The 144,179-nt window shown below is 45.0% G+C and overlaps 5 protein-coding genes across 6 annotated transcripts; 4 read left to right on the top strand and 1 right to left on the bottom strand.

Moving 5' to 3' along the window:
* The first annotated feature begins 47,781 nt into the window (after nucleotides 1-47,781).
* LOC109739518 (large ribosomal subunit protein uL3) lies at nucleotides 47,782-54,735 on the top strand. Of its 2 annotated transcripts, XM_020298605.4 has the most exons (12): nucleotides 47,782-48,037; nucleotides 48,578-48,691; nucleotides 48,917-49,030; nucleotides 49,150-49,307; nucleotides 49,573-49,663; nucleotides 49,820-49,885; nucleotides 50,024-50,119; nucleotides 52,320-52,419; nucleotides 53,062-53,172; nucleotides 53,361-53,665; nucleotides 53,758-54,167; nucleotides 54,256-54,735. In XM_020298605.4, the coding sequence occupies exons 1-12, from the start codon at nucleotides 47,984-47,986 to the stop codon at nucleotides 54,512-54,514; spliced, it is 1,878 nt and encodes a 625-aa protein (XP_020154194.2). In that variant the 5' UTR covers nucleotides 47,782-47,983; the 3' UTR covers nucleotides 54,515-54,735. The 2 variants fall into 2 exon arrangements, with proteins under 2 accessions (XP_020154194.2, XP_020154157.1); XM_020298568.4 differs by lacking the exons at nucleotides 47,782-48,037; nucleotides 48,578-48,691; nucleotides 48,917-49,030; ... (2 more) ...; nucleotides 49,820-49,885; nucleotides 50,024-50,119 and adding an exon at nucleotides 52,014-52,141.
* Nucleotides 54,736-56,920: 2,185 nt separating this feature from the next.
* On the top strand, nucleotides 56,921-62,829 carry LOC109739496 (uncharacterized). The gene is made up of 11 exons (XM_020298587.4): nucleotides 56,921-57,118; nucleotides 57,717-57,841; nucleotides 59,003-59,083; nucleotides 59,175-59,263; nucleotides 59,340-59,414; nucleotides 59,535-59,593; nucleotides 59,680-59,748; nucleotides 61,784-62,035; nucleotides 62,124-62,204; nucleotides 62,288-62,362; nucleotides 62,444-62,829. The coding sequence occupies exons 2-11, from the start codon at nucleotides 57,719-57,721 to the stop codon at nucleotides 62,512-62,514; spliced, it is 975 nt and encodes a 324-aa protein (XP_020154176.1). The 5' UTR covers nucleotides 56,921-57,118; nucleotides 57,717-57,718; the 3' UTR covers nucleotides 62,515-62,829.
* Nucleotides 62,830-63,299: 470 nt separating this feature from the next.
* On the top strand, nucleotides 63,300-65,577 carry LOC109739487 (leucine-rich repeat receptor protein kinase MSL1). Its single transcript, XM_020298575.4, has 2 exons — nucleotides 63,300-64,184; nucleotides 65,001-65,577. Exons 1-2 carry the CDS (start codon nucleotides 63,394-63,396, stop codon nucleotides 65,335-65,337), a joined length of 1,128 nt encoding a protein of 375 aa, XP_020154164.1. The 5' UTR covers nucleotides 63,300-63,393; the 3' UTR covers nucleotides 65,338-65,577.
* A 7,344-nt stretch (nucleotides 65,578-72,921) lies between these two features.
* On the top strand, nucleotides 72,922-80,350 carry LOC109739527 (sec1 family domain-containing protein MIP3). Its single transcript, XM_020298613.4, has 7 exons — nucleotides 72,922-73,290; nucleotides 73,643-73,786; nucleotides 75,385-75,537; nucleotides 77,267-77,767; nucleotides 77,869-79,389; nucleotides 79,465-79,533; nucleotides 79,940-80,350. The coding sequence occupies exons 1-7, from the start codon at nucleotides 73,243-73,245 to the stop codon at nucleotides 80,066-80,068; spliced, it is 2,565 nt and encodes an 854-aa protein (XP_020154202.1). The 5' UTR covers nucleotides 72,922-73,242; the 3' UTR covers nucleotides 80,069-80,350.
* A 2,315-nt stretch (nucleotides 80,351-82,665) lies between these two features.
* On the bottom strand, nucleotides 82,666-84,643 carry LOC109739536 (putative auxin transporter-like protein 4). The gene is made up of 2 exons (XM_020298621.3): nucleotides 83,744-84,643; nucleotides 82,666-83,651 (listed from the first exon to the last, which is right to left on the bottom strand). The coding sequence occupies exons 1-2, from the start codon at nucleotides 84,532-84,534 to the stop codon at nucleotides 82,991-82,993; spliced, it is 1,452 nt and encodes a 483-aa protein (XP_020154210.1). The 5' UTR covers nucleotides 84,535-84,643; the 3' UTR covers nucleotides 82,666-82,990.
* Nucleotides 84,644-144,179: the final 59,536 nt, after the last annotated feature.

The following is a 144,179-nucleotide window of genomic DNA, read 5'->3' as shown; positions in this document are numbered from 1 at the left end:
GCCGCCTCGTTCTTCCTGCGATCAATGTGCTCCACTTGGTAGCCCTGAAAGTGCCCAGCAATGGCATCAACCTCGCGGCGATAAGCCGCCATGAGAGGATCCTTAGAATCCCACTTGCCTGATACTTGTTGAGCCACCAAGTCTGAGTCACCAAAGCACCTTAATCGGCTCAAGCTCATCTCCTTAGCCATCCGAAGATCGTGGAGCAGGGCCTCGTACTCAGCCGCGTTGTTAGTGCAAGGAAACATCAACTGTAGCACATAATGGAACTTGTCACCTTTAGGGGACGCCAATACAACGCCAGCCCCCGAGCCCTCCAACTGCCTGGACCCATCGAAATGAATAGTCCAATACGTGTTATCCGGCTTTTGCTCGGGCACTTGTGACTCTGTCCAATCGTTGATGAAATCCACCAAGGCCTGAGACTTAACAGCAGTGCGTGGCACATATTTGAGACCATGAGGTCCAAGTTCTATAGCCCACTTAGCAATTCTCCCTATGGCCTCTCTGTTTTGAATGATATCACCAAGGGGGGCAGAACTGACCACAGTGATGGGATGACCCTGAAAATAATGCTTAAGTTTCCGGCTTGCCATGAACACACCATATACCAGCTTCTGCCAATGCGGGTACCGCTGCTTGGACTCAATGAGCACTTCGCTGACATAATAAACCGGCCGCTGAACCGGGTGCTCCTTACCCCCCCCCTCCTTGCGCTCCACCACGATAGCCACACTGACGGCTCGTGCGTTTGCCGCCACATACAATAATAAGGGTTCCTTATCAACCGGAGCAGCAAGGACTGGAGGCTCTGCCAGCTGCTTCTTCAAATCCTCAAAGGCGGTATTAGTTGCATCATTCCAGACAAAATTATCAGTTTTCTTCATCAACTGATATAAGGGCATGGCCTTCTCACCCAAACGGCTTATAAACCGGCTTAAAGCAGCGATGCGACCCGCCAGACGCTGAACGTCATTTATACACGCCGGCTTAGCCAGAGAGGTGATAGCCTTGATCTTCTCCGGGTTAGCCTCAATGCCTCTGTCAGAAACCAAAAAGCCCAAGAGTTTGCCTGCGGGAACACCAAAGACACACTTGGCCGGGTTAAGCATCATCTCATAGACCCGGAGATTATCAAAGGTCTCCTTTAAATCATCTATCAGGGTTTCCTCTTTTATGGACTTAACCACAATGTCGTCCACGTAAGCGTGAACATTGCGCCCAATCTGCTTATGAAGACAGTTTTGTACACAATGCTGGTAAGTCGCCTGTGCACACTTGAGCCCAAAGGGCATAGACACATAGCAGAAGGCTCCAAAGGGAGTGATGAACGCCGTCTTCTCCTGGTCCTTAACTGCCATCTTAATCTGATGATAACCAGAATAAGCATCCAAGAAACTTAAGCGTGCACAACCTGCCGTAGCATCAATGATTTGATCAATACGGGGGAGGGCAAAAGGATCAGCCGGACACGCCTTGTTCAAGTCCGTGTAGTCCACACACATCCGCCAGGTGCCATTCTTCTTGAGTACGAGCACCGGGTTAGCTAACCACTCTGGGTGAAAGACTTCAACGATAAACCCGGCCGCCAAGAGCCGGGCCACTTCTTCCCCAATGGCTTTCCGCCTCTCTTCATTAAACCACCGAAGGAACTGTCTGACCGGCTTAAATTTCGGATCAACATTGAGAGTATGCTCAGCGAGTTCTCTAGGTACACCTGGCATGTCAGAAGGTTTCCATGCGAAGATGTCCCTATTCTCACGGATGAACTCGATGAGCGCGCTTTCCTATTTTGGATCCAGATTGGCACTGATGCTAAACTGCTGAGATGAATCTCCTGGAACAAAATCAACAAGCTTAGTTTCATCAGCCGATTTAAATTTCATCGCCGGCTCAGTCTCCGTAGTCGGCTTTTTCAGAGAGGTCATATCTGTTGGGTCAACATTGTCTTTGTAAAACTTCAACTCCTCTGTAGCACAAACAGACTCTGCATAAGCCGCATCGCCTTCCTCACACTCCAGAGCCACTTTCCGGCTACCGTGAACCGTAATAGTCCCATTGTGACCCGGCATCTTGAGCTGTAAGTACACATAACACGGTCGTGCCATGAACTTGGCGTAAGCCGGCCGCCCAAATATAGCATGATATGGACTTCTTATCTTGACCACCTCAAAGGTTAACTTCTCCACCCTGTAGTTGTTCTCATCACCAAAAGCCACTTCCAATTCGATCTTGCCAACTGGATAAGCCGACTTACCAGGTACCACACCATGGAAGATAGTGTTTGACTGGCTGAGGTTCTTATCAACCAACCCCATACGGCGAAAAGTCTCATAATAGAGGATGTTGATGCTGCTGCCTCCATCCATGAGCACCTTTGTGAACTTGTATCCTCCCACTTGAGGAGCCACTACTAAGGCCAAGTGGCCCGGGTTATCCACCCGGGGAGGGTGATCCTCCCTGCTCCATACTATAGGCTGTTCAGACCACCGCAAGTAGCGTGGGACCGCCGGCTCAACGGCATTCACAGCCCTCTTGTGAAGCTTCTGATCTCGCTTGCACAGACTAGTGGTAAACACATGATACTGTCCACCACTAAGCTGCTTTGGATTGGTCTGATAACCCCCTGCTGCTGTTGATGACTCTGGCCAGACTGTTGATTAAAGCCCCCTTGACCGTTCTGAGTACCGGAATTTGAGCCGCCGCCCGGGCCATGAAAACCGCCAGCGCCTGAGCCGCCGCCCGGGCCATTGTAATTTTTAAAGGCCTTCATGATTGCGCAATCCTTCCACAGATGAGTCGCTGGCTTCTCTCTAGAGCCATGCCTTGGACAAGGTTCATTCAACAGCTGCTCCAGCGTCGGACCTGACCCGCCGCCTCGGGGAGGGGGCCTCCCCTTGCGTCGCTGGTTATTACCTTGGGAGTTGGCGTTGGCTACAAACTCTAGGCTGCCATCGGCCTTGCGCTTGCCTCCTCCTTGGTTCCCCGGGTTAAACTGAGGACCCTTGCCATTGCCGTTCTTCTTTCCCTTCCCTGTCCTTTCATCATCTGAAGGGGGATCCTTGGTACCATCAGAATCGGCGTACTTAACAAGAGCTGCCATTAGTGTACCCATATCACTGCAGTCGCGCTTAAGCCGCCCGAGTTTCATCTTCAGGGGCACAAAACGACAGTTCTGCTCCAGCATTAAGACTGCAGAACCGGCATCCATCTTATCTGATGAATGTATGATCTCCTTAACCCGGCGAACCCAATGTGTCGTGGACTCACCCTCCTGCTGCTTACAGTTAGTCAAATCCACAATTGACATAGACTGCCTACAGGTATCTTTGAAGTTTTGGATGAACCGGGCTTTCAGCTCAACCCAAGACCCAATGGAATTCGGTGGTAGCCCTTTCAACCAAGTGCGGGCAGTTCCATCTAACATCATGGTGAAATACTTGGCCATGGCCGCCTCACTGACCTCCAGCAGCTCCATAGCCATCTCATAACTCTCGATCCAGGTTGCGGGTTGTAAGTCAGCTGTGTAATTAGGCACCTTTCTAGGGCCTTTGAAGTCCTTGGGTAGACGTTCATTACGGATAGCTGGCACTAAACAAGGGACGCCCCCGGTCCTGGTAGGGATACCCACGTCGACGGAGGTCGTCGGATAAGCCGGGGGGGTCTGATAAGCCGTCAATTGAGGGACTTGCTCTGCCTCTTGCCGTGCTTTGTTCTGGTTTGCCACGTGAAAGGCTCCGTTATAAGCCGGGCCGTGGCCAGGGGGCGGGTCGTGGCGTCGGACGTTACTTGAGCCGGTCGCTGAGACCATGTGCCTGCTGTAACTCGGGCTCTGACCCGGACGAGGGGTCGAGTGGATCCTATCCCGGCTGTAGGAGTACGCCTCCTGCTGCGCCAGCGCCGTCTGAAGGAGTTCCCTGACCCGGCGGGTTTCAATAGCCGTCGGAGAGTCGCCGTCAACTGGGAGAGCCGCCAGCCGTGCTGCCGCAGCGACCATGTTCTCCAGCGGGTTATTATAATGACCCGGGGGTATTGGCACATACTGAAGCGGGGCAGGAGGCACCTGGGGAGGTCCCATCACCTATGGCTGAATAGGGGTTCCGGACCCGGGCACTATGACCCCTGGCGGGTTACTAGACCCTGCACCTAGCGTGTTGAAGAGGTTGCGTGGATCGTAAACCGGTGGGAGTCGAGATTGGGCCTTTTGATGCCTCCTTCTCAGGACCTCATTGGCCGCGTTCTGATCCATTGTGAGTTGGAAAGACTGCGCCTGGATCAGCTGAGTTCGGGCATCGAGAGCCGCCCTCTCCGCAGCCAGCCTGATCCCTTCCGCTGCAAGATCCTCCTTAGCTTTCATTAGATCCAATTTTAACTGCGCCACCTCCGCATCATGCTGAGCTTGATCCGCCGGGTCAACTGTGGCAGTTAACAGGGCCGTCATCTTGTCCGTGAGATCCATTAGCACCTGAGCCGGAGAAGGCACCGGGTTTCCTACTCCAGTAGCGGGGTTCTGAACAGGCTGCGCACCAGCCATAAAAACTCCAACCTGACTTGGCGGCTCAAAAAGGTCCGGAATACTGTCACCATCGGAACAACCCATGAGCCTGCCATCTTGAAGTTGGTACAACGAGTTTGACTCATCGGTGGCCGACTCGCCGTCAGAGCCGGCGGCCGTCTCATCACCAGATCTAGATCGATCGGAGAGTCCTCCATGGATACACCCCACAAAAGCATGCCTTAAGGCAGGCCAGGCTCGGGCGGGTCGCGCAAGCTGAGCCGTCTCGATGAGATCAGCGCAGAGACCCGGCTCAGGGCCCGGCTCACCAATCTTGCCAATGAAGACGTGAATTCCGCCGAAGGGGACCCGGTACCCGTACTCAATTGAGCCGGCGTCGGGGCCCCAGTTTGCATCGTCGATGTAGAGCTTGCCACGACGACTCCTGGTCATCCGGCCCACAGCGTATCCCTTGAGCCCTTCGAAGCTGCCCTTCAAGAACTCAAATCCACCGTGCGCTGGCCCCACGGTGGGCGCCAACTGTCGTGGAATTCTCACGGCAGATGTCCTCGAGCTAGGACTTAGTCGTGGAGCCATCGCAACTAGGAAGCTTGAAGGGGTTAATGCGGGACAAGGAACACGAGGGTTTATACTGGTTCGGCCCCTTACGGTGAAGGTAAAAGCCTACGTCCAGTTTGAGGTGGTATTAATTAGGGTTACGATCACTAGGGAGCTAAACTGCTATGCCCGGCTCTCGATGAGATTGTCCCCCCTAAACCGCTGCCGGGTCGTCCTTTATATAGGGAGGTTGACGCCTAGCAGCCCTTAGAGTCCCGGCCGGCTCATAAGAGTGTCCGGCTCGGACTCTCAATCATACTTGCCTTACACTACAAGTTCTACCATAATAATGATTGTAACTACGGGCCTTAAGCCATATCCGGGTCTCAGCCCATCTCTGGCCCATCGTCTTCAAATTTGGCTCCGGGCTTCTGGCAATGACCACGCGAGTAACCCGGCCCCTCCTGGCGGGTGACTCTAAGGTCTATATCCTCAACAACCGGCGACCTCCTCCAGCCTCCACGGGCTACCGTCGACCTCCTCCAGCCTCCACGGGCTCCTGTTCATCCAGCCTCCACCGTGCGCTACTCCACCGGCTACTGTTCAACCACCCCTCCACGGGCACCCCTCCACCGTCTACTGTTCATCCAGCCCTCCACACCACGGGGTCCTGTTCAACCACCCCTCCACGGGCACCCCTCCACCGTCTACTGTTCATCCAGCCCTCCACACCATGGGGTCCTGTTCATCCAGAGGCAATGCCACTGCTCACTGTTCATCCAACCCCCCCCCCCCCCCCGCAACGCTCACTGTTCATCCAATCGATCGGCTTCAGTTAGCAGCAGTAGCGAAGGAATCGCTCGATCGGGTTCAGTTAACAGCCATCAATCGATCGCTCGGGTTCAGTAACGCGTAGCCTGCAGTGCAATCGCTCGGGTTCAATTAGAGCCCAACGCCTCGCTCGGGTTCAGTTAGAGCCAACGCCTCGCACACACGCGCGTACGTGTACGAGAGAAACACGCATTGCTCGGCCCCCGACCTCCCACCATAACTGGGAACTCCCCGAAATTTTCCTCCCCCTCGCTTCTACCACGGTTTTTTCCGTCATGGACGGCCCAAAGAATGTCATGCAGCTGCGTCTCCGGCGCGCCCAGGACGAAAAGCCCATTTTCTGTCATGATTTTTTCTCATAGAAGTAGGAGCCCACCACATCTATGATGATACCGGGTTTTGTCACAATTATCGTCATAGAAGTGTCATATGTATGACAGAAAAAAATTTCGTTCGGCCCAAAATGTCACGGATGTGTCTTTTTTTGTAGTGCAAAAAAATATCATCTTTGTCAAACATAGCATCCCCAAGCTTGTGGATTTGCATATCATTAGCATCATGGATATTCAAGGAATTCATACTAACAACATTGCAATCATGCTCATCATTCAAATATTTAGTGCCAAACATTTTAATGCATTCTTCTTCTAACACTTGAGCACATTTTTCCTTTCCATCATTTTCACGAAAGATATTAAAAAGATGAAGCATATGAGGCACCCTCAATTCCATTTTTTTTTGTAGTTTTCTTTTATAAACTAAACTAGTGATAAAACAAGAAACTAAAAGATTCGATTGCAAGATCTAAAGATATACCTTCAAGCACTCACCTCCCCGGCAACGGTGCCAGAAAAGAGCTTGATGTCTACTACACAACCTTCTTCTTGTAGACATTGTTGGGCCTCCAAGTGCAGAGGTTTGTAGGACAGTAGCAAATTTCCCTCAAGTGGATGACCTAAGGTTTATCAATCCATGGGAGGCGTAGGATGAATATGGTCTCTCTCAAACAACCCTACAACCAAATAACAAAGAGTCTCTTGTCTCCCCAACACACCCAATACAATGGTAAATTGTATAGGTGCACTAGTTCGGCGTAGAGATGGTGATACAAGTGCAATATGGATGGTAGATATAGGTTTTTGTAATCTGAAAATATAAAAACAGCAAGGTAGCAAGTGGTAAGAGTGAGCGTAAACGGTATTGCAATGCTAGGAAACAAGGCCTAGGGTTCATACTTTCACTAGTGCAAGTTCTCTCAACAATGATAACATAATTAGATCATATAAAAATCCCTCAACATGCAACAAAGAGTCACTCCAAAGTCACTAATAGCGGAGAACAAATGAATAGATTATTGTAGGATACGAAACCACCTCAAAGTTATTCTTTCCGATCAATGCATTGGGCTATTCCTACAAGTGTCACAAACAGCCCTAGAGTTCGTAGTAAAATAACACCTTAAGACACAAATCAACCAAAACCCTAATGTCACCTAGATACTCCAATGTCACCTCAAGTATCCGTGGGTTTGATTATACGACATGCATCACACAATCTCAGATTCATCTATTCAAACCAACACAAAGAACTTCAAAGAGTGCCCCAAAGTTTCTACCGGAGAGTCAAGACCAAAATGTCTGCCAACCCCTATGCATAAGTTCACAAGGTCACATAACTCGCAAGTTGATCACCAAAACATACATCAAGTGGATCACGTGAATATCCCATTGTCACCACAGATAAGCACATGCAAGACATACATCTCCTTAAAGACTCAATCCGATAAGATAACTTCAAAGGGAAAACTCAGTCCATTACAAGAGATAGAGGGGGGACATCATAAGATCCAACTATAATAGCAAAGCTCGTGGTACATCAAGATCGTGCCATATCAAGAACACGAGAGAGAGAGCGAGAGAGAGATCAAACACATAACTACTGGTACATACCCTCAGCCCCGAGGGTGAACTACTCCCTCCTCGTCATGGAGAGCGCCGGGATGATGAAGATGGCCACCGGTGATGGATCCCCCCTCCGGCAGGGTGCCGGAACAGGGTCCCGATTGGTTTTTGGTGGCTATAGAGGCTTGCGGTCAGAACTCCCGGTCTAGGTTTCTTTTCGGGGGTTTCTGTATTTATAGGAATATTTGGCATCGGTCTCACGTCAGGGGGGTCTCCGAGTCATCCACGAGGTAGGGGGGCGCGCCCTCCACCCTCGTGGATGGCTCGGGACTCTTCTGGCCCAACTCTTTTACTCCGGGGGCTTCTTTTTGGTCCATGAAAAATCATCAAAAATTGGCACATCAATTGGACACCGTTTGGTATTCCTTTTCTGTAAAACTCAAAAACAAGGAAAAAGCAGAAACTGGCACTGGGCTCTAGGTTAATAGGTTAGTCCCAAAAATCATATAAAATAGCATATAAATGAATATAAAAACATCCTAGATGGATAATATAATAGCAAGGAACAATCAAAAATTATAGATACGTTGGAGACGTATCAGGCTCGTGAAGTTTAACCCGAGTATTCTGCGTGTGCAAAACTGGCTTACACTCGTTGTATGTGAACGTAGAGCTTATCACACTCGATCATCACGTGGTGTCTCGGCACGACGAACTGTCGCAACAGTACATACTCAGGAAGAACACTTGTACCTTGAAATTTAATGAGAGATCATCTTATAATGCTACCGCCGTACTAAGCAAAATAAAATGCATAAAAAGATAAACATCACATGCAATCAAATAACTGATATGATATGGCCATCATCATCTTGTGCCTTTGATCTCCATCTCCAAAGCATCGTCATGATCACCATCGTCACTAGCTTGCCACCTTGATCTCCATCGAAGCATCGTTGTCGTCTCGCCAACTATTGCTTCTACGACTATCGCTACCGCTTAGTGATAAAGTAAAGCAATTACATGGCGATTGCATTTCAAACAATAAAGCGACAACCACATGGCTCCTGCCAGTTGCCGATAACTGTTACAAAACACGATCATCTCATACAACAAATTATATATCATCACATCTTGACCATATCACATCACAGCAAGCCCTGCAAAAACAAGTTAGACATCCTCTACTTTATTGTTGCAAGTTTACGTGGCTGCTACGGTGTGGCACCCCGACTCAGAGCAACCGGTTTGCCATGTATTGCCAGCCCAGAGACCATGTCTTCTGGCAACACACAACATCTTGGTAATGAAAACAACCGCTTTATTGATGCTAGTGGAACAAGGTTCATATTACAACGAGTTGCGAGGCCAAGCGGCACACACGGTGCAACTGAACAATATGTACATTATTTAGTGAACATAAAGGGGGGCCTCGCTCATGACAACTACGCGGCAGCGGAACGTCGTCGAAGCGGAACTCCATAGCACAGGGACACCAATGTGGACACGATCTAGACTCGGACAGCACTCCTTTCCAACGAGACTTTCCTGAAAGCTGGCATGACACGCCAGGTCAGTACATTGAATGTACTTGCAAGCTCACAACAAACATAAACATAATGACAAGCAATATCATGATAATTAACCAATTGAATCACTAATGCCAAGTCATATCAGGAATGCAGTGATCATGATCTCGTGATATAAGTCCCTTGGACTTGCTTACCAAACGGTGATCGCTCCTGGATCACAAACAGACCAACCATCTCGGTCTTTGATCGGGTTACCTCGTATCCAAACGGTGATCTTTCTGAGATCACAAACTGACCAACAACTTGGTCTCCATCATCAAGATGGTTTCTCAACCATCATCTCCTCAACAGTGCAAGGTTCATATCTTAGTGTGCAAAATTAATTAAGCGTTGACCCATGGTGTGACCTACTTTCGAGCGTGTCCGTAACCGTGGACTCGGCTATCGATAGATTGAATATACTCTGCAGAGGTAGCGCAATGTACCCACACAACGGAACCCATGGCCTCGCACTCCCATTCGGGTGGACCAACGGCATTCCGACGAAACCCCTCCATTGCCATGACACTCTCCCGGCCACTCCGACTTACTCCCCACTTGGCTAGTCCTGGGTGGCCCCGTGTCTACCAAAGACACCAACGGCCACCGTCGTGGCAAAACATAAACGGTCCCAAACGGGGACAAGGTACCATAACAACAACGGGCACACAAGGTTATGTCTGCTTACCGGGCCAGGGTAACGCACGCCCATAACCTTCCCTCGTTGCAGGCACCGACCAGAGGCATGACAACGGACCAAATAAAGGCCTTCCCATAAAGGCAAATGTGGTCGCACTGGGACAAACTCGATTCAGTGGCACCATGACCCGATCAATGATATGTTCAAGTTGAGTTTTTAACAGGTTCAACTTAGAGTGAAAATAACCGGTGTCATGATATGCCATGAAAATGCAACACTAACATATGCATCATATATCAACGGAAATAACTGGGTCAACTATATCAAACACTAAGCATATATATCAATAACTCATAACACCTCTCTGGTTATGATTAATCATCAAATTTAAACAGAATATTTACTTAGCATATTTCATTTTTTCTCATTCAAGAAAAACAACTCAAAATAATTCTTTTTCCATAACCATATTACTTCTTCATAAACAAATATTACTTCTAATGAATTAGCCAAACTTAGTTAGCTTCAAACTTCTGTAAACTAAGCATAACAACTCAAACAAGCATCCAACAGAATATAAATATTTATTTTAGTGATTTAAATGCATGGATTAAACCATTTGTTCGAGTTGCAAAATCACAAATATTGTAATGGCACCATGAAGATGTTGATGTGGCTTGCCTTAGTGCAGATGAGGTTCACACTCCTCCTGGTGATTCTCAAGACAAGCTTCACTTTCTGAACACAATTATAAACACAAAAAAGAAAAGATCAAGAAATATTCTGAAATTCACTAGAAAATCTAGACAGCAGAGAAGAATCTCATTTTTGGTGAGCGGCTAGATCTTTTCATAAAGAACACAATGCAAAAAGAATCAATTCATTTGGACTTGTGGTTAAAAAGTTGTGGTTGTTTGAAGCTCTCTGGAATATTTTGAATTTGATTTAAATAAAACAGAACTGGGGGTGACGTCGAAGGCGTAAACCCCGCAGGGCGCCACCACTCGTACCGCTTCGGGCGCGGCCAGAGTGGCTGACTAGCAGGCCCCCTAGCCAGGTGAGAGGGAGGGGAAGGGGGAAACAGAGTGCGGCGGGGCTCCTCCGGAGCACACGCCGGCGAGGAGGGCATCTTGGCCCGAGCTAGAGGGATGGATCGAAAGAGAAGACAAAGGCGCACCTGCCCGTACCCGTAGATTAGCTATGGGTGGTCGGACGGCATCGGAAACAACCTCTCCAGCGGCGACAGAGAGCGGGGGTCACCGGAGTTGGAGATGACGGCGACCAGAGGCGGCACCAGTGGCTCCAATCGGGCAGGACGGCACCACCGAAGCACGACGGAGGACCTGGAAGGGTGGTCCAAGCCTGGGAGGGGCTGGAGCTGCGGAGATGACCCGAGGGGATCGCCGGCGAGCTCGAGCTCGGGGATGGCGGCCCGCGGCCTGCCCGGCCGGGCTACGGCTTCCTACTGGCTTGTGGAGTGTGTGTGAGGAGTGGATGATGCTCGAGAAGGCTGGGGAGGGTTGTATTTATAGCCGAGCAAGGTGAGGGGTTCGGGCTCCGCCGGAGGACACCTGGACACGGCACCCGGCGACGAACGGCGTTAGTGAGCGAGGGAGAAGGAGACGCAGCTCACGCGGGCACTGTGGGCGAGCGGAGACGAGCACATGAGCGAGGGGGTGGCGACAAACACAGTGCGCAGCGCACTGTTGGGTTGGTCGGACCGCGCCCGTGCTCACTGTGGCGAGCTCCGGTGTCGGCGAGTGCCAGGAGGGAGTTAAGGGGGTCGGGACGATGATCGTGGCGAAGATTGGCAGGGCGCGGCAGGCGGGGAAGCGAGCACGCGCTCAACAGCGGCTCGGGCGTGTCGCAGAGCGCGTTGGCCGTATGCTAGCACGCCTAGACGAACGCGGTCACCGCGTGAACTATGACATCAGGCCGCGCTAAGCTTAAACTTCATGTCTGGCGTGTACTCCTTGGTGGTTTGAGTGGTTACAACACTTTGAGTTGAGCTCAAGCGCAGTAAGCTAGAGTTTCACTTCCTGGTAAGTTTCTGGACAGTAACTTTGAGAGCTTACTGAGGTCAAAATACTAAGAATTGGGAGCTGGGCTTTGGAGGTTAGCAATCATCTAGGAGGGTAGTTATGCACAAGAAAATTCAGCAGCATTTGAGCAAGTAAAATGGTAGTTGCTGTAGAAACCACCATTTCTGTCCAGAACAGAAAATATTTTCTGTAGCAAAAATATTCCAAAAAGTGATGCAATATTTTTGCTCAGGAAGGTGCCCTAGGGTTCAAATAATATTTGGGAATTTTCCCAGATTTTTGTGGGAAAGAAAAATTGGGGTTGCTTTGGAACACAATGGGCTAGTTAGGGTTTTGGGAGGGAAAATGAATATTTTTCATTTAAGAAAAATATTCATAATATTATTTTGAGGTGGATCAGAGAAGAAATGATGGCTAGAGAGAGAAATGAGTCACTTGGGTGAAAGTCAAGGTGGTACCCAAGTGCTTAAGTCCATCTGAAGTGATTCAAAATTCCAAATTCAAATCCAAATCCAAACCAAATTAAAATCAGACAAGGAAGAGAGGGCAAAAATCAGGCTGTCACAAACCTCCCCCACTTAGGATGAATCTCGTCCTCAAGATTCGGTTGCTCGGGAAAACCACTCTGGACAATGTGTCGTTAGAAATTCTTCTCGTTCCCAAGTTGATTCTGCCTCGGTGTGATGCTCCCACTGAATTTTGTAAAACTTCCTTGCCTTACTACGAGTGACCCTTTCCATCTGATCCAAAATTCTGAACGGTTTCTCTTCATATGTTAAATCCTTAGCCAACTCTATTTCTGCCATAACAGTCTTTTTCTCAGGCGGCGATATGCATCGCCTCAACTATGAAACATGCAACACATTGTGCACTTCTGACGGTTCTAGGGGCAGTTCCAACTGATACGCAACAGTACCCACTCTGGACATGACTGGGAATGGACCAATAAACCTGGGTGCCAATTTTCCACGAGTCTGGAATCTCTTGACTCCTTTCATAGGAGTGACTCAGAGGTATACATGTTCTCTGGGTTCAAAACTGATTTGTCGGTGCTTCGCATCATAATAACTCTTCTGTCGAGATTTAGCCAATTGCAATCTGTCTCGGATTTCCTTGACTTGCTTCTCAGCTTCCATCATGAGATCCGTTCCGAAAATACGACTATCTCCAGTTTGAGACCAATTCAAAGGAGTGCGGCACTTATGGCCATACAGAGCCTCATGAGGTGACATCTTTAGACTGGTCTGGAAGCTGTTGTTGTATGAGAACTCGGCATACAATAGACAGTGTTCCCATTTAGGTCCTTGGGCCAAGGCACAGGCTCGAAGCATATCTTCGAGTATTTGGTTTACTCGCTCAGTCTGTCCATCAGTCTGAGGATGATAAGCGATACTATATTTTAGCGATGTCCCCAAGGCTTGGTGGAGACGTGACCAAAAAGCGGAGGTAAAAAGTGACCCCCGGTCGGAAGTGATTGTTCGAGGTACTCCATGCAGACTGACTATTCTGAACACATACAGTTGTGCGATTTGATTGGCTTGGTATGTGGTTTTGATGGGGATAAAGTGAGCTACCTTGGTTAAGGTGTCCACTATGACCCAGACTGCGTCATTACCTCGCTGAGTCTTTGGTAGCCCTGTGACAAAATCCATGCAGACATCATCCCATTTCCATTGTGAAACAGGCAACGGTTGGAGGAGTCCGGCTGGTTTCTGGTGTTCTGCCTTCACCTTGTTGCATATGTCGCAACATGCCACAAAATAGGCAATGTCTTTCTTCATCCCCTCCCACCAGAATATTTGTCGAAGATCTTCGTACATTTTAGTACCTCCAGGGTGAATAGAATACGAAGATTCGTGTGCTTCTGATAGTATTTTCTTCCTTAAATCCTCTTGACTGGGTACACAAATCCTTCCACGGAATCGTAGTGTACCTTGTTGATCCTTAGAAAAATCTAAAGTCTGTCCTCAAATCCTTCCATGGAATCCTTGCATTTTGCCCAAGCATAGCTTGCACACTCCTTAATATTTAAATCAGATCATTATTCCTCCTTTCCTCAAACATACGCATAATTTGCTCTGTGGAGGGCGGATTTGGCGATAGAGGCGGTGGTGGAACGTACGGCTCGGGGGAGTGTCCTGCCTGTCGTGCTGAACGACGAACAGGAACATCCTCACAAGCGTCACTACTGCTGCCTCCCCGCGTCATCCTATTGTTGGTTTTTCCCAAGACAACGCAACCGAGATGAGCAACATCCAAAATAAAGTGGAGAAAAGCCAGCGACAAAACCCGAGAGAAAACGAAATAACGAAGGGAACACGTCGAATAAAAACAGAGTTCCAACATAATTATACATAGACTCATACATGAAAGATAAACGACATGCTAAGTTCAACTACTCTCATACATGAAATGGAACATCATGACTCGTACGACTACATCCGTACATCATCCTGACAACTGCGGATACTCGAACGCTCTACTGCTCTGCTGGTGCTGCGGGGTCCTCTCCTGAAGCGGACTCGGATCCCGAACTGATGACGTTAACCGAAACCTCTGGGTTAAAGGTAACACAACAACGCTGCCTCGAGGACTCTCCCTCCGGGGCAGGTGCAGGGTGAGGCTGAAGCATCGGGGCTACTGGAGTAGTGAGAAGTGAAACCCACTCAGCAGGAGCACCGAGAGGATTCAGGGTCGAGGTGCCCGAGCTACTCGGAGGAGTAACCGGTGAAATGTGTGAACTAGAACTGGATGGAATGTAAGGAGTAAATCCCGTAGACGATGGAGTAGTGAAAGATCTAGTAGCGGCTAAAGCAGTACGAGCACGAGTCAGCTCTCGAGCCAGCTCGTGAATCATAAGGTAGCTAGCAGTGATATAACGAGAAAGGTGGCTAGCAACACTATCAGACTCCGAATCAATGATAGGAAAACGGACACGAACATTGTCGTGCAGGGAGGGATAGTAGTGGAAACCTGGGTGGTTCTGCATCCGGACCTCGTTATAACGAAGCTCGACAAGGACCTCGAATGCAGCAAACTGGACAACCTGAGAAGCGGTAGAAGCGAAACCGCTCCGAGAGGTACAAGTGTAAGTGCTGGAAGCTGAACTGGTGCGCAGAGTAACCACTGCGTGATACTCATACACTGAGTCTGCTAGACGCTCACGGTACACACGATAGACTGGATCGTTACCGAGAGGGTACATCCGACGCCACATGTTACGGAGGAGATGCGGCGACGTGTACGGCATCAGCTGCAACTGGCACGGATACGGCACCGGAGCCATCTACACTCACAACCATTAGTAGGTTAGAATAAAAATAAAACAAGTGCATGCAATGCAACAACCAGCTACAAACGGTACCGGCACTCAACTTATATTCTTAACTAACATCCAGTTAACATGTCGTTAGTCTAGCGTGGCCTACAGTCAGCGCGGCTCTGATACCAAGCGTTGTGGCACCCCGGCTTAGAGCAACCGGTTTACCATGTATTGCCAGCCCAGAGACCATGTCTTCTAGCAACACACAACATCTTGGTACATAAAACAACCGCTGTATTGATGCTAGCGGAACAAGGTCCATATTACAATGAGTTGCGAGGCCAAGCGGCACACACGGTGCAGCTGAACAATATGTACATTATTTAGTGAACATAAAGGGGGCCTCGCTCATGAAAACTACGCGGCAGCGGAACGACATCGAAGCGGAACTCCATAGCACAGGGACACCGATGTGGACACGATCTAGACTCGGACAACACTCCTTTCCAACGAGACTTTCCTGAAAGCTGGCATGACACGCCAGGTCAGTACATTGAATGTACTTGCAAGCTCACAACAAACATAAACATAATGACAAGCAATATCATGATAATTAACCAATTGAATCACTAATGCCAAGTCATATCAGGAATGCAGTGATCATGATCTCGTGATATAAGTCCCTCGGACTTTCTTACCAAACGGTGATCGCTCCTGGATCACAAATAGACCAACCATCTCGGTCTTTGATTGGGTTACCTCGTAACCAAACGGTGATCTTTCTGAGATCACAAACTGACCAACAACTTGGTCTTCATCATCAAGATGGTTTCTCAACCATCATCTCCTCAACAGTGCAAGGTTCATATCTTAGTGCGCAAAATTAATTAAGCATTGACCCATGGTGTGACCTACTTTCGAGCGTGTCTGTAACCGTAGACTCGGCTATCGATAGATTGAATACACTCTGCAGAGGTAGCGCACTGTACCCACACAACGGAACCCATGGCCTCGCACTCCCATTCGGGTGGACCAACGGCATTCCGACGAAACCCCTCCATTGCCATGACACTCTCCCGGCCACTCCGACTTACTCCCCACTGGGCTAGTCCTGGGTGGCCCCGTGTCTACCAAATACACCAATGGCCACCGTCGTGGCAAAACATAAACGGTCCCAAATGGGGACAAGGTACCATAACAACCACGGGCACACAAGGTTATGTCTGCTTACCGGGCCAGGGTAACGCACTCCCATAACCTTCCCTCGTTGGAGGCACCGACCAGAGGCATGACAACGCACCGAATAAAGGCCTTCCCATAAAGGCAAATGTGGTTGCACTGGAAAAAACTCGATTAAGTGGCACCATGACCCGATCAACGATATGTTCAAGTTGAGTTTTTAACAGGTTCAACTTAGAGTGAAAATAACCGGTGTCATGATATGCCATGAAAATGCAACACTAACATATGCATCATATATCAACGGAAATAACTGGGTCAACTATATCAAACACTAAGCATATATATCAATAAATCATAACATCTCTCTGGTTATGATTAATCATCAAATTTAAACAGAATATTTACTTAGCATATTTCATTTTTTTCTCATTCAAGAAAAACAACTCAAAATAATTCTTTTTCCATTACCATATTACTTCTTCATAAACAAATATTACTTCTAATGAATTAGCCAAACTTAGTTAGCTTCAAACTTCTGTAAACTAAGCATAACAACTCAAACAAGCATCCAACAGAATATAAATATTTATTTTAGTAATTTAAATGCATGGATTAAACCATTTGTTCTAGTTGCAAAATCACAAATATTGTAATGGCACCATGAAAATGTTGTTGTGGCTTGCCTTAGTGCAGATGAGGTTCACACTCCTCCTGGTGATCCTCAAGACAAGCTTCACTTTCTGAAAACAATTACAAACACAAAAAGAAAACATCAAGAAATATTCTGAAATTCACCAGAAAATCTAGACACCAGAGAAAAATCTCATTTTTGGTGAGGTGCTAGATCTTTTCATAAAGAACACAATGCAAAAAGAATCAATTCATTTGGACTTGTGGTTAAAAAGTTGTCATTGTTTGAAGCTCTCTGGAATATTTTGAATTTGATTTAAATAAAACAGAACTGGGGGGTTGACGTCGAAGGCGTAAACCCCGCGGGGCGCCACCACTCGTACCGCTTCGGGCGCGGCCAGAGTGGGTGACTAGTGGGCCCCCCTAGCCAGGTGAGAGGGAGGGGTGTTGGAAATATGCCCTAGAGGCAATAATAAAATGGTTATTATTATATTTCCTTGTTCATGATAATTGTCTATTGTTCATGCTATAATTGTGTTATCCGGAAATCGTAATACATGTGTGAATGCATAGACCACAACGTGTCCCTAGTAAGCCTCTAGTTGACTAGCTCGTTGATCAACAGATAGTCATGGTTTCCTGACTATGGACATTGGATGTCATTGATAACGGGATCACATCATTAGGAGAATGATGTGATGGACAAGACCCAATCCTAAGCATAGCACAAAGATCGTGTAGTTCGTTTGCTAGAGCTTTTCCAATGTCAAGTATCATTTCCTTAGACCATGAGATCGTGTAACTCCCGGATGCCGTAGGAGTGCTTTGGGTGTACCAAACGTCACAACGTAACTGGGTGACTATAAAGGTGCACTACAGGTATCTCTGAAAGTGTCTGTTGGGTTGACACGGATCGAGACTGGGATTTGTCACTCCGTATGACGGAGAGGTATCTCTGGGCCCACTCGGTAATGCATCATCATAATGAGCTCAATGTGACTAAGGAGTTAGCCACGGGATTATGCATTATGGTACGAGTAAAGAGACTTGCCGGTAACGAGATTGAACAAGGTATTGGGATACCGACGATCGAATCTCGGGCAAGTAACATACCGTTCGACAACGGGAATTGTATACGGGATTGATTGAATCCTCGACATCATGGTTCATCCGATGAGATCATCGTGGAACATGTGGGAGCCAACATGGGTATCCAGATCCCACTGTTGGTTATTGACCGGAGAGTCGTCTCAGTCATGTCTGCATGTCTCCCGAACCCGTAGGGTCTACACACTTAAGGTTCGGTGACGCTAGGGTTGTAGAGATATTAGTATGCGGAAACCCGAAAGTTGTTCGGAGTCCCAGATGAGATCCCGGACGTCACGAGGAGTTCCGGAATGGTCCGGAGGTGAAGAATTATATATAGGAAGTCCAGTTTCGGCCACCGGGAAAGTTTCGGGGGTTATCGGTATTGTACCGGGACCACCGGAAGGGTCCCGGGGTCCACCGGGTGGGGCCACCTATCCTGGAGGGCCCCATGGGCTGAAGTGGGAGGAGAACCAGCCCCTGGTGGGCTGGTGCACCCCCCATGGGCCTCCCCTGCGCCTAGGGTTGGAAACCCTGGGGGTGGGGGCGCCCCACTTGGCTTGGGGGGCAAGCCACCCCCTTGGCCGCCGCCCCCCCCCCTCAGATGGGATCTCCAGGGGGCCGGCGCCCCCCCAGGACCCCTATATATAGTGGGGGGAGGGAGGGCAGCAGTACCCTAGCCCCTGGCGCCTCCCTCTCCCTCCCGTGACACCTCTCCCTCCCGCTTGCGCTTAGCGAAGCCCTGCCGGGATCCCCGCTACTTCCACCACCACGCCGTCGTGCTGCTGGATCTCCATCAACCTCTCCTTCCCCCTTGCTAGATCAAGAAGGAGGAGACGTCGCTACTCCGTACGTGTGTTGAACGCAGAGGTGCCGTCCGTTCGGCGCTCGGTCATCGGTGATTTGGATCACGACGAGTACGACTCCTTCAACCCTGTTCACTTGAACGCTTCCGCTCGCGATCTACAAGGGTATGTAGATGCACTCCTTCCTTCTCCTTGCTAGTAAACTCCATAGATGGATCTTGGTGATGCGTAGAAATTTTTTGATTTCTGCTACGATCCCCAACAGTGGCATCATGAGCCAGGCCTATGCGTAGTTACTATGCATGAGTAGAACACAAAGCAGTTGTGGGCGTAGATGTTGTCAATTTTTCTTGCCACTACTAGTCTTATCTTGTTTCGGCGGCATCGTGGGATGAAGCGGCCCGGACCGACCTTACACGTACGCTTACGTGAGACAGGTTCCACCGACTGACATGCACTAGTTGCATAAGGTGGCTAGCGGGTGTCTGTCTCTCCCACTTTAGTCGGAACAGATTCGATGAAAAGGGTCCTTATGAAGGGTAAATAGAAATTGGCATATCATGTTGTGGTTTTACGTAGGTAAGAAACGTTCTTGCTAGAAACCTATAGAAGCCACGTAAAAACATGCAACAACAATTAGAGGACGTCTAACTTGTTTTTGCAGCATGTGCCTTGTGATGTGATATGGCCAAAAGGATGTGATGAATGAGATATATGTGATGTATGAGATTGATCATGTTCTTGTAATAGGAATCACGACTTGCATGTCGATGAGTATGACAACCGGCAGGAGCCATAGGAGTTGTCTTTATTTTTTGTATGACATGCGTGTCATTGAATAACGCCATGTAAATTACTTTACTTTATTGCTAAACACGTTAGCCATAGAAGTAGAAGTAATCGTTGGCGAGACAACTTCATGAAGACACGATGATGGAGATCATGGTGTCATGTCGGTGACGAAGATGATCATGGCGCCCCGAAGATGGAGATCAAAGGAGCAAAATGATATTGGCCATATCATGTCACTATTTGATTGCATGTGATGTTTATCATGTTTTACATCTTATTTGCTTAGAACGACGGTAGTAAGTAAGATGATCCCTTATAATAATTTCAAGAAAGTGTTCCCCCTAACTGTGCACCGTTGCGAAGGTTCGTTGTTTCGAAGCACCACGTGATGATCGGGTGTGATAGATTCTAACGTTCGCATACAACGGGTGTTGACGAGCCTAGCATGTACAGACATGGCCTCGGAACACACGCAATACACTTAGGTTGACTTGACGAGCCTAGCATGTACAGACATGGCCTCGGAGCACGGAAGACCGAAAGGTCGAGCATGAGTCGTATAGAAGATACGATCAACATGAAGATGTTCACCGATGTTGACTAGTCCGTCTCACGTGATGATCGGACACGGCCTAGTTAACTCGGATCATGTTTCACTTAGATGACTAGAGGGATGTCTATCTGAGTGGGAGTTCATTGAATAATTTGATTAGATGAACTTAATTATCATGAACTTAGTCTAAAATCTTTACAATATGTCTTGTAGATCAAATGGCCCATGTTGTCCTCAACTTCAATGCGTTCCTAGAGAAAACCAAGCTGAAAGATGATGGCAGCAACTATACGGACTGGGTCCGGAACCTGAGGATCATCCTCATAGCTGCCAAGAAAGATTATGTCCTAGAAGCACCGCTAGGTGATGCACCCATCCCAGAGAACCAAGACGTTATGAACGCTTGGCAATCACGTGTTGATGATTACTCCCTCGTTCAGTGCGGCATGCTTTACAGCTTAGAACCGGGGCTCCAAAAGCGTTTTGAGCAACACGGAGTATATGAGATGTTCGAAGAGCTGAAAATGGTTTTCCAAGCTCATGCCCGGGTCGAGAGATATGAAGTCTCCGACAAATTCTTTAGTTGTAAGATGGAGGAAAACAGTTCTGTCAGTGAGCACATACTCAAAATGTCTGGGTTGCACAACCGCTTGACTCAGCTGGGAGTTAATCTCCCAGATGACGCGGTCATTGACAGAATCCTTCAGTCGCTTCCACCGAGCTACAAGAGCTTTGTGATGAACTTCAATATGCAGGGGATGGAAAAGACCATTCCTGAGGTATATTCAATGCTGAAATCAGCGGAGGTGAAGATCAGAAAGGAACATCAAGTGTTGATGGTGAATAAAACCACTAAGTTCAAGAAAGGCAAGGGTAAGAAGAACTTCAAGAAAGACGGCAAGGGAGTTGCCGCGCCCGGTAAGCCAGTTGCCGGGAAGAAGCCAAGGAATGGACCCAAGCCTGAGACTGAATGCTTTTATTGCAAGGGAAGTGGTCACTGGAAGCGGAACTGCCCCAAATACTTAGCGGACAAGAAGGCCGGCAACACCAAAGGTATATGTGATATACATGTAATTGATGTGTACCTTACCAGTACTCGTAGTAGCTCCTGGGTATTTGATACCGGTGCGGTTGCTCATATTTGTAACTCAAAACAGGAGCTGCGGAATAAACGGAGACTGGCGAAGGACGAGGTGATGATGCGCGTCGGGAATGGTTCCAAGGTCGATGTGATCGCCGTCGGCACGCTACCTCTGCATTTACCTACGGGATTAGTTTTAAACCTCAATAATTGTTATTTAGTGCCAGCTTTGAGCATGAACATTGTATCTGGATCTCGTTTAATGCGAGATGGCTACTCATTTAAATCCAAGAATAATGGTTGTTCTATTTATATGAGAGATATGTTTTATGGTCATGCCCCGCTGGTCAATGGTTTATTCTTAATGAATCTCGAACGTGATGTTACACATATTCATAGTGTGAATACCAAAAGATGTAAAGTTGATAACGATAGTCCCACATACTTGTGGCACTGCCGCCTTGGTCACATTGGTGTCAAGCGCATGAAGAAGCTCCATGCAGATGGACTTTTGGAGTCTCTTGATTACGAATCATTTGACACGTGCGAACCATGCCTCATGGGTAAGATGACCAAGACTCCGTTCTCCGGAACAATGGAGCGAGCAACCAACTTATTGGAAATCATACATACCGATGTGTGCGGTCCAATGAGTGTTGAGGCTCGCGGTGGCTATCGTTATGTTCTCACTCTCACTGATGACTTGAGTAGATATGGGTATGTCTACCTAATGAAACACAAGTCTGAGACCTTTGAAAAGTTCAAGGAATTTCAGAGTGAGGTTGAGAATCAACGTGACAGAAAAATAAAGTTCTTACGATCAGATCGTGGAGGGGAATATTTGAGTCACGAATTTGGCACACACTTAAGGAAATGTGGAATAGTTTCACTACTCACGCCGCCTGGAACACCTCAGCGAAATGGTGTGTCCGAACGTCATAATCGCACTCTATTGGATATGGTGCGATCTATGATGTCTCTTACCGATCTACCGCTCTCATTTTGGGGCTATGCTTTAGAGACCGCCGCATTCACTTTAAATAGGGCTCCGTCGAAATCCGTTGAGACGACACCGTATGAATTATGGTTTGGGAAGAAACCTAAGCTGTCGTTTCTAAAAGTTTGGGGATGCGATGCTTATGTCAAGAAACTTCAACCTGAAAAGCTCGAACCCAAGTCGGAGAAATGCGTCTTCATAGGATACCCTAAGGAAACCATTGGGTATACCTTCTACCTCAGATCCGAAGGCAAGATCTTTGTTGCCAAGAACGGGTCCTTTCTGGAAAAAGAGTTTCTCTGGAAGGAAGTAAGTGGGAGGAAAGTGGAACTTGATGAGGTGATAGTCACCCCTTCCAAACCGGAAAGTAGCGCGGCGCAGGAAGATGTTCCTGTGGTGCCTACACCGACTGGGGAGGAAGTTAATGATGATGATCATGAAGCTTCGGATCAAGTTACTGCTGAACTTCGTAGGTCCACAAGGACACGTTCCGCACCAGAGTGGTACGGCAACCCTGTCCTGGAAATCATGTTGTTAGACAACGGTGAACCTTTGAACTATGAAGAAGCAATGGCGGGCCCAGATTCCGACAAATGGCTAGAAGCCATGAAATCCGAGATAGGATCCATGTATGAAAACGAAGTATGGACTTTGACTGACTTGCCCGATGATCGGCGAGCCATAGAAAATAAATGGATCTTTAAGAAGAAGACAGACGCGGATGGTAATGTAACCATCTATAAGGCTCGATTGTTGCTAAGGGTTATCGACAAGTTCAAGGGGTTGACTACGATGAGACTTTCTCACCCGTAGCGAAGCTGAAGTCCGTCCGAATCATGTTAGCAATTGCCGCATTCTATGATTATGAGATATGGCAAATGGACGTCAAAACGGCATTCCTTAACGGCTTTCTTAAGGAAGAATTGTATATGATGCAGCCGGAAGGTTTTGTCGATCCTAAGAATGCTAACAAAGTATGCAAGCTCCAGTGCTCAATCTATGGGCTGGTGCAAGCATCTCGGAGTTGGAACATTCGCTTTGATGAGATGATCAAAGCGTTTGGGTTTACACAGACTTATGGAGAAGCCTGTGTTTACAAGAAAGTGAGTGGGAGCTCTGTAGCATTTCTCATATTATATGTGGATGACATACTATTGATGGGAAATGATATAGAATTCTTGGAAAGTATAAAGGCCTACTTGAATAAGTGTTTTTCAATGAAGGACCTTGGAGAAGCTGCTTATATATTAGGCATCAAGATCTATAGAGATAGATCAAGACGCCTCATTGGTCTTTCACAGAGTACGTACCTTGACAAGATATTGAAGAAGTTCAATATGGATCAGTCCAAGAAGGGGTTCTTGCCTGTATTGCAAGGTGTGCAATTGAGCACGGCTCAATGCCCGACCACGGCAGAAGATAGAGAAAAGATGAGTGTCATCCCCTATGCCTCGGCCATAGGGTCTATTATGTATGCCATGCTGTGTACCAGACCTGATGTAAACCTTGCCGTAAGTTTGGTAGGAAGGTACCAAAGTAATCCCGGCATGGCACACTGGACAGCGGTCAAGAATATCCTGAAGTAGCTGAAAAGGACTAAGGATATGTTTCTCGTATATGGAGGTGACGAAGAGCTCGTCGTAAAGGGTTACGTCGACGCTAGCTTCGACACAGATCTGGATGACTCTAAGTCACAAACCGAATACGTGTATATTTTGAATGGAGGGGCAGTAAGCTGGTGCAGTTGCAAGCAAAGCGTCGTGGCGGGATCTACATGTGAAGCGGAGTACATGGCGGCCTCAGAGGCAGCACGGGAAGCAGTTTGGATAAAGGAGTTCATTACCGACCTAGGGGTGATTCCCAATGCGTCGGGCCCAATGACTCTCTTCTGTGACAACACTGGAGCTATTGCCCTTGCCAAGGAGCCCAGGTTTCACAGGAAGACCAGACATATCAAGCGTCGCTTCAACTCCTTTCGTGAAAGTGTTCAAAATGGAGACATAGATATTTGTAAAGTACATACGGACTTGAATGTAGAAGATCCGTTGACTAAACCTCTCCCTAGAGCAAAACATGATCAACACCAGAACTATATGGGTGTTCGATTCATCACAATGTAACTAGATTATTGACTCTAGTGCAAGTGGGAGACTGTTGGAAATATGCCCTAGAGGCAATAATAAAATGGTTATTATTATATTTCCTTGTTCATGATAATTGTCTATTGTTCATGCTATAATTGTGTTATCTGGAAATCGTAATACATGTGTGAATGCATAGACCACAACGTGTCCCTAGTAAGCCTCTAGTTGACTAGCTCGTTGATCAACAGATAGTCATGGTTTCCTGACTATGGACATTGGATGTCATTGATAACGGGATCACATCATTAGGAGAATGATGTGATGGACAAGACCCAATCCTAAGCATAGCACAAAGATCGTGTAGTTCGTTTGCTAGAGCTTTTCCAATGTCAGGTATCATTTCCTTAGACCATGAGATCGTGTAACTCCCGGATGCCGTAGGAGTGCTTTGGGTGTACCAAACGTCACAACGTAACTGGGTGACTATAAAGGTGCACTACAGGTATCTCTGAAAGTGTCTGTTGGGTTGACACGGATCGAGACTGGGATTTGTCACTCCGTATGATGGAGAGGTATCTCTGGGCCCACTCGGTAATGCATCATCATAATGAGCTCAATGTGACTAAGGAGTTAGCCACGGGATCATGCATTACGGTACGAGTAAAGAGACTTGCCGGTAACGAGATTGAACAAGGTATTGGGATACCGACGATCGAATCTCGGGCAAGTAACATACCGTTTGACAAAGGGAATTGTATACGGGATTGATTGAATCCTCGACATCGTGGTTCATCCGATGAGATCATCGTGGAACATGTGGGAGCCAACATGGGTATCCAGATCCCGTTGTTGGTTATTGACCGGAGAGTCGTCTCGGTCATGTCTGCATGTCTCCCGAACCCGTAGGGTCTACACACTTAAGGTTCGGTGACGCTAGGGTTGTAGAGATATTAGTATGCGGAAACCTGAAAGTTGTTAGGAGTCCCGGATGAGATCCCGGACGTCACGAGGAGTTCCGGAATGGTCCGGAGGTGAAGAATTATATATAGGAAGTCCAGTTTCGGCCACCGGGAAAGTTTCGGGGGTTATCGATATTGTACCGGGACCACCGGAAGGGTCCCGGGGGTCCACCGGGTGGGGCCACCTATCCCGAAGGGCCCCATGGGCTGAAGTGGGAGGGGAACCAGCCCCTGGTGGGCTGGTGCGCCCCCCATGGGCCTCCCTTGCGCCTAGGGTTGGAAACCCTGGGGGTGGGGGGCGCCCCACTTGGCTTGGGGGGCAAGCCACCCCCTTGGCCGCCCCCCCCCCTCAGATGGGATCTCCAGGGGGCCGGCACCCCCTCAGGACCCCTATATATAGTGGGGGGAGGGAGGGCAGCAGTACCCTAGCCCCTGGCACCTCCCTCTCCCTCCCGTTACACCTCTCCCTCCCGCTTGCGCTTGGCGAAGCCCTGCCGGGATCCCCGCTACTTCCACCACCACACCGTCGTGCTGCTGGATCTCCATCAACCTCTCCTTCCCCCTTGCTGGATCAAGAAGGAGGAGACGTCGCTGCTCCATACGTGTGTTGAACGCGGAGGTGACGTCCGTTTGGCGCTCGGTCATCGGTGATTTGGATCACGACGAGTACGACTCCTTCAACCCCGTTCACTTGAACGCTTCCGCTCGCGATCTACAAGGGTATGTAGATGCACTCCTTCCTTCTCGTTGCTAGTAAACTCCATAGATGGATCTTGGTGATGCGTAGAAATTTTTTGATTTCTGCTACGATCCCCAACAAGGGGAAGGGGGAAACAGAGTGCGGCGGGGCTCCGCCGGAGCACACGCCAGCGAGGAGGGCATCTTGGCCCGAGCTAGAGGGATGGATAGAAAGAGAAGACGAAGGCGCACCTGCCCGTACCCATAGATTAGCTAGGGGTGGTCGGACAGCGTCGGAAACAACCTCTCCAGCGGCGACAGAGAGCGGGGGTCACCGGAGTTGGAGATGACGGCGACCAGAGGCGGCACCAGTGGCTCCAATCGGGCAGGACGGCACCACCGAAGCACGGCGGAGGCCCTGGAAGGGTGGCCCGAGCCTGGGAGGGGATGGAGCTGCGGAGACGACCAGAGGGGATCGCTGGCGAGCTCAAGCTCGGGGACGGCGGCCCGCGGCCTGCCCGGCCGGGCTACGGCTTCCTACTGGCTTGTGGAGTGTGTGAGAGGAGTGGATGATGCTCGAGAAGGCTGGGGAGGGCTGTATTTATAGCCGAGCGAGGTGAGGGGTTCGGGCTCCGCCGGAGGACACCTGGACACGGCGCCCGGCGACGAACAGCGTCAGTGAGCGAGGGAGAAGGCGACGTAGCTCACGCGGGCACTGTGGGCGAGCGGAGACGAGCACAGGAGCGAGGGGGTGGCGACAAACACAGTGCGCAACGCACTGTTGGGTTGGCCGGACCGCGCCTGTGCTCGCTGCGGCGAGCTCTGGCGTCGGCGAGCGCCAGGAGGGAGTTAAGGGGGTCGGGACGATGATCGTGGCGATGATTGGCAAGGCGCGGCAGGCGGGGAAGCGAGCACACGCTCAACAGCGGCTTGGGCGCGTCGCAGAGCGCGTTGGCCGTATGCCAGCACGCCTGGACGAACGCGGTCACCACGTGAACTATGACATCAGGCCGCGCTAAGCTTAAACTTCATGTCTGGCGTGTAGTCCTTGGTGATTTGAGTGGTTACAACACTTTGAGTTGAGCTCAAACACAGTAAGCTGGAGTTTCACTTCCTGGTAAGTTTCTGGACAGTAACTTTGAGAGCTTACTGAGGTCAAAATACTAAGAGTTGGGAGCTGGGATTTGGAGGTTAGCAATCATCTAGGACGGTAGTGATGCATAAGAAAATTCAGCAGCATTTGGGCAAGTAAAATGGTAGTTGCTGTAGAAACCACCATTTCTGTCCAGAACAGAAAATATTTTCTGTAGCAAAAATATTCCAAAAAGTGATGCAATATCTTTGCTCAGGAAGGTGCCCTAGGGTTCAAAGAATATTTGGGAATTTTCCTAGATTTTTGTGGGCAAGAGAAATTGGGGTTGCTTTGGAACACAATGGGCTAGTTAGGGTTTTGGGAGGGAAAATGAATATTTTTCATTTAAGAAAAATATTCATAATATTATTTCGAGGTGGACCAGAGAAGAAATGATGGCTAGAGAGAGAAATGAGTCACTTGGGTGAAAGTCAAGGTGGTACCCAAGTGCTTAAGTCCATCTGAAGTGATTCAAAATTCCAAATTCAAATCCAAACCAAATGAAAATCAGACAAGGAAGAGAGGGCAAAAACCAGGCTGTCACATACGGGCTTCTAGCAAGAACTGTTCTTACCTACGCATCAAAACCACAACGATTTTTCATCAAGTGTGTTGTTTTAACCTTCAACAAGGACCGGGCATAGTCACACTCGATTCAACTAAAGTTGGAGAAACAGACACCCACTAGCCACCCGTGTGCGAACCATGGTGGTAGAACTAGTCTCATGAATGCGGTCATGTAATGCCGGTCTGGGCCGCTTCATCCAACAATACCGCCGAATCAAAGTATGACATGCTGGTAAGCAGTATGACTATTATCGCCCACAACTCTTTGTGTTCTACTCGTGCATATAACATCTATGCACAGACCTGGCTCGGATGCCACTGTTGGGGAACGTAGTATTTCAGAAATTTTGCCTATGATCACTGATGTCTACTACCCAATCTTCTCCTTGTAGACGTTGTTGGGCCTCCAAGTTCAGAGGTTTGTACGATAGTAGCAAATTTCCCTCAAGTGGGTGACCTAAGGTTTATCAATCCGTGGGAGGCGTAGGATGAAGATGGTCTCTCTCAAACAACCCTGCAACCAAATAGCAAAGAGTCTCTTATGTCCCCAACACACCCAATACAACGGTAAATTGTATAGGTGCACTAGTTCGGCGAAGAGATGGTGATACAAGTGCAATATGGATGGTAGATATAGGTTTTTGTAATCTGAAAATATAAAAACAGCAAGGTAACTAATGATAAAAGTGAGCGCAAACGGTATTGCAATGCTAGGAAACAAGGCCTAGGGTTCATACTTTCACTAGTGCAAGTTCTCTCAACAATAATAACATAATTGGATCATATAACTATCCCTCAACATGCAACAAAGAGTCACTCCAAAGTCACCAATAGCGGAGAACAAACGAAGAGATTATGGTAGGGTACGAAACCACCTCAAAGTTATTCTTTCCAATCAACCCGTTGGGCTATTCCTATAAGTGTCACAAACAGCCCTAGAGTTTGTACTAGAATAACACCTTAAGACACACATCAACCAAAACCTTAATGTCACCTAGATACTCCAATGTCACCTCAAGTATCCGTGGGTATGATTATACGATATGCATCACACAATCTCAGATTCATCTATTCAACCAACACATAGAACCTCAAAGAGTGCCCCAAAGTTTCTACCGGAGAATCAAGACGAAAACGTGTGCCAACCCCTATGCGTAGGTTCATGGGCGAAACCCGCAAGTTGATCACCAAAACATACATCAAGTGAATCACGTGATATCCCATTGTCACCATAGATACGCACGGCAAGACATACATCAAGTGTTCTCAAATCATTAAAGACTCAATCCGATAAGATTACTTCAAAGGGAACACTCAATCAATTACAAGAGAGTAGAGGGGGAGAAGCAACATAAGATCCAACTATAATAGCAAAGCTCGCGATACATCAAGATCGTGTCAAATCAAGAACACGAGAGAGGGAGAGAGAGAGAGAGAGAGATCAAACACATAGCTACCGGTACATACCCTCAGCCCCGAGGGTGAACTACTCCCTCCTCGTCATGGAGATCGTCGGGATGATGAAGATGGCCACCGGTGAGGGTTCCCCCCTCCGGCAGGGTGCCGGAACAGGGTCCCAATTGGTTTTTGGTGGCTACAGAGGCTTGCGGCGGCGGAACTCCCGATCTATTCTGTTTCCCGAAGGTTTTAGGGTATATGGTATATATAGGTGAAAGAAGTACGTCAGGGGAGCCACGAGGGGCCCACGAGGGTGGAGGGCGCGCCCAGGGGGGTGGGCGCGCCCCCTGCCTCGTGCCTTCCTCGTTGCTTTCTTGACGTGGACTCCAAGTCTCCCGGGTTGCTTTCTTTCCGAAAATAACTTCTCCAGAAGGTTTCATTCCGTTTCGACTCCGTTTGATATTCCTTTTCTTCGAAACACTGAAACAAGGAAAAAAACAGGAACTGGCACTGGGCTCTGGGTCAATAGGTTAGTCCCAAAAATAATATAAAAGTGCATAGTAAAGCCCATAAAACATCCAAGATGGATAATATAATAGCATGAATAGTTCATAAATTATAGATACGTTGGAGATGTATTAGCATCCCCAAGCTTAATTCCTGCTCGTCCTCGAGTAGGTAAATGATAAAAAGAAATAATTTATGAAGTGTGAATACCAGCAGGTGCATAAGTTTGATCAATGATAATTTCAATCACCTTTTCTAGCATCATTATATGTCATAACAGTAGCTCAACTCATAGAACTTTGCATGATCAAGTAACAAACTATTCACATGTTAAAGTATAGATCATAAACTTTCTTGAAAACTAACAAACTATGTTCTCAGTCATCAAACAATTGCAATTCATATTATTTTCAGGAAGAGTCTATGTCAGAGCTTTGATTCAGCAAACTTCACATACTCAACTATCATTTAGTCTTCCATAATTGCTACCACTCAAAGCATATCTTTAGAACAAATAGTATTCATCGAACACAGAGAAAGATAGGGGCTTAATGTTTCGTCTCCCAACCTTTTACCTCAAGGGCAATGTCAACAATAATAATTCATGATCAAATATATTTGAATGGCCATATATGCTTAGATCTTTCCATCACATGATGCTTGCCAACTAAAGAGTAGGTTGGAATGAGAAGGAATACTACTGACTCTTGCATAAAAGTAAAAGATAGGCCCTTCGCAGAGGGAAGCAGGGATTTGCAGAGGTGCCAGAGCTCGAAGCAAAAACAGAGATGAAAATAATTTTGAGAGGTATGCTTTCATTGTCAACATAACGACCAAGAGTTCCCAATATCTTCCATACTACATACATTATAGGCGGTTCCCAAACAGAAAGGTAAAGATTTTTACTCCCCCTCCACCAACAATCATCAATCCATGGCTTGCCCGAAACAACGGGTGCCTCCAACTAACATCAAACCTAGGGGAGTTTTGTTTGCAATTATTTTTGATTTGATTTTGATCTTTTGATCATGGGACTGGGCATCCCAGTTACCGGGCATTTTCTCGTGAATGATGAGCGGAGTCCACTCATCGTGAGAATAACCCACCTAGCATGGAAGATACTGCTAACCCGTAGTCGCTACATGAGCGATTCGGGCATACAAAACAGATTATTATTTGAAGGTTTAGAGTTTGGCACATGCAAATTTACTTGGAACGGCAGGTAAATACCGCATATAGGTAGATATGGTGGACACTCATGGAAGAAACTTGGTTCAAGGAATTTGGATGCACAAGCAGTATTCCCGCTTAGTACAGATATTTTGGCTAGCAAAGGATTCTAAATAGCAAGCACCACATGTTAGAGGATCCATAACAATATAACTTCTATACAAATATACCCAAGCATAACTCATTATGTTGTCTTCCTTGTCCAACTTCAACTAATTTGCTCAGGTTTAAAAATAATTAATGGGGCTCACAATCATAGAAGATGTCCAAGATAGTATATTTATATGTGAAATCTCTCTTCCTTCAATATTCTTTCATGAATTGTTCAAGTGACCAATACAATGTTTGCTAACCTTCAATAAATTTACCACCTCTACTTCTTATATGTGAAGGCATTACTCCCCATGGGAAAGGCATATGAAACATATATAATTTCAGATTTATGACATTCAAATCATTCAACCATTTACTCATATGATATAAGTGAAGCACATGAGTAAATGACAAAGTACTCCAAAAAGATATAAGTGAAGCACACGAGTAAATGACAAACTACTCCAAAAAGATATAAGTGAAGATCAATGAGTAGTCGGATAATTATGCAACTATGTGAAGACTCTCTCTCATTTAAGAATTTCAGATCTTGGTATTTTATTCATACAGCAAGCAAAACAAAACAAAATAAAATGACGCTCCAAGCAAAACACATAGCATGTGATGAATAAAAATATAGCTCCAAGTAAAGTTACCGATGAACGAAGACGAAAGAGGGGATGCCATACAGGGCATCCCCAAGCTTAGGCTCTTGGTTGTCCTTGAATATTACCTTGGGGTGCCTTGGGCATCCCCAATCTTAGGCTCTTGCCACTCCTTATTCCATAGTCCATCGAATCTTCACCCAAAACTTGAAAACTTCACAACACAAAACTCAACAGAAAACTCGTAAGCTCCGTTAGCGAAAGAAAACAAAACACCACTTCAAGGTACTGTAATGAACTCATTATTTATTTATATTGGTGTTAAACCTACTGTATTCCAACTTCTCTATGGTTTATAAACTATTTTACTAGCCATAGATTCATCAAAATAAGCAAACAACACACGAAAAACAGAATCTGTCAAAAACAGAACAGTCTGTAGTAATCTGTAACTAACGCAAACTTCTGGAACTCAAAAAATTCTGAAATAAATTTCTGGACGTGAGGAATTCGTCTAGTGATCAGGTGCAAAAAGAATCAACTAAATATCACTCTCCAGTAAAAGGTTGTAACTAATCTCGTGAGCGCTAAAGTTTCTGTTTTTTACAGCAAGATCATATAAACTTCACCCAAGTCTTCCCAAAGGTTCTACTTGGCACAAACACTAATTAAAACATAAAACCTCATCTAAACAGAAGCTAGATGGATTATTTATTACTAAACAGAACCAAAAATCAAGAAACAAAAATAAAATTGGGTTGCCTCCCAACAAGCGCTATCGTTTAACGCCCCTAGCTAGGCATGACGATTTCAACGATGCTCACATAAAAGATAAGAATTGAAACATAAAGAGAGCATCATGAAGAATATGACTAGCACATTTAAGTCTAACCCACTTCCTATGCATAGGGATTTTGTGAGCAAACAATTTATGGGAACAATAATCAACTAGCATAGGAAGGCAAAACAAGCAAATCTTCAAGATTTTCAACACATAGAGAGGAAACTTGATATTATTGCAATATGTAGAAGCATATGATCCTATCTCATAATAATTTTCAGTAGCATCATGAATGAATTCAACAATTAACCAGCACCTAAAGCATTCTTTTCATGATCTACTTGCATAGAATTTTTATTAGTCTCTACATAAGCAAATTTCCTCTCATGAATAATAGTGGGAGCAAACTCAACAAAATAACTATCATGTGATTGAAAATTAAGATCAAGATGACAAGTTTCATGGTTATTATTATTATTTATAGCATACGTGTCATCACAATAATCATCATAGATAGGAGGCATAATTTCATCATAATAAATTTGCTCATCAAAACTTGGGGGACTAAAAATATCATCTTCATCAAACATAGCTTCCCCAAGCTTGTGGCTTTGCATATCATTAGCATCGTGGATATTCAAGGAATTCATACTAACAACATTGCAATCATCCTCATCATAAAAAGATCTAGTACCAAACATTTTAATGCATTCTTCTTCTAGCAATTGAGCACAATTTTCCTTTCCATCATTCTCACAAAAGACATTAAAAATATGAAGCATATGAGGTACCCTTAATTCCATTTTTTTGTAGTTTTCTTTTATAAAATAAACTAGTGCTAAAACAAGAAACAAAAAGATTCGATTGCAAGATCTAAAGATATACCTTCAAGCACTCACCTCCCCGGCAACGGCGCCAGAAAAGAGCTTGATGTCTACTACGCAACCTTCTCCTTGTAGACGTTGTTAGGCCTCCAAGTGCAGAGGTTTGTAGGACAGTAGCAAATTTCCCTCAAGTGGGTGACCTAAGGTTTATCAATCCGTGGGAGGCGTAGGATGAAGATGGTCTCTCTCAAACAACCCTGCAACCAAATAGCAAAGAGTCTCTTGTGTCCCCAACACACCCAATACAACGGTAAATTGTATAGGTGCACTAGTTCGGCGAAGAGATGGTGATACAAGTGCAATATGGATGGTAGATATAGGTTTTTGTAATCTGAAAATATAAAAACAGCAAGGTAACTAATGATAAAAGTGAGCGCAAACGGTATTGCAATGCTAGGAAACAAGGCCTAGGGTTCATACTTTCACTAGTGCAAGTTCTCTCAACAATAATAACATAATTGGATCATATAACTATCCCTCAACATGCAACAAAGAGTCACTCCAAAGTCACCAATAGCGGAGAACAAACGAAGAGATTATGGTAGGGTACGAAACCACCTCAAAGTTATTCTTTCCAATCAATCCGTTGGGCTATTCCTATAAGTGTCACAAACAGCCCTAGAGTTTGTACTAGAATAACACCTTAAGACACACATCAACCAAAACCCTAATGTCACCTAGATACTCCAATGTCACCTCAAGTATCCGTGGGTATGATTATACGATATGCATCACACAATCTCAGATTCATCTATTCAACCAACACATAGAACCTCAAAGAGTGCCCCAAAGTTTCTACCGGAGAATCAAGACGAAAACGTGTGCCAACCCCTATGCATAGGTTCATGGGCGGAACCCGCAAGTTGATCACCAAAACATACATCAAGTGAATCACGTGATATCCCATTGTCACCATAGATACGCACGGCAAGACATACATCAAGTATTCTCAAATCATTAAAGACTCAATCCGATAAGATTACTTCAAAGGGAACACTCAATCAATTACAAGAGAGTAGAGGGGGAGAAGCAACAGAAGATCCAACTATAATAGCAAAGCTCGCGATACATCAAGATCGTGTCGAATCAAGAACACGAGAGAGAGAGAGAGATCAAACACATAGCTACTGGTACATACCCTCAGCCCCGAGGGTGAACTACTCCCTCCTCGTCATGAAGATCGTCGGGATGATGAAGATGGCCACCGGTGAGGGTTCCCCCCTCCGACAGGGTGCCGGAACAGGGTCCCGATTGGTTTTTGGTGGCTACAGAGGCTTGCGGCGGCGGAACTCCCGATCTATTCTGTTTCCCGAAGGTTTTAGGGTATATTGGTATATATAGGTGAAAGAAGTACGTCAGGGGAGCCACGAGGGTGGAGGGCGTGCCCAGGGGGTGGGCGCGCCCCCTGCCTCGTGCCTTCCTCGTTGCTTTCTTGACGTGGACTCCAAGTCTCCCGGGTTGCTTTCTTTCCGAAAATAACTTCTCCAGAAGGTTTCATTCCGTTTCGACTCCGTTTGATATTCCTTTTCTTCGAAACACTGAAACAAGGGAAAAAACAGGAACTGGCACTGGGCTCTGGGTCAATAGGTTAGTCCCAAAAATAATATAAAAGTGCATGACCTAAGGTTTATCAATCCGTGAGAGTTGTAGGACAGTAGCAATTTTCCCTCAAGTGGATGACCTGAGGTTTATCAATCCGTGAGAGTTGAAGGATGAAGATGGTCTCTCTCAAACAACCCTGCAACCAAATACAAGAATCTCTTGTGTCCCCAACACACCCAATACAATGGCAAATTGTATACGTGCACTAGTTCGGCGAAGAGATGGTGATAAAGGTGTAATATGGATGGTAGAAATATATTTTTATAATCTGAATAAATAAAAATAGCAAGTTAGCAATTAGTAAACGGGCACAAAAATGGTGTTGCAATGCTTGAAAACAAGGCCTAGGGTCCGTACTTTCGCTAGTGCAATCTCTCAACAGTGCTAACATAGTTGGATCATATGATTATCCCTCAAAGTACAGCACAGAATCACTCCCGAGTTCCTATTAGCGGAGAACAAAAGGTAGGAATTGTTTGTAGGGTGCGAAGCCACCTCAAAGTTATTCTTTTTGATCCATCTATTCAAGAGTTCGTACTAAAATAACACAAAGCTATTGTCTCCGTTCGATCTATCCTAGAGTTCATACTAGAATAACACCAAAGCATATTCACATTCATAATACTCAATCCACACAAGGAACTACAAAGAGACCCCAAAGTTTCTACCGGAGAAAAACGTGCATCAACCCCTATGCATAGGTTACCCCAATATCACCGCGGGAATCCGCGAGTTGAATGCCATAACATATAGCAAGTGAATCAATAAGATACCCCAATTGTCACCTCAAGTATTCATACTGCAAGACATATATCATGTGTTCTCATCTCTGAATATTCAATCCGACATGATAAAACTTCAAAGGGTAAAGATTCAATTCATCACAGCGAGAGTATAGAGGGGAGAAACATCATATGATCCGACTATATTAACAAAGCCCATGATATAGATCACGAGAGAGAGAGAGAGATAAAACACATAGCTACTGGTACAAACCCTCGGCCCCGAGGGTGGACTACTCCCTCCTCATCGTGGTGGCCGCCGGGATGATGAAGATGGCCACCGGAGATGATTCCCCCCCCCCTTCGGCAGGGTGCCGGAACGGGTCTAGATTGGTTTTCGGTGGATACAGAGCCTTGCGGCGGCGGAACTTCTGATCTAGGTTAACCCCGATGGGTTTCGGAATATTTGGGAATTTATAGTGCAAATAAGGGGTGCGGGAGGCCACCGGGGTGGGCACGACCCACCTGGGCGCGCCAGGGGGGCCGGGCGCGCCCTGGTGGGTTGTGCCCCCCTCGAGGCACCCCCCAGGTGCTTCTTTGGCCCATCGGGAGTCTTCTGGCCCATAAAAAATCTCTGTGGAGTTTCGCGGTGTTTGGACTCCGTTTGATATTGATTTCCTGCGATGTAAAAAACAAGCAAAAAACAGCAACTAGCACTGGGCACTGGGTCAATAAGTTAGTCCCAAAAAATGATATAAAGTTGCTATAAAATCATTGTAAAACATCCAAGAATGATAATAAAACATCATGAATACTTCATAAATTATAGATACGTTGGAGACGTATCAGCATCCCCAAGCTTAATTCCTACTCGTCCTCGAGTAGATAAATGATAAAAGAAATAATTTATGAAGTGTGAATGCTAGCAAAGTGCAAAAGTTTGATCAATGATAATTTCAATCACTTTTCCTAGCATCATAACAGCAATTCTTTCTTATGAAACTTCTCATGTTATAGTGGCAACCAATTCACATGTTAAGGTTCAAATAATGAATTCTCTTGAAACCCAGCAACCTATGTTCTTAGTCACCAAGCAATTGCAATTCAACTTATTCAACAGAGTTTAAGTAAGAGCTCCACATACTCAACCATCATATAGTCTTCTATGATTGTTAACACTCACCGCATACACATGAGCAAAACATTTCAACCGGACACATAGAAAGATAGGGGCTTATTGTTTTGCCTCCCAACGTATTCACCTCAAGGGTGATGTCAACAATAATAACTCATGCTACCCATATTCAACTGGACATATGTGCCTAGATCTTTCCTCACCACATGATGCTTGCCAAAGGATAAAAATAAAAAAAGGAATAGAGAGAATAACTTTGACTCTTTGCATAAAAATAAATACTGAAAAGTAAAAGATAGGCCCTTCGCAGAGGGAAGTAGGGATTTGTAGAGGTGCCAGAGCTCAAAGCGAAAAACTTAGAGATAAAAACATTTTGGGAGGTGTATCCATCCCACCAACGAAAACGACTTAGAGTTCCCAACACTTTCCATGCTAGATATATCATAGGCGGTTCCCAAACATAAAATAAAGTTTATTCCTTTTTCCACCATACTTTCACTTTCCATGGCTAACCGTATCCACGGGTGCCCTCCATACCAACACTTTCCAAGGAATTTATTATTTGATAACATAAAGTAAATTCATTTTTGCATTTCGGGACTGGGCATCCCTAATACCTTTGTCTTACTCTCGTGCAATGACAAGTGAATAAACACTCATCGTGAGAATAACACATCTAGCATGGAAAATATTGGCCACCCCTCACCGCCTCGCGAGCAGTACGAGCACACAAAAGAGAAATTTATTTTGAATATTAGAGATGGCACATACAAATTTGCTTAGAACGGCAAAAGAATACCGCATGTAGGTAGGTATGGTGGACTCATGAAAATAAGATTTGGGTTTAAGGGTTTTTGGAAGCACAAGTAGTATCTCTACTTTGTGCGGAATTTTTGGCTAGCAAAGATGGGGGCAAGCACCACATGTTGAAGGATCTATGACAATATGACTTCTATGTGAATATGAACAAACATAAATCATTACGTTGTCTTCCTTGTCCAACGTCAACAATTTTGGCATATAATATTTTGATGGGGGCTCACAATCACAAAAGATTTCCATGATGGTGTATTTATATGTGAAAGTTCTCTTCCTTCTACTAATTATTCGTGAATTGCTTGTATGACCAAAATTGTGATTGTCAAGCCTCAAAAGATTTCACTTTCTAAACCCAATGTGAGGCTACCACTAGGCATGATATGATTTCAACTTTATGATATTCAATTTATATAACAATTTACTCATAGGATATAAGTGAAGCACAAGAGTAAATGACAAGCTACTCCAAAAAGATATAAGTGAAGATCAAGCGAGTAGCTAAGTAAATAGGTGGCTATATGAAGACTCTCTTTTATTTAAAAACTTTCAGAACTAAGTACTTTATTGAAACAGCAAGCAAGATGAAAATAAATTGACATTTCAAGGATAGCACACATCATGTGAAGAAGCAAAAAACTTAGGCTCAACCGAGACTAACCGATAATTGTTGATGAAGAAAGGTGGGATGCCTACCGGGGCATCCCCAAGCTTAGATGCTTGAGACTTCATGAAGTATTATATTGGGGTGCCTTGGGCACCCCCAAGCTTGAGCTTTTGTGTCTCCTTAATTCTTCTCATATCACGGTTATCCTAAATCTTAAAAGCTTCATCCACACAAAACTCAACAAGAACTCGTGAGATAAGTTAGTATAAACCAATGCAAAAACCTTATCATTCTCTACTGTAGAAAATCACTAAAATTATTATTCAACATTGCATACTAAATTCCTCTGCATATTTAATACTCCTACCCTCAAATAGAATCATTAAACAAGCAAACATATGCAAACAATGCAAACATAACAGCAATCTGCCAAAACAGTACAGTCTGTAAAGAATGCAAGATTCATCATACTTCCCTAACTCCAAAAATTATGAAAATGTACCAAACTGTAGAGAATTTATCAGAGCTTCATATGCCAAAAGTTTCAACATTTTATAACATTTTGACTTTCCTCAGGAATTTTTGCAACATCGAAAAACTTTCTGTTTTCAAACAGCAACATGTATACTTGCAAGATAAGCATGGCAAAGGCTATCAATGCCACTTTTATTGAAAACAAAGATGCAAAACATTATTCTAAATAAAAGCAAGCAAATCCTAACAAATAAATTGATGCTCCAAGCAAAACACATATCATGTGACGAATGAAAACATAGCTCCAAGTGATGTTACCGATAATGTTGAGGACGAAAGAGGGGATGCCTTCCGGGGCATCCCCAAGCTTAGTTGCTTGGATATTCCTTGGATATTAACTTGGGGTTCCTTGGGCATACCCAAGCTTAGGGTCTTGTCACTCCTTATTCTCCTCATATCGATATCTCACCCAAAACTTGAAAACTTCAATCACACAAAACTTAACAAAACTTCGTGAGATAGGTTAGTATGATAAAGAGAAAACCATTTCAATTTGGTACTGTCAAAGACAAGATTCATAATTGTTTCCACACAATGCCTACTGTAGCATATCATTTCCACAATTTATATTGAGCAATATAAGCCATAGAAACTAGAAAACAAGCAAACTATGCATTGAAAACAGAATCTGTCAAAAACAGAACAGTCTGTAATGATCTGGATAACTACCATACTTATGCTACTCCAAAAATTATGAAACAAATTGGACCACGTGAGAAATTTGTATATTAAACTTCTGAAAAAATAATCAACTCAATAGCACTCTTCTGTTAAAAATGGGACTCATTTTTGCGAGCGCAAAAGTTTCTGTTTTTCAGCAGGGGCAAATCAACTATCACCCAACATGATCCCAAAGGCTTTACTTGGCACTTTATTGAAACAAAAGCAACAAAACATGATCATGGAATTGGCGATGGAGAAGGGTTGGTGATGACGAAGAACGAAGATCCCCCTCTCCAGAGCCCCAAACAGACTCCAGATCTGGCCTCCCGATGAAGAACAGGAGGTGACGGCGGCTCCGTCTCGTGGATCGCGATAATTCTTTTTCCCCATTTTTTTGGAAAAATAGGATTTTATAGCGTCGGAATCAGGGTCTGCGGGGCCACTAGGTGGGGACAACCCACCTGGGCGCGCCAGGAGAGGGGGCGCGCCCTGGTGGGTTGTGCCCACCTAGGGGGCCCTCTCCGGTAGGTCTTGGCTCCAGAAATTCTTATATATTATATAAAAATTCCTCGCAAAGTTTCGTTCCATTCCGAGAACTTTTATTTCTGCACAAAAACAACACCATGGTAGTTCTGCTGAAAGCAGCGTCAGTCCGGGGTTAGTTTCATTCAAATCATGCAATTTAGAGTCCAAAACAAGAGGAAAAGCGTTAGGAAAAGTAGATACGTTGGAATGAGATCAAAGGAATTTTGAATGCCTCTCCAACAGGTTTGACAATACCTCTCCAACAGGTTTGACACCTCCCTTGCCCCATCACAACTAGCTTTGAAGAACAACAGACTATCATAAGGTTGATAGATGGTGCCCCCGGCGCCACTTGTATCCCACGAGTATGCGATGACTGGTCTAAATTTTTTTAGGAGGCATGAAAGGCCCTCCGCTGCCAACAAAAAACAAGTAAGGGGAAATCGGATCTCCCTGTCGAAGCCCTCTGCTCGGCTTGAACTCCTCAAGTTTCTTCCCATTAAAAAGAACTGAAAAAGAAACTGATGTAACAAGATTCATAACATTCTACACCCACCTTTCACTACAGGAATCAGCTACTTTTCCGTCTGCCACGGCAGACGGCAAAGGCAAGGATGGCGGGCGGCAAAAGGCTCCGGCAAAGTAGGCTACGGTAAAGAGCTTCTTTGCCGTCTGCTTTTTGAAGCGGACGGCAAAGGGGCCTTTGCCATCAGCGGCGGGTGGCAAAGAAAGCCGACGGCAATAAATTTGTTGTTAGTCTGTTAGGTGGCTAACGGCAGTCTTTGCCGTCCGTGGCTGACGGCAAAGAGCCTCAAGCCTTTGCCGTCTGCCACTGTAGGCAAACTGACCAAATGGGTCAGCTGTCAGGAAGCACAGGTGGTTGCCACGTGGCTTCTTTGCCGTCCGCCGCGGACGGCAAAGAGCCCGTTGCCGTCGGTGGCAGACGGCAAAGAGCCTGCATTGCCTCTTTTTTCTGTTTTTTCTTATACCCAACCATTTTCACAGCAAATAGATGATACATATATATTTTTCACATGGCAAGTTCACAGCAAACATATGAGATAGCCAGCACATATAATTTCATCATACATGCATAGTTCCATCAACCATACATAGCAAGTTCCACATACATGCATCCAACCATACATATTACAATAGTGTCATCCTACCATACATGCATGGTTCATCGATACAAAAGAAACAAAGTTCATCCAAACAAGCACTCCATCTATGCTAGCTTCCGTGAAGCGAATGAATTCTGCAAAATGGGAAATAAGAAAGTTAGAAGAAGAAGATTAGAAGAAGAAGAAGAAGAAGAAGAAAATGAAGAAGAAGAAGAATATATGACATTTATGAGCTAATTTAGGTGAAATTGATCGTTTGTGAGCTAACTTAGGTGAAATGGATCGTTTATGAGCTAACCTAGGTGAAATGGATCGCTTATGAGCTAACTTAGGTAAAATGCATCATTTTAGAGCTAACCTAGGTAAGATGGATCATTTATGAGCTAAGTAAGGTAAAATGGGTCATTTTAGAGCTAACTTGGGTAAAATGGATCATTTATGAGCTAAGTAAGGTAAAATGGGTCATTTTAGAGCTAACTTGGGTAAAATGGATCGTTTATGAGCTAACTAAGGTAAAATGGATCATTTTAGAACTAACTTAGGTAAAATGGATCGTTTATGAGCTAACTAAGCTAATTATGCCATTTTTGACATAAGTAAGCTAAGTATATGTCATTATTGAGCAAACCTAGTTAACTAAGCATATTAGAGCTAACTTTGGTCATTTTGGAGGAAACAGAGCTAAATATAGATCGTTTTAGAGCTAACTTAGGTAAAATGGATGGTTTTGGAGGTCAGTAAGCTTATTAAGTCATTTTGGAGGAAATAAAGCTAAGTCTAGGTCATTGTGGTAAGCATTTTGGAGGAAATAAGGCTAAGTCTAGGTCTTTATGCATTTGTTAAGCAAAACACTAGAGAAACTTACCATGATCATGGAGGTGTAGGAGCGGGCAGGCTCGTGCCGGTAGCTGGAGAAGGATCGTGCGATGCTTGTCTGGAGTTACGCTGCACCAAAGATCATTTCCAATGTCTCGTTAGCATGATAACACTCAAATGTTAAGACTAGCAAGTAATGTCCATTCATATTAAACTCACCGTGGTCCCAGGAGCAATCACTGGCATCGGCGGAGTGGTCTGACCGGTCTTCTCGCACACAGACTGCATATTTGGTTTTGACGACTCAGTCATACTAGTTAGTAATGAGACAAACACTACATGAATGTTTTGGCTAATCTGCAGAAGAAACTTACCACAAGGAGCTCGTACATGGCCCTTGCCTGCATGTCATTCCGTGCCCTCTCCTCCTCCAACATCGTTGTCGTCCTCTCCTCCAACTCCCGCTGCCTCTCCGCCGCCTCCGCCAAAAGTTTCTCCGTTCTATCTCTCTCACTCTGTATAGCAGCCTGCAACACCACTCCTCGTTACCATTTGTAATCATTGATGGAAGCACAGACAATGTAATGGAGAAAGATAACTGAGTATGTATAACTAACCTTGATGGCGAGTTGGATTGGCCGTTCACGAGGCCTTATCTCAGGAGCGGAGCTCGACTGGCGCGCCCTGATCTCCGGGAGAGTGCTAGGACAACGGATAAGTCCATCTCCAATGGCTATGGAGCCATGGGACCTCCCGCCACCAGATATCATCACCAGCTCTGGATCAATGGGACCCTGGCTCGGGTTAAAGTCCTCCCCTTTCCTCGCCTTCCCCTCATCTCTATATTTCACGAGCTTGTCATGGGAGGAGATGTTGGTGAAGTTGTTTGCATCATCGAGGTCAGACGGAGAGAATGCCTTGACTTTCTTGAAAGAGGCAGTGTGGGCCATGGCATACAGGTCGTACACCTCTAGCACCTTATCCGCCTTATTGTAGCGTGCCTGAAAGAGAGAAACAAAGTAAATTAGTAATTAAAGGGCTCAAGCTAGCATGATGAATGAATTGCATGAATCATGAAGCAAACCACATACCCAGTTCCACCCGAACTGATATAAGTTGGAGTTGCCTTGATGGTGTGGCACACCTTCCATTTGGGCACGTTTGTCCTTGGCCGCGTTGTGTACGGCTAGCCATTCTTTTGAGCACCACTCATTGACCAACACCTCCCACCAATCCATCCGATCCGCACACCATCTCGGAGGCGCCTAAGTTAGCAAATAGAAACTTGAGCGCTACGGCTATGAATTACTAAATGAAGGAAGTAAGTACAAGGCCTTAAGAATTACCTTCATGTGCTACTCCTTACTCAGGAACTTATCGTGGCACGCCGGCTTGGGCTTCTTGATACCACGCAAGGCGTAGTAGTCTCGAACAGCCTGCACCCGAGCCTCGTGCCGTAAGTTCTGTAGTAGGCGCTTGCAGACGTTCTCGATAACATTTGCCGCCTCCTCCTCGTATCCCTCCTCACACCTGTAGAATGCCTGCAATCAAATGAGACAATATTGATTAGTACAATTAATAACTAGCTAGTTGAAGATTTTTAAATGTGTAAAGGAGAAATTACCCAGAACTTTCTGATCACCACATCTGCCCTCGTGTCGCACAAGACACCGTCGATAATCTCACCCGGCGGGTCCGGGGCAGCCAAGTAGTGCTCCCAGCTCAATCCAAGCTCTGGAAGCCGACCCTCACCAGGCAACGTGACAAACCCCGGGAAGTTTTGCCGGCAAAGCACTCCAAGGACGGAGTTGGGCCGGCGGACACTATGATGGTGGTCCCAACCCCTACAGCATGACAAGGCCAACGCATTAGATATTTGAAGAAACGTGAATGCAGAAGGTACAAAAGGATTAAATGCACTTACCTCTCCCCATCAGGGAATCAACCACCTCTGCTCGCGGGTCACCGGCACGGACGGGAGCCGTGTACAACCACGCTGGTAGACGATGCCCCCTCCTCCTCAATATCAGTCGGCTCCCCGCCATCATCAGCATGGCCACTCGGCCCCTCGGGCTCATCCGGCCAGGTACCCCATCCAGACGTGTGCTCCTCCGGGGTCTCGTGGGCCGAAGGCGCGTCGACCCAAGGCTCGTGGGCCGAAGGCTCATGGACCGGAGTCCGTGTAGCCTCCTCCTCAGACGAGTCCACCCTAGCAGTCATGTGCTCGGGTGAAACAGCTGGGGGCGGCGGCGAGGAAGGCGCCCTAGCAGTCACCCTACCTCCTCCCCCGCGACCACGTGCTCCAACTCCTCTCTTCTTCCCTCCCTTACCTCGTCCCCTGCTGGGCACCGCTGTCGACGACGAAGGGCCCGGCGGTGTCGCCATACTGTCCAGCAACGCTCGGCGGTGAGGTGCGTGTGGAATGGAAGACCTCCCACCACGCGCCGACGAAGAAGGGGCCTCGGAGCGCTCCCGACCAGCGCCCACCATCTTTCAACACCTGCCATGACAAAGAGTAAACGAAATTAGTACAACATAAAAAAATACCGACATGAATAATAATATGTATATCACTTATGTATCATCATCAAGTACAACATAAAAAAATTGAATACCGCGGCGGCCATCCCCGCCCCGCGGCGGCCCGGTGGAGGGGGAGGCCGCGGCGGGACGGGGCGGGGATGGCCACGCAGGGGAGGGGAGGGGGCGGCTGACCGGCGTGGAAGGGGCGCCGCAGGGGAGGGGTGCGGGGAGACGGGGCGAGGGGGCGGCGGCGGGCGGTGGGGCGACGGGGCAAGGGGGGCGGCAGGTGGTCGGGGCGACGGGGCGAGAGGCGGTGGGTGGGCGGGTGGTGGCGGCGGGTGGTGGGGGTGGCGGTGGGTGGCTGGTGGTGCGGCGGCGGGTGGCGGTCCAAAGAGCACCTTCTACATATTCTTCTTTTCTTCTTTTCTTCTTTTCTTCTTCTTCTTCTCCTCCCCTCCTCTTCTTCTCCTACACTTTATTCTTCTTCTTCTCCCCTCCTCTTCTTCTCCTACACTTTCTTCTTCTTCTTCTTCTTCTTCTTCTCCCCTCCTCTTCTTCTTCTTCTTCTTATTCCCCTTCTACATATTCTTCTTTTCTTCTTCTTCTTTTTTCATCTTTTTTCTACTTCTTTTAATTATATGACTAATGATCTAAAACCCATGCACTAAATCTAACACTAACACATATATATCTAGCACTAAACCTAACACTAACAATTAAACAGCAAAAAAAAGAAAAGAAAAATAACTCACCGGACCGCGATGGCGGGTGGCGGGGGCGGCGGCGACGCCGGGGTGGTGGGGCGCCGGGGCGGCGGGGTGGTGAGGCGACGGCACAGGGTGGGGGCAACGGCGGGTGGTGGGGGGTGGCGGATGGTGGGGGGTGGCGGCGAGTGGCGGGGGCGGCTGGTGGGTGGCGGGGGCGGCGGCAGGTGGTGGGGGCGGCTGGTGGGGGTGGCGGCGGGTGGCGGGGGCGGCGGCACGGGGTGGGGCGGCGGCGGCGGGTGGCGGGGGCGGCGGCAGGGGGTGGGGGCGGCGGCGGGTGGCGGGGGCGGCGGCACGGGGTGGGGGCGACGGCGGGCGGCGGGGCGGCGGCGTGGTGGCTCGGGGAGGAGAGAGGAGAGAAACAGAGAGATGGATCCAGGGCGGGTGGGTCTCGCCGTTAGGTAGGTTAGTTCTTTGCCGTCCGCCAAACCTTTGCCGTCAGCTTTTTTTCCTCTTTGTCGTCCGCTAGCTGACGGCAAACAGGGGGGCGTTAAGTTTTTTTTAATCAGCTCGTTAGTGGGGACCACCACCCTCTTTGCCGTCCGCTAGCTGACGGCAAAGAGTAGGCAGATGGCAAAGACCGTTCTTTGCCATCTGCCTACTCTTTGCCGTCCGTTTTCTGCAAGCGGACGGCAAAGACCTTCTTTGCCGTCAGCTAGCGGGCGACAAAGCCTTGGCAGACGGCAAATTAGCTAATTCCAGTAGTGTTTGAGAAAAACCTAACTTGGTCATAATTGCTCTCAGATAATCCCATTCGACCCTATTGTACTCCTTCATCATGTCTAGTTTCAGGGCACACTGACGGTGCTCAGCAGCTCTTTTCCTCTTCATAAAGTGCAAACATTCATAAGCAACTATGATGTTATCCGTGACCAGTCTCCCTGGTACGAAAGTTGATTGCTCCGTGGAAATGATCTCTGGTAGTACCATCTTTAGTCGATTGGCCACCACCTTTGAAGCTATCTTGTATAGTAGTACATTACATAGACTAATAGGACGGAATTGCGAAAATAATGTTGGGTCTTTTACCTAAGGGCTCAACACCAAATACGTTTGGTTTATACCTTCAGCGCTTTCCTGCCCCTCAATGATTTTGAGGACCACTGTTGTCACCTCGGCCCCACACACACCCCAATGTTTCTGGAAGAAGTGGGCGGGAAACCCGTTCGGCCCCGGCGCCTTTGTCGGTAACATTTGGTATAGAGCAGTTTTCACTTCAGCCTCCATATACTGTAAGTCAAGAGGGCTCTCATGTCATCTGTAATCTTTCAAGGGACTGTGTCCAGTACATGTTGCATGTTGTTGCAACCTTGTGAAGTGTAAAGCGTCTTATAGAACTCCGTCGTCATCTCCTCCAGTTCCCTTGTATCATCTGTCATTTGTCCATCCGGCCTAGCCAAAGCCTTAATCCGGTTCTTTCTACGCCTCATAGAAGCTCGCATATGGAAATAATGAGTGTTTTTATCTCCATGTGTGTTAACCAGTCTACCCTCGATCTCTGCCTCTGTCGTATTTCTTCCCTTTGGTAAAGTTCCACCAGTCGGTCAGTGATCTTAATTTCCAGCCGGCTGGGGCCCAAACGACCCTGAATGTTTATAAGGGCTTCAAGCTGGCGCTTCAGTTGTTCAATTTCTCCCTTGGCGCTTCCAAAAGTGTTTCTGTCCCAGTGTAATAAATTTTCTCATAGCAATTTTAACTTGCCATGTGATTCATGAACTGAAGCCACTGGCGGGCCTCCTCCCCACTCTGTTTGCACAAACGACTCCAGATTGGAGTGCCTTTCCCACATTAATTCATATATGAAATCCTCTTCGGTTTGCTTGAGACATCCTCTTCTGCAAATTTTAATAATATCGGTCCATGATCAGAACAAACGAATGTAAGGTTCTCTACTTCGGTTGCTGGGAAGATTGCATTCCACGCCGCATCAGCGACCGCCCGGTCTACCCGGACTCTTGTGTACGAGCCCCCTGCAACCCTCTTTTCAACAGTCCACATTCTCCCCTTGAAGCCTAGATCAACTAGGCCGCAGGTATCCAACGCATCTCTGAAACCCTGCATCTGTATATTAGCTCGCTTTGACTCCATCATGCCCTGACTATAATAGAACCTCATTAAAGTCGCCCAGAACTACCCAAGGTAGGCTAGTGACTCCCACGATGGAACAAAGGGTGTCCCATGTCTTATAACGATCAGCAACTTGTGCCTCGCCGTATATGCATGTCAGTCTCCACGGTGAGGGGCCAAGTTCATGAATTGTGCAGTCTATATTATACCTAGAACAACCCACAATCTCCAACTTTATTTCATCATTCCAAAATATTACAAGACCTCCACTCCTACCAGTACTTCCTACTGCAAAAACTTTATTATAACCGAAAGACTGAGCCAACAATTCGGCACGTGCTCTAGGTAATTGTGTTTCAACAAGACATAACACGGCCGGGGTAAATTTGGTGGTGAACTCACGCACCTCTCGAACTGTCGTGGGATTACCCAAACCGTGACAGTTCCAATAAAAGAATAGATGGTTATAAACGTCAAAACCGGTTTAGGTAACCCATACATACTTAGAGGCCCAGCCTGTGAAGCCTGTAAGCTCACTCGGCCCATTAATGTGGGCCACCAACTTATTGGTCCAGAAATAATTTTGTTTGCCCCGGTCGTCTTCTCCCTCGGCGGTGCCACCAAACCGGGCGAGCGAGCGAGCGGAGGAGGAGGTGTTCAGATCAGCTCATCGCTCCCTCCCTTCCTTCCCCGGATCCAGCTGCTCCCGATCGAGATCTGCCCCGGAGGGCGATGAGAGCATGACCCCCGCGCAGGACCCCTTCTACATCGTCAAGGACGAGATCCAGGATTCCGTGAGTGACCTCCCTCCCCACTTCCCCGCTCCTGCACCCGCCCGATTTCATATTTAATTTGTTTCTAGTTTCTACATTTCGCTATTCACGAATCTGGGATGTTATGCTCTAGCCATGATCCGCGATTCTTCTGGCTCCTACGAGGTCCGGTAATGTGGGTTACCTGTATTGGGGCTTTGTGGGTTCGGATCCCGGGTGCATGCGTTTACAGCTTTGGATCCATTGCAGGACTTGGTGAATATTGACGGTGTAAATCTGAGATGGAGACCAAACATTTTGGGTGTGTGCTACCTGCTGCTTAGTTTACGTGCATCTTGTGCATGTTTGGTGTCCTGCAGAGAAGCTTGTCTATGATGCCTGATTGCTGCATATATGCATACATCCAGAGTTTTCTGTCCATTGGGTTTTGAATTTTTTGTTGACAATAATGTATTCCTTTCCCTTCCTGTAAAATTATTCTCAAGAATTCCTAGAACCAGTCTCTTTATTTTCTTCCATGATGTCTATAACAACTTGTTTCATTGCCCCATTGTTGTACAGATTGACAAAGTACAAGATACTTTTAATCAATGGAAGCAAGCACCTGAAAATACAGGAGAGTATGTGCATCTTACCAGAGAACTGCTAACCACCTGTGAGAGCGTCCAATGGCAGGTACACTAGTTTACAACCATATCTATAGCAATATTCTAATCCTTTGTCCGGGATGCACCGAATCCATCTTAGGAATATTCTTATTGTATTTGTCATATTTTGGGCAATGATATCGTATTGATAAGGTTAAGAGTTGGTCGTTGTACAAATCATGTGCTCATCCTTTTGTCGTATTTACCGTGTTCCATTTCTGAGCTGTTTTCTGCCTTTAATGTTGCAATTAAGGTGGATGAGTTAGAGAAGGCAATTTCTGTTGCTGAGAGAGATCCAGCTTACTATGGACTTAACGAGGTTGAAATTGGGAAACGGAGGAACTGGACTAGCACCGCCCGCAACCAGGTATGTTATTACAGAATATTTGCCAATGTTGCTGCTAACATGAATGATTAAGCTACAACCCGAAGTTCAGTAGCAAATTGAATATGATATAGTATGTAACGAACTTGAAAATGTTCTAGGTAGTATCCATACGGAGGAATGTTGAAGCTGGAAAGCACAAGACTGCCTTTGGACGTTCAGTCAATCCTTCTGAACTAGGCAGATCCAAGCAGCACATTGCTCAGGATAACGATGACTTCATTGCTTCAGAATCTGATCAACAGATGCTCCTGATGAAGTAACTTCTATACAAACTTAGCTTGTCTCGTAAGATCTATGTTTGCCCATATATCTATTGAGAACGAAGAAATTAAGACTTAAAGATAAGAACCTAAGACTTAGAAAATGAATTGAACTTCTTCCTCACGGAATCATGATGTTGTAAGTAGAAGCTCTGCATTTTACGTAATGCTACCTTCCAGAGGACAATTCTAGTTTTTTTTTCGTACTTGTATGAGCTGCTCTTAAACTACCATTAATAAATGGTTGTACTTCTGCAATAGGCGTCAGGATGATGAGTTGGATGCGCTCAGTGCTAGTGTCCAGCGAATTGGAGGTGTAGGTCTCACAATACACGAAGAGCTTGTTGGACAGGTACTCGCTAACATTAAGAATATGGGATGATTTAGATTTCCTTTGTTGGCTGCTTTCTTTTCCTATATACATGAAGAGCTTGGTTAACTATATTGTGCCATAAGACGTCATGTCTTTCTCACATCGGTACTTATCTCCTTTTTTTACATTCATCAGGAAAAACTTCTAGGTGAACTAAGCCTCGACATGGAAACTACCTCCAACCGGCTCGATTTTGTGCAGGTATGCCTTATATCTTTTACTATAGCCCAGGACACGTTGTTTGGAGTTCCTTGCATGTTTTTGCAACATATTACTGCAGCGAGCACAAATAATATATATTCCAATGGACTGAACTTCTCCCCCGTTTTTGATTTGCAGAAAAGAGTGGCTATGGTTCTGAAAAAGGCCAGCTTGAAAGGGCAGATCATGATGATAGCTTTCTTGGTGGTTCTTTTCATCATCCTTTTCGTTTTGGTATTCTTGACTTGAGAGATGGAGTTTAAGTTGCATGAGTATTTGCCATCAGGTGTAGAGATTATAGCACATAAGTATAATTGATTCATGTAATTGTGTCTGGCCGTTATAGTTTTGTTCTTCGGGGATCTGCCTTTGCCAAGTAATATCAAAGTCATTTTTCGTGTAATATGGTGAACTTCAGTTGCATCTATACCAATGTGTGTTGTTCCCCACTATATTCAATATAGGAACTCACTGAAACAGAACATAGAGATAAAGGAATGGAACTACCGCACATCCGACACTTAATGTATGATCCTGATACGATTGACAATCTGATGGATGTGCTGCACAATCTGACGGATGTGCTGCACTTTATGCTATGCATGGATGGCTGGACATATAGTGTCATACGAAAATCGCACACATACAAAGGCTTTTTCGTGTTGGGTTTGTGCTAATCTTTCCCACATCTGTTGATTCCTTCTCCTTCCTCTTCCTTCCCTTGCAGTGTCACCGTATTTGGCATATCTTCTCTCGTGAACCTCATAACCCCCTCATCCATCGTTATTGATTGTGCCATCGTCACCTTTGTCCTCGTCGACTTCGCCTCCTTATATTCACCTCTCCTTTATCCTCCTTCGCACCTTCTCCTTCCCTGGTTGACCTACTTCCGTCCCATCCGCTACCCGTAGCAATTTGATGATGGCTAGTGTTGTAGGGTGCGTGTTCTAATGCTCTCGAACATGATTTTTTGAAGAGAAAAATATAGTTACAATGAATGCCCATAGGAGACACACAGTTTGAGAGTGGCTGTGGAGCCGTACTCAAGAATGAAAGCTTTCATTTGAGAATAGAATACACTGCTTTTTCATCTTGTGGTAGTACTGCATGTAACTTACAGACGTGAAGTTCTCGACATAAAGAAAGGGGAGATGATTTTGGAAGCTATTACCCTATTAGTGCTTTAAAACAGCAAAATATTGAAAGGTGCAGTGCAGATGTTCGGTGACTAAAGCAGCCAAATGTGATGCTTAACCATAACACGGGATTCTACGTTGCACTTTACATTTTAAAGATCGATCTGATGGAAGAGACTAGGCAGCACATTATACGTCAACAGTTCCCCTCACGTGTGGCTCCCTCAGGCCTTAACGGGGACCGAAAGTGGGCTGCAATTTAATTGCACCAGCCGGGTCTTGAACTCAAGACCTCTTAGCTCCGATACCATGTAGAAGTGCATACTCTAACCATGCAACCAAAAGACCGATCTGATGGAAGAGACTAGGCAGCACATTATACGTCAACAGACACGGTAACCAACTCGCGACCATCCATCTCCTACACTAGGGATAAAGGTTACCGGATCAATCATACTACTGGTGACGACCATCGAAGCACCATTGTGATACACCTCACATGTTTGACAAATCCCTCTAAAGCTCCTCGATAGACTTACTAACGTTTCATCTACATGGAACTTCAGGAAGGCCGCTAGTGGAGTGCTCCAGTGTGGGATCTTCTTACACACCTATTGCAACTTACGCGGACAAATAAGAACAAAACAACAAAATGTCGATGGATTTTGGAATATACCTTCATAGACCCCCTCGTTTGTTTTTCACCAAGAAGGCATTTTAGGAAATGACTCTTCAAAGCCCTCATATTCAGAGGTTTTTTCATAATAAAAGAAAAAGTACAATGATATATGCAAGTTTAGACTATCTTGATGCGGCTTGGGTCGACATACGTCATCGACCCTCCCAGCTTGAGCCAGGCCTTATAATTTTTTTATGGGGGAGAGAAAGCAGAGTAACCTTTTCTTTTCCTAGAGAACACATTGGGCCGGAACCCACACGTAGAGCAGAGAAAACGGGCCAGGCCTCATTAGCCCTAGCAAGATCCGCAAGGGGCATTTCCGTCCGACCGAACAAAACCCTCACCCTGGGGTCCCTCTTTATATAAGCTCTCCTAGGGTTTACGTGCCCTCCTCCTCCACACACCACCCTCCCCCATCCGCCGCCGCCTCCACCTCCGCAGGTAAACTGAGCCTCCTCCTCCCTTTCCATCGTCTCTGCTCTCTTCTCACCGTCGACGGCGGATGGCATTTCGTTGCCGCCAGGCTCTGCCGCCGCCGCCCCAAGTCGTGAACTCGTGGTCGTTTCGTTGCGCTCTTGTGCTGCCTGGATCTGATGGATTCCTGATTTGTTATCCGCAGGGGAAGGAAGGGAAGATGTCGCACCGTAAGTTCGAGCACCCGAGGCACGGATCCCTCGGTTTCCTCCCCAGGAAGCGGTGCTCGCGCCACCGCGGAAAGGGTATGCCTGCTTGCTTAGTTACTCTCCACCTGCAGATGTAGCCGTGCTATGCTCTGTTTGTATGTTGAGTAGATCAGTGAGGCGAGCCGGCTTGTTAGGATAGATTGTTTGGGTGCGTTGCTTTTTGTTGGAACATGCTTGGGTTAGTGGCCTTTTCATGTGCGGTAGTAGGCTCGTAACTAGGAATCCATGCCATAATTTCGCGTCCATAGATTTCCTCCTGACCTAGTCCTTAGTTGGAGTTTTCAATTAGTTTCTGTGCAACCTGTAATCCTTAATTTGCACGTTTTCAATTAGTTTTGTTGTTACCGCAATGCTGTTTTTCATGTGTATGTAAGGAACACAGCCGGTAAACTATTGTTGACAACATTTGTCATAGATTACACTTGCATTTGTGCACCAGTTTTCAGTCAAATTTTGCTAGTCTGGAAAGATGCCAAATACTAGCACATTCAGCAAATGTTTACTGTAGTAAATTGCTTCTTTCAAATTCGTAGTGTTTTTAGCTTTCCCTGTGATTACATCAGTGGCATGTGGCACACTGCTTGTTTGATTCTTCAATGCTGCTTCCAGTCATTGCGAAAATCAGACATTCCATTGATTTTGTTATATCAATCTAATATTTGCCTGTCTTAATTGCAGTGAAGGCCTTTCCCAGAGATGACCAATCCAAGAAATGCCACCTCACTGCCTTCCTTGGCTACAAGGCTGGGATGACCCACATTGTGCGTGAGGTTGAGAAGCCTGGTTCCAGTATGTTTACTAACTTCTGTCTATGTTCACGTTCTTTTTTTACCCAATTGAATCCTTACCACCATTATTGCTGTTGAAATGCATTCTAGCGTTACAGAAGTTGAATCATGAATCTGTTAGTTAACTCTATTTGAATTTGTAAATGGCTGTTGCATATGTGTGATAACACTCCATTTGATATTCCACAGAGCTACACAAGAAGGAGACATGTGAGGCTGTCACCATTGTTGAGACACCCCCGATTGTTATTGTTGGACTTGTTGCCTATGTGAAGACTCCTCGTGGCCTTCGTACTCTCAACTCTGTCTGGGCACAGCATCTCAGCGAAGATGTCAGGAGAAGGTTCTACAAGAACTGGTGCAAGAGCAAGAAGAAGGCCTTCACCAAGTATGCTCTGAAGTATGACAGTGATGCTGGCAAGAAAGAAATCCAGATGCAGCTTGAGAAGATGAAGAAGTATGCTACTGTTGTCCGTGTTATCGCCCATACCCAGGTCAGAAATTGTCTTGGTACTTTCTATCTTTTGCCCTTGTTGTTCACTCGTGACAGTAATGTTACTCATGTTGCTTTCTTCATGTGATACAGATCAGGAAGATGAAGGGGTTGAAGCAGAAGAAGGCTCACCTCATGGAGATCCAGATCAATGGCGGCACCATTGCCGATAAGGTCGACTATGGTTACAACTTCTTTGAGAAGGAAGTCCCCATTGATGCAGTCTTCCAAAAGGATGAGATGATTGACATCATCGGAGTTACCAAGGGTAAGGGTTACGAAGGTGTTGTGACACGTTGGGGTGTCACCCGTCTTCCCCGCAAGACCCACAGAGGTCTTCGCAAGGTTGCCTGTATTGGTGCCTGGCATCCTGCTAGGGTGTCCTACACTGTTGCTCGTGCTGGTCAGAATGGATACCACCACCGAACTGAGATGAACAAGAAGGTCTACAAGATTGGCAAGGTTGGACAGGAAACTCATGATGCCTCTACCGAGTTCGACAGGTGTGTTTTTGTTTTGTCTGTCATCTATGTACTTTCTGGTTTGAATTGGATCTGGTGATGATCCTTATGCACTGGTTTGATCTTACAGGACCGAGAAGGACATCACTCCCATGGGTGGCTTCCCTCACTATGGTGTGGTGAAGGCTGACTACCTGATGATCAAGGGATGCTGTGTTGGCCCCAAGAAGCGTGTGGTGACCCTCCGCCAGTCCCTGCTGAAGCAGACCTCTCGTCTTGCCCTGGAGGAGATCAAGCTCAAGTTCGTCGACACCTCTTCCAAGTTCGGGCACGGTCGCTTCCAGACCACGGACGAGAAGCAGAGGTTCTACGGCAAGCTCAAGGCTTGAGCTGTTGCTGCGCATCATCAGTTATATCATTTTGTCAAAACGAACATGTGATACTTGGATACTTCCCCTGCCCAAGTTTTGTACTAGCTGATGTTTTCAGAATCTGTCTCATCTATGAATTCTTCGTGTCATGTGCTACTGTTATTGTGATTTAGCTGTTGAAACCTAGTAAGAGTCGTACCTGGTTGCAAATTTTCTGAAATGAGTTTGCTTGCCTAAAAGGTTGTTTATCTAGTTTTCTGCGATCTTTGAATGAATGTGTAGAAGCCATTTTCATTGTTACCGTACCGGCTGTTAGAATTAGGTCTGCTTGCCTAGGGCTTTTTTGGTACCAATCCATGCCGGTAAGTCTTTTCTGAACCAGACCTATTGTAGTAGGAAAACGATTCACATCGGTCGATTGCAGCGCCGCTCGCTTGCTTGTCATCATCTCTTGGTTGCGCGCTGGTCGCCATCCTCTCTCAGCTCCTTTGATTTTATTTTTTTGCAAGTTCTCGATGCTCGCACGTTCGCTCGTCGCCATCCTGTACCGGCCACCTCTTTCCTAACTCATGTTCGTGGCCATTCTCTCTCGGCTCGTCCTACGTGTAGCTCCAGTGGCTTTCTCATCCCCACCGTTGATCTCCGGCACGAGTGCCTCCATGCCCGCCGCTAAGCTATGGTCCACCACCACTAAAACCAGCGATGGCGAAAGCAGCAACCGGCGCGCATAAGCTACGACAGTGCCAGTGAGGAGGGAGGGAAAGCTGCAATCGGCTCCCATGGAAGCTACAACCGTTTTGCTTCGATTTTTGCTAGGACCGACGAGATGGCAGGCTGCAATAAGGGAGCCGAAGTTACGACTGGCGTGTGTGGATGCCACGATGCTGACGTCGAGATGCTGCAACGGGCCACCGCCATGCTACGATGGGAATCACTAGGAGTTGCAAACAGACGATCATCGTTGCTGTAACCAGTGATGGTGAGCATCGGTGATGCGATTTGGGGGGGGGGGGGGGGGGGGGGGGGAGCTAGAACAACAACGACGACAACGATGGCCGAGCAACATCGGTACCACCCGCAGGAAGGGCCAACAAAGTTGCAATCGAGCTGCGTGTAGGGGTGATTTCACGTCTAAGAGGAACGCATCAAGCGGTTTGGATGTGGCTGGCCTGGAGCTCGCGCCAGTTGACCAGCACGGAGCATTGCTCTATGAAGTACTTTGTCCGTTTCATAATATAGTGTATATGGATTTTTTTGGGAAGTCAAACATTGCAAACTTTTATCAAGTTAATTAATAAAAAAGACTATTTATTCCTATAATATCAAATATATATATATAATATGAAACTACAACTTATAATGAATCTAAAGGTATATATTTGGCATTCTTAGATGTAAATGCCGTTCTCCACAAACTTGATCAATTTGTGAAGTTTTTTTTCCCGAATGTTGGCAGGAGAGCTGCCAAATTCATAGATCAGAAGAAGGCATTACAAGAACACCCTCAAAGGAGGAATGCACCGCATAAAGACAAGTGCCAAAAAAGAAGAAAGAAAAACATACTGCTCAGTTTATTATGAAAAACCGGGCAAAAACCATAGGAGCGCCTAGCTAGACTAGACCTAAAGCACCACCATACATACAAGAAGCCGGAAAGTGAAAACCACACAGCACACCCGGTCGAGCACTCGAGCACCTACGCTGCTACCAGAGTGCACACCGACAACCGCCGTATTGTACCGGGCTGCCAAGAGCATACATGCAAACCTCGAGGACACCGAAGAGGAACGATAGGTCCGAAAGAGCGAAAACCTATGCCGCTTCGATCCCACGAGCCTAGCTGACATAGCTCGTCCGACGTTACTGGCATGTGAAGGGTGCTCCTGCTGCTCTCAACGTCGACCAAGCAACCGACTCCAAACGGAAGCACCACCGAAGACTCCATGCTCACCAAAACGCCGCCCCCTCCAGATCCACCGCACCGCCCCCAACCAAGTGCTCTGTCACCAGAATTGCTCCAAAGCAATGAAGTAATGACACCACATGTGCCACCATTGCATACGGTTTTCACCGGGAGGCAAGAACATGGAGCAGGAGAGGTGTCAGATCCCCTTGATAGCGTCCCCAACAAGGAAAATCATACCCGAAAGCATCATTCGCCATTCGCCCAGGCCGAAGTCGAGCATGACTTTTGTCGGGGAGCTTAACACCTATGCCGGGGAGCGACACGGGGCTCAGGTGGTTCAATTTGTGAACTTTGTCTTCAAAAAGAAAAGAAAAATCTATATGCACCGCTTGAGGGAGTATCGTTATCACAGGTGACGCACGTGTCAGCAGGCAGGCCCTGTAGTGACGCGGAGCCCCTCCCGCAGTCCCACTTGGCTGCTGGCCTCAACTGACAGTGGCACGCCGTCCCTCCTTATCCTCGAACCGGTCCATCGAGACCACACGTCCACGCAATCGCCCGAACGAACGTCTAGAGCGCCTCCACGTCACCCGTAGGGACCGTAATGCGTCCATGAACCCGCACACGCCACGGTAGGTTCCCCAGTTCCCCCTCCGTCGACCTCGAGGACCCCTCCTCACTCTCTCCGCAGGCAGAGCGGAGCAGCGAGCCCGAAGGTGCGATCGATTCCTTCCCCCCTCTCCTCCTCCTCCTCGTCCCCCGTCGATTCTTCATTCGATTCGTGCGGCGGCGGCGGCGGCCAGGAGCCGATTCGACCCCTCGCCTCCGCCGGGGAGCGCGCGTAGGCGGCAGAGGCGACGTTGCCGTCGAGGCCCTGTTCGCGCCATTCCGTGACGCGGAGCGAAATCCGTGTCGCCGCCGTCACTCCGGCAGCTTCCTTGGGTCTGCGCCTCAGGCTGCTTTCCTGGATCAGGAATTCGGGGTATCGCGGGGCCATTTGCTCCTTCGTGCTCCCTCTTTCCTTTCGAAGAAATTCGCACCGTGCCGTCATGGCGTGCCTTCCTCGGCTTCTCACTCCGTTTCGCGTGGGTTTAGCTTCTCATCTCGTGTATTGTTTGCTGCAACCGACTGCTGGGGTTAGGGTTCTTGGGGGGTGCATGAATCGTGGCCGGCGGTTATCCGATTTATCTCGTCGCCTCTTGCGTTTTTGTATATCCTTGCGTCTCATCTCCTTTCATGCAGTGCCTACCTTATTTCTGTGTACTTTGTTTATGCTGCTGCTCTTGCCATGCTAAAACCTATCTCGATTCATAGCAATGGATAGATACCAAAGGGTGGAGAAGCCTCGGAATGAGACACCCATTCGTGAGAATGAGATCAGGATCACTGCGCTCGGGAGGATGAGGAACTATATCGGCTACGGGATGTCGTTGCTTGAGGTGATCCCCCTTGCTATGCTTTGTCATTTCGCTTTGTCCTTATCTGGTGTTCACTTAAGCAGTAATTTATTTGTATGCTCGTTTCAACTTTTTATTTATTTGTATGCTGTTCCACAATCTGGGAAATGCCTCGATAGAGGGGATATGGGACACTGCTTCACATGTATTTAATTTATCATTAAGTGTTGTGTTTCTAGTTGCCACCGAGTATGATGTTAGCTTTTTCATTTATAATTCTACTAGGTATGTATCCGTGCGTTGCCAAGGGGGGCTAAATATTTTTTAACACAATAAGAGGATCATATGGGATAAATCTTGATGCAAAGCAAATAGACAAAATAAGATTACGTTTTGGTTACAAACTATAGATTTCCAGCTATTTCTTAAACTGATAAAATAGATATGTGCCCATGATTAATCTGCTTTATTGGGTTACCAAATGCTAAGAGTTTGATTGATATTTATTTACTTCTGGCCGTGAATTTTATTGTTATTTATTGGATTACCAAAGATGACTGATCAGTACCAGGTTTTTTCCATCAAAAACAATTTATTGATGGACCGTGGATTTGTTTCTAATTTGCTATACATAGATTGATCTGGTTTATTGGGTTGCCAAAGATTGGTTTGATGAAACCAGAAGGGGTGAAAAGCCAAAAAAATCGGTGGAGGGTGGGAGGTTGGACGAAGGATGGACAAAACTGGGTGAAAGATGGAACCTTAGGTTCTTTTTAAGTAAAAATAAATAAAGTAGAGACACCTGCCCGACTTTGGGTTTTCTTGGTTAATATTCTGTAGTGCTTCTTTGTCCACTACTTCCTGTTCGACCCTGACAACGGAACTTTATGAAGCCTTTCAGTTTGTCTTTGTTTCACTTACTTGCCATTCGATCTTGATGCCTGAAGTATGTGCATGTTATCAGCTTAATAAAATGATATGAACTTGTGTGCAGTTCACATGAATGTCGAAAAGCTACCTTCATATTTGCATATACCACTTCAGTCATTATTTTCTGAAAACCTGTTGGTGGTCAGTGGTCAACAGAATTTTTCAGAATCCCTAAATGGTGTTATTAATCTTGATTTCATTTTGGTTGAATTCATAACTGAACCACTTTTTTTTCTTGCTCCTACTGCATATTTATTTGCATGCATTTTTCAGGAAAATGGGCATGATGAGATCACTATCAAAGCCATGGGACGAGCCATAAATAAGACGGTCATGGTTGCTGAATTGATCAAGGTTAACAGTAACTTCTTCTGCCTTAAAATATATGTTATCAATGTGGTTATTTTTTGTTTGTTTTGCTAATTTGACACATAATGTTCCTCAGAGAAGGGTTGCTGGTCTCCATCAGAATACGTCTATTGAATCTGTTGGCATCACTGACACATGGGAGCCTCTGGAAGAAGGCCTTGTCCCGTATGGATGTACATATATTCTTTTCTTCAGAAAAAGAAGAAAGATTTATTGCCACACTAATGCACTTTTACCACAGGCTAGAGACAACTCGTCATGTATCAATGATTACCCTAACATTGTCCAAGGAACCATTGGATACGTCATCTCCAGGGTAAGGCAAACCCTGTCCTTTCGCTCATTTTTGTACAACCAGATATTGAATCAGTTCAGATTCAGCCGCTTTGAGTTCCCTTAGCTGATTTGTCTGCGTATTGTGGGTATATACCCTTAGGTACCAGCCACCCATACCAGCTGAAGAGGTGAAACCTGCTTTTGATTATGAACATGAAGGTGTTGCTCTGAGTTGATCCGCTCCACCGATTTTTATTTGTCACATATATCACCATTTGATCACAACGTCCTTCATGGTAATTTAGGATCCTTTCCCTCTGCTCGTGGGAGAGGTCGTGGTGGACCTGGTGGCGGCCGAAGGGGCAGGGGCAGAGGTATCTTTTTTTCTCATGTCTTTCTGAGCACACAACTTTCAGACAGTAACTCACATGGCCCTCAGACACGACCGTATCTTTATAACTTTAGCATTCCATGTTGCCAAGTTACAGTATCTTATTACATAATACTCCCCCTGTAAAGAATTATAAGAGCGTTTATATCACTACTTTAGTGCTCTAAACGCTCTTATATTTCTTTATGGAGGGAGTACATAATACGGTATACTCCTTTACACCCTGTACTTTTCACATGTGACTGGTTTGTTTACCTACCTTCCTAAGAACTGACCTATCTCTATATCTTATATAGACAAACCCCACAACAAGTCATCAATTGCTATTTTTCTGTGCATGTGTGCTGCCACACCATCCAAATTTTTATAGCCATTGGATTTGCTAGCCTGGTCAACTAACATCCCTCCGATTTGAACGTGAGAGTCACTCTGCCCTGCAACATGCATAGTGGATTTTAAATGCCACTACATTTAATTTATGACACGCTCAACTTTTTTATACTATTTTTTGCTTTTTTGTTTCTAGATAGAATAGTTTAAATCTTGAGGGGGAATTCATTGGGTATCATTTACTCCCTCCGTTCCTAATTTTTTGTCTTTTTAGAGATTTCAAATGGACTACCACATACAGATGTATATAGACATATTTTAGAGTGTAGATTCACCAAATAGTCGTTTTGGTGGACGAGCACCTAATAGCTCGGTATCGCGTCCTCAGAAGATGCTTTGGGATGGCCCATATCGATGTATTAGTGCGAGGTGCAGATAGGTGAGTTCGTTGTATTTATGATGTATTTCATCCACGGAAAGCGACATCTGGGCCACCGTAGTTAATTCACAGGACGCGTTTTTGCTGCTTGACTCATGTCTCGTGTGGGCTATGCATTTCCGCCGGAGTACCAACACAGGTTTTGGTACAGCAGATACTCAATTAAGTATAGTTTATTAATATTGCAATTACTCTAGAAACACAAATATTTTATGTTTAGGAAAATGTACCTCCATTGCCCACAAATATTTTCATAGTTATGCTCTCTCTCCACATTCAAATATGTTCATCAACCAAGTATTAGGATAAACAAATTGATTTATGCTCTCTCTCTCTCCCTCCACATTTAAATATATTAATTAACCAATATGTAGTACTCCCTCTGGTCCTTTTTACTCTGTGTATTAGATTTGTGTCAAGTCAAATTTGCAAAGTTTGACCAAATTTCTATTAAAAAATATCAACATCCACAATACCAAATATGTATATTATGAAACTACATTTCATAAAGAATCTAACAATATTAATTTGGCATTGTGAATACTGATATTTTTTATAAGTTTGATCAAAGTAGAGATACTTTACTTCGGGCAAAACTTATATGCAGACTAAAAATAACTGGAGGGAGTACTGAGATTAGCATCATTGCCACAACAACAAAATCCGCGGAATTTTTTTTGCGGGTGAACAAAATCCACTAATTTAACTCCATTTTAAGCTTTGAACGAAGTACTTACTGAGAAACATCAAGAAGATTTGAACGGAGTAGTATGAAAGAGAAAGGATGTGGGACGAGTGGACGGCATCGTATCAGTAATTGCTCACACTGTTTGGGCTCAGGTCCTCTGCCACCCATGCATGGCACATTTACTCCAACCACCAGCCCATCGTATCGGTTTGTATTACTGCGAGTTCTGCCGAGACAATTTCCCAGCGGCACATCACGAGGCAGATATGAATGGTCCAGATACCGACACCCAAGGTGCTCATCCGCTGAAAATCCGCTCTCGTAGATTCACTCATTTTGCTCTGTATGTAGTCACTTGTCGAAATCTCTAGAAAGACAAATATTTAGGAACGGAGGGAGTAGTTTTCTTGCATTCTAAGTTCACAGTACTTCAATTGGCTCCATTTTCTGGACTTAATTTTCAATCTACAATTTATAAGTTTGTCCAGAGTACATGAGTTAGTTTCTAGCAACAAATCATATGGAAAACTATGTTAATTCTGTGATCATAAACATGTACAGCTATTAGCAATGGACCCCCTCCTTATGACTGGGGTGAAGAATGGGAGGAGGATGGAGACTATTACTACAATGGTAGAGGCAGAGGGAGAGGCCGGCTAAGAGGAAGGGGAAGAGCCCGTGGCTACTATGGAGGTGGTCGACGTGGTGGCTATGGCTATGATTACGGTTATGGTGGCAGGGGCGGCTACTATGAAGAGCAGGGTGGATACTTTGATGGCGAACCAGATGAGTATCACCCCCCTCCAGGCCGTGGTAAGCTCAGTCTGATGTATCATCGTTTCTGTTTTCCATTTTTGCATGCCTCTATCTCACATGGCTTATGTTCCTCATGGTTTCGCAGGGCGTGGCAGGGGAAGAAGAATGGAGCAGAGTGAATACTACAATGGCGAACCAGATGAGTATCGCCCTCCTCCAGGCCGTGGTAAGCTCGGTCTCACGTACCATCTTTCTGTGCCTTTTGCATGCCCTTTCCTCTCATGGCTCCTATCCTCCATTGCTTCGCAGGGCGTGGCAGGGGAAGATGGATGGAGCAGAATGAATACTTCGACGAACCTTATGAATACCCCCCTCCAGGCCGTGGTAAGCTCTGGCGTGACATATCATAGTGCTGTGCTTCTTGCACCCCCCTACCTCTCATCACTCGCATTCGTCACCTCACAGGTCGTGGCATGGGAAGAAGGGGAGGCCCATGGCGCGCCCGAGGCCGCGGGCGTGGTCCGATGCTAGATTGAACTGGGGCATGCAAACCGCAAGCCATGAAGCTAGCACTGCTGCGCTTAATTACCTAATAATGGTTTTTGCTTACGGTGTTGCTCCATGTATGGGGCTCTCTGACGTGAATCTTTATGGCCTCTGATGCTGTACGACTTGCCGCCGGGCAAATTTTATGTGGCTTACCTGTGGTTTGTTTAGCTAGGCCAGCCAGCAAAGTACCTCAACACCTAGTAGAACGTGTGAAATACCTGTATGTTTCAGCCTCCCGTGTAGTTATCTCGGGTTTTAGCTCTCTGTGGATGTGAGTGCCGAGTAGGCTTGTTTGCTTCGAAGTCTGCCGTGTCTCTTTCGCTTGTTGGAGCTAGACAGAGAAATTAGAGAAGGGAGATAAAGGTGAGAGTTTGGTAATGCGGGGGATCACAACATAATCTCATCTCGTGAACCTGTTTCACTGTTGGACTGTTTGGTTAGCCGCTCTCCGTATGAATTATGTCCTGATTTCTTACAAAGTTTAGGATCAGGAAGTACAGTGTAGCAAATAGGTACAGATTTCAGCCATCGCAAACTAAGCACAAAACAGACGCATGTTGCGGTTGAAACTGAAGCGAAAGCCCGTCGAACACAAAGTATACTGTGACATCATATCAGATTCTCCTTCAGTATTTTTTACCAAGTGCATCAAAATCTAGAATATACCTGTGCGTATATATACACGGCCTGCAGAAGAGAACGAGGAGACTCAGCAGTCAAAGTCTTCCTCCCAGGAGAAATAGTCAACCGCAATCCGCCGAACGTTCTTGACTCCACGGGCGACTCTTCCTCTTCCTCTCACTCTCACGAATCAATAGCCTTAGCCCACATCTTCCTCCCCACTTCCGTTACCCGGCCCTGAAGCCATGGACGGCGTGTACGAAGCGCTGGTCGTGACCGTGGCTGCCTTCGTAGGCATCTCCGTACCCTGCCTCCTCGTCGCCTTCCTCTGCCGCCACCGCAAGAACCGCCTCCTCGAGCCGGACCACCGCTGCTCGTCGTCGTCGTCCCTCCCAATCTCCGCCCCGGTCGGGATATCGTCGGAGCTCTCCTCGTCGTGGTCTCTGTACGGATCGGCCGTCGACTCCTCCCTCAAGAAGCTCTCGCTCGACGACCTCGCCAGGGCCACCGGCGAATTCTCCCCGGACAACATCATCGGCGACGGCAGCTTCGGGTTCGTGTACCGCGCCGTGCTCCCGGACGGCGGACCGGCGGTGGCCGTCAAGCGCCTCTCCGCGGACCACGCCGCCGGCGCCGGCAACCGCGAGTTCCGCGCCGAGCTGGAGGTGCTCGGCAGCCTCAGCCACCGCAACCTTGCGCGCCTGCTCGGCTACTGCGCCGCCGGGCGCGACCGCCTCCTCGTCTACGAGCTCCTCGAGCGAGGCAGCCTCGACGCCTGGCTGCACGGCGACGCCGCCTCGGCCGGTGGCTCGCTCCCGTGGCCCGCGCGCCTCCGCGTCACCCGCGGCGCAGCGGCCGCGCTCGCCTTCCTGCACCACGACCGCCACCCGCCCGTGCTCCACCGCGACGTCAAGTCCAGCAACGTGCTACTCGACGAGGGGTTCGAGGCCAAGCTCGCCGATTTCGGCCATGCGAGGGTTGTCACCGGCGGTCCTGCCGCGTCGCAGCTCAGCACGCAGGCCGCCGGCACAGCGGGGTAATGCACTGGCCTTCTTGCAGATCACTTCACTTCAGAGTTCACATTTTGCACATGTTTTCAGTGTTGTATACCAAATCAAGTTTCAAATAGACCCGTAAACCTTTTAGAGCACGAATGCATCAGACGACATGAAATTCGACTGAAACTAGTGAAAAGTTGGATGAGGCCTAGTTTAAACTGAGTTTGCAGTAGACCCACCTCGTCCTGCCGTCTTTTTATATGGAAAACAAATACTCCTATATAAAAAACCGAGACTATCTAGGACTAGCGCTTGAAGGTGTACTTGACTCCGCGAAGCGTATACGGTTTGCTCGCACCCATGTGATCTCAATATCGTACGTAAATCGCTATTCTTGATTATGACCAACAAGTGAATTTTTAGAAAAGTTCAATGACCACTAATGAATTTTACTCAGATTTATGTAGCCCAACATCGTTTCTATGGACGCAGGAATGGTAACACCTGCCAAGCTAAGTTTTTCTAGGACGCCCAAAATTATTATCTAACTACTTATGTGGTTGCATGTTTTGCATTTTTGTTTACATATAAATACAAGGAGTGGTTTAAAGTTATGCATAGAAGACAAGCTCAGTGCAGTGAAGTTGAGTATGTTGTAGTTACGGTAGTATGGTTTAACGAATTTTAGACAACAAAATACTACTACTAGTTAGATTAAAACATAAATGGACACATAGTTCGGTATTACAATGTCTTTAGCAAACACCACATTTCTCATATTTTAGACCATTGATAGGATTACTGTGCTTCAAAAAGGATATATGTGATCTTATGTTTATGCAACTGTCACAAAGGTACATGGCACCAGAGATACGTGAAGGCGTGGGAGCAAGCGTGAAAGCAGATGTGTACAGTTTTGGCGTGCTAATGATGGAGACAGTGACCGGTCGACGACCAAGCTGGCCAATGAAGAACATTAGAGGTAAGGAGGTAGAACTATTGAAATGGGCAAGGGAAAAGGTTGAGGCCGGCATATCCTCGGAGATTGCGGATCATCGAATGGGTTTAGAAGGGGAAAAGGAAACAAAGGAGGTGAAAACTTTCTTAGACATCGCACAAAGTTGCACAGAGGAGTCTCCTAAGTATCGACCGACAATGAAAGAGGTGGTAGAGAGGCTCAATAGGCTGTGAAAGTCTCAAATCAAATGTTCTCTCTAATGAAGATTGAATGGCAACAAGAAAAGCTCAGTGGATTGACTATGCCATGATCAGTTTGAGTTCCCCTACTATAATGTATAGGTCTTCTGCTAGTACTTAGTTTGTTTTACAAATTGTGCGTACTTTGTGTATGAGGAGCTGATGACATGTGTGAAAAACACATATGTATTTCGAGTTGTACAAGGAAAATGGGCGACCAATATGTCTTACACCCTTCTAGGCACCCCCTCACCCCCGCTGTACACACACCACTACTCAATTCTAGCACCTCCAGTAGGCATCTTTCTTCATTACCAATCAATTCAAGTAAATGATAACTTGAAGGTCTAGAGCATCATCCAGATTTCCATATCCATGCTCTAGCTATCAAGCAATAGAGGCGGAACAAGTCACAAGCTAGGTAAAACTGTTGAAACTATGTATCAACTATGTAGCTCGTACACATAATATGAAAGGTTTAGCAAGGTGCGAATGTTTTTCCAGCTATCTATTATACTTGTTTGATTAAAGACGAAACCCATGTATGAAACTGTTTACCAAGACTCTCAAACTGAACTATCTCCCTGCAATTCTAGTGTTGAGAGGGCACTTTCTTCAAACACTTACGCATACAATACAAAATGCATTCTCAAAAGATGAGGGAGAGCATTACTTGAACGATTACCTAGTTACTCTTCTTGTAAGAGAGTTCTTTATAAAGTATTGCATAATTCCATCCAGTGGCGGCATCAGGACCCAGGTAGCCTGGGCTGCCACCTTGGGCATGGCCGAGAAATCCTTCATGGACTGTAGCTACAAGGCCGGTTTGGGCCGATCCTGACTCTGCCATTGTTTCCACCCTTTTCCTTCTAAGCATGAAAAATAGAGTTACGGTGTAATTTTATCTTTTGTTATGTATTTTATGTTATTGGTTTGGAAAGTTGTGCAAAATTGCCCCCTCTATCATTAAGAACCCGGATACAACTGTAAGGTTGGTTTCAAAGATGCAACGCAACAAGAGACATGTGGATGCCAAATTATTGCTAGAAGAACAACTGAACAATTTCAAGTGAAAATTATAAAACATGAGAGCTATTCCAAACCATATAGGAATTAATTTTCAAGTAAAATTATATGCTCAAAATTACAAGTGGATTATGTCGCTTATGCAACAATTTCCCCCGTTGAATGATTTTCTCCATTCTCTTTTGTTAGACTCTTTCCCTTTGTCTATGGAATAGATTTCTCCAAATTATCTTTTGGTAGCGGTCTGCTATGAGGTTTTGCTTGATTGTAAGAGGGAAAAAAATCTACGATAGTAAAATACCCAAGGGGATCCCCTCTTTCCATTGGGATATCTTCTCCACCAGAACATTATCTGGCAGTTAACGAAGGAGGTGAAACCCTAGGCACAAAGTCCAAGTTTCCGAATAGCTTAGACCTAACCTCATACTGGGTTAGCATATGACTCAAACTCACTTGTGGCTTTGTCCTCGCCTCGGGCAAAAAGGTAAGACGAAGTTGCTACCACATGGACTATTGAGTTTATATGTTGGTGTCCACTCACTTTTATAAGTTAGCGAAGCGAAGTTATCACAACCATACTCACACACATGGGCCATCATGAGAAATGGCCAGGATGTCACTATGGGCAAAAACAATGATATTAGAATGCCAATAGCATCTATATAGCCATTGATAGATTAGAAACGCAGAAAATAGATCCTAAAGAACAATACACAAATCCGTAATAACTCTAGACATTTTAGATATATCACAACTAATATAACAAAAATCATATTTTAACAGAAATAAAATACAAATATGTGAACAATACTAGGAAAACATCAAATTTTATTAGTAGGGCAAGTAAGTTTCCAATTCATGTGCATGGGATTATGAAGACATGCGGCATACTAGTCAAACACAGAACAAAGCAACACAACTCATCTCATCTCAAAGAATGGATTGAACATCATCTCTAGTCCTACTTACCAATTGACCTTTTCCTTTCCTTTTTCATGTAAAAAACTGCTAACTTTATTTTATTTTATCATAGAACAATTTTCTATGGTCTTTGCATCAAAATATGAGACATGCAAAGATCATAGGATTGAAGATGAATCCATCATTTCATAGATGAGAACAATAGAGACAATCTCATTGACACATATACAAACATACCTGGAGACATGGATGAATATAGAAACACAAGGGAAATCGTGGCAAGTACCATCCATGGAAAAGAAGGTCAAAAGATATAGCAATGAACTAGGGGTTTAGGACGTACGACATCTATCAACGCGTAGGCATGTGTTTCTTTTCATATCGGGAATCATTCAACCACAAAGGACTAAATTTAATATCCACCCTAAAATTGGTTTTAGGCTCGCTCGGGTTCCCTCCACGATGTGATACACATAGGCTAGTTTACACGATTTTGATTCTTGTTTGAACTTGCAACAAAAAAGATCTCTAGGTGGACATGGTGCTCCCGATCTCTATGCCTCTTTGGATAGAAGCACCACACAAATTACCTCTGCTTGCTGAATACATGACCGTGCATTACACACATTGTTCCATCTTTTCCCTTGTGCCTCTTATGGTGTCGCGTGACAATATTCTCACGAATAACTTTACAACTATCCACTTTTGTTTCTCTTTCATGACCCCCATTTCACGACAAAATAACCAGACTTAGAAATTTAGTTGGTTCTCACCTCCTCAAATGCTTCGGTTCGAATAGCTGTAAGAAGATAGTGTGCATTGATGTCGCTTGAAGCTACGTCGGTATTTTCCCAAAGAGGAAGGGATGATGCAGCACAGCGGCGGTAGGTATTTCCCTCAGATATGAAACCAAGGTTATTGAACCAGTAGGAGAACCAAGCAACACAACGTAAGCAGCCCCTGCACACAAATAACAACACCTCGCAACCCGACGTGTTAAAGGGGTTGTCAATCCCTTTCGGGTAACGGCGCCAGAAACAGTGCATGGACGGGAGAAAGTTGTAATAGATTGAATAAATAGATCGCAAATAAAATAAAGTGCAGCAAAGTATTTTTGTATTTTTGGTTTAATAGATCTAAATAAAAAGTGCAAATAAAATAGATCGCAAAGCAAATATATGAGAAAGAAGACCCGTGGGCCGTAGATTTCACTAGTGGCTTCTCTCGAGAAAGATAGCAAACGGTGGGTAAACAAATTACTGTTGGGCAATTGATAGAACCTCAAATAATTATGTTGATATCCAGGCAATGATCATTACATGGGCATCACGTCCAAGATTAGTAGACCGACTCCTGCCTGCATCTACTACTATTACTCCACACATCGACTGCTATCCACCATGCATCTAGTGTATTAAGTTCATGGAAAAACGAAGTAATGCAATAAGAACGATGATATGATGTAGACAAGATCTATCTATGTAGAGATAGACCCCATCGTTTTATCTTTAGTAGCAATGATACATACGTGTCGTTTCCCTTTCTGTCACTGGGATCAAGCACCAAAAGATCGAACCCACTACCGAGCACCTCTTCCCATTGCAACATAAATAGATCAAGTTGGCCAAACAAAACCCAAATATCGGAGAAGAAATACGAGGCTATAAGAGATCATGCATATAAGAGATCAAAGAAACTCAAATAACTTTCATGGATATAAAAAGATATGACTGATCATAAACTCAAAGTTCATCAGATCCGAACAAACACACCGCAAAAATAGTTACATCATATGGATCTCCAAGAGACCATTGTATTGAGAATTCAGCGAGAGAGAGGAAGCCATCTAGCTACTAACTACGGACCCGAAGGTCTACAAAGAACTACTCACGCATCATCGGAGAGGCACCAATGGAGGTGGTGAACCCCATCCGAGATGGTGTCTAGATTGGATCTGGTGGTTCTGGTCTCTGCGGCGGCTGGATGAATATTTCGTCGATGTCTCTAGGGTTTATGGAATATTGGGGTATTTATAGAGCAAAGAGGCGGTCCGAGGGGCACCCGAGGTGGGCACAACCCACCAGGGCGCGCCTGGGCCTCCTAGCGCGCCCTGGTGGGTTGTCCCCTCCTCGGGACTCCCCCCAGGTGCAACCAGGGCCCAATATCTCCCTTCTGGCCCATAAAAAGTCTTCGTGAAGTTTCGTGCCATTTGGACTCCGTTTGATATTGATTTCCAGCGATGTAAAAAACATGGAAAAAACAGCAACTGACACTTGGCACTATGTCAATAGGTTAGTACCAAAAAATGATATAAATTGACTATAAAATAATTATAAAACATCCAAGATTGATAATAAAACAACATGGAACAATAAAAAAATTATAGATACATTGGAGACGTATCATGCATGTATTACAAAGATAAACCCATGGTGGAAAAATGCATAAGTAAGATTTTTGAGGAGCACAAGGGATCCCCTCTTTTGACGGAGAGATCATCTCCGTCGGTACCCTGTGTCACACCCTGAAAATTGCATGAATTAATTGAAGCAGACACCGACCATTAATCGAGCCATCATTTTTAAAATGATATTGCCTTGACCGATTTCAAGTGTTTATCTTCATTTTTTATTGGATGTTTCAAAGTTTATCTTAGTTGTTTTATTTGGTGTTTCCATAGGATTGTATTTCATAGAAAATCATATAACTATCCTCTTCCAATCCTATGGCCTAAACTATTCCCACTGATCATGGCATGTGGTTAAAAACCCCAATTTTTTTGGACAAAAAGCAATTAAACCCATCTTCTTTTCCAACAGTCCAAAGTAGAGCTTTGAACTATTTATATATTTTTCCATAACATAAATTTATTAAATTCATTTCTGAGGTCTATTATATATAAGATTATGATTCCCTTCAAAAAATATTAGTTCCAAAGATATTTAAGTATTTTTTGGATTCTTTTGAAAGGCCAGAAATGGCACCCCCCAAATTTTTGTGGAGAGACTTGTTTGATCATTCTGGTCAACATATGTGAGTCTCACCACATGGTCGTGTGTACTTCCTGCGTCCACGAATAAGTGTCTATCTACCTTTTGTCCTAGGTCAAAGTTCTATAATTTTGACCAACTTCATACAAAAGAGCAGTGACATATATGACATCAAATTGATATTTTATGAAAGTACATTTCAAAATGGATCTAGTGATACTAATTTAGTGCCATAAGTGCTGCCACTTTTCCCGATAAAGTTGGTCAAAATTTTAAAACTTTGACTTAAGACAAAAGTTGGAAGTACACCTATTCGCGGACAGAGGGAGTATCATGTTGCCCAAATATCAATCAAACGTCCTTGTGGTCAAACCTAGGGTTTGATGTTTTGCTCATTCCTCTTGTTGGTAAAATCCCTAGAAAATTACTAGAGACTCTCCTCATTACCCATGGCACGATGGTGTTTAACTAATGATGGGTGAATACTAGTTCCATGTTCGTTTGCGATGAATGAGTTTGTGGTTAATTTTCTATGAAAATTGAGAAAAGTACATGAATGTATGAGAATACCAATCAACTACCTTGCAAAAGATCTTGCTAATTGTACGACGATATGAAATTCGCCCTAGAAAATATATTATATCCGAAGAGCTTCCTAGGCGATTCTTGGAGATAAGCTATTTTTCTTGCTCATGGGTTCTTCCCCTTTGCCTCCTATTCTGATGATACCACATAAATGATCCAACTCTTTCGCATTGCTTCATCTTTTTCTGTATGCTAGCTCCTAAGTTTAGATATTCCGCACTGAAAAGAAAACATGATATGAGAAGCCACTATCAACGCTCGAGGTGCCAGAGATGTTTGGTACTCCCTCATTTGTTTGCAAAATCAATGAGAGACAAGGCTAGCAATTTATTTCCTCTCTTACCCGTGACTACTCGATTGGGTAGTTATTGATTCACAGTGATATTCAATGCGGAAGGCGCAAGCATGCATGGCCTATTTGATCCGCTGTAGTATTAACTTTTAGAAGATGATTATGGTCCTCTAAAAGATTTAGAGTAACTATACTGAATTTCTTAGAAGAGGAAATGAAACATGAGGCTATTTTTGTTAGCCTATCACAGAACTTCCTCCCTTAGGCGTTGTTTCATGCTTATTTGCTAAAGATTTTCAAGTTGTTCTTTAGTGAATAGAGGAGTACTTTTTAGTCATGTCGTAATTTACTTCAGATACTTCTCATATTTTCCATAATGGGTAAAACATACAACACATCTAGAAGAAATAAATATATACATGATGTGGTGACATTATGAAGTTACAATATCATGAAGTAGTTTTTGTGTGCCCAACATGAAGTAAATTCTTTCAGGACTTGTTTACATAGAGAAGTGTTCTATGAAATATGCATCGTAGACGTTTTTGAACATATGAATTGATTACATGAATTACAGAACAAAAAATACATCAAACACAATATTGGTTACGAGCTATTTGTATAAGCCATTTGCATGAAGAATGATGAGTCCAAAAGACTGGTGAATAGGGCACCAAAGGAGTTCCTAGACTAACTTTCTATGGTCGTTGCTAAAGCACATCAGAGCAAAAACCACCGTCATTGTCACCTCCTTAGCACACGATACATGGATGGATGCTCATCAATGCACAAATGTGTGTTGAACGAAATTTACCTTGAGCTATCTAGTCTTTGGTCATAAGCACATGGTGTCTTAGCACAAATGATGTGTTGGATGATTTTCAAGAAATCATTAAGCATACGATCTAGAACCTACAACTAGGTATAGGAGGAGACTTTGCACATTAGATGTTTTTAGGTCTGACATTTTTTTCTGTATTTGCAAGGGAGAGTAATAGTGTGAATGAAAAGAATTTGGTGAGATAAAGAAAAGAAAATAGGAGTCAATCAGAGCCTGTGCCAAAAGGGCCACACCATAATATGGTAGGAGAAATTTAGCAACATTGGTTGCTAAAAAAGGTAGGGTAGGGAGTTGATTTTTTGCGGTCGATCTCAATGGATAGCTTCAAAAGTCTATTTGAGATTTTTTTTGTCACAAAGGGATTTTTGTCCACCTAAATACGAGAGACTACTACGGAGACAAATCTCAAACTTGGGTTGGCTAGGTGGTATTAAGAAAACAGATTAAGTAACTTAGCTCTACTAAGTCACAACACGACTTTATCATTAGAGCAAATATTTACAACCAAGATTATTCCGGGTAACATAGACTATGCACTGCGCATGTGTATTGTAGCATCAACATAGTAGACATGTTTCATGTTCCATAGCGCACATAATGTTCACTATCATGGCCATCAATAATTAATTTTAATTTGATAGTCAAGAGCTATGCTAAGTTATGCGGTTACTTTGAAGAGCTAAGTCACTTGATATCACCAATACCTCGCTAACAGGGGTAGGCTTGGTCGTATATGAGAGTTTATGAAACCTTGACGAGTTTAAGGTACAGACTAATAATTTTCGTTATCATCTGAAATTTCCTCAACTTTCATGGGATCATTTAAATATTTCAAATTTAGATTTTACATTCGGGAAGAAATATATTTTATTTGGAGAAAAGGAAAGAAGAGAACTGATGTTGCTTTTGTAGCTGGGCCGTATTCGCATGGGCTTGTGAAACCAAAGACTGAACTAAAACGGAGCTAATCCTCCTCCTGCGAGCCCCACACCGTCTCCTCCGCGCTCATCTCCCGTGTAGCAGCCAGCGACGCATCTCCGGCGAGCTGCAGCTCCGAAGGTGGTATCCATCTCTCCTCCCCTCCCCCCTTCGGCGGGAGCAGCGGGGTCTCCGGGTTCTCTAGCTGCGGTCACCGTCGGCAGTTCCCCTCCGGCTTCGCCCCTCACCCACGATCCGACCGCATCACCCGGTGGCGTCGCGGTGAAGGTTCCGCAATCTTCTGGGGACCTAGGGAGTGAGACGCCATGGTGGCGGTGGATCTGATCGCGTCCTGCCAAGACTCCATCGGCCAGGTCGAATCACTTCGCGAGTTCCCCTTTGCTGGTTCCGTACTCTTTTTTGGCTTGCTCGTTTTCTTGTCGATCCTTCGAAAAGTATCAGTGCGTAATTTTTGATGATGGAGCGCATGAGGATTCCTAGAATTTTCCGCCTCCAGCAGTTTTTCTGTTGAAGAAGAAACAAACATTTGAAGCTTCCGAACGGAAGTAATCCATCTTAAAACGAGTGGTAAAACATGGGGCTGCTTTATTGTTAACTCAATTGCAAAACAATTGAGAAAAACTGCCCGTTGATGATTCTACAGTATAGGCATAATCTTCCCAGCTTGCGCTATAGAAATTGATTCAGTTACTGGTGCTTTTGCAGATTGGGGATGAGATTGCGGATGCACTAGTGTACCTAGATGCAGGCACTCTGGAGGCGTTCCAGTTTATAGGAGCATTCCCTCTGCTTCTCGAGCTCGGCGCTCGTGCGGTCTGCAGCTTGGAAAGCACGTCTCCTCTTGATGCTGTAAGGTTCCGTCGCTCTCGCTTTCTATCTAATATCAAGCAACTACTGAAATCTACAACTTGCCCTGTTTCCCTATAATTTGATGGTCATGGTGCTGTGATTCTAGTTTCTATGGGTGGTGTTGGTGGCAACTCGAATGCTTAATGAATGTCCTGTAGCATTACTGGGCTATTTTTCTGATGATTTATGCACTGTACCTGCATTGTGGAAATTGACTATGGCCAGCAGATGTCATACAAATAACACACCTTATAAATTGCAATTCACTTATTTTTGTCGTATTAAGTTAGTAGGCAAGCCAGAACCTACATGTATGCACACTGGTTTTAGCGATGATGTATTTCTATATGCATCTCACCTCATATAACCCCCTAACATGAGTTTATGGATGGTTTTGCCATCACCGGACATGTCAACTATTATTGCTTCTTTTGACATCCATCTCACCCTTTCTTCGCTAACCATAAAGTCATATGCAAGTCAGCTGGTAGAGCCAGGTCTTGCGATCAATGATGCCAATACATGTTTGTTGTGTGCCTCGATCTCCTCGGGCTCCTGCGGTCATGTGAATGATAGTGTGTGGCGTACAGGGCACTTGGCACAGGGCTCTGTCGTCTAGCATTGCCATGGCACGGTGTGGCATGCTGCGTGTGTACGTGGTTGCACGTATCTAGAATTATCTATCCATGAGCTTTTTTGACTCAAGTATAACAGCCGTAGAAGCAAACAGTTGAGGGGAATGTGGGTAGAGGGGGAAATAATTGAAAGAAATGTGGTGCCTTCTGTCATCACCTGAACAGCATCCGCCGTGGCCTCGTGGGTGCCGAAGTTGTGACGGTTGTAGTTCATAGTGAAAGTTGGACTTCTGCTATAGTTAGGGTGGTAATTAACTAATTGTTGAAGTACTGCCTATTGATCTGGCAACATACTGAGTCTGTATAATTTATATTTATCTTTTCTTTTTCTGATTTCTTATGATGGATAGGAAATGACAGTCCTAGTAACCAGCATGCTAACCTTGGTATGCAAGTGTCATGAGTACTGTGAGGTGGGCCTTGCAGCATGGCTGCAGAGATACGGGATGCTAGAATAAGAGGCATTGACCATAGATGAAGGAGAGGGTTTTGAAGAAAGAAGGTCGTATACGTTCTTGATAATAATGGCTGCACTTCTTCATCTTTAAATAGAATAGAGATTTCGAACCTAACAAACATATATGATGCAATCTACATCTCCTCCCAAACTAACAAATGCGACCGAATCGATCAGTGCAGCTCTCACTATCCTGACGTCCCTCATGGCCACAATTGTTTTTAGCTGCATTGTTGGCTTGCTGTGCTGTAACTAGACTGTTGTGGCTATCTGATTGTTGGGTCTTGGGCCTTAGCTTGGCATTTGCTGCTGGTGTGCACATCAGACTGGCTGGTACTCTGCCACGTCGATAACATTGAAGATGCAGTATTCTTATATGCACTTAACAAGGTTTTCTGTGTCTTTACTATAGAAACAGGGAAATTTTATTACTTTGTGTACTCGAGAAATGGTCTGTCTTGTTGTTCTGTTCTTTACCTCATCACCTGATGTGTCTGTGTTCGCAGGTTGCTGAGTGGAATTCAAGTTTTGCTCATCCAGCAAGGAAGATTGTCGTGATTACATCACGCCTTCTTAGTGATGCACATCGGTATATTATACGCTGCTTGGGCAACCATGGAACTGTTTCACATTGTACTGTATTGACAGCAATTTCCGAGGTGCTTAACCCCTGCAATAATATGTTAATTGTGATGACTGGTTTGCTTCTGAAGGGCCTGATCATACTGCTAATTATATTATTTTACTAAATTTTAATTTTACAAATCAACTTCCAACGTAACTCTTACAAGAATTTACAGCAACTATGGCCTAGATGTTTCAATCTTCACCGGACTTCCGTGGGGACTGGTTTTCCCTGAAGTGCATCTTTCTCGTGTCTTGACGACGTCTCTTGTCTCCATCTTGGTGATCAGGCAAATATCCTTCACGGCCTTAGAGTCAGTCACCTAATTGTGATAGCCCGGCTTAATAGGGATGATAGACTACTCATATAAAGAAGGAATTCCTTCTTTTCTAGGAGCCCATTCGGAAAGAACTCCAAAGTTAAGCGTGCTCAGCTTGGAGCAATTTTAGGATGGGTGACCGATTGGGAAGTTGGTCCCAGGTGCGCACGAGTGAGGAAAAAGTGCACAGGAAAGACTAGTGTTGATTTGTGGGGCCAGTCTAGACCCCCCAGTAACCGGCTGGTGTGTCCGGGGCGTTACAAGTTGGTATCAGAGCCGACCCTCGCGGTTACACGGATGTTTGCGGGTCAGGTGCACGGTCACACGGCATGGCACATGTGCCGGATTGGACGCACAGACGTGTGCCAAGAGGGAACGTTCATGTGGGCCGACGAGGACGTCGGTTCCTTTGAGTGGGGGTGTATGTGATAGCCTGGCTTAATAAGGATGATAGACTACTCATATAAATACGGAATTCCTTCTTTTCTGGGAGCCCATTCGGAAAGAACTCCAAAGTTAAGCGTGCTCAGTTTGGAGCAATTTCAGGATGGGTGACCGACTGGGAAGTTGGTCCCAGGTGCGCATGAGTGAGGACAAAGTGCACAGGAAAGACTAGTGTTGATCTGTGGGGCAGTCTAGATCCCGCCAGGAGTAACGGCCAGTAACCGGCGGGTGTGTCCGGGGCATTACACTAACCAAGGAGTTTTTACATAGGGGATGAATGGTGTTTGAATTTACTATTATCTACTAGGACCCATGGTCAGCTCAAATGATTTTCCGAAACCATTCTGAGAAAAGAGTGTCAATATTTGGATCCAGAAATCTATGATCTTAATTTTTCATGGGCTGCTAGAACCCCCCTATGGTTTTCTTTCCCTCCGCATTCGCAGTTCTTACGTGGAACAGGGAATGATAATGCCACGATTCCTCTCTTCATTGAAAAATGCAGTATACTTGTACTGGTGCAGGAGTTCATCTTTTTCTTGAAAAAAAATCATCGAAATACATGTTGGTCACTGCTCATGCTGGTAGCATTGCATCTACTCTGTCTGCATTGTTTGATCTCTGTTTGTTAGTGGCTTGCATGTTCCCTGTTCCAAAACTTATCGGATTTATCATAAGGTCACCATGAGTCACATACTTTCTGTTTTATGTAGTTTGTAGTGTACTTGTGTTTTTCACTGTATCTACTTCAAAACTAGCCTGATTCGGTTGAGGTCCTCATGATTCCTGAACTATCTGATTTATGTAGTAACCTTATATGAGGGTATCAGTAAGAACTTCTTTGCGTACATTGCTTCCTCTGCAATTTACAGTTAGTTTTGCCAAAATGTATGCCCATCTTCCTTATTCACTTCATTATCTTAGAACTTTCTTAAATCTATTTCAAGTTATCGCAAAATTATGCGAGGAACCTTTTGAACCCATGGTGAATTTATTGCAGATTGGTCACTCAGCGTACGTTGGTTCCCCACTTGGACCAGATGCTTTCCGGGAGTATGAGACATTACTCATTCAGGACCATGAGGAGCTTCTAAAGAAGTGTGGGAAGTTGAACAAGGATAAAGATAACATTTCATACACAGAAAGAGATTTCACCTCAGATGGTGATACTAAGTGGGGTTCTGGGGTGCACTATGGCCCTTCTGAATCTAGCCCGAGGAAAAAGGATTTTTCTGATGATGACTTAGGTCAGGTTGAAGCAAGAGGAAAGAGGTTGTCTGTAACCGTTTGTCACTTTCCGATGATTTTCTCTCCTATTTCCTCAAGGACTTTTGTTTTACCTTCGGAAGGTATAATTGCTGAATCATATCTGTCAAATCACCGTGAGGATTCCCTTAGCCCTGGTCTACCCTCCATATCTACTGGTAAACCTTTTGATGGCGATGAGGTGCCCCCAGGACTAACCTTGACTGCTCAATTCTTGTACCATTTGGCCAATAAGGTAATGACTTTTATCATGTGCAGCATGCTGCATTGTAGTTGCTCTTATCTATTTTTCAAGCACGAAACCTTTTGTTGATCTCCATTACAAAATTTGTGTAGATGGACCTAAAGCTTGATATATTTTCACTTGGTGATACATCAAGGGCCATTGGGAAGCTGATGATGGATATGTCAAGTCTATATGACGTTGGTCGTAATAAGAGTTCTGCTGGTCTACTGATTGTAGATCGTACAATTGATCTCCTAACTCCTTGCCTTCATGGCGAATCATTTCTTGATAGGATGCTGTCATCGTTGCCACGCAAGGAAAGGACTTCATCCTGTTATGCGGCGAAAAATCCTCAAACTCCCAGCGAGCATTCCCAAGCTACTGTAAAACGTTCCCCACTAGATATAAAGGTCCCTTTTGAATCAGCCTTTGGCAAGGAAGAAACTAAGAGCAGAACCAGTATGCTGTCTGAAAGTATGATGGCATTTGTGTCTGGCTGGAACTCTGCTGAGGTTGACTCCGAAGTTACCTGGCTACCTGATTACTCCGACGAAGCACATGATGGCAAAGTAGGCACTCTAAGTGGCTCTTTCCTATCCAACTATGCTGGAGTGCGCTACTTAGAAGCATTACTAGACACAGGAGCAAAAGATGGGTTGGTGTTGATTAAGAAATTGCTTATGGAGGCTTTACAGCTTGAGAAGCTGTCCTCTCCATCTAAAGGTCGACAGACGGCTTCTATTTCAGAGCTCCGTTCTATGGTGCAAATGCTCTGTCAACACGAGCTGTCCTTGGTAAGAAACAGAGGGATTATTCAGTTGGCACTGGCTGCTGAAATGGCTCTCCAGGAACCTCAAAGTACTCGCTGGGAGGCCTTTACAAGTGCTGAGAGAATATTAAGTGTAACATCAGCCGAGACAACTCAAAGTCTTGCCAGCGAGATTCGTGATTTCATCAACACTAGCACTTCAGTGGAATCTCACAAACAAGGTAATACCATGGGGTCTACGCAAGGCCTTCTGACTTTCCAGGACATATTACTTCTAACGATTGTTGGGTATATCTTGGCCGGCGAAAACTTTCCTACATCGATAGCTGGTGGTCCATTCTCTTGGGAAGATGAACGGTCACTGAAAGATGTTGTGGTGGACTCTATCCTTGAGAGGCCATCATCTGTGAAGTTCCGGTTCCTTGATGGTTTGGAGAAGGAACTTGAAGCTAAAGGTAGATCTAAAGATGGTGATAGAAATAAGGACTCTAGTGAGCCTACTTCTACCACTACCGATGATTTTGATGACCAGTGGGATAACTGGGACGATGATGATGATGCTGATCATCAAAAAGAGGAAGCTTATGGGGACATGCAACTTAAGTTGGAAGTACGGGATAGGGTAGATCAACTCTTTAAATTCTTTCATAGCTTGTCCAGTATGAGATTACATAATCAAGCTCTTGGAGAAGGGTTGGCAGCACTGAGTCGGTTTGAGACTGATAGCTACTCAAGAAAAGGCTTGCTTTATAAGTTGATATTAGCTGTGTTAACGAGATTTGACATACCTGGCCTTGAATATCATTCATCAGCTGTTGGCCGTTTATTTAAAAGCGGATTGGGTAGGTTTGGCCTTGGACAGGTACGTTGGTCCATTGTTTTCTTACTTGCTGTGACATTTGTTTAAATTATGAACTCACAGTTGTTTTGCCTGCAGTCCAAACCAAATTTTGGCGATCAAAGTTTTCTCATCGTTTTTGTTGTGGGAGGTATCAATACTCTTGAGGTACATTCTGGTCCATATTTTTTGGCTTTATTTATTTTATCATGTCATGATGAAGTTTGTTGTTTCTGTCATAGTTTGTGATATATTCATTAGTAGTATTGAATCTCGATCTGGAACTACATTAAGGATGCACAACAAGATTTTAATTCGTTTTATTGGAACTGTCTAGATCAGTACGCTGCTTTATTAATATCCAGTAGAACCTCTTGTCTCCACAACATCAGATTTTAGTTCATACAGCTTGATAAGCATACGTCAGATCGCAGATCTCTAATTCAGAGACCGCAACCAACCAAAACTAAAGAATACTTGCTTCTTCCTGAGAAAAAGCATATAACCCAAATCCCTGTTTATTAGTGTTAGAAAGCAGTGTTGTCTTTGATAAGCTTGGTGTTTTTCATGCAAGGTCCGGGAAGTCATGAAGGCAATCTCAGAGAGCGGCAGACCTGATGTGGAGCTCATTCTTGGTGGTACAACCCTTCTCACCCCAGATGACATGTTTGAGTTAATGTTGGGCTCATCCAGCTTTACTTAGACATTAATTAGACATAGATTTAATTCTTGCTTATCGGTACAGTAGCAATCATGTAAATTTAATCTGTACATGTTTTTGCTTCTGCGATGGAATTTTTGAATATTTACTGGCTTAGAGAATTGTTAAGTCACAATGTTGTAAACTCATATAATTTCCACCCTCATTGCTCAGGAGGTTGTATCAGAATATAAGATCCAGCCCCCGGCTTCGACCCAGTATTTAGGCTGTACCTTTGGACTATATTCATATAGTGTCAGCAGTACAAGAAAACTAAACAGACAATGGCCAAACGTGGCAAATAACTTACAATGGAATTTTTTTTGCTAACTTCCACCTTTTTTCGCCAATGTACCTTTCTGTGTGTCTTTTTTTGCCTCCATTAATAGGTAGCAGATGTACTCAATTGCCTACCTCTACAATCTCTGTCAAGGCATCGTGACAAAACTTTCACCATCTTTTCTTTCTCTTCTCTACCTGAAACTTCCAAATGCACCAGGCCACGGCTTCATTTCCATGAGCCCTCCAAATCTTGGTTCTCTTGTTGTTGGACACTTTGATCTCTGGAGAATCTTGGTGTCACATCATTTCCTTTTATCAAGCATGCATGTGTAGACTATATTGGATCCTTCAATTATTGCCACACGCGCACACTTAGTGAAGGAGCCATAGATGGATCAAGCTTCTCCAGATCTGGAGTTTGGCGTGAGGGGCTGTTGCTTGGGCACCCTACAGTCTCTGTCCTAACAGGCAGGCTACCGTTGTAGCTTTGCTTGGCCTGTACCCTGCCTGGCTGCATCTGCTTAATCTTATTAATCATCTGCTATGCTAATCGCTGAGATAATCAATGTTTTGTGTCCATGGAACCGTGGACATGTCAGAGACTCTCAGCTCCGAATAATGCATGCTCTTGGATCCATGGATGGATGTTTGCCTGATCTTGCTGTCCAGTTTGTTGCTGCCTGGATCTGGGGCTATGCATCTTGTAGTTTCCTGATTCAGTTGATTTGGCTGGACCTTTCTGTCGGCTAACTTATGGAAAATGACAAAGGAAGTGTTACGAGCAAGCATGTGTTTTGATTTGCTGATACAAAAAGGAGGATTTGAAATTACAATGTGTTGTAGCCTTTCAGGATATCATCGTCTAGTTAGCTTGCCACGCTTGAAAATTTGCAATGACAAATAATGTCTGTTGATACCTGAAGAGTTCAGACTAGAAGGTGAAGGATGATGGTCTTCTGGGCTGGAGGAGATCTCGCCCAGTCCTCTTCTCGCCTCTTGGCGCCTGTGCATGCCGAATGATCCCTGTCCGTACCCCGCCGGAGGTGGAGAAGAAGGCGATGCCGCCGCTACAGACACGGAGGCGACGCTGCTATCGGCGCATCCGTGGTTGATTGCGTCCTTCCTTCTCCCATGATCTGTTGTCATCTAGTAGCAGTTGTCAGCATTTCTGCATTCAGATCACCCGGTTGGTTGAAGTAGCAGTCTCCATGAAACTGTACCTCCCCCAGCTAGTGTTGACTGGATTTCAGGTATATCAACCATGTTCCAATTTATGAGGCGTTTTGAATATTTTAATATGGACTACATACGAGTGAACAGACACACTAAAACACATCTATACACATTGGATTCAGAAAAAAGTTGGAACATCTTATAATTTGGAACGGAGGGAGTACCTTTTTTTTTTGCAAAGGAGTACAGAGGGAATACTTAATTAGCTTCTTTTCGTTTGAAAACTTGTTGTTCTGCTTTTCGTCACACATGATCTCGAGGGTAGCTAGTCCTACAGTTACTTCACAACAAAGGCATGCATGGACCAGCAACGCCGAGGACAGCCCTCTCACACCTTTCCCCAACGTGCAATGCACACATGCTGTCAGTTCCAGCTGATCTTTCTTCCCTTCTTCCTCATCTCTCACTTCATTATCAGAATCTGCAAGTGAGAGTACCATATATAGCGCGACGTGTAAACAGATATATACTCGCTTTGATTTTCTGGGACAAATTAAAGGTGGACCAAAGCAATGCGTGATCATTGTCACACGTGATTCTTCGACAGCTGAAATTATTTAGTTGTCCTGTGGGTATCATCAGTTAACTGGATGGATGGATGCATCATCATCATCATCACCATAGGATGTCCGCTTTATTGAAGGGGATGGATCATCACCACTCCTAGTAGATGGTAGGACCCTCTAATTAGTCTAATGTATCCAGGAGTATGTGAAGATCCGAACTGGAGTAATTGATTAGCAGGGAGGGTCGCTGCAAACTGGCATGCATATATGGACAGGACATGACACAAAATCTCTAGAAATTATCTCCACTGTTGTAGTGTAGCAGCACATGCATGCATGCCACATCACAAACTCGCAACAATTAAGCTAAATAAACACCCCGCACAAAAACAATTGAGCCAAACAATCTTTGATCATCCCCTCTCGGGTTCTGAACTCTACAAATTTAAAATGCTTCTAATTAAAAACCAAGGAGAACAAAAAACAAGAGCAGATCAATACTACGTAGTAGCATAGTAATTCAGAGATGGATTTTTTCCCCAAATCATATAGGAGAACTGCATGTGAACTTTGTAGATGGGAGAAGAACAGAGCGGAAGCCCGTACAAAGATGGATATATCACTGATCTTAAGATACATACATTATATACACATACATACAGTCCTCATGAACTGTTAATTACAAACATGACACACACACACACACACACACACACAAAACAGAACACGACACGATCAAAATTCAAAAACAAGCTCCGATTTGATTTTTTTTCTCTGTGAGAGATTAACTAGAGTTTCTTCTCTCAGGAAGAAACTAATTAACTAGGCGTGTTGAATAATCTTTTAAATTCAGTTTGCTACTTATATGGGTAGGTGATTAATCAAAGATTTAAAAGCTAGGTAATTAGTGCCTTGGAGGGCACTGGTAGCACTTGGTGAAGAGTCCGAAGGTGTTGACCTGGCGCACAAAGTTGACGGTGCTGGCCCAGCCGCCGAACCCGAAGCCGACGACGAGCACCCACGCCACCACGAAGCAGTTGGCGGCGTACATCCCTGCCCATCCCCCGAGCCCCCGCGGCGGCCGCTCCACGGCGCCCTCCCTGGCCGCCGGCGCCGCGAAGACGGCCATGTGCGCCGCGGCGGGGATGATGTACACGGTGAAGCTGACGAGGAGGGACCCCACGGTGGAGTTGATGGGGCCGAAGAAGGGGAAGACGACGGCCAGGAACCAGATGGGCGCCACCACGGGAAGCCGCGCCGCCGCCCTGCGGAACACGCCGGTGCGGTCGCCGTGCACGCCGATGGCCTTCTCCCAGACGAAGTAGAGCGGCGTGCAGGCGAAGCCGAAGGTGATGAACTGGTGGATGAGCATGAGGACGACGGCGGCGTCGCGGAAGGGCGTGCGCGGGAGGAGGGAGAAGGCGTTGGAGTGGTCGAGCAGGGCGTCGCCGAAGGCCCAGTACATGGCGGACGCGGACGGCAGCGTCAGCGTCAGCACGTACAGCGTGGCCATGAGGTAGATGAGCTTGAACTTCTGCGGCTTCCACATGGCGTGCATGATCTCACTGTGCAATTATGCATGCAATGCAAGATCCATGAGCAGGAGTTCGAAAAACATGCAAAATTACTACTTATAAGAGAATAGTAAGATGATTACACAGTGACAGCGTGGCCTCCGAAGGTGTAGAGGATGTTGGTGGCCCCGGTGAAGTAGAGCACCATCTTGGTCGGCGCGGAGTGGGTGACCCCTTCCAGCCTGCCGTGGACGAGGGCGGCGGCGGTGAGGTACCAGGCGGTGTAGGTGGTCATGAGGAGGCCGAGGAAGGACCACATCCGGTAGTTGTGGAAGGAGGGGATGAAGACGGTGGTGGCGCAGCAGGCGCCGAAGATGTAGGTCCACGTCCGCTTGTCCATGGAGTCGTTGATGTAGTAGATGTTGCTGGCGCAGGCGATGAGCTGGATGACGGAGCCGAAGAGGAGGAAGGTGCAGTTGAAGAAGAGGCCGGCGTTGCGCCAGTGCGTGCCGAGGAGGCCGTCCAGGACCTCGAACCACTGGATGACGTGGCCCCGGAAGTCCACCTTGTCCCGCTCCTTGCGCGTCCGGTACTCCACGTACAGCACGCTGATGAGGTACGCCGTCCAGCTCCCCATGAGCCCGTAGAAGAGCTGCAGCGCGATGCCGCTCGCCATCCCGAGCTGGGAGAAGGAGTAGGGCAGCGTCAGCAGCACCTGCGCCACCTGGTTGGAGGAGCAGCTGAACCACGCGTCGTACGCGGAGCCGCCGTGCCAGAAGAGGCTCGACACCAGCTTGCTCCTCCCCGACGGCGCCGCGCCGCCGCCGTCTCCGCCCCCTGCCCCTGCCCCTGCTTGATGCTCGCCGTCGCCTCCTTCTCTCTCCATCTCCACGTAGTTCCCCGCCACGATCGTCTCCACCTTCTCCGATGCCATCCTCGCTCTTCTTTCTCTGCTCCTCCTCTTCTCTCCCCTGCTATGGCAGATGTACTATATAGGATCGAGCAAGCAAGCAGCTGGCGAGATCGAATGAATCATAAAGAAAACGCTGGTGTAGCTAGTGATGGGCGCATGCATGCATGGATGGGGGCGCAGCACACGAGCAGACCTGGCCCATGCACCAGCTGGCAAACTAGTTTGTGATCTTTCTCTTCTCCCCTCTCCCTTTTTCCTTTTCCGTTCCTTTGGTACACATACAGCGGCCGTTCAGTGAATAGTAGGAGAGAGATGGGCGAATGTATTGTATGATACAAAATGCACTACTAGCAAAGATCTCTAAACATGGGTCCGACTGTGATCTTTGCGTTGGTAACCAGAAGGTGTGATTGGAGCTTAGTGGCCCATGCAACGTTGGCGCATGGCATGTCCTTGTGCAAACCCATCATTGCTTGGAGGTTTAGAGATAGCTAGCTGCCGATTAGTCTACAATCAAAAGGTTTTCCTCGCACAAATATGATGTCCACTTTAGTTAATTTGATTGATGAGTTCGCAATGTGTAGTTGGGAGTACTAGGCTTTAAGGTGAATGTTGTAATAGTTTGGCAATTAACCCGGAAATGTATTTTATTCTGTTCACACGGAAAATTAGTTAATTAAGTTGGCAAAATTAAGAGATCAGATTTCCTTGTGTCAGTGTCTAATGTTTATATGACAAAAATTCCACTACACCTTCATATGTAAGCCCTAAGATCGACAAGAATATCAGTAGAGAGCAGCAGCGCAGCTAATTAGTTGGCACACGTGTGGCGTAATAATGTGGAGCACCATCTCCCAGCCCTGCAGCAATCATCATTAACACGAATGAAATAGTGGAAAGAAAAAGAAATGAATAAACCTAGTTATAACTTAGAACAGGGCATTCATAGTACTACAAACTGGATGAAAATGTTATAGTGCTAGGGGATCTATGGTATAATATTAACTGTTCACATTAGTTAACTTCTACTGTAGTCCAAATTCAGGACGCCATATGTTGCCATCCATTTTTCTCTAGAAATTTTGCGACCGCATCAGTTTGAGAAATTTTAGCAGCAAAAATGATCATTTCAGAAATAATTTTGTAGACATGGGGCTTACATTATGTTTTTAGCAAACCTCCGGACTTTGTTGATGCATTAAACAAATGAGTATGTCAGATCGAACAAACCAAGACAAGCGAGCGGCACAAGTCCTTGACAGAACTTGAAATTTAGATCAAGCCAAGTTCTTTGAAGTTGTCATCTCTGGCTTTAACTTATGCATCTCAAAGTTTCACCTTGACCCAGGTAAAGAAATTGCAGGTAAAATCTGCACTAGTTGAACTATCTTCAGTGATTTTGAAGATATGCATGAATCCGCTACCCAATAGGTGAGGACATAAGGTTGATGAACACATTATGACAGGGAACACACCCTTTGCACCACAAGTTGCTGAACCACTTCTTTGTCATCCTACTACCAATGAAAACGGAAGCACAGAAGATGATTGAAGTCCATATTTCAATCCTGAATTGTCACGGATGTCTAAGAATCAACCCTAAACTTTAAATTGTCTAACTTGCAACCTTGAACTATCTAAATCGGTCAAGTTTCAACCATGCCCTCTCCTCAAACCAGCTTTTGATGAGTTTTAGTGCTTTTGACTAGTTGACTGCCCGGTCAGTTGTCGTGTCACCAACTATGGACAAAAATGAAATTGTCCAGGAAAAAAAAATGTAAACCAACAATACCATGGTTATCATCTGTAATTGTACTACCTTTGCAACACAAGTTGCTGAATCACTACTCTGTCATCATATTACCTGTGAAGATAGAAGCACAGAAGATCAAAACGGGAGAAAATGACCAAAACACACCAGCTAACACTATCATCACTACCACCACTGCCAAGACAAGCCGAAGCGTCAGACAGTGATCCACGCAATCAATGACCATTGATCTATGCGATCAAGTGACCACATGTCCTCCAATGTTGTACGCTCCGCCATGACAACTACACTAGGCATGAGAATAGAGCATGTGACTTCCATTCCATACATCGTTGCACCCACCACTTAAACGCCGCTACCAATAAACACACAAAAATAACATGAAAAGGGACTACAACACCTCTTTGCCGTTAATCCATGCCCCCTCGCCTCCTGGTGTTCGATAAGGAAAAGAACAAAGATGACAAGGGTTTCTTAGTGCATTGTAGAGGGAAGGAAAAATCTTAAAAGAATGTGATGTGTGTGGGAAAGAGGGGGGGGGGGGAGGGGGATAGTACTCCGTCTGTTTAGGTGCATAGGGCGCCTAGTGATACTAGATATTCCAAGAATATTAGTAGTCGAGGTTGTAAATAATATCCCTGGTAAACCACACATCCCCTCGTTCGGCTCCCCTATGCACCCACCTTTAACTTCTTGGCTCCCCTTTCCACCCATGCACATCTCAATCCTTCTATCTGTTCACATGCATGACTAAATGCATCTTTCAATTGCATTTTTGAGAGCACACAATAGGCTCATTTCCATCATTCCAAACATAATATTGGCCTATCATAGTGTGTCTTGGTTGCGGTACAACTTCTAAGGTGCCCTGATTAGCTAAAGAAGTGTGTGTTCACATGATATGAGTAGGAGAGCTCTACAAGGAATCGACTGGGCAGCCCCTTAATAACTTATAATATTTCTTTATTTCTCTCTCCCTTTTTATCCCTTTTTGGTCCATTAACTAATTGGCAAATTAACATTTAGTACTTTTTTTTGCGGGAACCAGATTTGCGCTTTAGAGATTCTCACATAAACTACTAACCAACAAATCTCCCTAGGATATTAAATAATTAATAGGTTTGTTGGTCTTGAATGTGATGATGGTCTCTTTTTGAGGAAGCACCACTTAGTTAGGGGCAAATCAAATCAATTAATGTATACATCAGTTGCAAAGAATCGTGGCTGATTATTGTGTAGCCCCTTCATTTTTATTTAATTCATATTAGCTTTGTCTAAAGTCAAACCATGTAAACTTTGACCAAGTTTGCAAACAAAAAATACATATACACCACAAAATCAATACCATTAGATTCATCATCAAAAATATTTTCACGTCATATAGATTTGTTATTGTAATTTTTCATATTGTTTTGTATAAACTTGATCAAACTTTATAAATTTGACTTTAGTCAAAGCAAATATGCGCAGTAAATGAAAACGGAGGGAGTACCATCGGATCACATGATGTACATGACACTAATTTAATTTACATAATTAAGACACAACCACTTGAACTTCTGCGATTGATTGATTCTCTCCCATAGGTAGGAGTACTTCACAATTCCTCTAATTAGTTTCTTCGCTGAAAAATCTGTGATAGAAAAGAAAATGAGCTAGAGTTCCATCATTTTTATCATAGAACACTTCAAAAGTTCATGAAAATTAGCTTAAGTAACTTTTTTGAGTTCCGTCAAGCTAACTTACTAGCTAGGAGAAGAAATCAGCTAGGGGGGTAGTACTATAGTTTGTAATTACACAGGTACTCTTACATGTTTGAGCAAATTAACATGCTGCACAGAAGTGATCAACGATAGCATGATCGTGATGATGATGACCACGCGAACATATGAGCGATCCATCGACCCTAGTTTCTTGGTAGCTTCCTATTCAGTGATATCATGATTCACTACCTTTGGAGTTGTAGTTAATTAGATGTTGTTCACTAAACAAAACCAGGCTATCTGCAGATCTGCTTGCTGTGCTGCACAATTGTGTGGTGCGGTACTGGCAGGCCACCTCTCTCTCTCTCTCTCTCTCTCTCTCTCTCTCTCTCTCTCTCTCTCTCTCTCTCTCTCTCTCTCTCTCTCACATGGCCGTCCTCTTCGCGCATGGACCTCTCTTAGTTGCTTGATCTGGCTCCCCTTTTGAATTGGGACCAATGCATTCATATATATTTTCGAACTGTATCGGACCGTGGACCATCTCAAAGGACAACCACATAGATTATTATCTAGGCATGTACACAAGCTAGCCTCATTAGAAAAAAGATCTTGGTCATGATTCTTCGACTGGCCAGTTGCATGCATGCATCATTCGCCCATATGGTCGCTAGTGACTAGCCATAGCCAACTAAATGCAATTCATTTGGCCGTCTATGCGTTAATTTGGAAAACCAGAACCAAATTCGCCGTTTCTTGAGGCACAGATAATATGTTACTATATTTTATATGGGCCTTCGACACACTAAAATCTTGGACCTTAGCCTAGTAAAATTCTGAAGAATCAAATTCGCCTTTTATTCCTCAAAATAAATAAATAAATCAAATTCTTCTTTTGATTTGCATGACTTCGTGTACCGGTGGTGGATTTGGTATTTTTGAACACAATACAGACGCAAGCACTCCTATATACACGCGTACACTCACCCCTATGAGCGCACACACGCACACCCTATCTCTATGAGCACCTCCGATTTTACGAAGTCACCGTAGGCGATTCGTAGTCGACGGGAACGTCTCCTCCCACTAAACGCGCATCACTGAAAATTCTGAAATAAATCCAAGATAAATGCAAGCACCAGGACTTGAACCCTGGTGGGCTGGGGATACCACTGTCCACCTAACCATCCAATCACAGGTACTTGACACCGGTGGTGCCACGATTACATATAGGAACATATATGAATAGTATACTTCAATAACCGGTTCAAATGTTATGAGAACCATAGTACAAACAATATAATTTGGTTTTGTTATCATCATAACTAGAAGGGTTGAGCGCGCTTCGTTGCACGTTGGTGTTGTTGTGATTTCATAATCTTTGTTTGTTATTTGGTTTGCCGCATGGGGAAGATAGTGTTTTTTAATAATAATGTAGTGTTTTGGTGGGCTTTTTTGTCAGTGTGATTATGTATTAACTGTTACCCAACTCATAATTATATGAGGACATTTCCTCCCGTGCTTAATACGAAGAGCTATTCTTGTGTGAAAAGTGCCAACGGACTATCTTCTTATTTTCTGATTGTTCTTCCGTGCGAGTGACCACATGTATCATATTGCTATTAGAAAGTTACCTGTTGGCCCTTCTTTTCTTAGCTGGTGAGAGGATGTGAGGGACTAATGTGTTTTTTAGGCTGGTTGATGCCGATTAGTTTGAGAAATCATTGACTCTGTCAAAATCATGAACCAAATTCAAAATTGAATACCTTAATTGAATGAGATAGCCCCTTAAGAAATCGTTCCGGTGTGCCGAATGGTACTACTATCCTGGGGTCACTAGTAGAAAACAGGGCTTAGGTCACAGGACAGTTTTCACATTAGTCCCGGTTCAGTCACGAACCGGGACTAATGTGAGCATTGGTCCCGGTTCGTGCGGCCAGGGACCTGCCGGGCCTCGTGGGGGCATTGGTCCCGGTTCGTCCGGACCCTTTGGTCCCGGTTGGTGGGACAAACCGGGACCAATGGGCCACGCTCCTGGCCCACCACCCTTTAGTCCCGGTTCCTACCACAAACCGGGACTAAAGGGCTGGTCCTAGTTGCGGCCAGTGTTTAGTCCCACCTCGCCAACCGAAGGGCGCTCACATCAGTTTATAAGCCCGTCCCTCTATGCCTAAATTTACTATGAATTTAGGTTTAATTTTCTCTATAAGCGCATCTATGTTTATTTTTTTATATTTATAAAATAAATAAACCTTAATAAAATAAATAAAACTAATCAAACCTTAATAAAATAAAATAAAATAAACTATAGTAACTACAATAAATAAACCTTAATAAATTAAGTAAAAATAGCAGCAGTAAAATAAATAAAAATAGCAGCAGTAAAATAAATAAAAATAAAATAATTAAAGTAAAATACATAAGTAATTAGAAATAAAATAAATAAGTTTTTTGTTGTAAGTAGAAACAAAACAAAACAAATAAAGCAAAAGAGAAAAAAACAGAGGAAAAAAATTATGCCACCTACTGGGCCACCACGGCCTGAATACGACTAGAAACCCATCCATGGGCCAGGATTCAGGCCCGCAGAAGGCCCAGTAGGCCCACAGGAAAATAGTGACAGAATAGGCCCGTAAGCCTGCATTTGAGAGGAGCTCGAAGTGGTCAGCGCAGCTGCGCTTATAAACCACCGTCGAAGCCTCTCGGCTAGCGAGGTGGGACTAAACATCCCACCGCACCGCGCCAGTTCCAGCACAAGGCCTTTGGTCCCGGTTGGTGCCACCAACCGGGACTAAAGGGGGCATTGGTCCCGGTTCGTGGCACCAACCGGGACCAATGAGTTCCCTATATATACCCCATCGCCACAGCAGAGCACTCCAGAGTGCTCTGTTTTTTCTGGCCGGCGAGGGGAAGGCATTTGGGTGCTCTATCTCACCTCCTATGCACATGAGGTGTTCGATGAAATGTCTGAGCCACACTAGTTAATCTTTGTCCTCTCGAAACTCGACCTCCGAGCTCCATTTTCCCCGAGATTTTTCTAGGTTTAGCGGTCCGTCACGTCCCGTCCCCGTCTTCACCGCCGTCGATCGCCCGCGCCGATCTCGTCGCCAGCACCACCGTGGTGAGCCTCTTGTTCTTATCTTCTTTCTGAAAGGAAAAAAATTCTTACTTTAGATAGTTACTTGTCTAATTTTGTTACTTTTATTATTCCTTCTTATTACATAGTGCGATGGTTTTGGTATCCGCCCCCGTCGGCCCGTCCTGTCTATGATTCGGATGTGGTATATATTATCTTTTTATAACTATTTGGTTCATTTATTGTTTATGACAAATATACCGAACAACGTGACATAGATTTTATTTATCTAGGAGGTGGTTGAACCGGAAATTCTAACCGACCCTATTGTCGAGAGGTTAAATTTAGTTGAAGAAGAAAACAATTACTTGAAGGAAAAAATAAAAAAATAGAGGAGGAGAAGATGATATTGGAGTTGCATGTTGCGGATGTCGTCGATGATCACAAGATCAAGATGGATGCAATGCGCTTGAAGATTAGAAAGATTAGAAAATATGCCATTCATACCGAGGCTTGATATCATTATGCCGTTGGATCAATTGTTACCTTGGTTGCGATTATGATCGCATTTGTTTTCGCATTGAAATGTTTTACATAGTTTCAATGTATGGTTTAATTAATTAGATGCTCTGGAGAGCTATATATATGTTGTTAGATGAGAACTATGTATGTACTTCGGTTCTAATGTGATGATGAACTTCTATTAATTTGGTCACTTAATTATCTATTCATGATGTTCTGTAATGGTTTTTGACACACTTAATTATATATAATGCACGCAGATGAACCGGCAATGGATGTACGGTGACAGACACACCTCTGAGTACATTAAGGGCGTGCATAATTTTCTCGAAGTGGCTGAGGCAAACAAGCAGAATGGTTTTATGTGTTGTCCATGCCCTATATGTGGGAATACGAAGTCTTACTCTAACCGGAAAATCCTTCACACGCACCTGCTTTACAAGGGTTTCATGCCACACTATAATGTTTGGACGAGGCACAGAGAAATAGGGGTTATGATGGAAGACGGCGAAGAAGAAGAGGACGATGACAACTATGTGCCCCCTGAATACGGTGATGCTGCAACGGGGGAAGCTGCTGAAGATCAAGAGGAACCAGACGATGTGCCCAATGATGCTGCAAGGGGGGAAGCTGCTGAAGATCAAGAGGAACCAGTGCCCGATGATGATGATCTCCGCCGGGTCATAGTCGATGCAAGGACGCAATGCGAAAGTCAAAAGGAGAAGCTGAAGTTCGATCGCATGTTAGAGGATCACAAAAAAGGGTTGTACCCCAATTGCGAAGATGGCAACACAAAGCTCGGTACCGTACTGGAATTGCTGCAGCGGAAGGCAGAGAATGCTGTGCCTGACAAAGGATTTGAGAAGCTATTGAAAATATTGAAGAAGAAGCTTCCAAAGGATAACGAATTGCCCGACAGTACATATGCAGCAAAGAAGGTCGTATGCCCTCTAGGATTGGAGGTGCAGAAGATACATGCATGCCCTAATGACTGCATCCTCTACCGCGGTGCGTACAAGGATCTGAATGCATGCCCGGTATGCGGTGCATTGCGGTATAAGATCAGACGAGATGACCCTGGTGATGTTGACGGCGAGCCCCCCAGGAAGAGGGTTCCTGCGAAGGTTATGTGGTATGCTCCTATAATACCACGGTTGAAACGTCTGTTCAGAAACGAAGAGCATGCCAAGTTGATGCGATGGCACAGTGAGGACCGTAAGAAAGACGGGAAGTTGAGAGCACCCGCTGATGGGTCGTAGTGGAGAAAAATCGAGAGAAAAGTACTGGGCTGAGTTTGCAGCTGACCCAAGAAACGTATGGTTTGGTTTAAGCGCGGATGGCATTAATCCTTTCGGGGAGCAGAGCAGCAATCACAGCACCTGGCCCGTGACTCTATGTATGTATAACCTTCCTCCTTGGATGTGCATGAAGCGGAAGTTCATTATGATGCCAGTTCTCATCCAAGGCCCTAAGCAACCCGGCAACGACATTGATGTGTACCTAAGACCATTAGTTGAAGAAATTTTACAACTGTGGAATGGAAACGGTGTACGTACGTGGGATGAGCACAAACAGGAGGAATTTAACCTGCACGCGTTGCTGTTTGTAACCATCAACGATTGGCCCGCTCTCAGTAACCTTTCAGGATAGACAAACAAGGGATACCACGCATGCACGCACTGTTTAGATGACACTGAAAGTATATACCTGGACAAAAGCAGGAAGAATGTGTACCTGGGCCATCGTCGATTTCTTCCGACCAACCATCAATGTCGAAAGAAAGGCAAGCATTTCAAAGGCGAGGCAGATCACCGGAAGAAGCCCGCCATGCGTACCGGTGATCACGTACTTGCTATGGTCAATGATTTACACGCAATCTTTGGAAAGGGTCCCGGCGGACTAGCTGTTCCGAATGACGCTGAGGGACACACACCCATGTGGAAGAAGAAATCTATATTTTGGGACCTACCCTACTGGAAAGAGCTAGAGGTCCGCTCTTCAATCGACGTGATGCACGTGACGAAGAACCTTTGCGTGAACCTGCTAGGCTTCTTGGGCGTGTATGGGAAGACAAAAGATACACTTGAGGCACGGGAGGACCTGCAACGTTTGCACGAAAAAGACGGCATGCCTCCGAAGCAGTATGAAGGTCCTGCCAGCTACGCTCTTACGAAAGAAGAGAAAGAAATCTTCTTTGAATGCCTGCTCAGTATGAAGGTCCCGACTGGCTTCTCGTCGAATATAAAGGGAATAATAAATATGCCAGAGAAAAAGTTCCAGAACCTAAAGTCTCATGACTGCCACGTGATTATGACGCAACTGCTTCCGGTTGCATTGAGGGGGCTTCTACCGGAAAACGTCCGATTAGCCATTGTGAAGCTATGTGCATTCCTCAATGCAATCTCTCAGAAGGTGATCGATCCAGAAATCATACCAAGGCTAAGGAGTGATGTGGCGCAATGTCTTGTCAGTTTCGAGCTGGTGTTCCCACCATCCTTCTTCAATATCATGACGCACGTCCTAGTTCATCTAGTCGACGAGATTGTCATTCTGGGGCCCGTATTTCTACACAATATGTTCCCCTTTGAGAGGTTCATGGGAGTCCTAAAGAAATATGTCCGTAACCGCGCTAGGCCAGAAGGAAGCATCTCCATGGGCCATCAAACAGAGGATGTCATTGGGTTTTGTGTTGACTTCATTCCTGGCCTTAAGAAGATAGGTCTCCCTAAATCACGGTATGAGGGGAGACTGACTGGAAAAGGCACGCTTGGAGGGGGGGACTCAATAATATGCAGGGATGGATATTCTTGGTCTCAAGCACACTACACAGTTCTACAGAACTCTACCTTGGTGACCCCGTATGTCGATGAACACAAGAACAGTCTGCGCTCCAAACACCCGGAGCAGTGTGACGACTGGATTACATGTGAACACATCAGGACTTTCAGCAGTTGGTTGGAAACACGTCTCAGAGGTGACACCACTGTTTGTGATGAGTTGTACTCGTTGTCCAGGGGACCATCTTCGACTGTATTGACTTACAAAGGATACGAGATAAATGGGAATACATTTTACACGATCGCCCAAGATCAAAAGAGCACCAACCAAAACAGCGGTGTCCGCTTTGATGCAGCAACCGAGAGGGGAAAGGACACATATTATGGTTACATAATGGACATATGGGAACTTGACTACGGACATGATTTTAAGGTCCCTTTGTTTAAGTGCAAATGGGTCAATCTGTCAGGAGGCGGGGTACAGGTAGACCCACAGTACGGAATGACAACAGTGGATCTGAACAATCTTGGGTACACTGACGAACCGTTCGTCCTAGCCAATGATGTGGCACAGGTTATCTATGTGAAGGACATGTCTACCAGACCGAGGAAAAGAAAAGATAAGGAAGCGAATACATCATACTATGAGCCAAAGCGCCACATAGTTCTTTCAGGAAAAAGGGACATTGTGGGAGTGGAGGGCAAGACAGACATGTCTGAAGATTATGAAAAGTTTCATGAAATTCCTCCCTTCAAAGTCAAGGCTGACCCAAGCATCCTGATAAACGATGAAGATTATCCATGGTTACGGCGCAATAAGCAAATGACACAAGCGAAGAAAAAGTGAAGACTTTCTCCCGCAACTATTATGATGATACCATGCCAACTTTGTAATAGACGAGTATGATACCATTGTCCGTTTTGTACAAGAAGTGCATCTAGTTTTTGCCGTAACCCTCTCAACTTTCTTGCACATGCTATGTGGATGAAATGATGATACCATGCCAACTTTCAACCTTTTCAGAGTTCATTTGAAATGCTTTTCAATTTTAGGGTCTTATAGCTCAAAATAATTAGTAAATGCATGAAAAATAACAGGCCAAAAATTAAAAATTATGCCACCTACTGGGCCACCACGACCTGAATACGATTAGAAACCCATCCATGGGCCAGGATTCAGGCCCGCAGAAGGCCCAGTAGGCCCACAGGCATGTACAGAGAGGTTAGGCCCGTAAGCCTGCTTTAGAGAGGAGCTCGACAGCTCAGGCGCACCGCACCTTATAAACAGGTGCGGCTCTCTCTTAGCTAGCGAGGTGGGACTAAACTCACCACCACGCCGCTGTGCAAGGCCATTGGTCCCGGTTGGTGGCACGAACCGGGACCAATTCCACCCTTTGGTCCCTGTTGGTGCCACGAACCGGTACTAATGAGGCTGTGGCCCCACGAGCACCTTTAGTACCTGTTCGTGGCACGAACCGGTACTAGAGTTTCTTACTAAGCAGTTTTTTAGTCCCACCTCGCTAGCTGAGAGGCACTAGGAGCGGTTTATAAGCCCTGAGTGCAGAGACGATGAAGAAGAGGCGCAATGCTCACGTTGCTTAGCTTCAAGCCTTGAGGAATAAGGTAGACTGCATCGAGCTATGTGCAGTGCAGTCTACACTATTCCGAAAGGCTTGAAGCAAATCAACGAGCATTGCGCCTCTTTTTTATTTTTAATAACTTATTACAACTCCGGACTTCTTGTGTTCCGACAAAATAAAATAAACTTTAATAAAATTTATGAAACTAAAATTAACAAAGTATTTTCTGTTCAAAACATTATAAGAAACCTCTATTATTATTGAAACTAAAATCATATAAAATTGATGCAACTAAAATTATCGAAGTATTTTCTGTTCAAAATCATTAAAAGCAAAAAGAATTTTCATAAAGAACTTTTTTTGATAGAAACTTTAATAGCAAAAAGAATTATCATAAAGTAAAATAAATAAGTAATTAGAAACAAAATAAAATAAAATAAATAAGTTTTTTGTTGTAAGTAGAAACAAAACAAAATAAATATAGCAAAAAAGAAAACAAAAAAACTAAATACAGCAAAAAGAATTTTCATAACACTAATAGAAAATTTATATTTTTTCTAAAACTAATGGCACTAACAGACAGTTTATAATTTTGCTGACCTAAAAGCAAAAGGAATTAAAAAATAACGCAAAAAATAAAAGAAAATAAATAATGCAAAAAACAAAACAAAAAAACTGAAAAAAACTATTTTTATAGTAAAGTTAATCACAAACTTGTGATTCACACAAATTTCATAGAATTCAAATTTTAACTATTTAAATTTGAAAACTAATGGCACTAACAGAAAGTTTATAAATTTTCTGACCTAAAAGCACAAAGAATTAAAAAATAAAGCAAAAAACAAAAGAAAATAAATAATGCAAAAAACTGGAAAAAAATTTAAAAAAACTGCCACCTATTGGGCCACCACGGCCTGAATACGACTAGAAACCCAACCTGGGCCAGGATTCAGGCCCGCAGAAGGCCCAATAGGCCCACAGACAGCACAGTGTGACATTAGGCCCGTAAGCCTGCATTTGAGAGGAGCTCGAGAGGGCAGCCGCAGTGGGGCTTATAAACCACTCCGAGCCCCTCTCAACTAGAGAGGTGGGACTAAACTTTTGGCCGCGGGCAGCGCAAGGCCTTTGGTTCCGGTTGGTGGCACCAACCGGGACTAAAAGGGGCATTGGTACCGGTTCGTGGCACCAACCGGGACCAATGCCCCCCCTTTAGTCCCGGTTGGTGCCACCAACCGGGACCAAAGGCCGCCGCTTCCCGCCCTTTGCGCTGCTGAAAAGGGACCTTTGGTCCCGGTTGGTGGCACCAACCGGGACTAAAGGGTGGCATTGGTCCCGGTTGGTGCCACGAACCGGGACCAATGCCCTTGCTATATAACCAGGACTTGTGAAAATTTCACATCTCCGTCGCCTCCCTCGCCAGTTGCCCCCGCCGCCAGGCTGCCCAAATCGCTCGCGTGCTCCTCGTCGCCGTCTACGCCGCCGCCAACGCCGTCTACGCCGCCGCCAACGCCGTCGCCTCCCCGAGCCCGCGCCGTCCTCGTCGCCGGCATCCCTCAGCCCGCCGTCCTCGTCGTCCCCGTCGTCGCGTGCCTCCCCGAGCCCACCCCTCCACATCCCTGTCGCCGCCTGCCGTCCCGAGACCGCCGTCCCCGTCACCGCGTGCCGCCCCGAGCCCGCCGTCCTCGTCGCCGGACTCCTGCCATCGCCGCCCCCCTCGAAGTGAGCCCCCCCTTTCCCATGGTCCTGATCGAGCGCCGCTCTTGCGCCCGAGTGCCCCTTGCTCTCTGCCGCCCCTGCTGCATGGTCGCCGCCGGCCCCGACGCATTGAAGAGCAGAAGGAGAGGAGAAGGAGAGGAGAGGAGAAGGAGTGGAGCAGCAGCAAGACGCCGTCCATTTGAATGCTAGATGGCTTTGGGCATTCTGAAATTTCTGATTTTTTTTACAGATATGAACAGTGCATATAGAGGGTGTTTGATCAAATGCTAGATGGCTTTGGGCATTTTTAGAATTTATGATATTTTTTGTGGTGAGGTACTGATGCAAGACAAAGGTGATGGCAAAATTTCAGAATTTTTGGATTGGTTTAGAATAGGTTTTCAGCAAGGAATTTGAATCTGGTTCGAATTTCATTTGAATGAAATTTGAAAATTTTGAACTATGGATCAGAAGGTTTTTGGTGAAATGGAGTGTGGGTACTGTCATGAAGTTGGAGTAATTTTTGTGGTTGTAAAAGAGTTAGGAAAATTTAGAATGTGCTAAATATGTCAAAAAATGTTTTTTTGTTCATATACAGAAAGTTTTTATATATGACTATGGATATATGAGCAATGATGATCCATGGATGTATGCATTGATATATATGAGAAACGATGTTCATAGAATATTTACCAAGTATATATGTATTTTTGTTCATAGCATTTTTTTCCATTTATATAGTATGTGGCTATAGATGAATATATATGAGAAATGATGATCCATGGAAAAGTTTTATATATGCAAAAGTTACATTTTTAGAAAAGTTCTATATATCTAGCTAGTAAAGGAAGAAGAAGAAAAAGAAGGAGAGGAAAAAGGAAAATAAGAAGAGGAAGAAAGGAGAAGAAGAGGAGAGGAAGAAGAGGAGAAATAAATAAGAAGAGGAAAAAAGAAGAAAAAGAAGAGGAGAAGAAGAAAGGAATAGAAGAGAAGAAGAAAAAATAGAAAAAATTCTATTTTTTCTTCTTCTCTCCTCTATTCCTTTCTTCTTCTCCTCTTTTTTTTCTTCTTTTTTTTCTTCGATCTTCTCCTCTATTCCTTTTCTTCTTCTCCTCTTTTTATTTCTTCTTCGTTTTCTTATGTTTTATCGGGTCTATCGTCGTCGATATACCCCTCTCCCGATAACTTCAACACGAGGGGGGTCGATATACCCCCTCCCCGCCGATAATATTATTTTCCCATGTACGTATGTCGTCGTTGTCGATATAACCCCCTCCCGATAACTTCAACACGTGGGGGGGGGTCGATATACCCCCTCCCCGATAACATTATTTTCCCATGTATGTATGTCGTCGTTGTCGATATATATAACTCCCTCCGAGATAACTTCGACATGATGGACGGTCGATATTTATACCCCCTCTCGACCGTGATAACTTATACCACGGGAGCACCCCCCGGCCCTCTCGCTCGACCAAAACTCTCGAGGACACCCAAACCCTAGAAAAAAACGATGTCGGTCTCCTACCCCCTCCCGCCGCGCCCCTACCCTTGAAGCGTTGCCTAGGCCACCCCAAACCCGGAATAAGCTAGGTCTACGTTTGCACTAATATATCCACCTGCTGTCATGTTTGTGTAATAATTGCCATGTTGTAATATTTGCAGAAACAATGGAGCACGGACGAGACGAGCAAGCAGAAGAGGTGTTGGGGGACATAATCTTAGCCGGAGGTGATATCTTGTCGTATCTTAACGACAATGATGGTCTGGAAGAACAGGGTGAAGAAGCAGGCTACGGTGATCGAAGAGTGGAGGAGGAAAGACATGATTATGAAGGCTCTAGTGACCCAATGCTGGTGCAAGAAGGAGCCCGTGGTGACGGCTCCGGTGACCGAACAGAGTCCGGCCAGGTAAATATATTAGTTAAGCCTGTGCTGACTAGCTAATTGATGCATTCGTTGTTTTGGTATGTACACATATTAATTAACACTCGTCTTTCTTCTTTTTTCTAGCCCTCCGGATCGAGCACAACTTCGGTAAAGAGACGAGGCCCGAAGAGAAAGTTGCGCTCGGATGAAAGGTTTGAGATCACAGCAATCGCGCGCGACGGCCAACCGATTGAACCCATCCGGACAAAGGATGCATTTGCTGCTCAGTGCGGGGTTCTAGTTAGGGACAAGATCGCGATCAGCATCCAACAATGGTATAAGCCTAAGAAGGAAGACCCTGAGGTGTCTTATGTCAATGATATGCAGAAAGATGATCTTTGGACTGAGCTGAAGGCAAATTTCACCCTACCGCCAGAGGAGGATCCGGAGAAGCCAGTTATAGAGCAATTAATCAAGTCTCATGCTCTTAAGAAGATGGCAGACCTATTCAGGAGGTGGAAGAATGAGCTGAAAACGTTTGTTGACAAAGAAGAGACACCAGAATTCATCGGCCGGTATGAGAAGATCAGAGATCACTGGCCCGCATTTGTGGCCCACAAGACATCGGAAAAGAGTAAGAAGATGTCAGCGACAAACAAGAAGAATGCTGCAAAGAAGAAGCTTCACCATCGCACGGGGTCAGGTGGCTACCTCAAAGCCCGACCTAAGTGGGCCAAGGCTGAGAATGATCTGCTTGAAAAAGGGATCGAACCACAGACAATGAACTGGACAGACCGTTGCCGGACTTGGTTCTTTGGGGCTGGCGGAACCTTGGACCCTGTATCAGGGAGGTGCGTTTGGACGAACGAGCTTTTGAGAATACCAGTGAAGAAGATTCAGCAATATATCGATGCAGCGCAGCAAGGGACGTTCGTTCCAGACAGAGAGAACGACGAGCTCACAATGGCCCTCGGGAATCCTGAGCACCCTGGACGGACACGAGGCACGCCAGGCTCCGTTCCGTGGAAGGCTGGTTTTCCGGACGTGGGCGGTTACAAAAGCCAGGAGAGGAGGAAAAAAGTGGAGCAGATCCAAATTCAGAAGCTGCACGAAAGGGTTCAAGCGCTAGAGGAACGAGACAGCAATCGACATGCCGAAACTGCCCCCGAAGCTACACCGCCATCTCAGCGGAGAAGCAGCGTGGCTTCCACCGAGCTGCTTCAGCTGGAGCATGCGGCTCCTGCTAGCTACCCCGTGGATGCTATCACGGAGTCTCAACATTGCCACCTTATGGCGGAATGGCAGAACTTCAAAGTCAAGGCGGCTGTTGGCTCTGTTTTACCTCCTAAACCCGGCGCAACCTACCACTGCCGGCCGATTCCAGAAGGATATGCTAGGGTGATGGTGGATGAAATAACGGAGGGATATGAGGAGCTCCAGCTTGACCACCCTACCGGTGAAGGGGAGACTCGGCTGGGTTCTGCTCTGAAGACTCCATGCCTATGGCGGAAGGAGCTCATCAAGCTTCCGAACTGGACGGCTCCGGCGAGTAAGGGCACTCCGCCTCCTCCTCCGGCGAGTGATCAGGGCACTCAGCCTCCTTCTCCGGCGCGTGGCGGCACTCCACCTCCTTCTCCGCCAGCGCCGGTGCGCCAGAGCAGCCAGCCTCCTCCTTCTCCGCCTCGTCAGCAAGGGCGGAAGAGACCCGCCGCCGCTGCGGCTGCTCAGGCGCGTCGTAGTCCTTCTCCTCCTCCTCGTAAGCAAGGAAAGAAGACAGCCGCAGCCGCTCCGTCTGCTCTGCCGGCGTCTAGCAGTACAGCTGCCAGAGGCGGGAGGCAATACAGATTCGGTCCTTCTCTGAAGACTCCAGAGAAGTTACCATACGAGAGGACCGAGGAGGAAACCAGGAAGATCGTGCGAGCCGAAGTGACAAACTTCTTTGAAGGGGTGAAAGCAAAGAAACATCCACCTCCGGAGGAGATGGTAGATCCGGTGAAAGCAAAGCGCACTCTGGCTGCCCTGACAAAACCACCAAAGTCTCCGCCGAGAGGCCTCCTAAAAAGATCTACTAAATTCATCGAGTTGTTCCAAAGAATCAAAGCGCCCAGTTATTAAGAAAATCCCTTGTCGGCTTTCCGTGAAATATTCGAAATATGAACTCGAAAATGCCAACCTCGAGAGGAGTAGGCGATCTCACTGCGTAATGCGAAAGTGCCCGTCTGGACTCCCTTAGGGCCGATTAAATCACAGACGAGGAACTTTTCTTTCTTTTTTTCTTTTTGATTTGAAGGGTACCTGTTCTGAAAAAGTCGAGGTATTTCGAATTGTTTGTTGACACGGACAAAGTAAGGGCGGCACCAGTCCTACATTTTTTTCTCTGTGGACCGAGGAGAAAGGGGGCTCAGCAGGAAGAGGATTGTACCATGAGAGAAGCACAGAGGGCACTAAGGCGGAGCACGGAAAAGCAAATTGGGCACCCATGTTTTACCAGTCCCGGATCTCAGGGCCGTTTTGCCAACCGCCGACATGAACGAAATCGAATTTCGCATCTAACCAGCTCGCGTGGTTCACCGGTTCCACCGACGTCACCCTTAGATAGAGTTATTCAGTCGATACAGAGATGGTGCACGGTCTGGTTCGGTATGGAATGAACTTATAATCTGATGATCGAGTCGATTCCATGATTATAAGTTCATAACCCTAGCGCCCATTCCCATTTTGGGCGAAACAGATCTACTAATTCTTTTATTCCAGTTAGTAAGAGGGACATATTCCTATTAATGATTGTGACAACTTTTATAGGATACGTACCACCTTGGGGTCAGATGAGCTTTTGGGGACAGAGCACTAATACGCTTTCTTTCCTCGAACAAGTACCTTTCCTTCGAACGAGAATCCCATTTGCACCCGGATTCAGCTTCTTTCGAACTAGCAAATGCACTTTCAGAGTAGCTCTTGGTTTAAAGAAAAGGGAGGAGATGGATCGAATTCACGAACCTTTTCAGAACTGGTTAGGAATGGGCGCCACTATCCCAGCCCGGATCCAGCCAGGTTCTATTGATCATGTCCCCTTCCCAACAGTTGTATCTTCCGTCAGCAGAGACGAGAGCGGGGCCCTTTTGAAAATCAGAAATAAAAGGGGCGATCAACGCAGTACTGACTTATGGGGTAACAGGTCACACTTTGGCCAAGTATCCTACAAAGAGACTCCCGAGAGCCAAAAGTATTAAAGGAATGGAAGTCCAAAATCTTCTTTTTCCGGTACTCCTTACTCTTTTCTCCCGTCGTCCTACTTTCACTTCTACGGACCTTCTATCCATAACGAGTTCCAGGAACAGAAATGGGTTTCTAGCTGCATAAGCACAATTATACAGAAAGCAGTCTCCTTTATTCGTATCTGGGGAAAGGGTTGGTTCCTTTTTTTTCTGACCGGAGGAAGAGAAATAAAAACGTCACTTCGCTCGCCTTGGGGGACCTAATTAGGAGCTGATTGATTTCTTTAATAGATATGAAGATGCTGGAGAAGATCGATAAAGCTTAGAACTTGCTCGTTTGCAGGAGGAGGCCTACCAGCGAGAAAAAGTGTTTGGCCCGAGCCAAAAAGAGGTTGATCCACTTCATTCGCGTTGAGTTTGTAAGAAAAGATAGTAGGTTGAGGGGCTTCATTGATTAGTAAACCTACGGTGCTGGTACCTCACCAACTAGCTAATCAGACGCGAGCCCCTCCTTGGGCGGATTTCTCCTTTTGCTCCTCAGCCTAATACAGATCAGGGGGCGGTATTCTTATTCCTTGGCTCGCCACTTATACCCATTTGGGTATTGGCAAATCACAGTCATACTTCTTAGAGCGGGGTGGAGCACCAGCACCTTAAGCTGCACCAGTATCCCGTAGGTGCCAAAGAAGAATGAGAAGAAGCCCAAAAAAAAGCAAAAAGGCAAGAAGAGACTTGCCAAAGAATTCGATGCCTCACAGGATCCTGCAAAAGCGGAGTCCAAAAAAGCACGAGTCGGGTCGGCGGTTTCAGATTCAGATAGTTCAGTTCAATCATCATCTGACACCTTTCGGTGCCATTCCTTTTGAAACTGGCGTACAGAAAATCGTATAAAAATCAAGCAAGAAAACGGATGCACTAACGCGCAACGGCTTTCGCGCTAGTTGATCAAAAAATCGTATAAAAATCAAGCAAGAAAACGGATGCGCTAACGCGCAACGGCTTTCGCGCTAGTTGCACACGTGCAAGTTTCCCTGCATGTGGCTCATCCGTGCTTTTATCCGAGGCGCTGCCTGCGACTCTGCATGGGAGAAGAGGGCTGAACTGCAAACTTTCATGTTCACAGTATTGACCACTACCGCCAAGTCCATAATTCACAAATTGATGAAGTCCACATAATGTAGCTCAAAAGCCGAGCGCATTCTTGCAAAGACATATGCCGAAGCGGAGCGGTCGGGAAGTATTGTCAGTGATCAAAGGTTAAAAGAACGACGAGCTGGGAAAAAAATTCCCAGCTCGGCGAACAAGCGAACCAATCGTGCCCCCCGCTCAAGGTGTCAAAAGACATCGTCGCTAATGATCCGAGGATGGTGGCCGGTTATAGCAATCTTGGAGATTACCTGCCCGACGATGTACATTATGAAATCATGGAGGTCGACGAACACAAATACCATTACGGGAAGCCTCTCGTCAAAGATGAAAGATCTCTATCAACGATGATGCGAAGACTACATGATTGGTACATGAAAACCTGCAGAGAGTCTGATGGGATGGATACTTTGACGCTGAGAGTTAAACCGGAGCATGACCTCGTTGGAATTGATCTGCTGAATGTTCCATTTGAGGATTTCTTCCAGTTTTACAATGAAAAGGCCCTCGATAAAACAACGATCACTTGCTACTGTCTGTAAGTAGTTCTACTTCTGTCATTGAGTCTCTCTATATAGGTCAGCTCTTTCATTGCATGTATTTATAATTATCCTCACTATATTATGCAGATTGAAGATCGCCGAATTGAAGAAAAGACAAATCGGTGATATTGGGTTCGTTAACACAAATCTCATAGATGCATATACGGTTGAAAAACATCCCAAAGAAGCCGAGGCCAACTTGCTACAATCGTTGGTATTAAATCAAAACAAAGATATAATACTCTTTCCTTACAACTTCAAGTGAGTGTTACTGTCTTGTGCATATTCGGTTTTGAAGGAAATATGCCCTAGAGGCAATAATAAAGTATTATTTATTTCCTTATATCATGATAAATGTTTATTATTCATGCTAGAATTGTATTAACCGGAAACATAATACATGTGTGAATACATAGACAAACAGTGTGTCACTAGTATGCCTCTACTTGACTAGCTCATTAATAAAAGATGGTTATGTTTCCTAGCCATAGACATGAGTTGTCATTTGATTAACGGGATCACCTCATTAGGAGAATGACGTGATTGACTTGACCCATTCCGTTAGCTTAGCACCCGATCGTTTAGTATGTTGCTATTGCTTTCTTCATGACTTATACATGTTCCTATGACTATGAGATTATGCAACTTCCGTTTACCGGAGGAACACTTTGTGTGCTACCAAACGTCACAACGTAAATGGGTGATTATAAAGGTGCTCTACAGGTGTCTCCAAAGGTACTTGTTGGGTTGACGTATTTCGAGATTAGGATTTGTCACTCCGATTGTCGGAGAGGTATCTCTGGGCCCACTCGGTAATGCACATCACTATAAGCCTTGCAAGCATTGTGACTAATGAGTTAGTTACGGGATGATGTATTACGGAACGAGTAAAGAGACTTGCCGGTAACGAGATTGAACTAGGTATTGAGATACCGACGATCAAATCTCGGGCAAGTAACATACCGGTGACAAAGGGAACAACGTATGTTGTTATGCGGTCTGACCGATAAAGATCTTCGTAGAATATGTGGGAGCCAATATGGGCATCCAGGTCCCGCTATTGGTTATTGACCAGAGACGTGTCTCGGTCATGTCTACATAGTTCTCGAACCCGTAGGGTCCGCACGCTTAACGTTACGATGACAGTTTTATTGAGTTTTGATGTACCGAAGGAGTTCGGAGTCCCGGATGAGATCGGGGATATGACGAGGAGTCTCGAAATGGTCGAGACGTAAAAATCGATATATTGGACGACTATATTCGGACTTCGGAAAGGTTCCGAGTGATTCGGGTATTTTTCGGAGTACCGGAGAGTTACGGGAATTCGTATTGGGCCTTAATGGGCCATACGGGAAAGGAGAGAAAGGCCTCAAAAGGTGGCCGCACCCCTCCCCATGATCTGGTCCGAATTGGACTAGGGAAGGGGGGCGCACCCTTCCTTCTTTCTCCTTCCCCTTCCCTTCTCCTACTCCCACAAGGAAAGGAGGAGTCCTACTCCCACCTACTCCCGGTGGGAGTAGGACTCCCCCCTATGGCGCGCCTCTCCCCTTGGCCGGCTGCCTCCCCTTGCTCCTTTATATACGGGGGCAGGGGGGCACCCCAGAGACACAACAATTGATCCTTGAGATATCTTAGCCGTGTGCGGTGCCCCCCTCCACCATATTACACCTCGATAATACCGTTGCGGAGCTTAGGCGAAGCCCTGCGTCGGTGGAACATCATCATCGTCACCACGCCGTCGTGCTGACGAAACTCTCCCTCAACACTCGGTTGGATCGGAGTTCGAGGGACGTCATCGAGCTGAACGTGTGTAGAACTCGGAGATGCCGTACGTTCGGTACTTGATCGGTCGGATCGTGAAGAGGTACGACTACATCAACCGCGTTGTGATAACGCTTCCGCTGTCGGTCTATGAGGGTACGTGGACAACACTCTCCCCTCTCGTTGCTATGCATCACCATGATCTTGCGTGTGCGTAGGAATTTTTTTGAAATTAATACGTTCCCCAACAGTGGCATCCGAGCCTGGTTTTATGCGTTGATGCTATGCACGAGTAGAACACAAGTGAGTTGTGGGCGATATAAGTCATACTGCTTACCAGCATGTCATACTTTGGTTCAGCGGTATTGTGAGATGAAGCGGCCCGGACCGACATTACGCGTACGCTTACGCGAGACTGGTTTCACCGTTGCGAGCACTCGTTGCTTAAAGGTGACTGGCGGGTGTCTGTCTCTCTCACTTTAGTTGAACCGAGTGTGGCTATGCCCGGTCCTTGCGAAGGTTAAAACAGCACCAACTTGACAAACTATCGTTGTGGTTTTGATGCGTAGGTAAGAACGGTTCTTGCTAAGCCCGTAGCAGCCACGTAAAACTTGCAACAACAAAGTAGAGGACGTCTAACTTGTTTTTGCAGGGCATGTTGTGATGTGATATGGTCAAGACATGATGTGATATAATTTGTTGTATGAGATGATCATGTTTTGTAACCGAGTTATCGGCAACTGGCAGGAGCCATATGGTTGTCGTTTTATTGTATGAAATGCAATCGCCATGTAATAGTTTTACTTTATCACTAAGCGGTAGCGATAGTCGTAAAAGCAATAAGTTGGCGAGACGACAACGATACTACGATGGAGATCAAGGTGTCGCGCCGGTGACGATGGTGATCATGACGGTGCTTCGGAGATGGAGATCACAAGCACGGTGCTTCGGAGATGGAGATCACAAGCACAAGATGATGATGGCCATATCATATCACTTATATTGATTGCATGTGATGTTAATCCTTTATGCATCTTATCTTGCTTTGTTTGACGGTAGCATTATAAGATGATCCTTCACTAAATTATCAAAGTATAAGTGTTCTCCCTGAGTATGCACCGTTGCGAAAGTTCTTCGTGCCGAGACACCACGTGATGATCGGGTGTGATAGGCTCTACGTTCAAATACAACGGGTGCAAAACAGTTGCACACGCGGAATACTCAGGTTAAACTTGATGAGCCTAGCATATAACAGATATGGCCTCGGAATACGGAGACCGAAAGGTCGAGCATGAATCATATAGTAGATATGATCAACATAGTGATGTTCACCGTTGAAACTACTCCATCTCACGTGATGATCGGGCATGGTTTAGTTGATATGGATCACGTGATCACTTAGAGGATTAGAGGGATGTCTATCTAAGTGGGAGTTCTTAAGTAATATGATTAATTGAACTTAAATTTATCATAAACTTAGTCCTGATAGTATTTTGCAAATTATGTTATAGATCAATAGCTCGCGTTGTTGCTTCCCTGTGTTTATTTTTGATATGTTCCTAGAGAAAAATTATGTTGAAAGATGTTAGTAGCAAAGATGCGGATTGGATCCGTGATCTGAGGATTATCCTCATTGCCGCACAGAAAAATTATGTCCTTAATGCACCGCTAGGTGACAGACCTTTTGCAGGAGCAGATGCGGACGTTATGAACGTTTGGCTAGCTCAATATGATGACTACTTGATAGTTTAGTGCACCATGCTTAACGGCTTAGAATTGGGACTTCAAAGACGTTTTGAACGTCATGGACCATATAAGATGTTCCAGGAGTTAAAGTTAATATTTCAAGCAAATACCCGAGTTGAGAGATATGAAGTCTCCAACAAGTTCTATAGCTAAAAGATGGAGGAGAATCGCTCAACTAGTGAGCATGTGCTCAGATTGTCTGGGTACTACAATCGCTTGAATCAAGTGGGAGTTTATCTTCCAGATAAAATAGTGATTGACAGAATTCTCTAGTCACCATCACCAAGTTAGTAGAACTTCGTGATGAACTATAGTATGCAAGGGATGACGAAAGTAATTCCCGAGCTCTTCGTGATGCTGAAATCGACGAAGGTAGAAATCAAGAAAAACATCAAGTGTTGATGGTTGACGACACCACTTCAAGTGTTGATGGTTGACGAGACCACTAGTTTCAAGAAAAGGGCAAAGGGAAGAAGGGGAACTTCAAAAAGAACGGCAAACAAGTTGCTACTCAAGTGAAGAATCCCAAGTCTGTACCTAAGCCTGAGACTAAGTGCTTCTACTGCAAAGGGACTGGTCACTGGAAGCGGAACTACCCCAGCTATTTGGTGGATAAGAAGGATGGCAAAGTGAACAAAGGTATATTGGATATACATGTTATTGATGTGTACTTACTAGTGTTTATAGCAACCCCTCAGTATTTGATACTGGTTCAGTTGCTAAAGAGTAGTAACTCGAAAACGGGAGTTGCAGAATAAACAGAGACTAGTAAAAGGCGAGGTGACGATGTGTGTTGGAAGTAGTTCCAAGATTGATATGATCATCATCGCACACTCCCTATACTTTCGGGATTAGTGTTGAAACTAAATAAGTGTTATTTGGTGTTTGCGTTGAGCATGAATATGATTTGATCATGTTTATTGCAATACGGTTATTCATTTAAGTTAGAGAACAATTGTTGTTCTGTTTACATGAATAAAAACCTTTTATGGTCATACACACCAACAAAAATGGTTTGTTGGATCTCGATCGTAGTGGTACACATATTCATAATATTGAAGCCAAAAGATGCAAAGTTAATAATGATAGTGCAACTTATTTGTGGCACTGCCGTTTAGGTCATATTGGTGTAAAGCGCATGAAGAAACTCCATACTGATGGGATTTTGGAATCACTTGATTATGAATCACTTGATGCTTGCGAACCGTGCCTCATGGGCAAGATGACTAAAACGCTGTTCTCCGGAACTATGGAGAGAGCAACGGATTTGTTGGAAATCATACATACAGATGTATGTGGTCCGATGAATATTGAGGCTCGTTGCAGGTATCATTATTTTCTGACCTTCACAGATGATTTGAGTAGATACGGGTATATCTACTTAATGAAACAGAAGTCTGAAACATTTGAAAAGTTCATATAATTTGAGAGTGAAGTAGAAAATCATCGTAAACAAGAAAATAAAGTTTCTACGATCTGATCGCGGAGACAAATATTTGAGTTACGAGTTTGGTCTTCAATTGAAACAATGTGGAATAGTTTCACAAATCCGTGCCACCTGGAACACCACAGCATAATGGTGTGTCCGAACATCATAACCGTACTTTATTGGATATAGTGCAATCTATGATGTCTCTTACCAATTTACCACTATCGTTTTGGGGTTATGCATTAGAGACAGCTACATTCACGTTAAATAGGGCACCATCAAAATCCATTGAGACGACGCCTTATGAACTGAGGTTTAGCAAGAAACCAAAGTTGTCGTTTCTTAAAATTTTGGGGTTGCGATGCTTATGTGAAAAAGTTTCATCCTGATAAGCTCAAACCCAAATCGGAGAAATGTGTCTTCATAGGATACCCAAAGGAGACAGTTGGGTACACCTTCTATCACAGATCCGAAGGCAAGACATTTGTTGCTTAGTATGGATCCTTTCTAGAGAAGGAGTTTCTCTCGAAAGAAGTGAGTGGGAGGAAAGTAGAACTTGATGAGGTAACTGTACCTGCTCCCTTATTGGAAAGTAGTTCATCACAGAAATCTTACACTCGAGACGAAAAGATCCCCAGGACTATGCGAACATGACTCAAATGCTCGAGAAGTAAGTTAAATCGATCATTACCCACCATATCAGCAACTTTGTTCATTTCCTGATATCAAGTAATTGTTTTCTTTGTCTAGCAGGGTTTGGAGAAAATTCACCTCAAAAGCTCCGGGACTGCCAAAGAAGCTGCAATTTAATCACCCGAAAGTAAGTACTATAGTAGCATGTTCCGCGCATCTCCTAGTGATTCAAGCGCTAGTTTCATCAATACCATTTAGCATGCTTGCTTATCAGTTTGATTGACCTCTATTTCTTGTAAAGTGGTTGTGGCAGGAACCCGGAAATAATTACTGTGGATACTACGTTTGTGAGTCCATCCGCTACACGACTTGTGAGCGGGGCTACACTGAAGAACAATATGAAGTGCGTAAGCAATAATATTCACAATTTTATTTTATTACCATCATTTGTGTTGAGTTTCATTTATTCATATATATATGTATTGACCCCCTTCTTCAAATTAGATGTTTCGGAAGCGGGATGAACTCCTAGCACCAGATCGTATGCGAGGAATTCAAGAGGAATTGGCGGCATTCTTCCTTGACCACGTGATCGCTGAAAACGGAGAATACTATGTGGACCCCGTGTTCCTACAATTTAATTAGGAGATTGTATTGTAAGAGATAATTATTGTATATATGTAGCCGGTAGTGTCGGATAGATATACGATAACTTGTTCTTTGACCAATATCTCGGAGAAGGAGAGGTGGTCGATATCACTTCTCTCTGTATGCATATGTTCATGACGATCTTCTGTTTCCTTCATTTGATTACTAGCTAGCGTGTCTACTCCTCTCCATACGTATATAGTACGTAGCGTCGACCAAACACGGAGATAAGAGAGGACACTTCTCTCTATTAATTAGCTAGCTAACACAATATATGAAACACCTAAATTAACCCCCCAAAACCCCTAAACCATCCCCTTTCAAAAAAAACAAAAACCTCAGCTCCTGCCAGCTGATGACGCGTGGATGCCTATTGGTCCCGGTTGGTGACACCAACCGGGACAAAAGGCCCTGCCTATTGGTCCCGGTTGGTGGCACCAACCGGGACCAAAGGCCCTCCTGCCTGGGCTCCCCGCACCGGCCACGTGGACAGCCTTTAGTCCCGGTTCGTGTAAGAACCGGGACTAAAGGGCTAGGGGATTAGTAACGACCCTTTAGTCCCGGTTCCAGAACCGGGACTAAAGGCCCTTATAAACCGGGGTAAAAGCCCCTTTTCCTACTAGTGGGTAGCCAGCGGCAATACTGCTCCCACCATGGGAGCGGTAGTACCGCTTGCCACCACGGTACTACTGGGCAATGATAAACAGTAATCTTCAGATTTTGAGTGAGGTTCTCCTCGAAAGATGGGAAGGATATGTGGGGTGCAAATATAGTTTTGTGTATGTGTTTGATTCCACTCATACCTTCCAACGCGAACCACCCTCCTAATAGTACAGTTTTCTTGCGATTCAAAGAAAATAAAATTGCCGGAACTCCCTCTTCTCTCTTTTCCTTTCAAAGGGGTACCTAATTGTCTTGAGCCACTTTTGAATACACCTGTGTTGCGCAAGCACAAGGTTAGACCGTAAATTACGTTGTTATCAACACTAAAACCACTTAGGGAGGGTGTAGCCATGAATTTCTAGGTGGAGGCGCCTTTGGATTCCTGCCTTCTCACTGGGAGGAGTTGCGCCCGTGCGCAAATATTTATCACTGCGACTGCCGAAGCCGAAGTAGTCAAATGATCCGAACAATCGCAACTGATACAAGTAGAGGGTGAGCAGTAGGAGCCGAGGATGCGTGGTTTCCCTGATTCCTATTTGGCGCCTAAACCGTACAACACACACACACACACACACACACACCCTCCCTCCCTCCCTTAGTTTGTTCCAAGTGGGTCGACCCATTAGTTCGTTTCCCAAACTGGTTTTGGGCCGGTTTTCTCTGGTTATTTCGGGCCAGCTTTTGTTAAATTATTTTATGTTTTAATTTTTTATTCATTTTATCGTTTTCTTGTTTTTTCCTTTCTTTTGAAATTCAAGAAATTTTTCAAATTTGTGATTTTTCAATTTTTGTATTTCTTTTCAAGATGCATGATTTTTCCAAATTCATGATTCTTTCCCTCAAATTCATGAACTTTTTTTTCTATTCATGAACATTTCGAATCCGCAAACTTTTTCAAATTCGTGAACTCTTCCCTAATTTGTATTTTTTTCAAATTTTGTAAATTCCTTTTCAAATTCATGAAATTTTCACAAATAAGTGATTTTCTTGAATTCTTGAATTTTTTTTTCCAAATTTCATGAAGTTTTTTCAAATCCGTGAATTCATTTGAATTCAAGAACGCGTTTTTTAAACTTGTAAACATTTTTTTGGAATTTATGAAACATTTAATTTTTGTGATTTTTTTTTGTAAAAGTCAACAGTCAACACCTGGTCGATGGTCCATGGTCAAGCAACGACCAGGGATCAAGGGGCGACCGACCTGCGATCGAGTGAGCGCTCGTTCTTAATTGGCCGGCCCATCTACCATCCGCGTGAGCGCCGGCTGGTGAACTGGGGCAGAAGGCGTGGTATAGGACAGTGGCATACCTATACAGCCCCTCCTTGCTGGGCCAGCCCACGTGCCTTTTTTCTGTTTCTGTTAAAACTGGGAAAAAAAAGGTGCACGTGTGGGAATCGAACTTCGATCGGTACCGATGAGCTCCACAAGGTAAACACTTGCGTTCGGCGCGCCGGCCGAACGATTCGGCCGGTCTCGTCCACGCACGCAGCGCTACACCCAATCAAACCATGAGGGCCCATCATGTTATCCTTTACCCCATCCCCGCGTCCTTCTCCTTCTCTTTCCTGGTTATTTTTTCCCCACCTCCCCGGCTGCCATGGAAGTCCAAGCCTACGATCTCCTCCAGCGAGCCCCCCTCCTTTCTTCTTCGGTGAGCACCCCCGAAGCCGACCCCCCCCTCCCCCCCCCCCCGCCCGCCCCCCGAGCTAGTGTCCTCCCCTCGATTTTCCCCTCTCTCAACTGCATCTCGTAAGCCATGGCCGCACTCGTCGGGGGCCAAGCACCGGCGCTACTACGACAGGGGAGGCATCACCTGCGAGCTCACAGGCAGGGCGGCCATGGCACACGAGCTCGAGGTGGACGTCGAGCTGAGAGTACAATGGGGACACCCCCTGATGTTGTGACCGGCGTTCTGGAAAGCTACAACCGATGCGGCGAAAAGCTTCAACCAGCGGCGACAGATACTGGAACCAACCACTGCCACAACAAAAGGCTACATCCGGTATCGCACAAAGCTTCAACCGGCGTTGGAAAAAGCTTCAAACACTGAATGCCGATGCTAGGGGCTGGTTACTGCCAACAGGGAAAAAGCTTCAAGGTGTCGCAAAAAGCTTCAACCGTAGATAATAAAGATTCAACCGTAGCTGATTTTTGCTACCACCGGCAAAGTTTTTTGCTACATCCATCAAGGCGGAGCTGCGATCTCGCGACGGCGACGACGATTTGCTGCAACCATAGTAGGATTTTGCTACTACCGCCGAAGGTTTTTGCTACATCCATCTAGGCGGAGCTGCGACCTCACGAAGGCGGTGAGAAGATTTTTGCTGCAACCGTAGTTTAATTTTGCTACTACCGGTGAAGTTTTTGCTACATCCATTCAAACGGCATTGATTGACTGGCAGCCGTCGTAGACGCAATTCCTTGCAGCGAGCATCAACGGCGAGCGGCGGTGACGGAGCTACAACCCAAAGCAACAACCGGCACCGTCGAGAGCTGCAACCAAAGGTGTGGCTGTTGCATGGGTCTAGGCGACGACAAGGACGACCTGCGAGGATGGGGACCGGCGACGAGGCGGTTGGCGAGGGATGGGGACCGGCGATGAGGAAAACCGACGGGGGCCGGCGACGAGGACGACCACCGGAGGGGACAAGAGGCGCGGCGCCGCGGTCCTCGAGCGAGGCATGTGGATCCAGCCCGAGTGCTCGAGGAAGAAGAAGCTGGGGGCGATTCGTTTTTTTTTTTGCCTGGATCCAACGACCCGTGCGGCTCACATCCGACGCCCTGGGCTGGACCGGCCGAAACTTTCGGCCGGTGCGCCGGCGCCTATCGGCGCCCGCTCCACAAACAACCTGGGACAGAACACGTCGTGTGCTCACTTGCTATCGTTCCCACTTTTTGTTGTTTCTTTTTTTTGTTGTTTGTATTTTCAATTTTGTTGTTCTTTTTCTATTTATTTTCTTTTTCTTTTATATTTTAAAAAAATGCTCAAACTTTTTAAATTCAACGAACTATTTCTTCAACCAATGAACTATTTTTCGAATTTCATGAACTTTTTTCAAATGTGATGAACTGTTTTTAAATTATATCAATTATTTTTAAATTCTATGAACTCTTTTCAAATTTGATGAACTTTTTTTTTCAATTTCTATGACCTTTTCAAATCCATGAACTTTTTTTTCTTTTTATTCTTTTGCACAATTGAATGAACTTTTTCAAATGGATGAACTTTTTTCAATATCGATGAACCTTTTCCGAATTTGATGATTTTTTTTGAATTCGATGAACTTTTTTGGAAATTCAATGAACTTTTTTGGAAATTCGATGAACTTTTTTCGAACTTCGATGAAATTTTTCCAAATTCGTTGAACTTTTTTTAAATTTGATGAACTTTTCTTCAAGTTCAATGAACTTTTTCCAAATTGGTTCATTTTTTAAAAAAAATTTATGAACTTTTTAAAAATTTGATGAACTTTTTCATAATTTGTGATTTTTTAAAATTTTGTTTGATTTTTTTTCTGAAATGTATGTGCAAGAAATAGCACGGCTACGTTTTAAATATTTCCCGCTGTATTCTTTCACCAGCTTCTTGTAGCTCGAGTGGTAAGGTTGTGTGCACTGTAACTAGTTGGTGCTCCCTACCTAAGAGGTGTGCCAGACTGCCAGGTATGCCATGGGACACCCATAATTTTGGAAAATGTTTTTTTATCATGTAATAAATAGCTGATTTTTAAGGCCCATCTAAAGGATGAAAATAGAACTCAATTTTTTTGAAGTGGGCAGACCCTTTATTTTATTTCTAGGTCCGCCACTGGTATAGGAGGTCCCCGTGGTTTCGCTGGAAATTTGGGGTGTGACTATGTCTCGCTTAAATTGAGCCCAACCTACCCTACGTAATGCTCAAGGATCCACCGGTGGGCCGGCGTAGTAGCAAAACAACTGTAGCTTCTCATTCGTTCCTTTCAATTCATTTTTTTTTCATTTGTTTATATTTCGAAAAATATTCTAAATAAATATACTTGTTTTTAGTTGGATAAACACATATATTACGAAAATTAATTTTACTTATTTTTTAAATCGTGAATCTGAGAAATGTTAACGCAGTGTAAATATTTGTTAGTATAATTTTCAAAAATTGATTGCATTCAAAATAACTGTGAACTTTATTTAAAAAGAGAAACCATTTATTTTAAATATTTCAGATGTATAAGAAATATTTTAGTCGTGTATATGAAAAATGTTAAACCTGTATAAAAAATATTTTAGATGTATACAAATGGTATGAACACAATAGCATCAAAGCATACATTTTAGAAAAATGTTAATCATGTATTTAAAGATTACTAAACTTGTATTAAAAGTGTTTTAGATGTATACCAAAAATGTACAGTGTTTATGATAACAATAGACATCAAGACATATATTTGAAAAAAATGTTATCATGTACATTAATTTTTATAAATGTGTACACAAAATGTTTTGAGTGTATATAAAAATGTACAATCTGTATGAAAACAACATAAGCGAGATATAGATCCAGTGGGCAATTTGGGTGCTACCATGCTAATCTTTTGGTTAGTGGGCTGGGTTGTGGTAGGTAGGGGGCATGTTGTGTGCAAACGTGAAAAGCAACTAATCGAAGGTTCCCCTCAAAAAAAAAAAAACTAATCGAAGGTTAATTTTGGGGTCTCCCACAAGGGTTACCATTTTGGCCTCGAAGCGCATCAAGTGGTGTTTTTGTATGCGTTTTCGGGCTTTAGATGAGTTTTTCAGGATATTTTTTACTTTTCATGTTTTGCATGGTTTTCATAGATTTTTAATATTTTTAATTTTATTTTTGCAAAGCACATCTATGCTTTCCGAAAAAAATTTATGCTTCCGCGAGAAGCACATAATTAATTCCAAGGGAGGCACAGATTTGCTTCCATGGGAAGCACAAATTTGCTCCAGCTGAAGCACAGCTTCTCGGAAAAAATAAATCTATGCTTCCATATCTTCCTCACTCATAACAATTTTTAGTAGCATCATGAAAAAATTCAACAAACAATCACATAAATCATTCTTTTTATGATCCACAAGTATAGAATTTTTGTTACTCTTCACATAAGAAAATTTCTTCCCATTAATTGTAGTGGGAGCAAATGCAACAAAATAGCTATCATGTGATACTAGGTTGACATGACCAAATTGAAATTTAAAATCACGTTGACAAGTTTCATCTTCATCTTTATCATTATTATTTATAGCATACATTTCATCACAATAATCATCTAGCAAATTTGTTGTCATAATCAAATGAAACATCTTCCAATGTAGCAGATTCAACACTAAATAAAGTCATGACCTCTTTAAATCCACTTTTATCATTGTAACAAGATTCAACACCCTTCAAAATAATGGGATCATTGTTACCTAAAATTGACACTCTTCCAAACCCACTTTCATCATCATAAATAGGAGACATGTTTTCATCATGGTAAATTTTCTCATAAAATTAGGGGGATTAAAAAGATCATCTTCATCAAACATAACATCCCAAGCTTATGGCTTCGCATATCACTGGCACAACTGATATTCATAGAGTGCATACTAATAACATTGCAATCATGCTTATCATTCAAGGAATCACATCAAATATTTTGTTAAATTCTTTTTTTATCACTTCATGAAGATTATCGGGATCATAGTTTTCAATAAAAACTTTATGGAGATAAAGAATTGCACTCAACTCCACTTCCATTTCTTATAATTTATTTTATTAACTAAAATAGTAAATAAAACAAGAAAGTAAAAGATTCAATTGCAAGATTTAAAGAGATACCTTCAAGCACTCATCTCTCCGGCAATGGTGCTAGAATAGCTTTATTCTTGTAGACTTTGTTGGGCAACCAACCGCAGAGTTTAGGACAACAACAAATTTTCCTCAAGTTGATGACCTAAGGTTTATCACTCTGCGAGAGTGTAGGATGATGGTAGTTCTCTCTCAGACAACCCTGCAATCAAATACAAGTAATCTCTTGTGTCTCAACACACCCAATACAGTTGTCAGTCGTATAGGTGCACTAGTTCGGCGAAGATGTGTTGATAGATGCGTAATATGGATGGTAGAAATAGCTTTTTACAATCTGAACAATTCGAAAACAACAAGGTAACAAGTAACAAAGGTAGGTAAAAACAACATTCAATGCTTGGAAACAGGGCCTAGGGTTCATAATTTTGCTAGTGCCAACTCTCAACATCATTAACATAATTAGCCACATGATAATCCCTCAAAGTGTAGCAAAGAATCACTCCAAAGTTTCTATCTCTCAGAGAAAGTAGGATGAAATCGCGTAGGTAGCAAACCACCTCAAAGTTGTCTTTCCAATCAATCTATTGGACCACTCCAAAGTGTCACAGATAGTCCTAGAGATCGTACTACGACAACACCATATGATACTATCGTTCAACCTTTATGCTTAGAGTACCGCAATGTCACCACGGGTATACACAAATTAATTACTATACATGCATCAAGTGATCTCAAATCCAAAGTATTCAATCCAACATAAAGAAACTTCAAAGATTAAGACTCGATTCACCACAAAAATAATAGAGGGGGTCAACATCATCAGATCCAAGTTTATTAATCAAGCTCATGATACAATCAAGATCAAATCCATCAAAATGGTGAACTATTCACACATAGCTACTAATACATACCCACAGCCCCGATGATGAACTATTCACACATCACCATGAGAACAACAAGGTTGATGAAGAGGCCTCCTCCAATGGCTTCCCCATCTGACAGAGTGCCAGAAAAGGCCTCCAGATGGGATCGTCGCGAAAGGGGAACTTGCAGCGGCGAAAAAATTGTTCTAAATGTACGGTGAATGGTTTTGGCATTTACAGGAATTTGTGACGTTGGAATCATGCCAAAAGGTTGTTCAGTGGGCCCACATGGACAGATGGCGTGACCACCCCCTGGCCACACCATGTGTCAATGTGGGGCCCTCGTGGGTCGTCTCGACGTCCCTCGAAGCTTCCAGGGTCCTTCTTGGTCCAGAAAAAATCGTCAAAAATTGGCGTCATATTTGAACCTTCCTAGATATTGATCCGTGAAACCAAAAACAAGCAAAAAAGCAGGAACTGACACTGGGCACTAGATTAATAAGTTAGTCCATCAAAACAATATAAAAGTTGCATCAAAATTGTATATAATTGATGTAAATATAGCATGAATACTTTATAAATTATAGATACATTAGAGACGTATCATTACATCATACTTTTAAAACAAAATCTTAAACATGATAGTCTGACAATTGTTCAAACACAAAAGATACTCTCAGCTACATAATAACTTAGACAACTAGTGAGCACGCTAGCAAAGAATTACTCAAGTCTGTTGTAATCAGTTCTTCAAAATGAGGCTTCAGAAGGCGAGAGAGTCCACTAGAATTGAAGCTTGAGCACGTTCGAAGACTACCTTCCGTTGACACACACAAGACATCAACAATACCAACACATTTTCCTGAAAATCAAATTGGGGGCAGTCCATGAGAAGCATATCCTTGGGTCAGAAAAAATAAATCTGTGCTTCCATGAGAAGCACATACTTTTCTCGAAAAAAAAAGAAGCACATATTTGCTTCTCATGAAAGCACAAATTTGCTTCCGCGAGTGTGCTTCTCCGAAAAATACGAAAAAGCACAGCTTGTGGTTCCAAAAAAGTGAAAAACCGCAATTGTGCTTCTGGGCTCCAATGTTTTCTTTCATTTTTTGGTATTTGTTTTTTTGCGTGAACCATTTTTTTGGTTTTCATCTTTTCAGATTGTTTTCTAGTATTCATTTTGTTTTTTGTTTTTGGTTATTTCTGATTCTTTTTCTTTCTTTCTAAAAAAGTCATCAAGACCTATTAACATGGGATCTTTTTTTTTGCGGGAAAAAAGGAATTCTCATTACTCAAGGAGGCTTCTCAGCGAGAGCCAGGTTTATAACAAAGTCCATCCCGGCAGTAAGCCAGACTGCTGTGCGCGGAGTGCTACGGCCATAGGCGGCCAGCTCATGACTAATCCTGTTCTGCAGACGGCTACAAAGAGTAAAAGAGATCTCCCTAGCATCGCTTCCAGCCAACCTACGAATCTCCTTTATAAGTGCACGATGTGACGATCTATCCATCTCGCGTGCTGTAATCATCGACACCGCCTCCGCGCTATCCAACTCAACCAGAATAGGTAGGTTAGATAGGTGCAAGGCCAGCTCCAAGCCTTCTCTGCACGCTTCTAGCTCCGCCTCTAAAGCGTTGTCGCATGTACGTAGCTCCCTACATGCGCTGTAGATGATCTCGCCTCTGTCATCACGCAGGATCATACCTCCTCCCGCCGCACCTGTGGCCGCTATGTAGCTCCCATCCGTGTTCAACTTAACCCAGCCCGGCTGGGGCAGTACCCAGTGTGCGCGCACCTTGGGCGCCGTACTTTCTGGAGCGCGTGGTGGTGAAGGCAGGACCACCATCTTCCCTTTCTCTAGGTTACCATCAGGATGTTGCTGTATGCACATGAGTGAGTTGATGTATCCGTGCAAAAAGCGTCGAGAGGCTTCGGCAGTGGGCGGCGCCTTGTCGTGTGTGATCTCATTCCGGACATGCCATACTCTCCACATGGTCATGAGCACCACCAGTCTCGCCGTCTCATTCAAGGGGTCCAGCAGTGAAAAGATCCACTCTGGGCCAGTGTTGACGATGGCCTCCACCTTGGGGATGTTCCAGTCCAAGGCCATAACTCGCCAGAGCTCTCTTGCCAGGGGACACCTGCAAAGCGCATGGAATCCATCCTCGCGTTCAACACCACACAAGGGCAAATGTCAGTAAGCTCGAGGTGTCGCGAGGCTTTATTGGCCCAAGTAGCAAGTGAGTTGGTGACGACTCTCCAAGCGAACACGCGTACCTTAGGGGGAGCAGGGCACCCCCATATGATCTTCCAGATGGCGCGACGACCATCCGGTGCCCTGCTCATGGCGGAAGCCGAAGGACGCTCGCGCTCGTCCATGGCCAGGCGGTAGGCGGACCGAACGGTGAAGATACCGTTCCTCTCCGGTGCCCATGCAATAATATCCTCGGTGACGCGGGTCGACGTACGGATACTGGTGATGACGTCGACATCCGCAGGGAGGAAGTAGCGGCGGAGCAGGTCCATGCGCCAGGACCCCTCGCCATCCAGGAGCTCCGCCACCCTCCTTAGGCGGCACGTACCCTGCAGGGATATGGGTTGGCGTGATGGCTCCCTAGGCAGCCACCGGTCTCGCCAAATGCGGATGTCCTGCCCGCCCCCGACGCGCCATATGATGCCCTTTTTCAAGAGCTCGAGGCCGTGCTGAATCGCCTGCCAAGTCGGAGATGCATTCCCCGAGAATACCGTATCTTCGAGGCGCCCGTCGTGATAGTACCGTGCCTTGAGAACCTGCGCACACAAGCTGGTGGGATTAGTTAGCAAACGCCAAGCCTGTCTCGCTAGGAGCGCCTGGTTGAAGAGGCGGAAATCTCTGAATCCCAAACCACCCTTGCTTTTCTGAGCTTGTATCCTTGGCCATGCTATCCAATGTGTTTTCCGCTTGCCTTCCGATGCCCCCCACCAAAAATTCCGGACCATTCTGTTCAGATCATCGCAGACAGACATAGGTAACTTGAAAACGCTCATAATATACGTAGGGATGGCCTGAGCTACTGCCTTGATCATAGTCTCCTTGCCAGCCAGAGAGAGGGTGTCGCCCCATGCAATAATCCTTTTCAACAACCGGGACTGCAGATTCTGAAATTTACCTCGAGACATGCGACCCTCGGGCGTTGGAAGGCCTAGGTACTTTTCCTCAAAAGTAACAGTACCAATATGAAGAATATCTCTCACCACGTCTTGCATTATGGCTGGACACGAAGTGCCAAACAGGGCACTACATTTAGACGGATTAATATATTGTCCAGTGGCCTTTGCATATGTATTTAGCACTTGTTGGACCTTTTTAGCTTGGTCCGCCTCTGCCTTGAAGAAGAGCAACGTATCATCTGCGAATAATAAGTGAGACACTCCCGGCGCTCTTCGGCATATTTTTAGCGGGGTATAATCTCCTCTTTGCTCTCCATCTTTCAACAACACAGATAGACCATCAGCCACAAACAGGAACAAAAACGGGGACAAAGGATCACCTTGCCGTAGCCCGCGCGACGGTGCAAATGATTCCAAGAGGGTTCCATTGAATTTCACTGTACATCTCACCGAGGTGACGCAAGCCATAATCCAGTCCACCCACCGGCGAGCGAAGCCCATCTTTTTCATCATTCGCTCCAAGAAGATCCAGTCCAGCCTGTCATAAGCTTTTGATAAATCCAGCTTATATGCGCAGAAGCTCTTGCTAGGGTCCTTCTCCTGCTGAATAAAGTGGAAACACTCAAAGGCAATTAGTGCATTATCTGTAATCATCCTGCCAGGGACAAAGGCACTTTGTTGAGGAGAGATAATATTATCCAAAATAGGTCTCAGTCGATTCACCAAACACTTTGACACCACCTTATATATGACATTGCATAGGCTTATTAACATGGGATCTAATTTTGAAGACCTCGACGCGAGAAATCCAACTATGAAAACGGTTCTAGTTGGATGCACGGTTCAAGAGGTAAACACATTTTGAATAAATAAATCTAAAAAAAAAGATAAAACTCTCCAAAGTGGCGCACATGCAAATACGTCACTCGTCAGCGCCTGGAAAGGCAGAGAGTGACCACTGTACCACCCTTAACTTCTGATTTCGGCAAACGTGCAGCCATGAGCCTAGACATTACAAACCAAGCAAGTTAATCATATGGGCCTAGGCGCACTGAGTAAGGCCCAAGAACTATTTTCTGGGAAAATCACGCTAAGGTCAGCTGATTACCACATCATTGCACTCATCTCAAGTATAAAAGCCCGGGCAGCTGCTCCCAGTCGCTGGATACTGCCACGAGAGCTATGTTTCGCCCGTACCGATTTCTAGTAGGAGTTGTCTACAATGTGGTGGCTATTGGGCTGATCCAGCACTGTAGCCAAGCGCGAGTGTTTATTTTCTGTTGGGTTTTCCGGGGTTTTCTCTGATCTTTTTTTCTTTTGTTGTTTCTTTGGTTTTCCTTTTTTCTTTGGTTCTTTCTTTGAGTTTCTTCCTTTTTTTCTAAACACATGTCTAACTTTTTCGTACACTTTGACATTTTTCCTATGTTGTAGGAATAGTTTCAATACATGTTTAATATTTTTTAAATACATGATTTACATTTTTCAAATATACTCCCTCCATCCCAAAATAACTATCGCTGATTTAGTACCAAGTTCTACTAACTTTTTACTAAATCAGAGACACTTATTTTGAGATGGGAGAGTATGTTTTTATGTCTACTTTTTCATACACATTGTGGTTTTTTGGTATACATCTAAAACATTTGACTTGTGCGTTAAAAAAATTCAAATACATGATGGAAAACAAATACATGTTTTTAGCATTTTTCAAACTCGTGTTAAATATTTTTCAAATACACGTCGATGCAAGTTTTTGAATGATACTAGATATTTTTTAAACTATGCGAACATTTTTTCACATTGTATAAATATATTTTTAAATGTCACAAAAGTAATTTTGACACGCATGAACTTTTTTTTAAATGGAGCATACATATTTTATCAATGGTACAAAACAATTTTTTGAATGACACAATTTTTTACTTTGCTTAACATTTTTTTAAAATGTCACGTAGATTTTTTTGAAAAGCATGATCATTTTTGAAATGTCATATATTAAATAAATTATTTATTCGTAATATATGTATTTAGTTTTTTCTAAAATATAAACAAAAGGAAAAATTACGTACATGACGTCAGAGTGACGAAACCCATGGTTACTGGGCCGGCTCACTACCAGATCGTTGGAGGCGATGCGGTCTTGTGTGTCGCTGCAAGCTGAGATAGAGATATAAGACTCGCCCCGATACTGCCTCAGCCACTGACCGCAAGGCCTTATGAATTTGAATGTTGATGGAGCTATGACAAAATCATCAAAACATAGGACTAGGAGCGGTTTGCTGTGATGTGGTGGGACGAACAAGGTGAATACCAGGGAGCGCCATCTGTGGTTTACAAAGGCATAACTTATCCAGTGATCTTAGAGGCGTGTGCTTGCAGAGAAGCCATTATGATACACTTCAACAACACGGCTATTGTTGCTGCATTGACATATTACTCATTGGACTGCTCTGCATATGGCCACCTGATACTAAATATCAAGAAGCTTCTGGAACCATGTGGGCTTGTTTCATTGAAAATTGAGCGTCATTAAAATAAAGTTGCTCATAGTCTAGCTAATATATAGGTAGATCTGATGGTAGCATCGCTTGTTGGTTGCCGGGTGCCGGACATCGTAACACGGGTTGTATTAATAGACTGTGATTCTGTTTCTTCAAATAAAACTCACCCCCGCCCTCTCCCCACAAAAAAACACACACACAAGGAATTATCCCTATACCTATACTCATCTTTGCTCTCACTCCAACAAAGATACACATGCAGTTCAATTTAATTAAACTATCATCACTCACAAGAATATTCTGCCAGAGTAGTACGTGCATTAATTTTGGCTTCTGATTTTTAACTTTTTTATATCTTCTGAATGAAAAGTGCAAATTAAGTTCTGTTTTCATATTCATGTTTCTCGTGACGAGGGCTTTCAAATAAGATCCATTTTAAATATGTTTTGATGAATTTTAAAATAAATGTTAACTTTCCACTCTTCCAACTTAGTACGAGCAACCGATAAAATCATAATTTTTGTGCCTACAACCGAGAAGAAAAATGACTTAAAATTTTATCTACAAAACTTAGTCAGAGCGAGCGAGAAAGTCGTAAATTTCAGATGAAAAACAGTAAGTTTCAACGACTGAAACTTAAAATCTACTGTGAAATCGAGCGGTGTCAACAAAAAACCGATGATACACATCTGGCACAGCGGCAGGCCAAATATGGACCCAACTCAATTGCATGCAATCGGCGGCCAATGTGACAGGTGGGGGTCCAGGCCAGCCATCCAGATCCAGGCATCGGACGCATGCGACCGAATCGACGACCATCTTTCGCGCCGTCCCAAAACCAAATGAAACGGTAGAGACAAACCAGGCCAGGACCAACCACAACCAACCATGCATGCATGGAAGATGGAACCAGATAGAGTAGATACTACTAGCCGTTTACGTAATCCCAACCGGCTAATGATGGGACGCACCCGCGAAGGAACGCTTTACAGGAAGGAAAAGCCCACCCATCGCATTGCCTTCGGTTTCTCAATTGGCTGCCTGCTTATTTGAGCGCGGTACCCCGCGGCTAGAGCTGGATTTCCATCGAGTGCTGGGATATGGGACGCACCCAATCATGCTATTCTCCATTTCGAGATCACGTAAAGCATTCAGATGCGGTGGTGCATACTCAGAGGATGATTTCTTTTGCTGTTTAGTTTCCCCATGTATTCCAATGGTTTCGTGCACCGCATGATAACGCAGGTGTGATCCTTGCATTTTCGTATTGAAAAAAAAAGCATTTTTCTCAACTAAAGGCTAAAGCAGACGACGTTCAGTTCATATAGAAAATGTTGGACTTGGCATTTGAACTGCATGCCGGGTGGAAACGCCCATGCCCATGTAAAGGCTGTGCAGACGATCACGTGTAGAAGTTCCAAAAGTAATCCGATTCTTTTTCGAACGTTGCTAGCGACGCTTTAGCATCGTTCGACTAGTAATTTTTCTATGTGTCTCATCTTTGAAATGTGGTTGGTTTTAACCTCAAAACTTCGTAGGCATATACTAACACAACGTCTGTGCTTCGCTAAGGAGGAAACGCCAGTTGCAACCAATCAGACTTGGCTCGGGTCGAGGAACTGGGCCGCGGGACATGCGGCATGATGACGGAAACGATGGATCGATTGAGTAGGGAGTTGTTTGGACGCTAATTTGGGACAGTTGACATGATCCCAAGTCAATTGATCTACTCCCTCCTTCCATCTATACAGGGTCTAATGCGTTTTTCGATGCTAATTTTGACCAAATGTTAGAGTAATAATTTTTTTTAGAATCGGGGGGGGGGGGGGGGGGGGAGCTCCCCCACCTGAATATATTACTCAAAGGACTGCCGTGGCAGTAAGTACATAATTACATAGGCACGGTGCAACGTGCAGAGAGGTAGGAACGCCACGAGAAGACGTCCTCCTTGTCTTGTGTTTCCACAAGACGATGAGACCAGAGATCCAAAACAGAAATAAGGTTCCTAAGGGTTATTACAGAGCTTTGATCCACCGTCCTAAACACCATGTCATTACGTGCTGCCCAGATCATCCGTAATAAAGCCAAGAGGACCGAGGGCCATGCTGTGGTGGAGAGGTGAGGAGGTATAGTGACGTCCCATAGGTCTGCGATGTCGTCGGTTTGTGGCAGGAGCCCAAGTCGATGCCAAATCCTATTAGCAAGAGGGCATGTGATGAAGAGGTGGCTGGAGTCTTCGGGTAACCTAGCACACCGGGGGCATATATCTGAATCGATTATATGCTTGTGTGCAAGATTGATCCTGGTGTTGAGGCGGTCTTTGAAGAGTAGCCAGGCGAAGACTTTAAGCTTTCGAGGAGCCTTGGCGCTCCATATGAGAGGAGCAATGAGATCGTTATCTGGCCGAACCATGAGGGCACCGTATGCATGCTTGGTGGTGAAGCCAATGCCATGTCGTAGGAACCGTTGATCTTCCCCCGCCGAGGGCATGAAGTCCTGCAAAATAGCCACAAGCGACACAAGCTCTTGTTCTGCCATGAGGGAGAGACAATTACGGAGGTTTGCTTGGATACGGAAACGCAAAATGTTAGCCACTTTAACCACCTCTAAGGTGGAGTGTGAAAATAGGTGGGGGAAGGTGATGGCAAGGCGTTGTGGAGTCAGCCAAGTGTCTAGCCAGAAGTAGGTATGTGAGCCATTGTTTGTTAGCACGAACGTGATATTTTGTAGGGTAGGTATTTGCCGTGAAATTGTGCGGCACAGAAAAGAGGTTCGAGGGGATGAGGAGACTAGTGCGTTAGGGTGTTGGAGATCAAGCCACTCTAGCCAAGGTGACTGTGCATTGGAGAGTGCTTTGGCAGCAAATTTCATAAGGAGGCAATTGTTTTGAACTTGCAGGTTTTTGAGCCCTAAACCACCGATTTTTTTTGGTAAGCAGACATTTTTCCATGCAATAAGACATTGAGCACCTGAGCAAGCATCGTCTCCTGCCCAAAAAGAGCCCTTCTTAGAGAGTCCAATGTTTTGATTGTTTTCTTGGGGATGCGAAACACAGACATGAAATAGGTGAGGATTGAGTCCATAACTGCGGAAATGAGGATGAGCCGATCGCCTTTATCGAGAAGTTTGGCACGCCAGCCCGTAAGTAATTTCCTAGAACGTTCTACCAAAGGGTTGAAGGCATTGGTGAGAGGCTTAGTCGGGGCGAGAGGAAGACCGAGGTAAGTTTGCGGGAAGGAGGCGCATGAGCACCCCATGGCGAGGGCAATGGCAGCAGTCTTGGATTCGTCTGTGTGTAGAGTGGCTAAGGTAGTTTTGGAGAAGTGGATGGCGAGGCCCGTGGCGTGTGCAAAATTGTTTAGGATTACTTTAAGGGCTGCAGCGGTGGCAGGAGAGGCGGCTACAACGATGAGCGTATCATCAGCGTATTGGAGGACAGTGGGAGGCAGGTGGGAGAAGATGGGGTGGTGGAGAGCAGGTTCAGAGTTCTGGAGGATGAGCTGTTGAAGCAGGTCGGCGACGATGAGGAAGAGGTAGGGAGAAACCGGATCACCTTGTCGCAAACCATTTTTGCATTGAATCCAGTTGCCTGGAATCCCGTTTAGGAGAATGGCCGCTTTGCCTGCGTGGAGAATGTTTTGGGTCCACCTGCGGAAGGTTGGGGAGAACCCACGTATTGCCAGGATTTTGTCAAGGGTAGTCTAGGCCACTGAGTCGAAAGCCTTTCTGAAATCCATCTTGAAGACCATAGTTGGTTTTTTACGTGAGTGGCAAGAGCTAATGAGATCGGCTGCAAAGACAAAATTTTCGGCGATATTTCTGCAAGAGATGAAGCCGGTCTGGTTGCCATGCACTAGCAGAGGGATGAGCGGCTTTAGGCGAGATGTGATAACTTTAGCAACAACTTTGATTGGACAGTTCTGTAGTGAGATAGGCCTAAAGGCGTCGGGTGAGGTTGGCGCGTCCTTCTTAGGGAGGAGGACAATGTGGGCACGGTTTAGGCGTTTTGTGTCTGCTAAGCCTTGGTGAAAGTGGGAAAAGAAGTACAGAACTACATTTTTTACTAAAGGCCAGAATGATCTATAAAAGGAGGGTCCGAAACCGTCCGGTCCAAGGCTGGCTTGGGGGTTCATTGTGAAGAAGGCAAGCTTAATTTCCTCTTCGGTAAATCTAGGACGTGGAGTCCGGGCACCGGCTGTGGATATATAGTATTTAGATCAAAAGTCCATGTCGTCGGGGCTGGAGTGCCAATTAGTGAGACGAAGAAATCACGTAGGATTTCCGCCTTTTGATGGTGAGCAGAGTATTCGAAGCCATCACGTGTGAGGGTAAAGATTTTATTTTTCCGGAGACGTTGAGAAGCAGACATGTGGAAAAACTTGGTATTCTCACCGCCGTGGATGGCGCGTCATACTTTAGCACGCCATCGCCAGTATGTCATTTTCTCCTGGATGGTGCATTTGAGGATGGAGACAATGATTTTGTGAGTGAGCGATTCTGGTTGAGATAGGGCCCTATTTTCCTCGACGAAGTCCAAGGCGGTGATTGCAGCATGGCAACGAGCTTCGCGAAGGGGGGGTGGGGATACGAGAACGTGCCCATTTTTTGAGACTGATACGAGATTTTTTGAGCGCGGCGACGAGAGAGGCGACAACGTTGGGTGGCGATGTGGGCTGCGAGGCCCAAATTTGGCTGACAATATCGCCACAAGGCCGGAAGTTGGCCCATCCAGCCTCAAATTTAAAGATGTTGGATCGTGGGATGGTGGTGGTGACGTGGATGAGGAGGGGGACGTGATCGGACGAGAAACGAGTACGAGAGGATAGCGAGGTGTTAGGGAAGGCGTTAGCCCACGCTAAGTTAAAGAAAACACGATCTATCCGTTCTAAGGTGGGGGTGGCTCTGTTGTTTGACCAGGTGTACCTGCGATCAAGTAGGGGCAACTCTATGAGAGCTAATTCATCTAGGGTTTGGTTGAATGCATTGGCTTCGGCGTGGTGGAAGGCAGGATTGTTTTTATCAGATGGGAAGCGGATAAGGTTGAAGTCGCCAGCGATAATCCAGGGGGCGTCGTCTGGTTGTGAGATAGATGAGAGTTCGTTTAGGAAGGCTTGCTTGAGTGATCGTGAAGAGGGAGCGTAGATATTTGTGATGGCGATGTGGTGGGCGCACACAGTTGATTGTAGGATTAGGGTGGATGAGAAATTTAGGTGTGAGTGGGAAACAACTTGAAAAGAGGCAGAGTTGATGGCAGAGATGGTGCCACCCGCGGTGCCCACAGCTGGTAACGAGAGCACTTGGTCGAGTTGTCGTGGCAAGAAGGATCTTTGTTTGAGGTTAGAGAGAGTGTCGAGTTTTGATTCTTGCAAGAGGGTAATGTGTGGCTTAATCGCTATCAATTTGGAGAGAACATCGGAGCATTTATCATCATCACCAAGACCACGTACATTCCAGGAGCAGATTGAGAAGGCGTCATTACTCATTAAAATCGTTCAAACACCAGTGGCCAGAGCCGGGGTACAACTGGCGTACATACACAAAAGCTACGGTCAAGAGTAGCACTGGTACAAGCGACACAGGGAGCAGCAACCAAAAGTACAGCGTGACGACAGTGACATGCGGTGAGACTAGGGGTAGCGGAGGCGGCCGGGAGCGCGCCGACGGACCAATAACGCGAAGAGAGTAGATCATGGAGCCTCGTCGTCACCAGTGGCAGAGGCCTCGGATCCAAGGATGGCATCCAGCTGACCGTCGTCGGCGCCACAGAGCAGCGCAATGGCCGCTAGGTCTTCGGCGGAGGCAGGAGGGGCATCGGGCTCGTGGGGGCGGGCCTCCTGGATGGCACGGCCAATGGCCGTATCCACATCAGCAGCAGAGAGGCGAGCTGCCTTGGCCTTGACGGCCTTGGCGAGCATAGGGTAGTACTTGGCCTCCTTGCCAGCCAGCCTCGCGCTCCGACGCAACTTGTCCTTGGAGTAGGATTAGTCGTGTGCCGTCTTACGACGCTCCTTGCAAATGGTGCACTCATGGGTGTCCAGGTCCTGCAGAGGAAGAGCTGCGTCCATGGCGACATCGGTCAGCAGCAGAGTATCAGAGGGCAATAGATTTGGTTGATTGAGCGTAGGAGGGGTTGAGGGGTTACCATTTGCACGTGATGACTCGCCAGCGGAAAACGTGAAGGTGGGGGGGGGGTGTTGGGGAACGTAGTAATTTCAAAAAAAATCCTACGCACACGCAAGATCATGGTGATGCATAGCAACGAGAGGGGAGAGTGTTGTCTACGTACCCTCGTAGACCGTAAGCGGAAGCGTTATGACAACGCGGTTGATGTAGTCGTACGTCTTCATGATCCGACCGATCCAAGTACCGAACACACGGCACCTCCGAGTTCAGCACACGTTTAGCTCGGTGACGTCCCACGAACTCACGATCCAGAAGAGCTTCGAGGGAGAGCTCCGTCAGCACGACGGCGTGATGACGGTGATGATGATGCTACCGACGCAGGGCTTCGCCTAAGCACCGCTACGATATGACCGAGGTGGATTATGATGGAGGGGGGCACCGCACACGGCTAAAAGATCAATGATCAACTTGTGTGTCTATGGGGTGCCCCCCTCCCCCGTATATAAAGGAGTGGTGGAGGGGGAGGGCCGGCCCTCTACTATGGCGCGCCCTGGGGAGTCCTACTCCCATCGGGAGCAGGATTCCCCCCTTCCAAGTAGTAGGAGTACGAGAGAAGGAAGGGGAAGAGAGAAGAGAAGGAAGGAGGGGGCGCTGCCCCTCCCCCTAGTCCAATTTGGACTAGGCCTTGGGGGGGCGCGCGGCCTGCCCTAGGCAGCCCCTCTCTCTCTCCCTAAAGCCTAATAAGGCCCATATACTCCCCGATGAATTCCCGTAACTCTCCGGTACTCCGATAAATACCCGAACCACTCAGAACCTTTCCGATGTCCGAATATAGCCTTCCAATATATCGATCTTTATGTCTCGACCATTTCGAGACTCCTCGTCATGTCCCCGATCTCATCCGGGACTCCGAACAAACTTCGGTCATCAAATCACAAAACTCATAATACAAATCGTCACAGAACATTAAGCGTGCGGACCCTACCGGTTCGAGAAGTATGTAGACATGACCGAGACTCATCTCCGGTCAATAACCAATAGCGGAACCTGGATGCTCATATTGATTCCTACATATTCTACGAAGATCTTTATCGGTCAAACCGTATAACAACATACGTTGTTCCCTTTGTCATCGGTATGTTACTTGCCCGAGATTCGATCGTCGGTATCTCAATACCTAGTTCAATCTCGTTACCGGCAAGTCTCTTTACTCGTTCCGTAATGCAACATCCCGCAACTAACTCATTAGTTACATTGTTTGCAAGGCTTATAGTGATGTGCATTACCGAGAGGGCCCAGAGATACCTCTCCGATACACGGAGTGACAAATCCTAATGTCGATCTATGCCAACTCAACAAACACCATCGGAGACACCTGTAGAGCATCTTTATAATCACCCAGTTACATTGTGACATTTGATAGCACACAAGGTGTTCCTCCGGTATTTGGGAGTTGCACTCATAGTCTGAGGAACATGTATAAGTCATGAAGAAAGCAGTAGCAATGAAACTATAACGATCATAATGCTAAGCTAACGAATGGGTCTTGGCCATCACATCATTCTCCTAATGATGTGATCTCGTTCATCAAATGACAACACATGTCTATGGTTAGGAAACATAACCATCTTTGATAAACGGGCTAGTCAAATAGAGGCATACTAGGGACACTTTGTTTTGTCTATGTATTCACACATGTACTAAGTTTCCGGTTAATACAATTCTAGCATGAATAATAAACATTTATCATGATATAAGGAAATATGAATAACAACTTTATTATTGCCTCTAGGGCATATTTCCTTCAGTCTCCCACTTGCACTAGAGTCAACAATCTAGTTCACATCGCCATGTGATTTAACACCAATAGTTCACATCACCATGTGATTAACACCCATAGTTCACATCGCCATGTGACCAACACTCAAAGGGTTTACTAGAGTCATTAATCTTAGTTCACGTCGCCATATGATTAACACCCAAAGAGTACTAAGGTGTGATCATGTTTTGCTTGTGAGAGAAGTTTAGTCAACGGGTCTGCCATATTCAGATCCGTATGTATTTTGCAAATTTCTATGTCAACAATGCTCTGCACGGAGCTACTCTAGCTAATTGCTCCCACTTTCAATATGTATCCAGATTGAGACATAGAGTCATCTGGATCAGTGTCAAAACTTGCATCGACGTAACCCTTTACGACGAACCTTTTGTCACCTCCATAATCGAGAAACATATCCTTATTCCACTAAGGATAATTTTGACCACTGTCCAGTGATCTACTCCTAGATCACTATTGTACTCCCTTGCCAAACTCAGTGTAGGGCATATAATAGATCTGGTACACAGCATGTCATACTTTATAGAACCTGTGGCTGAGGCATAGGGAATGACTTTCATTCTCTTTCTATCTTCTGCCGTGGTCGGGCTTTGAGTCTTACTCAATTTCACACCTTGCAATACATGCAAGAACTCCTTTGACTGTTCCATTTTGAACTACTTCAGAAATTGTTAAGGTATGTACTCATTGAAAAAACTTATCAAGCATCTTGATCTATCTATATAGATCTTGATGCTCAATATGTAAGCAGCTTCATCGAGGTCTTTCTTTGAAAAACTCCTTTCAAACACTCCTTTTATGCTTTCCAGAAAATTCTACATCATTTCCGATCAACAATATGTCATTCACATATACTTGTCAGAAAGGTTGTAGTGCTCCCACTCACTTTCTTGTAATACAGGCTTCACCGCAAGTCTGTATAAAACTGTATGCTTTGATCAACTCATCAAAGCGTATATTCCAACTCTGAGATGCTTTGCACCAGTCCATGAATGGATCGCTGGATCTTGCACATTTTGTTAGCACCTTTAGGATCGACAAAACCTTCTGATTGCATCATATACAATTCTTCTTTAAGAAATCCATTAAGAAATGTAGTTTTGACATCCATTTGTCAGATTTCATAAAATGTGGCAATTTGCTAACATACAGACTTAAGCATCGCTACGAGTGAGAAAATCTCATCATAGTCAACACCTTGAACTTTGTCAAAAAACTTTTTCGACAAGTCTAGCTTTGTAGATAGTAACACTACTACCAGTGTCCGTCTTCCTCTTGAAGATCCATTTATTTTCTATGGCTTGCCGATCATCGAGCAAGTCAACCAAAGTCCACACTTTGTTCTCATACATGGATCCCATCTCAGATTTCATGGCCTCAAGCCATTTTGCAGAATCTGGGCTCACCATCATTTCTTCATAGTTCATAGGTTCGTCATGGTCTAGTAACATAACCTCCAGAACAGGATTACCGTACCACTCTGGTGTAGAACGTGCTCCGATTGACCTAAGAGGTTTGGTAGTAACTTGATCTGAAGTTTCATGATCATCATCATTAGCTTCCTCACTAATTGGTGTAGGAATCACTGGAACTGATTTCTGTGATGAACTAGTTTCCAATTTGGGAGAAGGTACAATTACCTCATCAAGTTCTACTTTCCTCCCACTCACTTCTTTCGAGAGAAACTCCTTCTCCAGAAAGAATCCATTCTTAGCAACAAAGATCTTGCCGATCTGTGATAGAAGGTGTACCCAACATATTCTTTTGGGTATCCTATGAAGACGCACTTCTCCGATTTGGGTTCGAGCTTATCAGGTTGAAAATTCTTTACATAAGCATCGCAACCCCAAACTTTAAGAAACGACAACTTTGGTTTCTTGGCAAACCACAGTTCATATGGTGTCGTCTCAACGGATTTAGATGGTGCCCTATTTATCATGAATGCAGCTGTCTCTAATGCATAACCCCAAAATGATAGTGGTAAATTGGTAAGAGACATCATAGATTGCACCATATCTAATAAAGTATGGTTACGATGTTCGAACACACCATTACGCTGTGGTGTTCCAGGTGGCATGAGTTGCGAAACTATTCCGCATTATTTCAAATGAAGACCAAACTCGTAACTCAAATATTCTCCTCCAAGATCCGACCATAGAAACTTTATTTTCTTGTTACGATGATTTTCCACTTCACTCTGAAATTATTTAAACTTTTCAAATGTTTCAGATTTATGTTTCATCAAGTAGATATACCCATATCTGCTCAAATCATCTGTGAAGGTTAGAAAATAACGATACCTGCCGCGAGCCTCAACACTCATCGGACTGCATACATCAGTATGTATTATTTCCAACAAGTCTGTTGCTCGCTCCATTGTTCCGGAGAATGGAGTCTTAGTCATCTTGCCCATGAGGCATGGTTCGCAAGCATCAACTGATTCATAATCAAGTGATTTCAAAAGCCCATCAGCATGGAGTTTCTTCATGCGCTTTACACCAATATGACCTAAACGGCAGTGCCACAAATAAGTTGCACTTCAAGGAAATATGCCCTAGAGGCAATAATAAAGTTATTATTTATTTCCTTATATAATGATAAATGTTTATTATTCATGCTAGAAATGTATTAACCGGAAACATAATACTTGTGTGAATACATAGACATACAGAGTGTCACTAGTATGCCTCTACTTGACTAGCTCGTTGATCAAAGATGGTTATGTTTCCTAGCCATTGACATGAGTTGTCATTTGATTAACGGGATCACATCATTAGGAGAATGATGTGATTGACTTGACCCATTCCGTTAGCTTAGCACTCGATCATTTAGTATTCTGCTATTGCTTCTTCATGACTTATACATGTTCCTATGACTATGAGATTATGCAACTCCCATTTACCAGAGGAACACTTTGTGTGCTACCAAACGTCACAACATAACTGGGTGATTATAAAGGTGCTCTACAGGTGTCTCCGAAGGTACTTGTTGGGTTGGCGTATTTCGAGATTAGGATTTGTCACTCCGATTGTCGGAGAGGTATCTCTGGGCCCACTCGGTAATGCACATCACTATAAGCCTTGCAAGCATTGCAACTAATAAGTTAGTTGCGGGATGATGTATTACAGAACGAGTAAGGAGACTTGCCGGTAACGAGATTGAACTAGGTATTAAGATACCGACGATCGAATCTCGGGCAAGTAACATACCGATGACAAAAGGAACAACGTATGTTGTTATGCGGTTTGACCGATAAAGATCTTCGTAGAATATGTAGGAGCCAATATGAGCATCCAGGTTCCGCTATTGGTTATTGACCGGAGACGTGTCTCGGTCATGTCTACATAGTTCTCGAACCCGTAGGGTCCGCATGCTTAAAGTTCAATGACGGTTACATTATGAATTTATGTGTTTTGATGTACCGAAGGTAGTTCGGAGTCCCGGATGTGATCACGGACATGACGAGGAGTCTCGAAATGGTCGAGACATAAAGATTGATATATTGGAAGCCTATATTTGGATATCGGAAGTGTTCCGGGTGAAATCGGGATTTTACCGGAGTACTGGGGGTTACCGGAACCTCCCCGAGGGTTTAATGGGCCAAGATGGGCCTTAGTGGAGAAGAGGAGGGGCGGCCAGGGCAGGACGCGCCCTCCTCCCCCTCTAGTCCGAATTGGACAAGGAGGGGGCGGGCGACGCCCCCCTTTCCTTCCTCTCTCTCTCCTCCTTCCCCCTTCTCCTACTCCAACTAGGAAAGGAGGGAGTCCTACTCCCGGTGGGAGTAGGACTCCTCCCTGGCGCGCCTCCTCCTGGCCGGCCGCCTCTCCCCCCTTGCTCCTTTATATACGGGGGCAGGGGGCACCTCTAGACACAACAATTGATCCCTTGGATCTCTTAGCCGTGTGCGGTGCCCCCCTCCACCATAGTCCACCTCGATAATATCGTAGCGGTGCTTAGGCGAAGCCCTGCGTCGATAGAACATCATCATCGTCACCACGCGGTCGTGCTGACAGAACTCTCCCTCAAAGCTTGGCTGGATCGGAGTTCGAGGGACGTCATTGAGCTGAACGTGTGCTGAACTCGGAGGTGCCGTACGTTCGGTACTTGATCGGTCGGATCGTGAAGACGTACGACTACATCAACCGCATTGTGCTAACGCTTCGGCTTTCGGTCTACGAGGGTACGTGGACAACACTCTCCCCTCTCGTTGCTATGCATCACCATGATCTTGCGTGTGCATAGGATTTTTTTTTGAAATTACTACGTTCCCCAACAGTGGCATTCGAGCGAGGTTTTATGCGTAGATGTTATATGCACGAGTAGAACACAAGTGAGTTGTGGGCGATACAAGTCATACTGCTTACCAGCATGTCATACTTTGGTTCGTCGGTATTGTTGGATGAAGCGGCCCGGACCGACATGACGCGTACGCTTACGCGAGACTGGTTCAACTGACGTGCTTTGCACACAGGTGGCTGGCGGGTGTCAGTTTCTCCAACTTTAGTTGAACCGAGTGTGGCTACGCCCGGTCCTTGAGAAGGTTAAAACAACACTAACTTGACGAACTATCGTTGTGGTTTTGATGCGTAGGTAAGAACGGTTCTTGCTCAACCCGTAGCAGCCACGTAAAACTTGCAACAACAAAGTAGAGGACGTCTAACTTGTTTTTGCAGGGCATGTTGTGATGTGATATGGTCAAGACGTGATGCTATATATTATTGTATGAGATGATCATGTTTTGTAACCGAGTTATCGGCAACTAGCAGGAGCCATATGGTTGTCGCTTTATTTTATGCAATGCAATCGCCCTGTAATGCTTTACTGTATCTCTAAGCGGTAGCGATAGTCGTAGAAGCATAAGTTGGCGAGACGACAACGATGCTACGATGGAGATCAAAGTGTCGCGCCGGTGACGACGGTGATCATGACGGTGCTTCGGAGATGGAGATCACAAGCACAAGACGATGATGGCCATATCATATCACTTATATTGATTGCATGTGATGTTTATCTTTAATGCATCTTATCTTGCTTTGATTGACGGTAGCATTATAAGATGATCTCTCACTAAATTATCAAGGTATAAGTGTTCTCCCTGAGTATGCACCGTTGCGAAAGTTCTTCATGCTGAGACACCACGTGATGATCGGGTGTGATAGGCTCTACGTTCAAATACAACGGGTGCAAAACAGTTGCACACGCGGAATACTCAGGTTAAACTTGACGAGCCTAGCATACTCAGATATGGCCTCGGAACACTGAGACCGAAAGGTCGAGCGTGAATCATATAGTAGATATGATCAACATAGTGATGTTCACCATTGAAACTACTCCATCTCACGTGATGATCGGACATGGTTTAGTTGATTTGAATCACGTGATCACTTAGAAGATTAGAGGGATGTCTATCTAAGTGGGAGTTCTTAAGTAATATGATTAATTGAACTTAAATTTATCATGAACTTAGTACCTGATAGTATTTTGCTTGTCTATGTTGATTGTAGATAGATGGCCCGTGCTGTTGTTCCGTTGAATTTTAATGCGTTCCTTGAGAAAGCAAAGTTGAAAGATGATGGTAGCAATTACACGGACTGGGTCCGTAACTTGAGGATTATCCTCATTGCTGCACAGAAGAATTACGTCATGGAAGCACCGCTAGGTGCCAGACCTGCTGCAGGAGCAACACCAAATGTTATGAACGTCTGGCAGAGCAAAGCTGATGACTACTTGATAGTTCAGTGTGCCATGCTTTACGGCTTAGAACCGGGACTTCAACGGCGTTTTGAACGTCATGGAGCATATGAGATGTTCCAGGAGTTGAAGTTAATATTTCAAGCAAATGCCCGGATTGAGAGATATGAAGTCTCCAATAAGTTCTACAACTGTAAGATGGAGGAGAATAGTTCTGGCAGTGAGCATATACTCAGAATGTCTGGGTATAACAATCACTTGATTCAACTGGGAGGTAATCTTCCGGATGATAGCGTCATTGACAGAATTCTTCAATCACTGCCACCAAGCTACAAGAGCTTCGTGATGAACTATAACATGCAAGGGATGGATAAGACGATTCCCGAGCTCTTCGCAATGCTAAAGACTGCGGAGGTAGAAATCAAGAAGGAGCATCAAGTGTTGATGGTCAACAAGACCACCAGTTTTAAGAAAAAGGGCAAAGGGAAGAAGAAGGGGAACTTCAAGAAGAACAGCAAACAAGTTGCTGCTCAGGAGAATAAACCCAAGTCTGGACCTAAGCCTGAGACTGAGTGCTTCTACTGCAAACAGACTGGTCACTGGAAGCGGAACTGCCCCAAGTATTTGGCGGATAAGAAGGATGGCAAGGTGAACAAAGGTATATGTGATATACATGTTATTGATGTGTACCTTACTAATGCTCGTAGTAGCACCTGGGTATTTGATACTGGTTCTGTGCTAATATTTGCAACTCGAAACAGAGACTACGAATTAAGCGAAGATTGGCTAAGGACGAGGTGACGATGCGCGTGGGAAATGGTTCCAAAGTCGATGTGATCGCGGTTGGCACGCTACCTCTACATCTACCTTCGGGATTAGTTTTAGACCTGAATAATTGTTATTTGGTGCCAGCGTTGAGCATGAACATTATATCTGGATCTTGTTTGATGCGAGACGGTTATTCATTTAAATCAGAGAATAATGGTTGTTCTATTTATATGAGTAATATCTTTTATGGTGATGCACCCTTGAAGAGTGGTCTATTTTTGTTGAATCTCGATAGTAGTGATACACATATTCATAATATTGAAGCCAAAAGATGCAGAGTTGATAATGATAGTGCAACTTATTTGTGGCACTGCCGTTTAGGTCAAATTGGTGTAAAGCGCATGAAGAAACTCCATACTGATGGACTTTTGGAACCACTTGATTATGAATCACTTGGTACTTGCGAACCGTGCCTCATGGGCAAGATGACTAAAACGCCGTTCTCCGGAACTATGGAGCGAGCAACAGATTTGCTGGAAATCATACATACAGATGTATGTGGTCCGATGAATGTTGAGGCTCGCGGCGGGTATCGTTATTTTCTCACCTTCACAGATGATATAAGCAAATATGGGTATATCTACTTAATGAAACATAAGTCTGAATCATTTGAAAAGTTCAAAGAATTTCAGAGTGAAGTTGAAAATCATCATAACAAGAAAATAAAGTTTCTACGATCTGATCGTGGAGGAGAATATTTGAGTTACGAGTTTGGTCTTCATTTGAAATAATGCGGAATAGTTTCACAACTCACGCCACCCGATACACCACAGCGTAATGGTGTGTCCGAACGTCGTAATCGTACTTTACTAGATATGGTGCGATCTATGATGTCTCTTACTGATTTACCGCTATCATTTTGGGGTTATGCTTTAGAGACGGCTGCATTCACGTTAAATAGGGCACCATCGAAATCCGTTGAGACGATGCCTTATGAACTATGGTTTGGCAAGAAACCAAAGTTGTCGTTTCTTAAAGTTTGGGGCTGCGATGCTTATGTGAAAAAGCTTCAACCTGGTAAGCTCGAGCCCAAATCGAAGAAATGTGTCTTCATAGGATACCCAAAGGAAACTGTTGGGTACACCTTCTATCACAGATCTGAAGGCAAGACTTTTGTTGCTAAATTTGGATCCTTTCTAGAGAAGGAGTTTCTCTCGAAAGAAGTGAGTGGGAGGAAATTAGAACTTGATGAGGTAACTATACCTGCACCCTTATTGGAAAGTAGTTCATCACAGAAATCGGTTCCTGTGACACCTACACCAATTAGTGAGGAAGTTAATGATGATGATCATGAAACTTCAGATCAAGTTGTTACTGAACCTCATAGGTCAACCAGAGTAAGATCCGCACCAGAGTGGTACGGTAATCCTGTTCTGGAGGTTATGTTACTAGACCATGACGAACCTATGAACTATGAAGAAATGATGGTGAGCCCAGATTCTGCAAAATGGCTTGAGGTCATGAAATCTGAGATGGGATCCATGTATGAGAACAAAGTATGGACTTTGGTTGACTTGCCCGATGATCGGCAAGCCATTGAGAATAAATGGATCTTCAAGAAGAAGACTGACGCTGACGGTAATGTTACTGTCTATAAAGCTCGACTTGTTGCAAAAGGTTTTTGACAAGTTCAAGGGATTTACTATGATGAGACTTTCTCACCCGTAGCGATGCTTAAGTTTGTCCGAATCATGTTAGCAATTGCCGCATTTTATGATTATGAAATTTGGCAAATGGATGTCAAAACTGCATTCCTGAATGGATTTCTGGAAGAGGAGTTGTATATGATGCAGCCGGAAGGTTTTGTCGATCGAAAGGGAGCTAACAAAGTGTGCAAGCTCCAGCGATCCATTTATGGACTGGTGCAAGGCTCTAGGAGTTGGAATAAACGCTTTGATAGTGTGATAAAAGCATATGGTTTTATACAGACTTTTGGAGAAGCCTGTATTTACAAGAAAGTGAGTGGGAGCTCTGTAGCATTTCTGATATTATATGTGGATGACATATTGCTGATTGGAAATGATATAGAATTTCTGGATAGCATAAAGGGATACTTGAATAAAAGTTTTTCAATGAAGGACCTCGGTGAAGCTGCTTATATATTGGGCATCAAGATCTATAGAGATAGATCAAGACGCTTAATTGGACTTTCACAAAGCACATACCTTGACAAAGTTTTGAAGAAGTTCAAAATGGATCAAGCAAAGAAAGGGTTCTTGCCTGTGTTACAAGGTGTGAAGTTGAGTAAGACTCAATGCCCGACCACTACAAAAGATAGAGAGAAGATGAAAGATGTCCCCTATGCTTCAGCCATAGGCTCTATCATGTATGCAATGCTGTGTACCAGACCTGATGTGTGCCTTGCTATAAGTTTAGCAGGGAGGTACCAAAGTAATCCAGGAGTGGATCACTGGACATCGGTCAAGAACATCCTGAAATACCTGAAAAGGACTAAGGATATGTTTCTCGTTTATGGAGGTGACAAAGAGCTAGTCGTAAATGGTTACGTCGATGCAAGCTTTGACACTAACCCGGACGATTCTAAATCGCAAACCGGATACGTATTTACATTGAACGGTGGAGCTGTAAGTTGGTGCAGTTCTAAACAAAGCGTTGTGGCGGGATCTATGTGTGAAGCGGAGTACATAGCTGCTTCGGAAGCAGCAAATGAAGGAGTCTGGATGAAGGAGTTCATATCCGATCTAGGTGTTATACCTAGTGCATCGGGTCCAATGAAAATCTTTTGTGACAACACTGGTGCAATTGCCTTGGCAAAGGAATCCAGATTTCACAAGAGAACCAAGCACATCAAGAGACGCTTCAACTCCATCCGGGATCAAGTCCAGGTGGGAGACATAGAAATTTGCAAGATACATACGGATCTGAATGTTGCAGACCCGTTGACTAAGCCTCTTCCACGAGCAAAACATGATCAGCACCAAGGCTCCATGGGTGTTAGAATCATTAGTGTGTAATCTAGATTATTGACTCTAGTGCAAGTGGGAGACTGAAGGAAATATGCCCTAGAGGCAATTATTTATTTCCTTATATCATGATAAATGTTTATTATTCATGCTAGAATTGTATTAACCGGAAACATAATACTTGTGTGAATACATAGACATACAGAGTGTCACTAGTATGCCTCTACTTGACTAGCTCGTTGATCAAAGATGGTTATGTTTCCTAGCCATTGACATGAGTTGTCATTTGATTAACGGGATCACATCATTAGGAGAATGATGTGATTGACTTGACCCATTCCGTTAGCTTAGCACTCGATCGTTTAGTATTCTGCTATTTGCTTTCTTCACGACTTATACATGTTCCTATGACTATGAGATTATGCAACTCCCGTTTACCGGAGGAACACTTTGTGTGCTACCAAACGTCACAACGTAACTGGGTGATTATAAAGGTGCTCTATAGGTGTCTCCGAAGGTACTTGTTGGGTTGGCGTATTTTGAGATTAGGATTTGTCACTCCGATGTCGGAGAGGTATCGCTGGGCCCACTCGGTAATGCACATCACTATAAGCCTTGCAAGCATTGCAACTAATAAGTTAGTTGCGGGATGATGTATTACGGAACGAGTAAAGAGACTTGCCGGTAACGAGATTGAACTAGGTATTGAGATACCGACGATCGAATCTCGGGCAAGTAACATACCGATGACAAAAGGAACAACATAAGTTGTTATGCGGTTTGACCGATAAAGATCTTCGTAGAATATGTAGGAGCCAATATGAGCATCCAGGTGCCGCTATTGGTTATTGACCGGAGACGTGTCTCGGTCATGTCTACATAGTTCTCGAACCCATAGGGTCCGCACGCTTAAAGTTCGATGACAGTTACATTATGAGTTTATGTGTTTTGATGTACCGAAGGTAGTTCGGAGTCCCGAATGTGATCACGGACATGACGAGGAGTCTCGAAATGGTCGAGACATAAAGATTGATATATTGGAAGCCTATATCTGGATATCGGAAGTGTTCCGGGTGAAATCGGGATTTTACCGGAGTACCGGGGGTTACCGGAACCTCCCCGGGGGTTTAATGGGCCAAGATGGGCCTTAGTGGAGAAGAGGAGGGGCGGCCAGGGCAGGCCGCGTGCCCCTCCCCCTCTAGTCCGAATTGGACAAGGAGGGGGGCGGCGCCCCCCTTTCCTTCCTCTCTCCCTCCTCCTCCCCCCTTCTCCTACTCCAACTAGGAAAGGAGGGAGTCCTACTCCTGGTGGGAGTAGGACTCCTCCCTGGCGCGCCTCCTCCTGGCCGACCGCCTCTTCCCCCTTGCTCCTTTATATACGGGGGTAGGGGGGCACCTCTAGACACAACAATTGATCCCTTGGATCTCTTAGCCGTGTGCGGTGCCCCCCTCCACCATAGTCCACCTCAATAATATCGTAGCGGTGCTTAGGCGAAGCCCTGCGTCGGTAGAACATCATCATCGTCACCACGCGGTCGTGCTGACAGAACTCTCCCTCAAAGCTCGGCTGGATCGGAGTTCGAGGGATGTCATCGAGCTGAACGTGTGCTGAACTCGGAGGTGCCGTACGTTCGGTACTTGATCGGTCGGACCGTGAAGACGTACGACTACATCAACCGCGTTGTGCTAACGCTTCGGCTTTCGGTCTACGAGGGTACGTGGACAACACTCTCCCCTCTTGTTGCTATGCATCACCATGATCTTGCGTGTGCGTAGGATTTTTTTTTGAAATTACTACGTTCCCCAACAGCACTATCATTATTAACTTTGCATCTTTTGGCTTCAATATTATGAATATGTGTATCACTACGATCGAGATCCTACAAACCATTTTCATTGGGTGTATGACCATAGAAGGTTTTATTCATGTAAACAGAACAACAGTTATTCTCTAACTCAAATGAATAACCGTATTGCAATAAACATGATCAAATCATATTCATGCTCAATGCAAACACCAAATAACATTCATTTAGGTTCAACACTAATCCCGAAAGTATAGGGAGTGTGCGATGATAATCATATCAATCTTGGAACTACTTCCAACACACATCGTCACTTCACCCTTAACTAGTTTCTGTTCATTCTGCAACTCCCGTTTCGAGTTACTACTCTTAGCAACTGAATCAGTTTCAAATGCCGAGGGGTTGCTATAAACACTACCAAAGTACACATAAATAACATGCATATCAAATATACCTTTGTTCACTTTGCCATCCTTCTTATCCGCTCAGTATCTAGGGCAGTTCCACTTCCAGCGACCATTTCCATTGTAGTAGAAGCACTCAGTCTCAGGCTTAGGTCCAGATTTGGGCTTCTTCACTTGAGCAGCAACTTGCTTGCCATTCTTCTTGAAGTTCCCCTTCTTCCATTTGCCCTTTTCTTGAAACTAGTGGTCTTGTCAACCATCAACACTTGATGCTTTTCTTGATTTTTACCTTCATTGATTTCAGCATCACGAAGAGCTTGGGAATCGTTTCCGTTATCCCTTGCATATTATAGTTCATCACAAAGTTCTAGTAACTTGGTGATATAGAGAACTTTGTCAATTACTATATTATCTGGAAGATTAACTCCCACTTGATTGAAGCAATTGTCGTACCCAGACAATCTGTGCACATGCTCACTGGTTGAGCTATTCTCCTCCATCCTGTAGGCAAAGTATTGTCAGAGGTCTCATACCTCTTGACACGGGAATGAGTATGAAATACCAATTTCAACTCTTGGAACATCTTATATGCTGTGTGGCGTTCAAAACATTTTTGAAGTCCTGGTTCTAAGCCTTAAAGCATGGTGCACTAAACTATCAAGTAGTCATCATATCGAGCTTTGTCAAACGTTCATAACGTCTGCATCTGCTCCTGCAATAGGTCTGTCACCTAGCGGTGCATCAAGGACATAATTCTTCTGTGCAGCAATGAAGATAATCCTCAGATCACGGACCAAGTCCGCATCATTGCTACTAGTATCTTTCAACTTAGTTTTCTCTAGGAACATATCATAAATAAAACGGGGAAGCTATTTGCGAGCTATTGATCTACAACATAGATATGCAAATACTATCAGGACCAAGTTCATGATAAATTTAAATTCCATTAATCATATTACTTAAGAACTCCCACTTAGATAGA

The sequence above is a fragment of the Aegilops tauschii genome, chromosome 4 (assembly GCF_002575655.3).
Source record: "Aegilops tauschii subsp. strangulata cultivar AL8/78 chromosome 4, Aet v6.0, whole genome shotgun sequence".
Classification (NCBI taxonomy): domain Eukaryota; kingdom Viridiplantae; phylum Streptophyta; class Magnoliopsida; order Poales; family Poaceae; genus Aegilops; species Aegilops tauschii.
The sequence above is the reverse complement of the archived record's forward strand: the minus strand, read 5'-3'. Positions and strand labels throughout refer to the sequence as shown.

What these genes read in the sequence shown, in the direction of transcription:
- LOC109739527 (XM_020298613.4), top strand. Translation starts at nt 73,243, where the DNA reads ATGGTGGCGGTGGATCTGATCGCGTCCTGCCAAGACTCCATCGGCCAG. An exon ending in TATTGACAGCAATTTCCGAG is followed by an intron (nt 75,538 to 77,266) that starts GTGCTTAACCCC and finishes AATTTATTGCAG; the next exon opens with ATTGGTCACTCAGCGTACGT. An exon ending in TGTACCATTTGGCCAATAAG is followed by an intron (nt 77,768 to 77,868) that starts GTAATGACTTTT and finishes AAATTTGTGTAG; the next exon opens with ATGGACCTAAAGCTTGATAT.
- LOC109739518 (XM_020298605.4), top strand. Translation starts at nt 47,984, where the DNA reads ATGACCCCCGCGCAGGACCCCTTCTACATCGTCAAGGACGAGATCCAG. An exon ending in CAACAGATGCTCCTGATGAA is followed by an intron (nt 49,308 to 49,572) that starts GTAACTTCTATA and finishes CTTCTGCAATAG; the next exon opens with GCGTCAGGATGATGAGTTGG. An exon ending in TCATCATCCTTTTCGTTTTG is followed by an intron (nt 50,120 to 52,319) that starts GTATTCTTGACT and finishes TGTTATCCGCAG; the next exon opens with GGGAAGGAAGGGAAGATGTC.
- LOC109739536 (XM_020298621.3), bottom strand. Translation starts at nt 84,534, where the DNA reads ATGGCATCGGAGAAGGTGGAGACGATCGTGGCGGGGAACTACGTGGAG. An exon ending in GGAGGCCACGCTGTCACTGT is followed by an intron (nt 83,652 to 83,743) that starts GTAATCATCTTA and finishes ATAATTGCACAG; the next exon opens with TGAGATCATGCACGCCATGT.
- LOC109739496 (XM_020298587.4), top strand. Translation starts at nt 57,719, where the DNA reads ATGGATAGATACCAAAGGGTGGAGAAGCCTCGGAATGAGACACCCATT. An exon ending in ACGGGATGTCGTTGCTTGAG is followed by an intron (nt 57,842 to 59,002) that starts GTGATCCCCCTT and finishes TGCATTTTTCAG; the next exon opens with GAAAATGGGCATGATGAGAT. An exon ending in TTTTGATTATGAACATGAAG is followed by an intron (nt 59,594 to 59,679) that starts GTGTTGCTCTGA and finishes ATGGTAATTTAG; the next exon opens with GATCCTTTCCCTCTGCTCGT.
- LOC109739487 (XM_020298575.4), top strand. Translation starts at nt 63,394, where the DNA reads ATGGACGGCGTGTACGAAGCGCTGGTCGTGACCGTGGCTGCCTTCGTA. An exon ending in CAGGCCGCCGGCACAGCGGG is followed by an intron (nt 64,185 to 65,000) that starts GTAATGCACTGG and finishes ACTGTCACAAAG; the next exon opens with GTACATGGCACCAGAGATAC.